General features: G+C 39.6%; 7 protein-coding genes and 3 pseudogenes across 7 annotated transcripts in view; 4 read left to right on the forward strand and 6 right to left on the reverse strand.

Annotated features, from left to right (window-relative positions):
- Positions 1-937, reverse strand: part of LOC146368914 (tripartite motif-containing protein 16-like) — a 1,865-nt gene extending 928 nt beyond the window's left edge. The window contains exon 1 of the mRNA XM_084911362.1: positions 1-937. This exon is cut by the window's left edge and continues 928 nt beyond it. Within this exon, the coding sequence (XP_084767488.1) occupies positions 1-801 (801 nt within the window). The 5' untranslated portion in view covers positions 802-937.
- A 13,263-nt stretch (positions 938-14,200) lies between these two features.
- Positions 14,201-16,681, reverse strand: LOC146368915 (tripartite motif-containing protein 16-like; annotated as a pseudogene).
- A 13,643-nt stretch (positions 16,682-30,324) lies between these two features.
- LOC146368916 (uncharacterized) lies at positions 30,325-31,733 on the forward strand (annotated as a pseudogene).
- Positions 31,734-38,094: 6,361 nt separating this feature from the next.
- Positions 38,095-39,759, forward strand: LOC146368917 (tripartite motif-containing protein 16-like). Its single transcript, XM_084911364.1, has one exon. It carries the CDS (start codon positions 38,152-38,154, stop codon positions 39,346-39,348), a length of 1,197 nt encoding a protein of 398 aa, XP_084767490.1. The 5' UTR covers positions 38,095-38,151; the 3' UTR covers positions 39,349-39,759.
- A 13,173-nt stretch (positions 39,760-52,932) lies between these two features.
- Positions 52,933-54,386, reverse strand: LOC146368918 (uncharacterized). The gene has a single exon (XM_084911380.1). It carries the CDS (start codon positions 54,279-54,281, stop codon positions 53,673-53,675), a length of 609 nt encoding a protein of 202 aa, XP_084767506.1. The 5' UTR covers positions 54,282-54,386; the 3' UTR covers positions 52,933-53,672.
- Positions 54,387-56,014: 1,628 nt separating this feature from the next.
- On the forward strand, positions 56,015-59,710 carry LOC146368919 (uncharacterized). The gene is made up of 5 exons (XM_084911398.1): positions 56,015-56,170; positions 56,399-56,565; positions 56,670-56,868; positions 56,968-57,058; positions 59,258-59,710. The coding sequence occupies exons 1-5, from the start codon at positions 56,039-56,041 to the stop codon at positions 59,458-59,460; spliced, it is 792 nt and encodes a 263-aa protein (XP_084767524.1). The 5' UTR covers positions 56,015-56,038; the 3' UTR covers positions 59,461-59,710.
- Positions 59,711-59,774: 64 nt separating this feature from the next.
- On the reverse strand, positions 59,775-65,902 carry LOC146368920 (serine/threonine-protein kinase pim-1-like). Its single transcript, XM_084911389.1, has 10 exons — positions 65,810-65,902; positions 63,827-65,324; positions 63,202-63,438; positions 62,951-63,076; positions 62,733-62,827; positions 62,547-62,594; positions 62,244-62,462; positions 61,974-62,154; positions 61,717-61,887; positions 59,775-61,627 (listed from the first exon to the last, which is right to left on the reverse strand). Exons 2-10 carry the CDS (start codon positions 63,885-63,887, stop codon positions 61,536-61,538), a joined length of 1,230 nt encoding a protein of 409 aa, XP_084767515.1. The 5' UTR covers positions 63,888-65,324; positions 65,810-65,902; the 3' UTR covers positions 59,775-61,535.
- Positions 65,903-80,533: 14,631 nt separating this feature from the next.
- On the reverse strand, positions 80,534-82,864 carry LOC146368921 (tripartite motif-containing protein 16-like; annotated as a pseudogene).
- An 18,478-nt stretch (positions 82,865-101,342) lies between these two features.
- On the reverse strand, positions 101,343-103,684 carry LOC146368922 (tripartite motif-containing protein 16-like). The gene has a single exon (XM_084913543.1). The coding sequence runs from the start codon at positions 103,427-103,429 to the stop codon at positions 101,768-101,770; it is 1,662 nt and encodes a 553-aa protein (XP_084769669.1). The 5' UTR covers positions 103,430-103,684; the 3' UTR covers positions 101,343-101,767.
- A 15,051-nt stretch (positions 103,685-118,735) lies between these two features.
- Positions 118,736-121,645, forward strand: LOC146368923 (serine/threonine-protein kinase pim-2-like). Its single transcript, XM_084913064.1, has 9 exons — positions 118,736-118,995; positions 119,387-119,623; positions 119,749-119,874; positions 119,998-120,092; positions 120,231-120,278; positions 120,363-120,581; positions 120,671-120,851; positions 120,938-121,108; positions 121,198-121,645. The coding sequence occupies exons 1-9, from the start codon at positions 118,935-118,937 to the stop codon at positions 121,287-121,289; spliced, it is 1,230 nt and encodes a 409-aa protein (XP_084769190.1). The 5' UTR covers positions 118,736-118,934; the 3' UTR covers positions 121,290-121,645.
- The last annotated feature ends 8,004 nt before the right edge of the window (positions 121,646-129,649 follow it).

The following is a 129,649-nucleotide window of genomic DNA, read 5'->3' on the forward strand; positions in this document are numbered from 1 at the left end:
TCGACTCACTTCAGTTTCCTGCTGGGATCTGATCTGCTGCTTCACATCAGAGCTTCTTTTCTGGATGAGATGGATCAGCTCAGTGAAGATCTTCTCACTGTGCTCCACTGTTTGAGCAGCAGACTGATTGATGGCCTCCACCTCCTGTTGAAGCAGCTTCACATCTTTCTCTCTGTCCTGGATTCTCTGCTGGATGTTTTGTCGACTCACCTCCAGCTCTCTCTGCCTCTCAGTCCTTTCTGCTGCAGCTGAGACTGTGTCGTGGCCTTTATGTTCATCCACAGGGCAGAGATAACAGATACTCTGCTGATCAGTACGGCAGAACATCTTCATCACCTCATCATGACGAAAGCAGATGTTCTCCTGGAGCTTCTTGGAGGGCTCCACCAGCTTGTGTTTCTTTAATGGAGCCACATCATAATGACGCTGAAGGTGTTTCTCACAGTAAGATGCCAGACAGACTAAACAGGACTTGAAGGCTTTCATTTTTCTTCCAGTGCAGACATCACAGGCCACATCTTCAGGTCCAGCATAGCAGTGATCAGCAGGAGCAGCTTGGAGTCCAGTCTTCTTCAGCTCCTCCACTAAATCTGCTAACATGGTGTTTTTCACCAGGACAGGCCTCGCTGTGAAAGTCTGTCTGCACTGAGGGCAGCTGTAGATTTTCTTCTCTTCCTCTTCATCCCAGAAGCTTTTAATACAGTTCATGCAGTAGCTGTGTCCACAGGGAATAGTCACCGGATCCTTCAGTAGATCCAAACAGACTGAACAGCAGAATTTTGTTTGATCCATTTGATTCATGTGCTGTGCCGTTTCACCGTCTCTCAGTGACTGTCAGACAGTTTCACTTCCTCTGAACAGAAACAACCTCTGTGCTCTGAAGGGAAACAGATCTCTGCTCTTGTTCACCTCCTACAGGAAATGAGGCTCACCAGCAACTGCATTTACACCATGTTGTTTAGACCCATCCTGATAAAGACACATCTGTGAAGGGAGGCACTAAAGAAATATCCTGGCAGTGACAAGAGCCAGGGTGTGGTCTGTTTATTAAAAAGTATTAGAGCCTCCTTAAGATAAAACTACTTATTTTGAGGTTAAAGTTCACTTTTTTTTCCAGGAAATAGTTGAAATATATGGAGATTACAGTTGTTGTTTCAAGATAAACTACCACGGCTGCTGTACCCTCAACAAAATGCTTTGTATAGATGAGTTGATGAAAGCGTACTTCTCGATCTATTTTAGTTTTAAGAAAATCATTTTTCTTTCGCCAGATGAACATGTAAAGAGTTTAAAATAGCTTCTTTCAAAATACAATATTGAAAATAATCAGAGAAAAACAGTCACCTTCAAGAAATTTTTCATTATGTTTGTATTTGTTAACCTGTCATTTAAACATTCTTGTTGAATTATGGCAGTTTGAGGTAATGCTATTACACATGCGAACACTAGAGGGCGTACAGCGCACTGGTTGTATCGAGCAGTGTTTTGGGGCACAGAGGAAGAATAAACCTTCCTGTTGTGAAGCTAACTCTAGTTTAACATTCATGTCTTTTCTGTTCTTTACCACAGGTTAGTAAATATGCATTAAAATAAATGTTTACTGCACCCCTTACAAATAGAAAAATGTTGTTTATTTGGAAAATTGTGAGTTAAAGCTGCAGGTGATGCTAATGCTAGCTTAGTGGCTAATGTGGAATAGGGTTTGTGTGCGTGTGTTTGTGTGTGTGTGTGGCAGTTAACCTAAACCACACGAGAGACTGTGTTTGTTTTATACCATTGAAACCATTAAAAAAGAAGTTACATTGTCAGTACATTAGAAACACGTCACATAAATAATTTAGTGCTGTAACAAGTATTAAAATGATTAAAACAGATTCATTTAATATGCTTTATAAATGTATTTAAAAAGGAAGTACAGGGAGCACAAGTGTGTTTTGTGTCTGTCTTTATAAAGAATGCTATATTTTTATATATGATAAAGTTTAATGTTAGATATTGTAGTTGTAATATTTTGAATCGACTCGAGCAGCATGTTTTGTCAGAGTTGTGCTGAGAGATTTATATAGACTCTAGCAAAGGAAACTGTGGCCATGTATTGTAAATGGGACTGAAGCAGAAGGTCTTTCCTTTGCATTGAATGTAATGATTCCTGAAGCTGTTCAAAGACACTATTGTGAAGAACAAACCTTCCTGTGAAGATAACAGCAGCTCAATCTGTGTGCCTTCTCTATTCTTTACCACAGCACCACACGTTGTTGGCACAGGAAACCAGTTGCATCTGGTCAAAAGGAAAAATAAAAACAAACAATCTTGGCTGACAATGCACAGATTCAAGGATAACAATGGTTACACGCTTGTAGATTACAGAGGATGTATTTTGTATCACAAGACAGGATAAGACGGCTGATCAGTTTGTTTCACTAACTTTTCTAAACATGGCATTTTGTAGAGGGTCACAGTGTCACAGTGCCTTCGCCCTGCAACTCCCTCGTTCCCCAAGTCTGTCTCATTGTTGATTACCTGTTTGCCACAGACCAAGTATTTCCTGTTTGCAAATAAAGTTTGTGAAATTCAAGAGAGTGCTTCACATTGTGTCTGCATCTGGGTTCACGTTATCACAAAATGATCAATACTTTTTTTTTTTTTGTCCTGTCTGGCACTGTAGCAATCAGAATTATTGTCTGAAGGCCAAGAAAAATGCCCAACAGATTTACTTTCCCAAGTGGGCCTTTTGCTATACTGGTCCACTTGATTGTCATAGTTTATTTGATCTTTATTAGTTATTTTTATTCTAAAGTATTGTAATCAGGCCAGACTGGACTCGGGGACGGGAAAGAAAACAAGAAGAAAAGTTAGGAAGAAAGTTAACAGAAGGAGAGGGAAAGAAAAAGGAGAAAAGAGATATGAGTAGTTTTGTCACGTTTACTGTCTAAGGACAGCGCAGCGAGCACGCTCTGCTTATGAGCAAAAAAAAACAGCCTGGTCGTGTTGGTGTAAAAATGCACCATGTCGACCAATCAAAAATGATATGGCAACATGATGTTTGGTTGTTTAGGAAGAGGGGGAAGTTTTAAGAGTGACGGCGAGAGAGAGAGAGAGAGAGAGCAGAAAATGCGATAGAGCGAGTTTTGAGATGTGAGAGATTTGTGAGGTTTAGTGTGTTTGGAGTGTGTAGTTAATGTGTTGTCTTGTGTAGTTAGTGTGTAGTGTTGTGGATAGTTTTGTGTTGTGTGTCAGAACAATGAGGCGACTGCTGTCTCCAGGTAGAAACAGGAGTGATACCCCTGCTGCTGTCAGACCTGCAGCTATCAGGCTGTGATGTTCTCCTTTATAGCGGACAGAAATGATTTTTTTGGAGTGGGACAAATAATTTGTGTGGCATCTTGCTGAATGCAGAACAGCTGATTGTTCTGTAAATAGTCTGAAATGGTTATTTTAAAAAAAGGTAAATGGCTGCAAATAACTTTGTTGTTTGCAAAACTTGTGCATAGGATTTTAAAATTGACAACTTTTAATGTCATGAAAGTTATGAAATATGATTCAATAAACATGTTTGTGGTTGTTACAGTAAAAAATATAACCTTTTCTACTCAGATTTTATGTTTTCTGTCTGATTTTAGGTCAATTGTGCTAATACCGTTTGTCAAAATGAAAACATAACTGTAAATTCAGACATGTGAGGTTGTGCTGAAAAGAATGAAACCAAACAAGGCAAAGCAAATAGTTTTTAAAGGTAAAATGTGGAGGGAAAAACAAAAGTAGTAAAAAATGGCCAATTAAACCCTGGACCCCAGAGGGTTAAATGTTTTTTTTTAAGTAACACAATAGTTACTTTTCAAGCAATTAATTATTTTTAGAATATTGTAACTCAGTTACTAACTCAGTTACTTTTTTGAAGAAGTAACTAGTAACTATAATTAATTACTTTTTCAAACTTGCCCAACACTGGGTAACAGTAAATAATAAATGCTGAATCTTTTTAAGCAGTACACAAAATCGATAATGCTTGATATGTTGAGGCAGCAGCCACCCAAGATAGTGTGAGTCTGTAAGTACCTGCGTGCACACGTGAGTGTGTGAGCGCTGGTATTCATAAGGTTTCTCCATGCAAGTGTCTGATAGTACGTATTCTGTCTCACGGGTATTTCTGAGGCATGTTTTTTATAAGTTTGTTATATGACAGGTCAGAGTCATTTGTTCTGTAAGTAATGGGATCAACGTTTCAATGAATGGGTCTATTCCTGATCTTCTAATGGCAAACCTGCCATCTAGTGGGTTAACGGGGAAGCGCCAAGTGAGGGGATGAGCAGGAGTTTTTCTCCCAGCGCTCGACAGGGAAGGTCCATTTCTCTGTGTCTCTGAGAGTTCCTGCATCTGTTGCTCTTGAAAAGGCATCTGTAAGTGTCATCATCTGTAAGTGTCATCATCTGTAAGCGCCATGGGCCTGGCTCTGCCAACCAGGGATCATGTGTTGTTTTTGGGTTTGATGAATATTTATTAGTTTCATTTGTCTTCTGGAATGCTTTTGGTTGTTGGTTGGTGTGATCTTCTCCTGGTCCCTCGTTTCCCTGTGTACGAGTTGGAGTGAGTGTGTGTTTGTGCTTGTGCTGTGATATGTTGGTTTTTCTGCCACACCAGGCCTGGAGAGTCTCCCGTCTTTGAGCCAGCCACACCTGGGATTAATCACTCACATGTTGCCGATGTGCCTAATCAAGGAGCCCTACTTAACAGAGCAGTGGAGCAGCAGTCGGCGTGGGATTGTTATGCTAGGATCATATTTAGTTCTTCTGCTCTATGGTCGTGGTTTCTGTTATCTCCTGTGGAAGTTTTTTGTTGGACGGTGGATAGGACTGTATTAAATGTGACGTCTCTCGTTCCTAGGTCAAATGCAGAAACGTGTGGAAGGAGCAGCACACTGTGTACATAGGCACCAAGGAGGACAAAACTTCACCACATATCAAGGAGAGGAATCACGGCCTGGGAATTGGGAACACTGTGGATTGTTGGCACTGTTTCATAGCTTCTTGTAAATAAACACACTTTTTCCATTCAGAACGTTTCGCATTTGGGTCCTCCTTCAACCAACCCTGACACTGTGGCGAAATGATTGATCTGACGTGGTTTGACGTGGGGTCACCCAGCAGCCATGGTGCAGAAGCCTGAAAGCCAATGATGGCGCATAGAAGCAGAACTGAGTCGTACATGTAGACAGACAGCGAGGTGGAATTATTCCTCAATATCACACTGGAACATAAAACAGCAAAAACACAAGAAAACGTGGACTGGGAGACTTGTCAGGGGAAATACGCCGACATTCACCATCTTTTTTTAGAGCCATACCCGTTTGAAATGTCACAAGAATTTTCTCATCGCAAGGAGGACATAACCAGGGCCATCATCACCACCAAGCTGAAGGCTAAAAATGGGGAAATATAGGCAAGCGTAGACTCCGGTCGAAAACGCTAGTTGGCAGAGTGGTCCTACTGTACTTCCAGCTGTGTGAACAGATATGGGGTGGCTCGCCACCGATGACTGCCATTCAGTCAGCTATAGAAACAGCAGATGTTGACACAGCTTCTCATCATTTGGATTCTGCATCCACTTCATCTGCACCTGACATCTCGACTGTGGAAGTGTCAGATGTGTCTGATCAACCACAGTCTGAGGACAGCGATTTGTCCACTTCTGTGGTGAAGGAGCGAAGACATCATGTAAGTATGGCGTAAATATCGCTTTTTAAAAGTGATTATGATAATAAGGTTAGCCCACCATACATGTATAAATGAATGTCCTACTTTATTTCAGTAGCTCAATTATAGATGCCTTTATCACCTTTAAGTTTGACCTGGTAAAGACGCAGCTCAGCTTCATTTCTTTAACTACTGTGTAGCTTAACCTATGCAAAGTCATCATAATGACAGATTAATATTCATCTGAATCTGCAGTATAACTGTGTTGGTGTTGAGTCCCTCCCTCAAAAATGTTGTAGAGTTGAACGTATAGGGAAAGAGAACACTTAAAATATTTAAGTACAACACTTCAGTAAATAATAATCTTGGTATTCCACCACTGATCTATTTTAACATTTATTGTGGTTAATTTGTTTTTCATTATTTTATTCTACCACAGACAGGACAGCCTTAAAAGAAGACTTTCAACTGAGACACAGCTGCTGAATGTTGCAGAGGTGGACACACAGATGAAGAAAAGAATTCAGGATATAATGGAGACATCTGAGAGGCGAGTTTCTGAACATTGCAGTAAATTATCAGTCAGTCTTGATCGACTTACAAGTTCAATTGCAGATGGATTTTTAATGCTAAGACGAGTCATCCACCACCACAGCCTTTCAACCTGCCACCATACCATGGTGGGCACATGTGGTGTACACACTGTACCTGGCACATTTCCACCCAACATATTATAATAACTGAGCGGCCAAGCAGCACACCTAGCCCAACCTTACCTCTGCAGGGAACAGGGCAGTTTTCCTTCACATGAGCACGAGCAGGATGATATTTGAAATAATCTGCATCATTACTTATGCTGGGAAATAAATAACTTATGTTGGAGGCTGTTTGGGCCGCATCTGTACGTTTTATTTATCATTTGAATTTATTTTCATTATGCTCCATGTTAAAACAGTGAAAATGTTGTTTTTTTGTTTCTTTTTTTGCATTTTAAGATTTCCTACTTCTGAGAAGTTTGTTTCTTTTTTTGAAAGGCAGCTACTTTTGTGTAAGTTTTCAAGTGGCTTCTTCTTTAAAAATGTTAACTAAAGACAGTATTTTGGATTTTGTCTCACTGGCTCTCTCCAGAGTTTATTCAGTAAAGAAATGAACTGAATTTTTTTACATGGGTGACAAAATGCATACAACATGTTAATAAAAGGTCTTATTCTCTGTAAACAACATTTAACTTAAGGTAAGGAGCCACTTGCTTTTTGAACATGTTCAGGATCACAGTGCACAGATTGTGAAGTGTCACACTCCCTGACTTCTAGTTTCTGTAGATATGACGGTGTCCTACAATAGAAGAGAAATCCTTTTTATGGATCGAGGAATTCAGTAAGGACTCTCCTGACCCTCTTCCCTTCTGATGTCATGCAGTCAGCTCTGTGGTAAGTCTGTGTGGCTGCTTGTCCTTGTCCTGCTGAATTACTTCAGTGACTATATTCTCATCCATCATGTCCTTGTTGGCCTCACAGTAGTTATGGAGCACAAAACAGGCATATACGGAGTATATGGGGACAAGGAGAAGTTCATTTAGATTAATGTCCATTGACCTTTGCAATGCTCCAAGCCGTGCTTTCAGTCTGCCAAAAGCACATTCAATGACCATTCGAGCTCGACATAAGCATAGTCAAACATACTGTTCCTGAGCAGTGCTTCCCCCGTTTGCGTGCTCTTTCAGTAGGTAAGGAAGAAATGGGTATGCTGGATCCCCAATAAGAAAAACTGGAATCACCTCATATTCCACAATTTTTTTATTTATTTTTTTATTTTTTATTTTTTTTTTTGGAAGAAGGAATCATGCCACTTTTCAAATGTGTGTTCAGCATGGAATTTGCAAAAATAGGTGCGTCGTGTACACTGCCTGGTTATTTCACCACAACATTAATAAATTAACTACCTGTAGTCACTGTTGGCTTGCATGTTAATAGAAAACCTCCCCTTCCTGTTAATATAGTCCATAGAATTTGTGGATGGTTGCTTTTTTTCCACATGGGTCCCATCCACAGCACCAATACACTGAAGAATTCCATAGGCTCGGTAAAACCCGCTACAAGTTCCTCGACTTTGGACTCTGTGAGTGGTAACTGTATAAACACAGGGCCCAAGTGAACAGTAACTGCCGTACATACTTCTCTTACTATTTTTGACACCACTTGCCTTGATAGACCGAAAGCGTTTGCAGTCTTTCGTAACCTCCCCTCATCAGCTAAATAATAAAGTGTGCATTCACCTTTTTTTACAACACTAACGGGCAAACTCATTTTGTTTGTTTGGCCTTCGATGTGTGGATGAAGTGGCTGACAGAGAGCCAAAAGTGAAGTGCTCGACATGCAAAAATGTTCTCTCGCCATTCTTCTGGAAGAACCGTCTCGCTTTCAAAGTTGTCCCACCTAGCGGTGGTCCGACCCGGTCTAGTCCAAAACCGACGACGTGGTTGGCGTCGGGATTTAGGTTGTGAGAGCGTCTGTGTAGAATTTAGAAGCCACGTCCAGAGTTCACTGTGACAACTGTCTTTTGAAATGGAGGGACAGTAACTGTGTGTATATGTAAGCCTGTTAAAACTTCAGAGAGTAAAATTATCAGTAACTTTTGTCTAAGTCCGCCATTGTACAAATTCATCTTCCCGAAACAATAACGTGGCGCACAGCGTGATGTCAAAAAAAGGCGCACACATTTAACGTTGCGTTTCCTCAGTTTTTCTCGTCCACACCTAAACGCTAAAACGGAGTTTTTGAAAATCTCCACTCTGGCAGGACTTTTTAAAAATCTCCTTTTTCAGTGACCCAAAACGCAGTTTAGTGTGGACGAAAGGCCCAAACGCACAGAAAAATCGGTGTTTTCAAAAATACCCATGTACGTGTGGACGTAGCCTGTGATATTTGGCAGGCAACACCCAGGAATTTCAAACACTTCAGTAAAATATATGGAGTTATAATGAAGAAACTTTGTACTTAATATCACAATATTTTGTAATCTTACTTCCTTCTGACACTTTTGGAATAAGACATGGGAACAACTGTCTCCAATAAATCAGACTAATTACCAAGTAACTTATTCATAATGGAAACTCCAATTTAAGAATTTAAAAGATGACATCATCAAAACCAAACAAACAGTCCATTTAAATTACTAACGTTTTTGTAAGTGTGTAAGAAATCTTCTAAAAAACCCTTTTTGACATATAAATGGAAATATAAGTGCAGACATTTTCTTTGCAAAATGATAAATAAAGTCTGTGTGATAAAGGAAGGTCTGTGAAGTGTAAGAGAAACAACACACAAATACATCAAAACAAATCTTTAACAAACATTTCGAGCTTACAGAAGTTTACAGTTTCATGTAAACTTCAGTCGTGGCCTTTATGTTCATCCACAGAGCAGAGATAACTGATACTCTGCTGATCAGTACAGCAGAACATCTTCATCACCTCATCATAACAGGACTTGAAAGCTTCAGTTTTTGTTAAGTGAAATTATTATACGTGTTGAAGCCCTTACTCTTCATGTCACAGGGGGAACTTTGGTTGAGACTTTACAGTACAACTTGTTGTGACATCATTACTATGTTTGTTATGGGCTCTCACCATGATGGTGGGGCGCTGTATGTAGATGAAGATGGACTCTGCTCTTTATGTTAAATAAATATGCCCAAAGGCTAAAGAGTAGTGATGGGCAAAGCCAGGCTTCAAAACAATCTGACACCATCTCCACAGCGACACCTGCTGGACAATTTGGTTATCGCCACATCTTGATGATGCTGTTCTGTGAAACAGTGACACAGACGAGCCGTGCACAATTAAAACAAAGCTACTTATTATATCAGACAGTCAATAACTGCGATCAACACGTTATTCTGGAGAAATTCTCACAGAACGAAGGAAAGAAAAATGATGAGACTGTTAAAGACAGCAATCTGTGAATGTAGTGATCAGTGTGCTTCAGCAAAGATCTCCATCTGTTAACATTCGTGTTGCTCACATTAAATCTATTTATAAAGTAACACATACAGAGAAAAGACTGCAGTGTTTACTATAATAACCACACAGGTTTACGGCTGTTTTTGGGCTCAAAGTTTGGATGTGTTTGGTTGACTTTTAACTTTTCTGGGAGTTCGTGTCAATCATCAGGTTTTTTCTACACCTGTCAAGCAAAGCTAGAAGCTGGCATAGTGTTAGCTTTGATTTTTAATCAACTTAATATTTATATATTTTAATGAAAAGACTAAATGTGTTGTCTTTCTTTATAAAAAGTTAACATTCATCACATTTTCTGACCAATCGTAACACTCCATTTCACACACATCTTTAAATCATCCTCTGCTGAGCAGCCTGTGAAGCATGAAGAAACCTTCCTGAACTTTCCCTGCTGTGGATTTTCCATTTTCTAACATCATGTTTTGCTGTCAGTCTGGAGTTTTGGTTATAATGAACCTGCATTACTTCAGTTGTTTTTGAGTTATTCACAATGAAGCATCAGTGAGAATAAAAAAAGGAAAAAACTCTGTCGTGAAAAGAAGAAACAGATCACGTGTAATTAATGAAAGTGTTTTTCTAGCTTTTCTTTTTTACAGTATAAATATATTCTTCACGGTGACACAGTGAGTAACAGATTATAGTGAGGATGACGTCACTTAATACTGAAAATAACATTTTCTGTTGAAAGTAGAAAAAAGATCGAGTCAGAGCTGAAATTCCCGCCTGTTTTATTTTCTCACTGTATTACCCTTCAAGGACCTGCAGCTCAGTAAAGCGTCTGACAGCCAAACCCATCTGTTCTCTGATTGGATAGTTAAATTTGTGATTGACATGACATTGACCAATCAGCTGAAAGGAAGAAAAATCGGGTCAAAATTCGTACTTGTAAGTTGAAACTTGAGTGCAGAGTTTCACACGTGTTTTTTTGCTTTGTATCTGTAACCAGACCTTAACAAATAGAAATTCTAACGTGTAAATATTTTTACACACACATATTTTTTACGCACACACAAATTCTTATCTACAGATGCACAAATATATGCATTCTGATTTACAAGTACAAAATATTTAAGACCACAATTTGAGCCCATACAGGAGGAGGCTCCACCTCTACACACACAGACACACAGAGGAAAGAAATAAAGAGCAAAAGGTGGAGAAACAGATAAAATGGTAGCTTGGTACATGAGGACAAGAAGACCACAACAGCTTCTGTTCCACTGCTATACATATACTGTACTTATTGATGAAAACTTCCCACAGGACCTTCAGTCATTTCTGACAGGAAGTTTATGTCCATCCTTTAATACTTATGGATGAGGTAACATCCAGGCAGCAGTCACATGCAGGTTTGTGCTCCACTTGCATAAGGTGATCTCTGCACATCCAGAATATGCTCACCTCATGGACCTGAAACTTTCCTGTCCATAATGCTCTCCAAGGCATATGATCTCACATGTGAGGTAAACCTAAGCAGCTCCTTAGACTACCATGAGCTGGATGACTAAGAACCTGCACAGACATCTGTGAGGTAAACATATTTTTCTGTGAGCATCATTAAGTCAATTCTAGGTTTCATGTGCTGATTCGGATGCTTTACATTTATTCTGTTTTAGAGCAGGTGGAGAGGGGGAACCAGATGGGAGCAGGTTCCACTTTGGGTGATGAAGTGGAATAAGTGATCACCTTTTTGTCTCAGCTTGTCATCACAACTAAATTCATGTTCAAATGAAGCTTTTTACTGTGACGCTGATATCTGTATTTGTAATTGTACCTGCCTTGCTTTGTCACTCCAGATTTCAGCACAGTTCTCTGCACTTGTTTATATGACAAAGTTTGACAGCAGCAGGGCTTTATGTTTGTGGGTTGTTTAATAATGTGAGGCCTTCCTCAAACCGCTGCCTCAGTTCATGCTGAAGCCATCTGCCATTATCTACTAGAAATGCTGTCAAACCTAAAGTGAGGATGTGGTCCCAGCTCGCATAATTAGAGAGACTAAACCAAAGTGGTCTTCTCTGCTGAATATGGTGCCATGGTAGAAGCAGCAGACAGATGGATGTCTTCACTGACAGTCATGTTTTCCTGTGGCAGTTACTCTTTGATGATATGCTTTACATTACCTTTGTTTTAGGTAAGTGTGTTATCATTAAGAATCATTAAAGATAATTTAAGGTATGGTTGGCATCGTCTCCAAAAATAAGTCTTTTGATGTGATGGCTGTAAGGAGCCATAATCTTTATTAATCTTAATCTTATTGATATATAAACCCTCTAGTTTCAGCAGCATTCTTCAGGTTTTTAAAAGCTTCTCTGTTGCAGTGCTGCCATTTAAAAAGTAATTAGTAAGATTCCTGACTGACCTGCTCTGTTGTGTGTAACCTAAAGGGTCTGATTCAGGTCTGTGGTGTATATTGAGTCAGAAGCTAAACACACTGCAGAAACACCTGAGGGTGGTCTATGAGGAATACATCCCAGGAATCATGGAGATCATGCTGACAGAGCTTGATAATTGAAGATGATGCAGGACGAGCGGTTCAGGAATCAGTTCTCATGATGACGATGTGCAACTGCATCTCACCATTATTCTCTACAGAGTTGGTAACATTTCCCATATTTAACAGAATAGTAATTTTGATTTGCATTTTCTGTTAACAACAGTAGAGGCAACAGAAGATTCACACTGATGGATGAAGCCCATCAGTGTGAATCTTCTCTTCTGCTACAACGTCACCTGCTGTCTTCAATCCTCCATACCCGACAGTAACAGCTGACTGTTGTGTTGAGCTTCTTTGTGAGATCTGTTAAATGTAAAGTTCATAAATCCACTACACTTTTTGTCAATGTTTGTTTTTCTGTTCTCATTCCTGGAGCTACCAAAAAGCAGAGGTGGCAAAAGTTCAGACATTCTGTATTTAAGTAGAAGTACAGATACTCGTGTTACTCAACTAAGAGTAAAAAAGTTCAGGCTCTGAAATAAAGCTTCTGTGTAAGTTCAATAACAAAGATCTATGGTCTCACATCTGTCCGCTCCCAGGTGCTGCCGGCTGAATCTAAGCTTTATCACTTCCACTGTCAAGCTGTTTGTGTCATCACTGGTCTGGTCCAATCACATTCTCCCGGCCTTCTCCAGGCCAATCACCATTCATGCTGCGTACTTCAAATCTCACTGTGCATCTGTCATTCTCCTTCATAGACGCCTTTGTGCAAAGCACCTCCTCCCCAGTTCCACCTCTCATCACTCAAGCTTCATTCAAGTCACCTTCATCTCCATCACCAGCATCTAGGCTCTGAGGGGTCCTGCTCTAATCTGTTTCACAGCTGGAGCTCCGTTCTGCAGAGAGACAGACCACCAAACACCTTTGTACATTCTGTTCATCAATAAATCATCTTCATTCTTTCTGACGATCTCTCCTTATTGAAATGTACTTAAAGTAAAAAAGTAAAAAGTTGCTCCTTGAAGGAAAATTCTACCATCAAATTTTAAGTAAAGGTAACTGAACCTGGTGCTATATTAATATTATAATAACAAATATTAGTACATAAAAATTCAAATGTTCAAATCTAAATTCCAATTCTAATGACTGTTAAATATCTCATCTGTAAAAAGCCTGTATTGAAAACAGTACAGCACTTAGGGTCCAGCATAGCAGTGATATCAGTTTTACAGCAGGAGCAGTTTGGAGTCCAGTCTTCTTCAGCTGACTGAAGAAATCTGCAAACGTCATGTTTGTCATATTTGTACACAAAACTGAGGTTGTCGTGTAAATTATCAGCTAAACTAAATGTGAATGTTTTATGTGTTTCTAATGAATGAATGGCCTGTAACTAAACAGAGAAACAGTTTAATACAGAAAAAGTCATTTTAATACAATATTATGCAAAGTGTTTCTAAAATTATAAAACTCAATGAAGGACACAGTTCTATGTAAAAATGATCTATGACACAGTGTACTTTATGATAAAGGCTTTATTCAGCCTAAAAACATGGCAGAATGTAAAACATGTGGACAAACTGAGCTGAGGTGCTTTAACCTCCTCTACATCCCTGTTAGCAGGATGAAGGCGCCCTCTTGTGTTGTGCATCACTTTCAGATTTCACTTGTTAACCTGCAGGAAGACAAAACTTCACTGAGCCTTCAGCAGCTTCAACATCATCAGTAAAGACAGATTTAAATATGTGTAATATCACACTGTGTCAGTTTGTTCACAGGAGTCACAACCTGTAACACTGATGCTGCATTCAAGGACCATTACAAACATCTGAAAGGACTTATAACATCAAGAAAATGTGACTTGTTTCTCTGTAATGAAGCTGTTTTAGTGAAGAAAGTTGAAAGGTCACAGAGCGACTGCTGAATCTTCTGCTCTAAACATGAACTCTGAACTTTGTGATGCTTCAGGAGGAAAACTGCTTCAGTTATTCTCTCAGATTAGTTTCATATTTTCTGCATCAGATTTGAGTGAGATCCTGGAATGAAGACAGAAGAAAAGACTTTGTTCAAAGTTTGATTTATAGTCAAACCTTCCAGTTTATTCACACAATAAAACATCAACACAATATATGAATTCATTCATTAAAATCACAGTTTTTCCTCATTTGTTTGATGATTTTGACAAAAACAAACACAAACACACACACATGGTCTGCCATACTCATAAAGAGAAATGTCGACATTGTTCAATACAAATATTCCAGAAACATTTAGAGGATAGAGAAGTTTACATTTTCATGTGGAGAAATATTTTAGTAAATCAAAATGATGATGAGCAGTGATAGCCTCCATAAACAGTCACAGGAAAGATCTCCTTTAAAAACTCAGAAACATCAAGAGAACAACTAGAAGATGTGGAGGTACCACCCATAATGTTTGACTGACAGCTGATCTCTGTGCAGAAATGATGGAGAGAAAATAAAATGAAACTAAAATACAGATTTAAACCCACAATATGAAAGACTTCAGTCTAATTCACTTTAGTCAACTCAGCAGTGTCTCCATAATAATAAGGCAAAAGTCCAGCATAGAGCGGCTGAGTGAATGTGGTCTGGACTCTGTGGAGGAGAGTCATGGTTTCAGAGACGCTGTAGAAGGACAAAATACCTGCTCTGTGATCCAGGTACACTCCTACTCTGGAGGAACGAGGACCTGAGACATAAGTTTCGATGTTGTTGTACCAAAATGAATAAAAGTTGTGAAAATAGAAAGCAAAAGATTTGTCATTACGTCCAAATCCACACAGTCATTTCCTTTCCCTGCTCTGCTGATACTCTTGTATGAGACTGCTACTTCAACTCCTGTTCCTCTCCCCTCCACCTCCCAGTAACAATGTCCAGTCAGACTCTCTCTACTCAGGACCTGAAACCACCAAGTGAATCTGTCTGGATGATCAGAATAAGACTGTTGGTCTTCCATTGACTGACAGAATGTTACTTTTCTGTTCCCCTCTGATAATAACAGCTCTTTGTGTGCTGTGTTTTGATCCAGTGTGATTTCACATGAATATTTTAAGAATCCAGCTCTGGTCTTTGGCTCTGGTGGATCTGACAGTAAAACATCCACTTCAGTGACTGTCAGTGAGATGTTTGTCCATTCCTCTCTCAGAATGTCCTGTAGTTTATCTCTGACCTCTGACACAGCTGCTGTCACATCCTCAAAGTAGCTCAGAGGACGGATATTGATGCTGGATGAGTCTGTAGACTCACTGAGTGCTGACAGTGAGGGGTAGTTGTGTAGAAACTGGATGTGATCCTCTGTGTGTGAGAGCTGCTTCAGCTCAGCATCTTTCCTCTTCAGCTCAGTGATCTCCTGCTCCAGCTTCTCCTGAAGCTCTTTGACTCGACTCACTTCAGTTTCCTGCTGGGATCTGATCTGCTGCTTCACATCAGAGCTTCTTTTCTGGATGAGATGGATCAGCTCAGTGAAGATCTTCTCACTGTGCTCCACTGTTTGATCAGCAGACTGATTGATGGCCTCCACCTCCTGTTGAAGCAGCTTCACATCTTTCTCTCTGTCCTGGATTCTCTGCTGGATGTTTTGTCGACTCACCTCCAGCTCTCTCTGCCTCTCAGTCCTTTCTGCTGCAGCTGAGACTGTGTCGTGGCCTTTATGTTCATCCACAGAGCAGAGATAACAGATACTCTGCTGATCAGTACGGCAGAACATCTTCATCACCTCATCATGACGAGAGCAGATGTTCTCCTGGAGCTTCTTGGAGGGCTCCACCAGCTTGTGTTTCTTGAATGTAGGTGAATCATAATGAGTCTGAAGGTGTTTCTCACAGTAAGATGCCAGACAGAATAAACAGGACTTGAAGGCTTTCATTTTTCTTCCAGTGCAGACATCACAGGCCACATCTTCAGGTCCAGCATAGCAGTGATCAGCAGGAGCAGCTTGGAGTCCAGTCTTCTTCAGCTCCTCCACTAAATCTGCTAACATGGTGTTTTTCTCCAGGACAGGCCTCGCTTTGAAAGTCCTCCGGCACTGAGGGCAGCTGTAGATTTTCTTCTTTTCCTCTTCATCCCAGAAGCTTTTAATACAGTTCATGCAGTAGCTGTGTCCACAGGGAATAGTCACAGGATCCTTCAGTAGATCCAAACAGACTGAACAGCAGAATTTTGTTTGGTCCATTTGATTCATGTGCTGTGCCGTTTCACCGTCTCTCAGTGACTATCAGACAGTTTCACTTCCTCTGAACAGAAACAACCTCTGTGCTCTGAAGGGAAACAGATCTCTGCTCTTGTTCACCTTCAGACCCATCCTGATACAGACACATCTGTGAAGGGAGATATATTCTTACAGAGCGACCAAGAGCCAATCACATGATGCAGGGTGTGGTATGTGTGATTACATCATGCAGTAACAAGTCTGACCCAGTTAATGTTTAATAGTTTATCTTTACTTGGTGCTTTGAAATGTGACAGTCAACACCCAGTGAGTTCATTTTATATTTTAGAAAGTTCAGCAAAGTTTAGGATGCTGTGATGAATAAAAATAAATCAAACTTTATATTTTGACATTTTCTAATCTTAGTTCATTCTCACACTTACAGAATGATGCATGGGAACAACTGACTCCACTAAATCAAACCTATGTTCAAATGAAATTACTGTACAAGACAGGCAGCAAGCTTGATTTCTTGATTATTTTTTTAAATAGTAAAATATATGTAAAACTATTTAAAAAACAAATACAGATAGTGTTCTAATTCTACATTCTTTAGTAATGTTTCCTGTGTACCACCATGGATTTCGAAACAATACATTAATATGTGCTTTAAATGCAGACACTCAAATTTAACTCAACATTCACACTGAAGATACACAGTAGACATAAGAATCAGTTTTCATGCCCTTTATTTTTTCTTTCATTTAAAATCTTTTTGGTAAAAATCATCATAATTACCCATTAACTTTCATGTACAGCTTAAATGTTTCACTACACTGTTGGCAGCAAACTAGAAGCTAAATGACTCTTCAGTCCAAGGGCGTAGATTTGGCATTAACGGAAGGGACATGTCCCCACCAATATCCAGCGATTATTGAATTGTCCCCACCAATAATTTGAAAGAAAAACAAACCCGATAGAAAGAAAAAAACGATCTGTCAACGTCTCATTCGCCTAGCGGTGCAGAAAGAGTTAAATTACGTTCTCTACTGGAGTCCTACGTCATGTGACAAATATGGCCAATGTGATTGGAGCTCTGTTTAGTTTTAGCAGCAGCAAGCCTGCGCTGAACCACTGGATGAGAGACTCACTGAAAAGGCAGCTGGTTTTATTACTCAATGATTTGTTGTTACAAAGATAAAAATTGGGAACAGGAAGAAGTAATGGTATTACTTCTCCCTTGTCACAAGAAGTCACCACAGCAGGTAGATGCCTTTCCTGAACCAAACCCAATGGGATAAGCGTCTCCTTCTGGGATCTTTCACCTGGTAGGCGAACCACTGTAAACCACGATACCAACTAAACCACTTGATAGCTTAGTTAAGAAAAAGTCTGTACAGATAAGGAACGTGCATTCTTCACCAGCTTTAAACCTTTGTTCACATGTAATGCCATATTCCACACTTTGCTATCAGTTGTGTACAAATCGGTGGCTACTCATGAGTTCCTCTGAACTTTCATACAACTGAGCTCAACAAACAATAACTGTCAGTCAGCAGAGGAAACTCATTTTTCCTCCAAAGTGATTCAGTGCATCAGAAATCTACGGTGTGTTTATTTTTGTTATTCAGTTCAGTTGTGCGTCAAGCTGACTGCTGTTAATCGTACCGATCAGGCACAAAAGTAAAAGCAGATAGGAATGATACTGTCAATCCGAAAGTCCACCACAAGCTGAAAGAAACAACTCGAAATGCTCTAAAACATAGGTGTCAAACTCTGGCCCGCGGGCCAAATTTGGCCCGCAGCCTACTTACATTTGGCCCGCGAAGCCATACCAAATTACTATCAGAGCTGGCCTACTGGTATTATACAGCTAATATATATATTGTTTAGTATTAAGCTTTGCTTGTTCCATATTCAGTTTTCAGCAAAACGTGTTTGAGTCCATAAGAAAAGATTCATTCTTATATCTGGAGGAATAAATATATTTCAATAAATATTAACGTTAGCCCGCGACTTTGTTCCAGTTTTGAATTTTGGCCCACTGTGTATTTGAGTTTGACACCCCTGCTCTAAAAGAACAATAAATGTTTTTCCACAAAAAAGCAAAACCAAAGGCTCTGAGCCTGGCCTTTTAACGGCTTCACCTACTTTGGAGTTTTTTAAAAACTTCAACACTTTTAAATAACCCTTTAATCTCTGGGAAATAATAAAATCATCTTCAGTTTTAGTTTTTTCTTGAGCAAAATACATAGAAGACAGCAGATGCATCCAATAAATTTCTCCCGAGTAGGCTGACTCAGTCAAAAAGGCTCACTGTCTGGTGATATATCTTAATCTCGTGTGGTTTTACATTGCTGTAAAAACTTTATTACTACAGATATCTAATAAAAAAACAAAACTGCTGTCACAGCCACTACAAACACAGACTTACATTGAGTTCTATGATCCAGAGCATGGTGATGAACAAGAGGTCAAAGGTGACAAAGAGGCAGAAAGTCCTCCTCACATCCGAGATGCATTTCTTCTCTCCGATGTCGTACGCCTCCAATCTCACAGAAACGGCCGGGGAGTTGACAGACCCCATGCCTGTTCTGACAGGGATCTGTGAGTAGCTACCGCTGCTGCTGCCTCCACCACGTCGGCCTTCCATCGCTGGCCACCCCACCTGGGCAGGGCTGGCCCCACCTACTGGTCAATTTTAGGAAAGAGTCAGAGGTGGAAGATCATTGGAGCTGGAAGCGAGGCTGGTGTTGGTGATGTGGAGTCACTGTGTGGAGGTTAAAAGCATCACTGCATCTGTAGAAAAGAAGATGAAGAAGGTAAAGAAATGGCAATCTCCTCTCAGGGAGTAAACCTCAGCGATTTTCTAAAGCATCTAAGTCTTTGTAGACATAATAAAAATTCTGACAATCGTCTGCTTCTTTTTTTGAACAACATAGTAAAGCAGAATAAGCTCCATCAGGCTGTGGATTTACATTGTTGAGTTAGATTTTATAACGATTTGTTCATAATACAAAGCTTTTAGAGATCTTTGGGCTTTGCAGTGCTAAGAGTGTTTATGTTTCTGGTTTCTGAGAGCAGAGCTAAAAACAAAACAAAACAAAACACAAAACAAACAAAAAAACAAGCACAACACAACCCCCCCCCAAAATCTAATTCAAACCACTAGTCATGCACAAAACCAACCATATATATGCAAAGTTGTTGATGCTCTCTGTATGGTTGCCACTCAAACTCTTCACCGTATCTCAAAGACTGAACCCTTCAGGAGAAACTCATTTCTGCTGCTTGCGTCTGTGATTTCTTCACTACTCAACGTTTCTGAGATCTGGAATGCAGATCGACTAGTAAATCAAAACGTTCACCTTCTGGCTCAGTTCTCCCGTCACCACCACAGTCTAGTGCAACACCTGAGGTGTCGGATGTCATCCCAGCCTGTTCACATCCAGCAGTAAACTCTCTACTACATGGTGATTGTTCGGATGAAGCCAACAGAAACACAATGTCTGAAAAAAACGTTGTATTACATCTTTTTCTTCATGTAAACGAACGAAACTTCTCTCAAATCCATCAGTCTTTTCACTTACTCTTGAGTTAATTAATCAATGTTTGCATTTCTTACCATTTCCTGCATGAAGAGATTACAACAGCTGCAACTCATTATTTTACAGTACTGAAGTGAGCGGCTTCAAATTGCTCTTTCACTTATAACTGAGCTTAAATTGGACTTTTCTACTAAAAAAACCCTGTAAAAATCACTGTCACATGACCCAGAAAAAGATTTCCGTTATCATCTAGCTTCAATGACTTTTGGACCTCATACCATTAAACACTGTTTACACTGTCTTTGTTTTAAGGAACTGAAACCAGTTGTGCTTTTGCTTTAACTGTCAGCTGCTCTGATACACAGAAAAAAAAGGCAGGATGGAAACGTGATTTGTACAGTCTGGTCCCAGCAGGTTTTCTCTGGTGATGTGGTTTCACAGTCTTGTGACTTTCATGTTTTACATGAATTAGTCTTTTTGGTTCACAAAATGCATCTATTTTAGGGCTTTAGTCAGGTTTAAATGACTGTTAATTACCTGAAAAATAAATCTGTTAAAAGAACCATTCAGTCACTTTGTAATGGGACGTATCTTCAGCACAATCGTATGTACTGTGCACCTGAAACTAATATCGTTCACCATTTGGCGCTTCCTTCTCACATGCCAGAGAGCTATTACAGTTACACCGCAGATGGTGTCTAAAACAATTTAACCCTCAACTTCCTAGCAGTTGCATCATTACATTATTTCAGCATTTGCAGTTATTCCAACTGTTTTATTAATCCTTAACATACTTTTCATTTACTTGTTCAACTTTACAAAATGCCAGTCAAAAAAAAAAAAAACCCAGAAAGTATACGGGACATTGACTGTCATTCAAACCTGAACTTTACCCAGTATTTTCCACATAAATCAGCTAGCACCAACATTAAAACCAATTACATTTGCCACGCTGCAATGGATCCTGGTTTTTATGTGGATGTTGTTTTCACACAGACTGCCCTACTTAAACATTATTACAGCCAAATTACACCTCCCATATGGCAATGGCACTCCCTGACGGCTGCAGCTTCCCTTGGAAGTCTAATGCGTCAGACCGGAGCTTAATTACTCAGGAACAACAACAACAACAACAACAACAACAACAACAAAAGATAAATCCACATATATATTAGCGTCTGAGTTGCAAGGGCCAGCAGTCAAAGCAATTTTAAATGACATTTTATTTAAACATATGGGATCCCAGCACCACCCTCTCCCCAGCCACCTACTCCACCTCTTCCAAAGTGAAGGTGTGGTATCAGGGTGCTCAGCCCTGCCGTGAGATGTAATGTCTCCAGCACGTCCTGGGTCTGCACCAGCTTACAAAACAAAGAAACAGATTAGAGCTGGGGACCTGTCGCTGTTCTAAATGTCTTTGAGTGGTTACAATTTCCACTGCTTCAAATCTGTTAACTAACAAGTTTTCATTTAAATATGTGTATGAGACTCCAACGTATTTACAAGTAGTAACCTCCAGGTCTGAAAAATTAATCCAGAATGGAAGTGCAAACAACTAACAGGAGCAGTTCCTCTGAAAGACACCAAGGCTGGTGCCAATTCCCGCAGTTAGAGCAACAAATACTGAGGCAGCAGTTTGAACAGGCTTGCCAAAGCTGGACACAGCGGAAGACTGAAAAGATGTTGCTGGTCTGATGACTGCTGTGACATTCAAATGGTAGGGTCAGAATTTGGTGTAAACGACATAAAAGAATGAACATCTTGCCTTGTATTAACATTTCAAGTTGCTGATAGCGGTGTGAGAGTGTGGAGAATATTTTCTAGGCATACTTTGAGCCAATTAGTACCAGCTTAGCATTGTTTAACCACCACAGCCCAGCTAATGCTGACCATGTCTATCACTTTATAACCACACTGTACCCATTTTTTGATGGCTGCTTCCAGCTCAAATCATCTCAAACTGGTTTCTTGAACATGAAGATGAGTTCACTGTACTCCAATAGAGCATCTTTGGGATGAGGTGGAACGGCAGATTCAAGTCAACAATTAATGAACATGACTTCATGACGCAGTTCTGTCAGCAACAGGGGTCATACCTGCTATAAACAAGCTGTACCTAACAAAGTGACCAGTAATTGCATATATGCTGTTATGATGGATGTTTATAATAAATATTAACTGAGAGAGAAAAGATACACCAAAGCTACTCTAGGGTAATAACAAAACGAGGGAAATTAACAAACTACATCTAACTGTTTTGGATTCAGAACAATTATTTTCAGCCTTTTATAAGGATTAAAATTTATTTCTGGATTAATTTTGGCAGCTTGAACTAGTTAAAGAAGATGCTGCCTATCCTGACATTTACATGAAAAGTCAAAACTAATATTTAAACACAATGACGACAGACTCTAGGCAGACAATCCTGTAAAACATGGAAATATGAAGCATCTCTGATGGCTCAACACAGTAAGAAGAAGGGATGGAAATGATGTATAACTAGTTGAATACTGGAATCAGTGTTTTAAGCTGTGATGTAATAAACTAGTGGTGGGAAAATGAAAAAGAAAGAAGACAAATGTTTCCCTTTTGTGTTTTCCCGATTATTTGTCCGATATTTAAAAAAAACAACAACTATCTATCATGTACAAACTCTTAACAGGAATAAACCTGAAACCAATTGTTCTGCTGGGGAAGTTTCGTAAGCGGCACGAAGTTTAAAAAACAACATTCACCTGAGGGAGGCCCCCAGGAGCTCAGGTCTGACTGGTTTCAGCGACCAGAAACTGGAATGTACGGTGAGCAAACTGTGTTAAAATGCAGTGACTGATAAAAGACGGATGAGCACCATCACCATCACAATTAGTTGATCAATATTCTCAATAATATAACAAAAGGCTTTCTTACAGACTGTATTATAATACAAATACAAACCACACATGGATTATTGCATGGTCCTGAAGCCAGCAGCGCCCTTGGTCATGAGATTTGTTTTAAATGTTTGCTGTATTATTGTTTTTAAATCATTGGAGTATACAGATTTTAAAAGTGTTTTATGATTACAATAGTTCGTAAAGTAGCAGAAGTATTCACACATCACAGTGACGCAGGTTAAAGGTTAATTATCAACCTTCTGTGGAGGAAATAAGGTGCTTGTTGTGCATTACGTTCAACATTTTCCTAATGTACCTTCAAACAGCTAATACCGCTTGAGCATTCCTGTCTGTGCCTAATGTCAAGTCATAGTCATGTAGTTTCTCTTTTCAAGTTCTTCTTGATGAAAATCACACTTTAACCTTTGACTTTCATAAATGATGTGACAGACTTAACACCATGTTAAGTCTATTTGGCAAATTCTGATCAATTATGAAGGATTATCCAGAATATTCTGACCGGCTACCTTTGATAACGCAGAAACAGAAATCTTGAGTTGTGGTATCAGGGTGCTCAGCCCACAGATATTGAACTTCACATACCCCATCTGCCTCCATTTGGGACTGCAATGGCCTTAAAAACCCTACACATATCTTCCCTACTTAAGTGCAGCCTTTTTTCTAATGGAATTACAATATCGGCATCTGGTCTCTGACTTCTCATCAATTGTGTGGGCGTCCTTTAGAGGACATTTCATCGGAATAAAGGCAAATACGGTGGTGCCTTTATCTGCAGAAATATGTGGCCTGTAGCCAGTGGGTGGGGCACCACATGCTCGCTCTCACTGTTAGATTGGATAGAAAAGTCTGCAGCAGGACAAGCGAATATTAATGACGTTTCTGAGTGTTTCGATTCCATCAAGAACAAAAACAAATCTTAGCTAACCAACACTCACTGGGTTTTAGTGGATTACTATATTTCACAGAAATATTACAGAAACAGTTTCTTTGGTACAATAATCCAGCTGTGCAGAAATCAGGGAGTCGGGAAGAAGCAGCTCATTAAATTCTGTGCTTGTTTAAGACTGAAGCACATATTATATTATCATAATACCAGAGCTGAACTGGATGACTCATTCCTCATTAAATTACTTCAGATGTTATTTAAAAAATATATATATTTTATGCAAGTGAAGCTGCTTGTGCTGCCACCTAAACCAATCATAACGTGGCCTCAAATGTTAAAGTAACCTTATGAGCAGAATCTGATATAAGAGACTATCAGTTATGGAGACAAAGATAAAGGCAAAAAAAAAAAAAACTGTATTTAAATTAAATAAGCAAACTGATATGAATGAACCTTACATTTAGATAATACAAATCATCAGCAAGAATAATAAAAAACAAGCAAAAACAAATAATAAAAAAAACCTCAGCTAACGTGGAAGCTACACTGCAAGGTGGTCTGTTTAATAAATAAAATCTGACAGGTCACATACAGGACCATTAACATCTCTGTAAACAGAACTCAGCTCCCACAAAGCTCCAAATGAAGAAAAACTGCCTCTGCATGCAGAGAACTGTTTGTGGAGACATCCAGCATGTCGACGCACAGTGAGTGAATGATGAAGAACAAACCATAACGAGGGGCAGGGCTACTACACTGCATTGTGTCCATCAGGTAAAAAAAAAAAGAAATCTGTTGGCTAATCTACACCATATCAATAACAGCTTCCTTAAGGTTTTAAAATGCACTGCAGCTGCATTTTAAAACATATCTACAAGCAATGCCAAAGAAACACACAGGTATGAGTACAGAGGTACTATGAAGGTAGCTCACTTCTTACTGGAGTATATCACCATAGTGACTTAAACTGTAGAGCAAACCTGCTTCAGAGCAGGTTGTGTTTGAGATTACGGATCAACAAGTATGAAATCACCACTTAGCTACCAATCAGTTCTCTGGAAAACTGCTTTACAACAAGTACCTGAAAGATCCCTTTGGACTGCTGTGCCATGGATAGTGGGAGGATCTTTCCATTGATGAGCATCAGTAGTCTAATCAGTTTAGATTCTTAAATTCAACTTCATTCTTTGACTTTTCCCATTTGTCTGCAGAACAATTTCACAACATTTTGAATTCCTCTATAAACATTAATCTCGTTTTTTTCTTTTGTCTGCAACGCTTGTCCCTAGCATGTCCTCGTCCATGAAAGCATTTAATCTTATCTGAGCAATTCCTCTTGGTCTCCTGTATCACTGCTCATCATTCGACATGCTTTTCCCAGTATATCCACGGCCATTTTTGTATTTATGCTTGTATTTTCTCCCAGACTGGTAAACATCAACAGAGCTCAGCAAAAGAACTTTTAGTTCCTATTTGAACTTTATTAATACAAGTGTTTAACCTTTTCATGTTTATAGTTTTATCTTTCTTTGTAAAGTCAGCTGTTCTGCTGCTCTGTATGTGATTGGTCAGATGCCCCCAACGCCACCCCTTTCATGTAAACAGGCTAGTAGGTAAAATGGGAAACCCTGGTTTACCTTATAGAGTTGATAACTAGCGTCATGTGATCACTTAGTCTGATTGACAATGTTGGGATAAGTTAATCAAGATAACAAAAAGATTTCTTGAGTATGATGAACAATGAATTTAACTCCTAAATATGACTTCCTAACACAGAATGTGATGACGTCATACGCTTTGTACTTTGATGTGTGGTGATTGGAAGTGTCTGTGTGGTGCAGCCTGGACAGACCAGACCAGCTGCACCACACAGACACTTCAAACCTCACCCGAGGACAAAAAGCACAAGAACAACAACAAAAAAAGAAAGAAAACAAACCTTAGAAACATGCAGGGTTACAGGAGAAGCCAGTCGTGCAGAGGTGAGCCTGTGCGAGTCTGAATTTAACTCCTATTTATGACTTCCTACCAAAGAATGATGATGGGAGAATTTGGATTTATTTATTAACAGATTTATTACGCATTAGTTTTATGGGTCTGTTCCACTTAAGGTCAGATTGGTGTCTATGAACCAAAATGAGTTTCACACCAAGACTAAACTCGTGTCATGGTTTGCATTATGCAGTGGTTACAGTGGTGACACTTATTAGACTCTGAAGTCTGTGCACCAGTTTTTCAGGGTCCTGTAGGTGCAATTGTTGCGACCACTGTAAATGTGACACCATCACAGAAAAATTGTATAAAATCAGAAGAAGAAAGAGAACTCTAATATGATGGCTGCACACCAGCTGGATCATTATAACAACATCACATCACATGAGTAACTTCAACATGACGAGACTTCAAGGACTCCAACAATGTTCATACAGTGAGGATAAATAATGTTTTTTATTATTTATTATAAAAAGGACACAATATAGATATATAAAATGCAGCCAGAACTCCAATAACTAACATGTCCATTAATTTGACACGTTGGTTTATATATAATTTCTTTTTCTCTCTTAGCTTTTCAGCTCCACATTTTTGCCATTTCTTCCACACTCAACTCTTTTCTACAAGCTGAGCACACAGTGAAGGTAGGGGAGGGCTGGTGGCATTAAGAGATTTGATTGGGCAATCTAGGGGCCAGTTAGTTCTTTCCTTTGGTGAAAGTTGGGCTCTTCAATTCAGCATGGTACAACTCCAAAGATTCTGCAACATCAAACCCTCTGTCTGCTAATATTACATCCAGTTACAAGATGAGCTTCCCGACCCCCTGAACTACGGATGCCCTACATGACTGTTAGGACAACTTATGTATTGCAAGTATGCAGTACTAAGAATAACTTGATGTTTCTGACTTTGCATTATGAATTGTTTACCCACTGACAAACATTTCAAGTTCTACTAAATTAAAAAACAATTTGTGGTAACCTGATTATGATTCAAAAAGAATAATTAACAACACTTCTTGTAATGGTGTTAAAATCAGCCCAGCTTTTATTTTCATATGCAAAAAGTAAAAGAAAATCAGCCAACATACTGGACACACATAATTGTCAATATAATTGTTTATTGTTCAACACAATAAACAATTATACTGTCACCATGGTTACTGGTATTGAAAGCTTATTGATAATTTGTCCAAGTAAAGAATGCCCTCTCACAAATGTCATGTGACCACCTCATTGGCTTACAGAATCGTGATGTCACACACATTTAGAATCTTACCACCACTGTGATCCTTTGATCCTTTGATCCTAAAACCCTTAAATAGGGGTGAGACGCAAGAACTTTCAGTCCGTTATTCGCAGCATTTATGTGTGCAGCATTTAAACGTTCGCCAGAGAAGCCTTTTTTTTGGATCCTTTTCAGAGTCACTGTTAACAGATTCCAACATGTCTCCAAGAAAACAGAAAAAAAGAGAAAACGTAAAGCCCAGCGCTCCTCTTTGCAATCGAGAAGACGATACTCAACTGCAGAAGATGTGCTCGGAAGAAATGCATGAGCAAAATCTCATGAGCAATCACAATACGCGACACCCGCCCCAGTCAGAGTACACCAGTTACATCTGGGAAAGTTTTTTTAAACAACGAGCGGAGATTATCAAACTGAGAGAGCACTGTGAGAGAAGGACCGCCGAAGTAGATAGACTGTTCAAACAGCTTCTTGATAAGGAGGATATTCAAAAGGAGAAAGAAATGGAACTCCTAGATATGCGGGGGAGGAACTTTGAGCTCCAAGCAAAGCTTAATAAAGTACAAGAAAAACCAACAGAAGAAATCCTCCAACAGAAGAAAAACGAGAAAGAGAGGGAAAAAAAGATTCAGGAGCTGCAAGTAAAGCTGGATGAAGCTCTGCAAAAAAATCAAGAACTCCTCCAAGAGAAGAAACAACTGGTCATAAAACTCCAAGGCACTGAGATAAATCAAAAAGTGCTGAAAGGAAGGGTTGAGTTTCTTCAAAAGAAAGCGCAACAGACCATGAAAAAGGAAGATATGGATTGCAAGCTTCAGGACAGCGAGAAACACAAGGAAGCCTTGCAAATAAAGCTTGATGAAGCTCTGCAAAAAAATCAAGAACTCCTCCAAGAAAAAGAACAAATGGACATAAAGCAGCGCAAACTGCAAGGCATGGAGGAAAAGTACAAAGGACTTCAGGCAAAGCTTGAAAAAACACTGAACAAAAATAAAGAGTTGCTTCAAGAAAAAAAGCAACTAGAAATTAAACAGAAAGAAACGGACTCCAAGCTTGAAGGCGTGGAGGAAAAATACACCGCGCTGAAAATAAAGCTTGATAAAACAGTGCAAAGAAATAAGGATTTCCTACAAGACAAAGAACAGCATGACACGAAACAGAAAGATCTGGATTGTGAGCTTCAGAACATCAAGAAACACAACCAAGGTTTGCAAGTAATGCTTGATGAAGCTCTGCAAAAAAATAAAGAAATCCTTGAAGAGAAAGAAAAACTGGACATAAACCAGAGAGGCATGCAGGAAAAATACGGAGCGCAGCAGGTAAAGCTTGATGAAACGCTGCACAAATATCAAGAGCTGCTTCAAGACAAAGAACAACGGGAAATAAAGCAGAAAAAAGATAAACAAATTCTCCAGAACTTTGAGAGGAAAAACCAACAACTGCAAGACCGTTATAACAAACTGAACTCCAAAACAACTGAGCTGGAGGGGGAAAAGAAAAAAGTGCAAAAACAATGCTCAGAGATGCAGAGTAAGCTCAGTGACATGCTGAGAAAAAACACAGAACTGGAGAAACTTTCCAACAACTTGAAGTGCAAAAACACTGAGGTGCAGATGTTAAAGCAGCAACTAGAGAAAACAAGCAAAGACCTGCAGTGTACACTTCAAGAACTCGAGAGAAGTCAGCAGCTACAAGACGCACACAACAAATTACAACACAGTTATACAGAGATGCACGAGGCAAAGCTTATGCAGGAGGCCAAATGTAAAGAACTGAAAGAAAGGCTCGAAGAAAAACAAGCCAAATTAGAAGAAGTGGAGACAACATGCAGGAAACTCGAGAAGGAAAATACACAAACAATTGATGAGTTACGAACCCTCATCCTAGAGAAAAAAGTGCTCGTGGAAAAGATGATGGAAAAGAAGAAAAAACGCTTCCGCTTCTTCTGGAGAAAGAGCACTCCTGCTTTTTCTACTTTTTCTACTTTTCCTTCTGCTGATGTCACCCCGTCTTCCTCCTCCACCGTTGCATCGTAATTTTCACCATAACTCCTAACACCTGTCCCATCTCTCCCCCCCCCCCCCCTTTCTCTTTCACCCTCACCCCCCAACCAGTCCCGACAGTTGACTGCCCCCTCTAGAGCCTGGTTCTGTCATAGGTTTCTTCCTTTAAAGGGAGTTGTTCCTATCCACTGTCGCACCCAGTGCTTGCTCAGAGGGCATAGTTGGGGTTCTCTCTCCTCTATCTCTTTCCTCCTTTCTATCCCTTTCCTTTACCCTCTTCTTTACCCCCCACCCCTCCCCCCTTTTCTATTCCCCCGCTTTTCTATTTCCTTAATAATTTAATAATAAACACAATTGGCTACATTTTAAATGTGTCTGATCAACGTCTTCATTCAAGAATGAATTGTCTTTCTCACGGAGTCATGTGTATTTTGTGTTTTCCTCGGGCTGGTGATCCCCGCGGTCGTTCAGCCCCGGAGTCCAGAGTTTTAGTGTTTTAATCACATTTAGTGTTACATTTCAGATCACCACAATAGGATATCCATAATTTAGGATTCAGGCATTTGTTTTAGTTCAATATCGTAATCATTCTATGACTGAGTAGTTTACAGAACCTTCAGTCTGCAGCAATAACTTCTGTTGGAGCTATTTGTTCTTATTTTTTATTATTTTGAAATTAGTTAAAGTTTGTTGTTAGTTTACTTATATTTTGGGGTTTATTTACAAGTTTATTTGTAGGTTAATATTTCTTTCAATGTTTTGTTTGTTTGATGTTACCTTGTTAAATTAGTCAGTAAAAGCTGTAGGGCCATTTTGTTTCTATAAATAAAGACACTGGTATAGGACCAGCATGCACTGGGGTGAGCCTATGGTTTTTTACTAGAGCAGGAGAAGCAGCAGGAAGTAACTAAAAATGGATCTTGTTATTGCTTGCCAAACTGGATAAAATAAACCATAAAAACGCAACTTTAAAGTTTTGACAGTGGACTTCTTTTGCCTGCGTACGAAATATTATCTCAGTGCAGCAGTGGCTTGTGGACCTTTAACTGTGGGATGTTTGGTTTGTCAAACAAAAGGAATTGCCACTACAAAAAGTAAAAAACCTGCCCGTGGACAAAGGAATAATCCTTCATTAATGGATATGTTGGATATAAGGATTTCAAGGATCACCGTCGAACTCGAATAAAAGTTACTGGATCGTCTGTAAGTACTCCAGACGGATTTGATGTTGAAGCCTGGATCAACATGTCACTCGTTCATCAAAGCTGGTGAGTGATAATATTGTTTAAGCCGTAAAGGAAAACGGTGAAGCTATTGGAGTTTAAAGACATTATTTCACTACAAAGACTGATGAACTGAGTTTTGATGTACTAAATTTGTGCATAATAGGATCACTAATTGAAACATGCCAACGCCCTCTGTGGAAATGTTTCTTCACTGCAATCATGTTTGCGCTTTATGCTATGGATTCTCAGTGTGCTGTGCATCTTTATAATGTTTGAAATAATCCAAGAGGACAATAAAAATGTCGGATATTAAGAGTAAACAAGAGAGTAAACAAGAGGATGACACTCAGATGCAAGCAGAGAAAAGAAGCATCAAATTTACGCCAAAAGGTTTGGATTTGTATATAAAGACGTGCCAAGAAAAGCGGAGTTCAATGTGTAAGCAAGCATCTAAGTACATGGGGAAAATTTCTGCTTTAATGACCTCACATGAGAAGGTTAAGGAAGTGTCTTCTGAATTTGGGAAGTTTATTAAATGCTATCAAGATGCAAACGCTTTGCAAGAATCCTTTTTAAGTTTGCCACTGCCAGAAGATGAAGTGAAAAGGCAAAGCGCACATTTTCAGTCTAAGGTGACAGCATTCTCTGTTTTTATGGACAAAGTAAAGGTTTGGTTGCAGCAAGCAGGCGAGCCGTATACTGAACAAAGCAATACTGCTCTTAATGATCAAGCTGTTGAAAGTTTGGATGAAATAAATCCTGAAGACAGTGTCTCTAATATCTCAAGTGTAAAGCCACCTTCGAAAACATTGTCACAGCAAAGTCGAATTTCATCAACATCTTCCGCACGCATTAAAGCTGCGGCTGACAAGGCAGCGCTCATGGAGCGACTCGCTGCATTAAAGAAAAACATTCTATTGAAGCGCAAGAGGAAAAACTGAGAAAAGAAAAGGAGAAATTATCCTTGGAAACAGAGTTGGCAGCAACTAAGGCAAAGCTTCGTGTCTTAAAAATAAACTCAGTTTGTAGCTCTGAGCGTTCTGATGGAATGAACTCTTATTTTGAAAGAGGGCACGTACAAGAAGCGCCTAATTTAAATCCTTGTGCTGATACATTTGTTCCGGCAGAAAGAGATTACTCTGGTACAAATTCTGCATCTGAATCACAAGTAATCATACCTAGACAAAGTCAAAACCAACATCAGGTGGATGAGGTGATGGTAAAAGTTGATGATTCAGCTCAAGTGACGCAGCAAACACAGCCTCAGTCTCCTACTTTGACTGAGAATTGCACGAAGGAGATTGTCAATATTATGCAAAAACAAAATGACATCACTACTTTGCTTGTAAAACAAAACTTATCTTCTGTCCTTCCAGCTAGAAACATCCCTATGTTTGATGGAGACCCTTTACAGTACAGATCATTTATGAATGCCTTTGAAAATGGAGTGGAAGCTAAAACTGATAACTGGAGCGACTGTTTGCATTTTTTAGAGCAGTTCACTAGGGGGCAGCCTAAAGACTTGGTGCATAGTTGTCAGCATTTACCTCCTGAGCAGGGCTATTCCACAGACAAATATCTTCTTGGAGAACATTTTGGGAACGGAAATAAAATTTCCTCTGCATAGATGGAGAGGATTGTGAGTTGGGCACCTATTAAAAGTGAGGATGTGAAAGGTCTACAGTCATTCTCTCTTTTTCTTCAAGGATGTTCGAATCTAACACAGCAAGTTGTTTATATGAAGGAGTTGGATTTGCCCTCAAATATGAGAATGATTGTTATGAAACTTCCATACAAATTGAGGGAAAAACGGAGAGTTGTTGCCTATGAACTGCAGGAACAAAATGGTCACAGAGCAGTGTTCACTGATCTGGTTGCCTTCATAATAAAACAGGTGAAAGTAGCATAAGATCCAGTGTTTGGCAACATCCAAGACTCACAATCTGGAAGCAGCTTTAAAGTTTCAAGTTCCACCAAGCAAAGAAAAAAGGGAAGTAGTTTTGCCACTAATGTCAGTACGGTTCCAGGAGTCAAAACTCAATCAACTGGAAGCAGAACAAATTCCACTGTTCTGCATAGTTGTTTGTTTTGTTCACACAGCAGTCATTTACTAGAGAATTGTAAGCAGTTTAAAGCTAAAATGCATCGAGATAAGCTGACTTTTATCAAGGAAAGGGGAATTTGTTTTGGTTGTTTAAAAGTTGGTCACATAAGCAAAGACTGTAGGAGTCGTTTGAGACACAGCAGCTGAGCAAATGATCATTTCATGCTGAAGACATCCTCAGACAGAATTAAATACATACATAAACACAGCCTGGTGCCAATAACACAGCTAATGACACTGCTGTATCACTGGCTTTACTGATTAAAGACCATATCTGAAGGAAATCTTTGAACACAACAGAAAGTGACCTTTTAAACCTGCGACACTGATGCTGCATTCAAGGACCATTACAAACATCTGAAAGGACTTAAGAACATCAAGAAAATGTGACTTGTTTCTCTGTAATGAAGCTGTTTTAGTGAAGAAAGTTGAAAGGTCACAGAGCGACTGCTGAATCTTCTGCTCTAAACATGAACTCTGAACTTTGTGATGCTTCAGGAGGAAAACTGCTTCAGTTATTCTCTCAGATTAGTTTCATATTTTCTGCATCAGATTTGAGTGAGATCACTGCATATCCACCGGATTCCAGCCAGAGTGGATTCTGGAGTCTTCCACGCTCCTGTTAGTGATCCTCCATCTGGATGGATGATAACAACATTCTGAACAATCTAGTAGGAGATGGCCCATATCTATGGGACTGATTTGTGCTAATAACGCCCACTGTATGGACTGATAACAGCCGAAGCGGGTGAATAAAGTCACCCAGTAGCTAGCTGTGCCATTACCCAGCATACACCACTCCCTCCATAAATGCAATAAACGATACAAAAGTATCGTTCTACCTGTTTTTCAGGTAGTTGTTTACATTATATAATTTATTGTGTTCTGTATACGTCACTACAATGTGATTTGGAAAATGTCTAAATATACCGACAACAGACAACAATGCAGAAGGCCTCAGAACTGGTTCCCAGTGGGATGCTGTCAGTCATTGGTAGACCTCAGGCTCAGTATAATTATGCCTGTCTGCAGGCAAAAGAGCACTGCAAGAGTCTGGGGATGGAGAATCCTGTGTGCTCTGTGGCCAACTACCTGTTTCCAGATGGCAGGGTTATTGCAGGGCACCAGCAGGTAATACATTCATATATTCTTGCTGCTTTAATATACCGTGAATCTATTGTGTTCTCTTTTCTGTCTTCTCTCAACCATCAAAAAAGTTGTTAGAGCTGCTCTTGTCATTTCTGCTGTCTTCTTTGACTTCTCAGGCTCTGGATTTCCTCCAGGAAAACTCTCGGCGCCTAAAGTTCATGCGGACCAAAACTCTCCCAGTCAGTGGTGCGTTCCACACTGAGCTGATGGCATCGGCTACTGAACCCCTCAGAGAGGTGCTCCGGCAGGTGGAGGTCAGTCAGCCACTTTATCCAAAAGGGATTAACATATTTTCTGAAACATGCATTCAATTACTCTGTAAAGCTACACCAGTCCTCATTTTTTTAAGATAACCCATCCTATTCAGTCTGACTCGGAAAGTTAAATGGAAAGTACACCCAAGATTTTACATCTGGTATTCAGCCATTCAAACTGCCCTCCGTCTTCAGAGTGAGGGAAAGTCTTCCCTTCACCATGAACTCAAACTGAAGAGAGGGATCCAGCGGGAAAACAGTCAGCGGGAACGCAGCCGGAGCGCCCGCAGCAGCTGCAGCAGCAGGGGCAGCCAATCTGATGACTTGACTATCCATGAGACGGAGAAGACAGAAAAAGAGAAAGACAAACAGGACTTAGAGATTGAAAACATTATCAAGGTAAGTGAGGGCTATAAGAATCTTTTTTTGTAATATTTATTTAATTACATCATGCACCAAACTATCCATGGTAGTGCTTATTTAACTAATTCATAGTGGCACTGGGCAGCTGCCAGTGCAGTTCATTTTGTCCATTTAAAAAGTACCATGTACACTCACTGGCCACATTTTTGTTAGATACACCTGTTGAGCTGCTCATTAGGTCAAATACCTAATCAGCCTATCACATGGCAGCAGCTCAGTGCATTTAGGCATGTATACGTTAATAAGACGACCTGCTGAAGGTCAAAGGTCAAAGGGGATTTAAATGACTTTGAACATGCATTGTTGTTTGTGTCGGACAGGCTTGTCTGAGTATTTCAGAAACTGTACAACCATCTAACCAGTTTATAGAAAATGGTCTGAAATGGAGGAAATCTCCTGTGAGCAGCACTTCTTTGGGAAAAAGTCACTTGTTGGTGCCAAAGATCAAAAGCGGAATGAGCAGATTATTTACAGCTGTAAGGAAAGCAACATGAACTCAAATACCCACTTACTTCAACCAAGTTATCAAGAAGAGCACCGCTGAAAGCACAATACGTTGAACCTCGAAGCTGATGGCCTAGTGTCACCTGCTGGATAGAGGTGAAAACACAAACCAAACAATGGCTCTTTCATCTGTTTCACAGCATGCACGGGAACTGGAAACTCGCCGAAGGGAGGCAGAGGAGAGAGAGCGGAGGAAGCAGAGGGAGGTGCAGATGGAACTGGAAAGACAGCTGAAAGAGGCTGAGATGGTAAAAAAAAAGTTTTCCACTTGACACCAATTATGTACAGAGTCTTTTCTCCTTGACTTTGATCTTTGAGAACTGCAGCAAAATGTTGACTGTCATTATAAAATTCACACCTAGTCTTTAATGATTTGGAAAAATGGTTATGACAGTCCAGGAAAAGGTGATTCAGGAATAGGTCAGTTTATACCGCTCTGTTGGTGCATCTGTTTATGTAGCTGTGTGTGTGCATAGATAAAAGACAGCATGCAGGCTGAGATGCAGGTGAAGGAAAAGGAGGCTGAACAACAGAAGAAGAGGATCAGGGAGCTGGAGCTGACACAGCAGCAGCTGGAAGTTGCCCTTAATATGGAGATCCAGGCTCGGCTGGAGGAGGAGAGGGCCAGACTGGAGCTTGAGCGGTAACAATGGATTTCTAACTCTTATTATGGCCCTTTATTATTTTATTTGTGATGGAGATCTGATATATCCATGAGAAGTATTAACTGTCATGCGGCGGCTGTGTGAAGGCAAGAGAGGACCAAAATGCACGGCTCTAGACACACGGGAATGAACTCAAAGGCAGGTCTTTATTAACAGGAACATAAGAAGTCATACAAAACTATACTGGGAGAAACTAAAGCTGAGGCGCTGGGAAGACACGGGAAATGCACACAACCTAGAGGGACGACGCAACACAGAACAAAGGGACACTCTGACATAAATACACAGAAGGTAATGAGGGAAGTGGGAGTTGTTACAGGATGCAAACATGTTTTATACTGCTTTGAAGTCTGGGACAGCATCATAAGAGGCATAACTGATCTCACCGTAGTCCCATGAAGACTCAAGATGAGTGTTTTCACGACTGCCATCTTGGTGTTTTGAAATCAGGCATGATGAATGAAGGGAAGAACTGTCTGTTAAGGTTCTCAGTCGTTCAGGTCATCGTAGTCTAAGGAGCTTGGAAAGAAAAGCATCTGGACTTCTTTAAGTTTCTTGAAGAGCGTTTCACCTCTCATTCAAGAAGCTTCTTCAGTTCTCTGAAGAAATTCTGAACTGAAGAAGCTTCTCAGATGAGAGGTGAAACATCAAACAAATTTGCTGCAAAAATTGGGTCTCCCTGGACTTGTATGAAAACCATATCAGGGTTTCAAAAGAGCAGCAGTCAGATCATTGTAGACGGTTTTAAGTCAGACAGAGATGTGAATATGCTTTATGCTCGTTTTAGTTCTTCTGAACTGAAACAGAAACTGAAAGATACTCAACACTTCATCACTGAACTCAGCGATGTCCAAAAGGCCTATCATACAGTTAATGTGAACAAGAGCCAGGGCCCTGATAACATTAGTGCCACCTAATTAAATCTTGCGATAAAGAACTCAGTCCTAAATTTCAGGTTATTTTTAATAAATCCTTTCAAATACAAAATGTGCCCTCGCTTTGGAAGGAAGCTGTCGTCGTTCATGTCCCTAAATCTAGTCGTCCAAACGTCCTGAATGACTTCAGGCCTGTTGCCTCACCTGAGTTGTCATGAAAGTCTTTGAAAACATCATCAGAAATGTGATTATGGAAGAGATTAAATATCAGCTGGATCCAATGCAATTTGCGTACAGGCCCAACAGAGGAGTGCAGGACGCGCTTTGGACTCGACTAAATCTGATTCTTAAACATGCAGAGAGTAAAGGGACTTTTGCAAGACTTCTTTTCATTGATTTTTCTTCAGCTTTTAATACAATACAGCCCCATATTTTAATGAAAAGACTTTTAGAAGAGTTTGAAATCAGGAAAAACCTGGTTTGCTGGATTTTAGATCTTTTAACTGACAGGTCACAAAGAGTGAGAATAAATGGGGTTCTGTCTGACCCAGTGTTCTCCTCCACAGCTTCTCCTCCAGGGTGTCTCTTATCGCCCTTATTATTCATTCTCTTTACAAACATGTGTCAGAGCAGATATGAAAACAGGGCCATCATTAAATTTACAGATGACTTTGTTATTGTCAGCTTACTGAAAGAGGGTGAAACTCACCACGGTCCAATCATTGATGACTTTGTTCAGTGGTGGGAGGAGTCTTATCTCCAATTGAACATATCTAAAACAAAAGATATGGTTATTGATTTTAGGAAACAACAAAATGGGCACAGAGTCACTTTAATTAAAGGTCAGAAAATAGAGCAAGTGCAATCATATAAATATCTTGGGACCATAATCAATGAAAAACTGAACTTTTATTGCAAATCGGTCTGTAAAAAGGGTCACCAGTGCCTTTACTGCCTCAGGAAACTTGCTCATTTCCACATTGAGCGAAAGATTTTAACTTTGTTTTCTTGTTCTTTTATTGAGTCTGTTTTATCTTTTTGTTTGGTGGCATGGTTCAGTCAGACCTCTGTCACAGAGAAAAATTGACTGAATTAGTTAGTGAGATGCTCCAGTCGTCTGATAGATGAGTCACAGGCCTGTTTAGACTCCCTGTACTCTAAACAGGTACCACAGATGGCTTAATCAATCCTTAAAAATGGTTCCCATCCTCTACGGGGTGGATTTAGCTTCTTTCTTCAGGACGGAGGTTTCTAGTTCCAAGATGCAGGACAAAGCATTATAAAAACAGCTTTGTCCCTGCTGCTGTCACTGAACTCAATAAGAATTGTTTTTGATTTGATTCATTTTGTTTAATTACTAAATATGTGTTTTGTCAGGTTTCATTAGGTGTGTGTGTTTGTGAAGGGAGGCCAAATGCTATCATTGTTCTGTAAAGCACAGTGGGTACCTGTGGGTATAAATAAAGTAACCTTAACTTAAAGCTTATAGGAGGTTGTGAGGTCACTGCCTCCACCTGATTATGTAATTAACCAGCAGACTGGTACATTTATATATAATATACTATAAGTTATATCATTATAATTATGTGTATATCATATTTCTTATGTACATTTTAGACCTGGGAGCAGAAATGCTGATGAACTGGTTTTTATTCAGGAACAGGCAGAGCGTCCTCTCTTCCTGGCTCCATGTCTATAATTATGTCACACACTGATTCGCTCTCACAAAATCACCAAAACACAGCACAAATCCCACCAATGATTCAATTCCTTATAAATCATTGAATCAGGTACTGAAGCAGTGACGTGCTGAATGAAGCTTCAGACGTCATTGATCACGTGACTCTGTTCAGACAAACCAAGCCTCAGCACAGCGTTTCTGAAGCAGTGTGTTGATTTTTTGACACATGTGCCGGAGCTTCAGCTTCAAACGGGCCGTCACCATCAGAGTTGCTGGAACCATGTCCCACTACTGGCTACTCTGTTTATATCCTCCACATTTCAAACACACAAGCTGGTGGAGCCCTCCAAGAAGCTTCAGGAGAACATCTGCTCTCGTCATGATGAGGTGATGAAGATGTTCTGCCGTACTGATCAGCAGAGTATCTGTTATCTCTGCTCTGTGGATGAACATAAAGGCCACGACACAGTCTCAGCTGCAGCAGAAAGGACTGAGAGGCAGAGAGAGCTGGAGGTGAGTCGACAAAACATCCAGCAGAGAATCCAGGACAGAGAGAAAGATGTGAAGCTGCTTCAACAGGAGGTGGAGGCCATCAATCAGTCTGCTGATCAAACAGTGGAGCACAGTGAGAAGATCTTCACTGAGCTGATCCATCTCATCCAGAAAAGAAGCTCTGATGTGAAGCAGCAGATCAGATCCCAGCAGGAAACTGAAGTGAGTCGAGTCAAAGAGCTTCAGGAGAAGCTGGAGCAGGAGATCACTGAGCTGAAGAGGAAAGATGCTGAGCTGAAGCAGCTCTCACACACAGAGGATCACATCCAGTTTCTACACAACTACCCCTCACTGTCAGCACTCAGTGAGTCTACAGACTCATCCAGCATCAATATCCGTCCTCTGAGCTACTTTGAGGATGTGACAGCAGCTGTGTCAGAGGTCAGAGATAAACTACAGGACATTCTGAGAGAGGAATGGACAAACATCTCACTGACAGTCACTGAAGTGGATGTTTTACTGTCAGATCCACCAGAGCCAAAGACCAGAGCTGGATTCTTAAAATATTCATGTGAAATCACACTGGATCCAAACACAGCAAACAAACAGCTGTTATTATCAGAGGGGAACAGAAAAGTAACAGTAATGGAAGAACATCGGTCTTATTCTGATCATCCAGACAGATTCACTGGATTGTGGCAGATCCTGAGTAGAGAGAGTCTGACTGGACGTTGTTACTGGGAGGTGGAGTGGAGAGAGGGAGGAGTTTATGTAGCAGTCGCATACAAGAATATCAGCAGAAAAGGAGGGGGTAATGAATGTTTATTTGGACGTAATGACAAATCTTGGTCATTAAATTGTATCAACAACAGTTATACATTTTTGTACAGCAACATCCAAACTCCTGTCTCAGGTCCTCGTTCCTCCAGAGTAGGAGTGTACCTGGATCACAGAGCAGGTATTTTGTCCTTCTACAGCGTCTCTGAAACCATGACTCTCCTCCACAGAGTCCAGACCACATTCACTCAGCCGCTCTATGCTGGACTTTTGTTTTATGATTATGGAGTCACTGCTGAGTTGATTAAAGTGAAATAGACTAAAGTCTTTCATATTGTGGGTTTAAATCTGTGTTTTAGTTTCATTTTATTTTCTCTCCATCATTTCTGCACAGAGATCAGCTGTCAGTCAAACATTATGGGTGGTACCTCCACATCTTCTAGTTGTTCTCTTGATGTTTCTGAGTTTTTAAAGGAGATCTTTCCTGTGACTGTTTATGGAGGCTATCACTGCTCATCATCATTTTGATTTACTAAAATATTTCTCCACATGAAAATGTAAACTTCTCTATCCTCTAAATGTTTCTGGAATATTTGTATTGAAAAATGTCGACATTTCTCTTTATGAGTATGGCAGACCATGTGTGTGTGTTTGTGTTTGTTTTTGTCAAAATCATCAAACAAATGAGGAAAAACTGTGATTTTAATGAATGAATTCATATATTGTGTTGATGTTTTATTGTGTGAATAAACTGGAAGGTTTGACTATAAATCAAACTTTGAACAAAGTCTTTTCTTCTGTCTTCATTCCAGGATCTCACTCAAATCTGATGCAGAAAATATGAAACTAATCTGAGAGAATAACTGAAGCAGTTTTCCTCCTTTGCATCTTGATAGCATTTAATAAACTTCCCAAATTCCGAAGACACTTCCTTAACCTTCTCATGTGAGGTCATTAAAGCAGAAATTTTCCCCATGTACTTAGATGCTTGCTTACACATTGAACTCCGCTTTTCTTGGCATGTCTTTATATACAAATCCAAACCTTTTGGCGTAAATTTGATGCTTCTTTTCTCTGCTTGCATCTGAGTGTCATCCTCTTGTTTACTCTCTTGTTTACTCTTAATATCCGACATTTTTATTGTCCTCTTGGATTATTTCAAACATTATAAAGATGCACAGCACACTGAGAATCCATAGCATAAAGCGCAAACATGATTGCAGTGAACAAACATTTCCACAGAGGGCGTTGGCATGTTTCAATTAGTGATCCTATTATGCACAAATTTAGTACATCAAAACTCAGTTCATCAGTCTTTGTAGTGAAATAATGTCTTTAAACTCCAATAGCTTCACCGTTTTCCTTTACGGCTTAAACAATATTATCACTCACCAGCTTTGATGAACGAGTGACATGTTGATCCAGGCTTCAACATCAAATCCGTCTGGAGTACTTACAGACGATCCAGTAACTTTTATTCGAGTTCGACGGTGATCCTTGAAATCCATATATCCAACATATCCATTAATGAAGGATTATTCCTTTGTCCACGGGCAGGTTTTTTACTTTTTGTAGTGGCAATTCCTTTTGTTTGACAAACCAAACATCCCACAGTTAAAGGTCCACAAGCCACTGCTGCACTGAGATAATATTTCGTACGCAGGCAAAAGAAGTCCACTGTCCAAACTTTAAAGTTGCGTTTTTATGGTTTATTTTATCCAGTTTGGCAAGCAATAACAAGATCCATTTTTAGTTACTTCCTGCTGCTTCTCCTGCTCTAGTAAAAAACCATAGGCCCACCCCAGTGCATGCTGGTCCTATACCAGTCTCTTTATTTATAGAAACAAAATGGCCCTACAGCTTTTACTGACTAATTTAACAAGGTAACATCAAACAAACAAAACATTGAAAGAAATATTAACCTACAAATAAACTTGTAAATAAACCCCAAAATATAAGTAAACTAACAACAAACTTTAACTAATTTCAAAATAATAAAAAATAAGAACAAATAGCTCCAACAGAAGTTATTGCTGCAGACTGAAGGTTCTGTAAACTACTCAGTCATAGAATGATTACGATATTGAACTAAAACAAATGCCTGAATCCTAAATTATGGATATCCTATTGTGGTGATCTGAAATGTAACACTAAATGTGATTAAAACACTAAAACTCTGGACTCCGGGGCTGAACGACCGCGGGGATCACCAGCCCGAGGAAAACACAAAATACACATGACTCCGTGAGAAAGACAATTCATTCTTGAATGAAGACGTTGATCAGACACATTTAAAATGTAGCCAATTGTGTTTATTATTAAATTATTAAGGAAATAGAAAAGCGGGGGAATAGAAAAGGGGGGAGGGGTGGGGGGTAAAGAAGAGGGTAAAGGAAAGGGATAGAAAGGAGGAAAGAGATAGAGGAGAGAGAACCCCAACTATGCCCTCTGAGCAAGCACTGGGTGCGACAGTGGATAGGAACAACTCCCTTTAAAGGAAGAAACCTATGACAGAACCAGGCTCTAGAGGGGGCAGTCAACTGTCGGGACTGGTTGGGGGGTGAGGGTGAAAGAGAAAGAGGGGGGTGGGGGGGGAGATGGGACAGGTGTTAGGAGTTAAGGTGAAAATTACGATGCAACGGTGGAGGAGGAAGACGGGGTGACATCAGCAGAAGGAAAAGTAGAAAAAGTAGAAAAAGCAGGAGTGCTCTTTCTCCAGAAGAAGCGGAAGCGTTTTTTCTTCTTTTCCATCATCTTTTCCACGAGCACTTTTTTCTCTAGGATGAGGGTTCGTAACTCATCAATTGTTTGTGTATTTTCCTTCTCGAGTTTCCTGCATGTTGTCTCCACTTCTTCTAATTTGGCTTGTTTTTCTTCGAGCCTTTCTTTCAGTTCTTTACATTTGGCCTCCTGCATAAGCTTTGCCTCGTGCATCTCTGTATAACTGTGTTGTAATTTGTTGTGTGCGTCTTGTAGCTGCTGACTTCTCTCGAGTTCTTGAAGTGTACACTGCAGGTCTTTGCTTGTTTTCTCTAGTTGCTGCTTTAACATCTGCACCTCAGTGTTTTTGCACTTCAAGTTGTTGGAAAGTTTCTCCAGTTCTGTGTTTTTTCTCAGCATGTCACTGAGCTTACTCTGCATCTCTGAGCATTGTTTTTGCACTTTTTTCTTTTCCCCCTCCAGCTCAGTTGTTTTGGAGTTCAGTTTGTTATAACGGTCTTGCAGTTGTTGGTTTTTCCTCTCAAAGTTCTGGAGAATTTGTTTATCTTTTTTCTGCTTTATTTCCCGTTGTTCTTTGTCTTGAAGCAGCTCTTGATATTTGTGCAGCGTTTCATCAAGCTTTACCTGCTGCACTCCGTATTTTTCCTGCATGCCTCTCTGGTTTATGTCCAGTTTTTCTTTCTCTTCAAGGATTTCTTTATTTTTTTGCAGAGCTTCATCAAGCATTACTTGCAAACCTTGGTTGTGTTTCTTGATGTTCTGAAGCTCACAATCCAGATCTTTCTGTTTCGTGTCATGCTGTTCTTTGTCTTGTAGGAAATCCTTATTTCTTTGCACTGTTTTATCAAGCTTTATTTTCAGCGCGGTGTATTTTTCCTCCACGCCTTCAAGCTTGGAGTCCGTTTCTTTCTGTTTAATTTCTAGTTGCTTTTTTTCTTGAAGCAACTCTTTATTTTTGTTCAGTGTTTTTTCAAGCTTTGCCTGAAGTCCTTTGTGCTTTTCCTCCATGCCTTGCAGTTTGCGCTGCTTTATGTCCATTTGTTCTTTTTCTTGGAGGAGTTCTTGATTTTTTTGCAGAGCTTCATCAAGCTTTATTTGCAAGGCTTCCTTGTGTTTCTCGCTGTCCTGAAGCTTGCAATCCATATCTTCCTTTTTCATGGTCTGTTGCGCTTTCTTTCGAAGAAACTCAACCCTTCCTTTCAGCACTTTTTGATTTATCTCAGTGCCTTGGAGTTTTATGACCAGTTGTTTCTTCTCTTGGAGGAGTTCTTGATTTTTTTGCAGAGCTTCATCCAGCTTTACTTGCAGCTCCTGAATCTTTTTTCCCCTCTCTTTCTCGTTTTTCTTCTGTTGGAGGATTTCTTCTGTTGGTTTTTCTTGTACTTTATTAAGCTTTGCTTGGAGCTCAAAGTTCCTCCCCCGCATATCTAGGAGTTCCATTTCTTTCTCCTTTTGAATATCCTCCTTATCAAGAAGCTGTTTGAACAGTCTATCTACTTCGGCGGTCCTTCTCTCACAGTGCTCTCTCAGTTTGATAATCTCCGCTCGTTGTTTAAAAAAACTTTCCCAGATGTAACTGGTGTACTCTGACTGGGGCGGGTGTCGCGTATTGTGATTGCTCATGAGATTTTGCTCATGCATTTCTTCCGAGCACATCTTCTGCAGTTGAGTATCGTCTTCTCGATTGCAAAGAGGAGCGCTGGGCTTTACGTTTTCTCTTTTTTTCTGTTTTCTTGGAGACATGTTGGAATCTGTTAACAGTGACTCTGAAAAGGATCCAAAAAAAAGGCTTCTCTGGCGAACGTTTAAATGCTGCACACATAAATGCTGCGAATAACGGACTGAAAGTTCTTGCGTCTCACCCCTATTTAAGGGTTTTAGGATCAAAGGATCAAAGGATCACAGTGGTGGTAAGATTCTAAATGTGTGTGACATCACGATTCTGTAAGCCAATGAGGTGGTCACATGACATTTGTGAGAGGGCATTCTTTACTTGGACAAATTATCAATAAGCTTTCAATACCAGTAACCATGGTGACAGTATAATTGTTTATTGTGTTGAACAATAAACAATTATATTGACAATTATGTGTGTCCAGTATGTTGGCTGATTTTCTTTTACTTTTTGCATATGAAAATAAAAGCTGGGCTGATTTTAACACCATTACAAGAAGTGTTGTTAATTATTCTTTTTGAATCATAATCAGGTTACCACAAATTGTTTTTTAATTTAGTAGAACTTGAAATGTTTGTCAGTGGGTAAACAATTCATAATGCAAAGTCAGAAACATCAAGTTATTCTTAGTACTGCATACTTGCAATACATAAGTTGTCCTAACAGTCATGTAGGGCATCCGTAGTTCAGGGGGTCGGGAAGCTCATCTTGTAACTGGATGTAATATTAGCAGACAGAGGGTTTGATGTTGCAGAATCTTTGGAGTTGTACCATGCTGAATTGAAGAGCCCAACTTTCACCAAAGGAAAGAACTAACTGGCCCCTAGATTGCCCAATCAAATCTCTTAATGCCACCAGCCCTCCCCTACCTTCACTGTGTGCTCAGCTTGTAGAAAAGAGTTGAGTGTGGAAGAAATGGCAAAAATGTGGAGCTGAAAAGCTAAGAGAGAAAAAGAAATTATATATAAACCAACGTGTCAAATTAATGGACATGTTAGTTATTGGAGTTCTGGCTGCATTTTATATATCTATATTGTGTCCTTTTTATAATAAATAATAAAAAACATTATTTATCCTCACTGTATGAACATTGTTGGAGTCCTTGAAGTCTCGTCATGTTGAAGTTACTCATGTGATGTGATGTTGTTATAATGATCCAGCTGGTGTGCAGCCATCATATTAGAGTTCTCTTTCTTCTTCTGATTTTATACAATTTTTCTGTGATGGTGTCACATTTACAGTGGTCGCAACAATTGCACCTATAGGACCCTGAAAAACTGGTGCACAGACTTCAGAGTCTAATAAGTGTCACCACTGTAACCACTGCATAATGCAAACCATGACACGAGTTTAGTCTTGGTGTGAAACTCATTTTGGTTCATAGACACCAATCTGACCTTAAGTGGAACAGACCCATAAAACTAATGCGTAATAAATCTGTTAATAAATAAATCCAAATTCTCCCATCATCATTCTTTGGTAGGAAGTCATAAATAGGAGTTAAATTCAGACTCGCACAGGCTCACCTCTGCACGACTGGCTTCTCCTGTAACCCTGCATGTTTCTAAGGTTTGTTTTCTTTCTTTTTTTGTTGTTGTTCTTGTGCTTTTTGTCCTCGGGTGAGGTTTGAAGTGTCTGTGTGGTGCAGCTGGTCTGGTCTGTCCAGGCTGCACCACACAGACACTTCCAATCACCACACATCAAAGTACAAAGCGTATGACGTCATCACATTCTGTGTTAGGAAGTCATATTTAGGAGTTAAATTCATTGTTCATCATACTCAAGAAATCTTTCTGTTATCTTGATTAACTTATCCCAACATTGTCAATCAGACTAAGTGATCACATGACGCTAGTTATCAACTCTATAAGGTAACCCAGGGTTTCCCATTTTAGCTACTAGCCTGTTTACATGAAAGGGGTGGCGTTGGGGGCATCTGACCAATCACATACAGAGCAGCAGAACAGCTGACTTTACAAAGAAAGATAAAACTATAAACATGAAAAGGTTAAACACTTGTATTAATAAAGTTCAAATAGGAACTAAAAGTTCTTTTGCTGAGCTCTGTTGATGTTTACCAGTCTGGGAGAAAATACAAGCATAAATACAAAAATGGCCGTGGATATACTGGGAAAAGCATGTCGAATGATGAGCAGTGATACAGGAGACCAAGAGGAATTGCTCAGATAAGATTAAATGCTTTCATGGACGAGGACATGCTAGGGACAAGCGTTGCAGACAAAAGAAAAAAACGAGATTAATGTTTATAGAGGAATTCAAAATGTTGTGAAATTGTTCTGCAGACAAATGGGAAAAGTCAAAGAATGAAGTTGAATTTAAGAATCTAAACTGATTAGACTACTGATGCTCATCAATGGAAAGATCCTCCCACTATCCATGGCACAGCAGTCCAAAGGGATCTTTCAGGTACTTGTTGTAAAGCAGTTTTCCAGAGAACTGATTGGTAGCTAAGTGGTGATTTCATACTTGTTGATCCGTAATCTCAAACACAACCTGCTCTGAAGCAGGTTTGCTCTACAGTTTAAGTCACTATGGTGATATACTCCAGTAAGAAGTGAGCTACCTTCATAGTACCTCTGTACTCATACCTGTGTGTTTCTTTGGCATTGCTTGTAGATATGTTTTAAAATGCAGCTGCAGTGCATTTTAAAACCTTAAGGAAGCTGTTATTGATATGGTGTAGATTAGCCAACAGATTTCTTTTTTTTTTACCTGATGGACACAATGCAGTGTAGTAGCCCTGCCCCTCGTTATGGTTTGTTCTTCATCATTCACTCACTGTGCGTCGACATGCTGGATGTCTCCACAAACAGTTCTCTGCATGCAGAGGCAGTTTTTCTTCATTTGGAGCTTTGTGGGAGCTGAGTTCTGTTTACAGAGATGTTAATGGTCCTGTATGTGACCTGTCAGATTTTATTTATTAAACAGACCACCTTGCAGTGTAGCTTCCACGTTAGCTGAGGTTTCTTTTATTATTTGTTTTTGCTTGTTTTTTATTATTCTTGCTGATGATTTGTATTATCTAAATGTAAGGTTCATTCATATCAGTTTGCTTATTTAATTTAAATACAGTTTTTTTTTTTTGCCTTTATCTTTGTCTCCATAACTGATAGTCTCTTATATCAGATTCTGCTCATAAGGTTACTTTAACATTTGAGGCCACGTTATGATTGGTTTAGGTGGCAGCACAAGCAGCTTCACTTGCATAAAATATACATATTTTTTAAATAACATCTGAAGTAATTTAATGAGGAATGAGTCATCCAGTTCAGCTCTGGTATTATGATAATATAATATGTGCTTCAGTCTTAAACAAGCACAGAATTTAATGAGCTGCTTCTTCCCGACTCCCTGATTTCTGCACAGCTGGATTATTGTACCAAAGAAACTGTTTCTGTAATATTTCTGTGAAATATAGTAATCCACTAAAACCCAGTGAGTGTTGGTTAGCTAAGATTTGTTTTTGTTCTTGATGGAATCGAAACACTCAGAAACGTCATTAATATTCGCTTGTCCTGCTGCAGACTTTTCTATCCAATCTAACAGTGAGAGCGAGCATGTGGTGCCCCACCCACTGGCTACAGGCCACATATTTCTGCAGATAAAGGCACCACCGTATTTGCCTTTATTCCGATGAAATGTCCTCTAAAGGACGCCCACACAATTGATGAGAAGTCAGAGACCAGATGCCGATATTGTAATTCCATTAGAAAAAAGGCTGCACTTAAGTAGGGAAGATATGTGTAGGGTTTTTAAGGCCATTGCAGTCCCAAATGGAGGCAGATGGGGTATGTGAAGTTCAATATCTGTGGGCTGAGCACCCTGATACCACAACTCAAGATTTCTGTTTCTGCGTTATCAAAGGTAGCCGGTCAGAATATTCTGGATAATCCTTCATAATTGATCAGAATTTGCCAAATAGACTTAACATGGTGTTAAGTCTGTCACATCATTTATGAAAGTCAAAGGTTAAAGTGTGATTTTCATCAAGAAGAACTTGAAAAGAGAAACTACATGACTATGACTTGACATTAGGCACAGACAGGAATGCTCAAGCGGTATTAGCTGTTTGAAGGTACATTAGGAAAATGTTGAACGTAATGCACAACAAGCACCTTATTTCCTCCACAGAAGGTTGATAATTAACCTTTAACCTCCGTCACTGTGATGTGTGAATACTTCTGCTACTTTACGAACTATTGTAATCATAAAACACTTTTAAAATCTGTATACTCCAATGATTTAAAAACAATAATACAGCAAACATTTAAAACAAATCTCATGACCAAGGGCGCTGCTGGCTTCAGGACCATGCAATAATCCATGTGTGGTTTGTATTTGTATTATAATACAGTCTGTGAGAAAGCCTTTTTTTTTATATTATTGAGAATATTGATCAACTAATTGTGATGGTGATGGTGCTCATCCGTCTTTTATCAGTCACTGCATTTTAACACAGTTTGCTCACCGTACATTCCAGTTTCTGGTCGCTGAAACCAGTCAGACCTGAGCTCCTGGGGGCCTCCCTCAGGTGAATGTTGTTTTTTAAACTTCGTGCCGCTTACGAAACTTCCCCAGCAGAACAATTGGTTTCAGGTTTATTCCTGTTAAGAGTTTGTAGTTGTTGTTTTTTTTTAAATATCGGACACATAATCGGGAAAACACAAAAGGGAAACAATTGTCTTCTTTCTTTTTCATTTTCCCACCACTAGTTTATTACATCACAGCTTAAAACACTGATTCCAGTATTCAACGAGTTATACATCATTTCCATCCCTTCTTCTTACTGTGTTGAGCCATCAGAGATGCTTCATATTTCCATGTTTTACAGGATTGTCTGCCTAGAGTCTGTCGTCATTGTGCTTAAATAGTAGTTTTGACTTTTCATGTAAATGTCAGGATAGGCAGCATCTTCTTTAACTAGTTCAAGCTGCCAAATTTAATCCAGAATTAAATTTTAATCCTTATAAAAGGCTGAAAATAATTGTTCTGAATCCAAAACAGTTAGATGTAGTTTGTTAATTTCCCTCGTTTTGTTATTACCCTAGAGTAGCTTTGGTGTATCTTTTCTCTCTCAGTTAATATTTATTATAAACATCCATCATAACAGCATATATGCAATTACTGGTCACTTTGTTAGGTACACCTTGTTTATAGCAGGTATGACCCCTGTTGCTGACAGAACTGCGTCATGAAGTCATGTTCATTAATTGTTGACTTGAATCTGCCGTTCCACCTCATCCCAAAGATGCTCTATTGGAGTACAGTGAACTCATCTTCATGTTCAAGAAACCAGTTTGAGATGATTTGAGATGATTTTGAGATGGAGTGGTACAGTCTATGTTTTTAGGGGAAATCACTGAAAAAGAAATCATAGCTATTGTAGCAGAATCTAAAAACAAGACATCCACTGACTGTGATGGGTCAGACATGGTCATCGTAAAAAAGACCTTGGATTGTATAATCAAACCTCTCTGTTATATTTTTAATCTCTCATTTTATTCGGGTGTATTTCCTGACCGAATGAAAGTGGCAAAAGTTATCCCTCTTTATAAATCGGGAGACAGACATAGTTTTAATAATTATAGACCAGTATCATTGCTATCACAGTTTTCTAAAGTGCTTGAAAAACTCTTTGCACAAAAATTTGATAGTTTCATTGAAAAACATCAACTGTTAAGCGAAAGTCAGTACGGATTTCGACGGAACAGATCAACAGCAATAGCATTAATGAATACTATTGAAGACATTTCATCAGCAACACATCATAATAAATATACTATAGGGGTATTCATTGATTTAAGAAAAGCTTTTGACACTCTGCAACACTCCATCTTGATTTCTAAGTTAAGAACTTATGGTGTGAGAGGAATAGTATTGAACTGGTTAAGCAGCTATTTAGATAATAGGTTTCAGTATGTGCAGTGTTTAGGCAATTCATCTGATAGAATGAAAATAGAATGTGGGGTCCCTCAAGGTTCTGTTTTAGGACCAAAACTTTTTAATTTATATATAAATGACATTTGTGATGTGTCAAAAATGTTGAATTTTGTTTTGTTTGCAGACGATACAAATTTTTATTGTTCCGGAGAGAACTTGAAAGAATTGGCTAAAATTATGGTTATTGAAATGAAAAAAATTAAAAAATGGTTTGATGTAAATGAGTTATCGCTGAATTTGGAAAAAACAAAGTTTATGATATTCGGAAACCGTGTAAAGGAGGAAGAGATAGTATTATCTATAGAGGGAGTATTAATTGAAAGAGTGACAGAATTCCGTTTTCTGGGTGTAATAGTGGATGACAAGTTAACATGGAAATCACATATTGAACATGTTAAAAAAAAGTTGGCTAAAAGTATTTATATCCTGGGTAATGTTAGATATATATTAGATTACAAGACAATGAGAATATTATATTTTTCATTGTTTCTACCCTATCTGAGCTATTGTGTTGAAGTATGGGGGAATACATACGTGACTAATATGAAACCATTATATTTATTACAGAAGAGAGCGATTCGAATTATGCATATTGTTAAATATAGAGAACACACTAATAATTTGTTTATAAAATCGAAATTGTTAAAACTAGAAGACATAGTGAAATTACAGACTTTAACTATTATGTTTAGGGCGAAAAATAAAACACTACCTCTTAAGTTACAAAGTTTATTTGTATTGTGTTCAGAAAATGGGGACGGCAGAAGGAAGTTTTATTTTAAGCACCGGTTTGCTCGAACCACACAAAGGCAAATGTGTCCAACAGTCATAGGCATAAGAAACTGGAATTCTCTCAGTGATCATCTTAAGTGTTGTATAAATGTTTCTCAATTTAAAATCTGCTATAAGAATAAAATGATAAACCAATATGAAGAAGTTGAAAAGAATAGAATTTAATTGTAGAAAAATGATCCTTTTAGTTTGATATTTAGTGGTATTGCTCATTGTTGAGTATATTGTTCTGTTTGCTTTGTTTTGTTTTGTTATGTGCAGAAAATTGTCATAGTGTAATTTTGGTTGCCTACTTGTATTACCACAGATAGGGGGCAGGTATCAATAAGAATTTATTCTTCTTCCTGCTCCTTTTCATGCATGGAAACAGTGTTACTTTAATTGAAAGGAAGGTTGTGTATGGGAATGCATTACTGCTGTACCATGTGTGAAACAAAAAAATAAAATAAAAAAAATAAAAAATAAATTTGAGCTGGAAGCAGCCATCAAAAAATGGCTACAGTGTGGTTATAAAGTGATAGACATGGTCAGCATTAGCTGGGCTGTGGTGGTTAAACAATGCTAAGCTGGTACTAATTGGCTCAAAGTATGCCTAGAAAATATTCTCCACACTCTCACACCGCTATCAGCAACTTGAAATGTTAATACAAGGCAAGATGTTCATTCTTTTATGTCGTTTACACCAAATTCTAACCCTACCATTTGAATGTCACAGCAGTCATCAGACCAGCAACATCTTTTCAATCTTCCGCTGTGTCCAGCTTTGGCAAGCCTGTTCAAACTGCTGCCTCAGTATTTGTTGCTCTAACTGCGGGAATTGGCACCAGCCTTGGTGTCTTTCAGAGGAACTGCTCCTGTTAGTTGTTTGCACTTCCATTCTGGATTAATTTTTCAGACCTGGAGGTTACTACTTGTAAATACGTTGGAGTCTCATACACATATTTAAATGAAAACTTGTTAGTTAACAGATTTGAAGCAGTGGAAATTGTAACCACTCAAAGACATTTAGAACAGCGACAGGTCCCCAGCTCTAATCTGTTTCTTTGTTTTGTAAGCTGGTGCAGACCCAGGACGTGCTGCAGACATTACATCTCATGGCGGGGCTGAGCACCCCGATACCACACCTTCACTTTGGAAGAGGTGGAGTAGGTGGCTGGGGAGAGGGTGGTGCTGGGATCCCATATGTTTAAATAAAATGTAAGTTAAAATTGCTTTGACTGCTGGCCCTTGCAACTCAGACGCTAATATATATGTGGATTTATCTTTTGTTGTTGTTGTTGTTCCTGAGTAATTAAGCTCCGGTCTGACGCATTAGACTTCCAAGGGAAGCTGCAGCCGTCAGGGAGTGCCATTGCCATATGGGAGGTGTAATTTGGCTGTAATAATGTTTAAGTAGGGCAGTCTGTGTGAAAACAACATCCACATAAAAACCAGGATCCATTGCAGCGTGGCAAATGTAATTGGTTTTAATGTTGGTGCTAGCTGATTTATGTGGAAAATACTGGGTAAAGTTCAGGTTTGAATGACAGTCAATGTCCCGTATACTTTCTGGGTTTTTTTTTTTTTAACTGGCATTTTGTAAAGTTGAACAAGTAAATGAAAAGTATGTTAAGGATTAATAAAACAGTTGGAATAACTGCAAATGCTGAAATAATGTAATGATGCAACTGCTAGGAAGTTGAGGGTTAAATTGTTTTAGACACCATCTGCGGTGTAACTGTAATAGCTCTCTGGCATGTGAGAAGGAAGCGCCAAATGGTGAACGATATTAGTTTCAGGTGCACAGTACATACGATTGTGCTGAAGATACGTCCCATTACAAAGTGACTGAATGGTTCTTTAACAGATTTATTTTTCAGGTAATTAACAGTCATTTAAACCTGACTAAAGCCCTAAAATAGATGCATTTTGTGAACCAAAAAGACTAATTCATGTAAAACATGAAAGTCACAAGACTGTGAAACCACATCACCAGAGAAAACCTGCTGGGACCAGACTGTACAAATCACGTTTCCATCCTGCCTTTTTTTTCTGTGTATCAGAGCAGCTGACAGTTAAAGCAAAAGCACAACTGGTTTCAGTTCCTTAAAACAAAGACAGTGTAAACAGTGTTTAATGGTATGAGGTCCAAAAGTCATTGAAGCTAGATGATAACGGAAATCTTTTTCTGGGTCATGTGACAGTGATTTTTACAGGGTTTTTTTAGTAGAAAAGTCCAATTTAAGCTCAGTTATAAGTGAAAGAGCAATTTGAAGCTGCTCACTTCAGTACTGTAAAATAATGAGTTGCAGCTGTTGTAATCTCTTCATGCAGGAAATGGTAAGAAATGCAAACATTGATTAATTAACTCAAGAGTAAGTGAAAAGACTGATGGATTTGAGAGAAGTTTCGTTCGTTTACATGAAGAAAAAGATGTAATACAACGTTTTTTTCAGACATTGTGTTTCTGTTGGCTTCATCCGAACAATCACCATGTAGTAGAGAGTTTACTGCTGGATGTGAACAGGCTGGGATGACATCCGACACCTCAGGTGTTGCACTAGACTGTGGTGGTGACGGGAGAACTGAGCCAGAAGGTGAACGTTTTGATTTACTAGTCGATCTGCATTCCAGATCTCAGAAACGTTGAGTAGTGAAGAAATCACAGACGCAAGCAGCAGAAATGAGTTTCTCCTGAAGGGTTCAGTCTTTGAGATACGGTGAAGAGTTTGAGTGGCAACCATACAGAGAGCATCAACAACTTTGCATATGAATGAATGAATGAATGAATGAATGACAGCTTTATTTGTCGCAAGCAGGTTGCCCTGCAGCGAGATGGTAACCCCCCCCGACCTTACACACATAACACAGACATCACATGGGATTACAAGTCGGAGATCGGTAGCGTTACAAGAAAAACACTGAAATGTACACAACATCGGGAAGGTACAAGAGGAAAAAAAGAGACCTCCACTCATGCTGTGCTTCCATGGTAGGACAGCACGAGAACAGGAAACAAAAAAACTCCTCTGCACAAAAAAGCACATAAATGTCCACAGCACAACATTATGGAAGACATGACAAGCCACAGGGATGGGTAGGGGATGAGGAGTAACCCCAGGCAACACAGCAGCCATCCTGCGACGGCGCCGTCATCTCTTCGACAGCACGGGCCCGGACCCGCCTCGTGTTCCCAGGGGGCAACAAGCATCGAAGGCGTTGGAAAGGGAGGGGGGATGAGTGAGTGCTTATCAGTGTAAGTGTATGTGTGTGCGTGTCCATAGTTCAGCTGAGACAGTGTCCTTCGGCCTATCAGGCTAAGAAAACAGTCCTCCAGCCAATCCAGGTGACCTTGCATGGGACGGGAAGAATAGCCGTAACACAGTCGTTATCAGGGAGTGATTGTTCGGCTCCAGCCTTGGGCCTGCAGCTGGCGCCGTGATGGGGGTCCGCAATGTTGATGTTGATTTTGTAAATTTCCATGCGAGCAGCCCAGGAGAATATTCAGGCTGCCCTAACACTCTGACACTGGTCTCTCGATCTCCCGTTGGAGAGTCGCGAGCCTCCCCATGATGGTATCAAACTTCTGTTCCATGGTGTTGTCATTCTTTTGATTCTGAGACCTCACAACTGCAGTGATCCGTTCCGCGATGTCTTCCAACTGTCGCTCAAGGGTCTCATTTTGAGCAGGCCTCTCTCTGATGTATCCCCCCATACGCTCAATGTTGTTGCTTTGAGCCTTCACAGCCGATGCAAGCGTCTCCAAGGTGTTGACCATATTACGTTCGGTGTGAGAGGTCGCGCCTCGTCCCATCGCTTCGAATCCAGCGGGCAGCCTTGGGGGGGTTTGAACAGCCGGTTCCGCTCTCTTATTTCTCCGATAAACCAGGGCTAAGCCAACTCCGATCAGCAAGAACCCTGTTATCACGGTTCCGAATAGATAGATATCTTCAGCGTCCTCGATCGACAGTCCCGCCAGGCACATGACCCTCCAGGTCTGCCACCCGTCCATCGTGTATCCGGCAGGGAAAGTCCCTCCAGGGCACTCAGGCTCTCCCGAGCCCAGACTTCTCGTTGAGAAAAGGGTGCCAATAGCATTCAGAGACCAGTTGATCAAATCCATAATTCTCTTTTAGGTTTTAGAGAACGACAGTGAGAGGCTATTCCAGGGAAAGTAATGCACACGAGACAAGACAAGGACACAGAAGCTAAGCAGGAAAGATAAGGGTGAGGAGGAGAGGAGAAAAGTGCGACCGCCTTCGCTGAGAGCCAAGTAGAAAGACCACCATATATATGGTTGGTTTTGTGCATGACTAGTGGTTTGAATTTGATTTTGGGGGGGGGTTGTGTTGTGCTTGTTTTTTTGTTTGTTTTGTGTTTTGTTTTGTTTTGTTTTTAGCTCTGCTCTCAGAAACCAGAAACATAAACACTCTTAGCACTGCAAAGCCCAAAGATCTCTAAAAGCTTTGTATTATGAACAAATCGTTATAAAATCTAACTCAACAATGTAAATCCACAGCCTGATGGAGCTTATTCTGCTTTACTATGTTGTTCAAAAAAAGAAGCAGACGATTGTCAGAATTTTTATTATGTCTACAAAGACTTAGATGCTTTAGAAAATCGCTGAGGTTTACTCCCTGAGAGGAGATTGCCATTTCTTTACCTTCTTCATCTTCTTTTCTACAGATGCAGTGATGCTTTTAACCTCCACACAGTGACTCCACATCACCAACACCAGCCTCGCTTCCAGCTCCAATGATCTTCCACCTCTGACTCTTTCCTAAAATTGACCAGTAGGTGGGGCCAGCCCTGCCCAGGTGGCGTGGCCAGCGATGGAAGGCCGACGTGGTGGAGGCAGCAGCAGCGGTAGCTACTCACAGATCCCTGTCAGAACAGGCATGGGGTCTGTCAACTCCCCGGCCGTTTCTGTGAGATTGGAGGCGTACGACATCGGAGAGAAGAAATACATCTCGGATGTGAGGAGGACTTTCTGCCTCTTTGTCACCTTTGACCTCTTGTTCATCACCATGCTCTGGATCATAGAACTCAATGTAAGTCTGTGTTTGTAGTGGCTGTGACAGCAGTTTTGTTTTTTTATTAGATATCTGTAGTAATAAAGTTTTTACAGCAATGTAAAACCACACGAGATTAAGATATATCACCAGACAGTGAGCCTTTTTGACTGAGTCAGCCTACTCGGGAGAAATTTATTGGATGCATCTGCTGTCTTCTATGTATTTTGCTCAAGAAAAAACTAAAACTGAAGATGATTTTATTATTTCCCAGAGATTAAAGGGTTATTTAAAAGTAAAGTTAAACAAAGTCAGGAAAGATAAAACGCTAGTATTGAAGTTTTTAAAAAACTCCAAAGTAGGTGAAGCCGTTAAAAGGCCAGGCTCAGAGCCTTTGGTTTTGCTTTTTTGTGGAAAAACATTTATTGTTCTTTTAGAGCAGGGGTGTCAAACTCAAATACACAGTGGGCCAAAATTCAAAACTGGAACAAAGTCGCGGGCTAACGTTAATATTTATTGAAATATATTTATTCCTCCAGATATAAGAATGAATCTTTTCTTATGGACTCAAACACGTTTTGCTGAAAACTGAATATGGAACAAGCAAAGCTTAATACTAAACAATATATATATTAGCTGTATAATACCAGTAGGCCAGCTCTGATAGTAATTTGGTATGGCTTCGCGGGCCAAATGTAAGTAGGCTGCGGGCCAAATTTGGCCCGCGGGCCAGAGTTTGACACCTATGTTCTACAGCGTCTCTGAAACCATGACTCTCCTCCACAGAGTCCAGACCACATTCACTCAGCCGCTCTATGCTGGACTGTTGGTGTACCTGCTGGATAGAGGTGAAAACACAAACCAAACAATGGCTCTTTCATCTGTTTCACAGCATGCACGGGAACTGGAAACTCGCCGAAGGGAGGCAGAGGAGAGAGAGCGGAGGAAGCAGAGGGAGGTGCAGATGGAACTGGAAAGACAGCTGAAAGAGGCTGAGATGGTAAAAAAAAAGTTTTCCACTTGACACCAATTATGTACAGAGTCTTTTCTCCTTGACTTTGATCTTTGAGAACTGCAGCAAAATGTTGACTGTCATTATAAAATTCACACCTAGTCTTTAATGATTTGGAAAAATGGTTATGACAGTCCAGGAAAAGGTGATTCAGGAATAGGTCAGTTTATACCGCTCTGTTGGTGCATCTGTTTATGTAGCTGTGTGTGTGCATAGATAAAAGACAGCATGCAGGCTGAGATGCAGGTGAAGGAAAAGGAGGCTGAACAACAGAAGAAGAGGATCAGGGAGCTGGAGCTGACACAGCAGCAGCTGGAAGTTGCCCTTAATATGGAGATCCAGGCTCGGCTGGAGGAGGAGAGGGCCAGACTGGAGCTTGAGCGGTAACAATGGATTTCTAACTTATTTTATTTGTGATGGAGATCTGATATATCCATGAGAAGTATTAACATTTTCAGTTGCTTCTTCCCTTTTTCCCCTCCTTCAGGTTGCTGCAGGCTGAAGATGAAAAGAGGAAACATTTCCAGCTCCTCCAGGAGCAGCAACGTACAATGCAAAACCTCAGCCCCATACAGGAGCTGTCAGATGGCAGTCCCGATGAGGACACCCCCTCAGCCCTCAACTCTGCCTCTCAGGAGCTCCAGGATCTGCAGGCATCTCTCCAAAGAAGCCACCAGCGTCTGGAGGTGAACAAGTTTGTTTTGACTGGCTTTGTGAGCAGCATCTTATTTAGTGCTCTTCTAAAACAACACTGATGAGGATGCCTGCATGATTTTTGTTTCCAGGAGGTTCAGGAGAGGCTGAGGAATGCCAGTCAACATGTACGGCACTGGAACATCCAGCTGAACCGACTGATGACCCCCATTACTCCTGCAGGTGCCGTATTCACTTTGCCTCTTTGCAGCACAGACTTCTGGAACAGAGTGTTAGTATAGTTAATAACAGTGTAGACCATATAATCTGTCAGATAATTGCATTAAAATGCTACAAAAGGCACCTACCCCCAAACATGTCAAGAGATTCATTCAGTGACTTGAATGAAAGAATCTGACTCACCTCAAGTTAATTAAAATTAAAACTAAATCTTATTATGATTTAAACACGGAAATCTTAAAACGAAAAATAACCGCATGCACAGTTGTTACAGGCTGCAAACATGTTTTATACTGCTTTGAAGTCTGGGACAGCATCATAAGAGGCATAACTGATCTCACCGTAGTCCCATGAAGACTCAAGATGAGTGTTTTCACGACTGCCATCTTGGTGTTTTGAAATCAGGCATGATGAATGAAGGGAAGAACTGTCTGTTAAGGTTCTCAGTCGTTCAGGTCATCGTAGTCTAAGGAGCTTGGAAAGAAAAGCATCTGGACTTCTTTAAGTTTCTTGAAGATGTTTCACCTCTCATTCAAGAAGCTTCTTCAGTTCTCTGAAGAAATTCTGAACTGAAGAAGCTTCTCAGATGAGAGGTGAAACATCTTCAAGAAACTTAAAGAAGTCCAGATGCTTTTCTTTCCAAGCTCCTTAGACTGTAGTTAAACTTCACACACTGGACTTGTCAGTCACACGTCCTTCGCCAGTAGGCATTCCCAGAATGATCTTTCCCCTTCTGACGCTTAGAATGACCAAATATGTGCAAAATGGACAATTCAACATGCCACCATGTCAGTCTTTTATTAAATATGACATGAAACAAATGACTGAGCCATTAAATTTGTCACAAAGGTGTTCACCTAATTCCAGGCAAATGGAATAGACTTCTATGGGACCATAAGTCTTTTTGCACTTTGACATTTGTTTTACTTTTCAGATCTGTAACCTATAACTTTTATACTGTATGTGTTTTGATCATAGGAGTCTACGGGGACTTACTTACTTTTAGCACGTTTAGCAGTTGATGTTGGCTTCTTTTTTCAGTACTGGAGCTTCCTGCTCATTGAAGACTTTTCTAAAAGGAAATGCTTAATCCAAAATGGCGTTTTAAGGGCTTGGATTAATGTCAATTTCAGCAAATATTCTTTCTTATGTTAAAAGAACATGGATCTCTGTCAGTGATAACTTCTGACTTTATAACTCAAATTTTAAGAGAGAGCTTCACTGCTAAGCTCTCATCTGTGTGGGTGTCACTGTTTGCTTGAGGACTCACACGCAGGACTCAGAGGCACAGACAGTATTTATTACAGTTCCACCAGGTGTATATACAAACAGTGCAGGGGATAGTGCTATATACAAAGCGGTGACAGGGAAAAGGCTCCGGGGAAATCCAGGTAGGGAAAAGACACTTGCTCCTCTTCTGACTCTCTCTCCAAACACTCACACAAAAAGGGAATCCGCTCGGGGAATGCAGAGTCGGGTCCAGGGGATCTATGTACAGAAGGAAACACACGTTAGAGGTTTTGCACAGGGAAGCAAAAGAGAACTTGCTCAGAGCCGGGCTGCACTGACGCGAGTCACACACAACGATCCAGCGATGAGTAGAAGCCACTCCCTGGCTTAAATGCTGGCTGCACTGATGAGGCCCAGGTGTTTCCTCTTCAGAGGGGCGTGGGCCGAGGGCGTGAACCCACCATGAGTTCCGCCCTGGCGAGAGAGCGAGAGAGAGAGCAAGAGAGAGAGAGAGAGAGCAAGAGAGAGAACACTACTAGTCAGCGGCCTGCTGATCCCCTGGCCGTGACAGTGGGGTTCAAATCCCTTATTCAGATTAAGATTTTATGTGACATTACATTGGCAAAAATTAAATTTACTTGAATAATGTGAGTATTGGAGTAAGTACTTGAGTAATTTTTGAATAACTTTAATTTTGTAATGTGCATATTTTATGAATAATGATGTTTCAATACTTTAATCTACTGAATAAGTAAGAATTAGACTTAATAATCTTTTTACTTTAAAAAGGGAAATTGTGTACAATCTTTTATTCTCCAAAATGCACATAATAAAAATGTTTTGGGGAATGTATATGCTTTTTAAAAACCAATTGCTTCTTACCTGATGCATGCTATAACTTTCAGCAAAACTGAACTAAAATTTGTTAACAAGCTTACCAAATAAGAAATGTTTTGTGAATTTTCTTTGCAGAGCGACTGGAAAGCCGGCTGTTATCAAAGCCCACATGCCCTAAAAAGGAGGGCGCGCTGGCCAGTAATGAGTTCATCACTAAGTTTAAGATAAGAGTTGATCAGAATAGAGGCGATGATGAAAGTCTGGAGCATCAGCTGGAGGCTGCCAACCTGTCTGATGAATCGTTCGAGGCCCAGACAGAAGTCAACGGACAAATATGATCACAGACATTTTAAAAACGCGAGTTGAGAGTTAAGGGGGAAAAATATTGTAATAAGTATATATTTGAATTGCACACTAAGATATAAAGTGATGGCAGCGAGCACAGTGTTGCAGGATTTAATTAAAAACACATCTGACTAAGACCAACTGAAATTTAGAGTTGTGTATAATAAAGTTTATTCATGATTAATAAAACAAATCTGTAATATTTTTCTTTCTCTTTTGTCCATTTGAATCTCGCTACAGCTTAAATAAAAGAAAAGAATGTGTTTTGAATAAATCAAACTCTATTCTCTCTTTTTCTTTCTTTCTTTTTTTCTTGGTGGGTTTTCTTTTGCAATCAAACGCAACATTATACAATTATATAGTATAGTAAGAAATATCCTTTAACTTAATTTAGTATTTGTTTTTTAATTTTTGTTTTTATTGTTTCCCCTTCAGTTTTGTGCTTATAACATGTTCTAATCTGACATATTATGCAGTAAATTATTTTTGCAATAACTTAACAGGCCATTGTGGGAGCCAACATTCACTTATCAAAGACATATTTGTATATTCTGTGGGCTGCTTTATGGTTGTGTCATTTAGAAACATAAGCCACAACAGACTTCCACCGGAGAGTACTTAAAAATGTATTTTTATGTAAAGATATTTTAATTAACTACTATATTAAGAGAGAACCTATTGTTACATGGATTAATTGTACAAACTGTAGAGAAATAAGTTTAAGCGTGCAACTTTTTATTCATTTTTAACTGTATTAATGTTTTTATGTTGATACAGCCGCCTCATATCTGTTTCCTCAGTGTTTTTTAAACCATGTACTCCATCTATGAGTAAGAACATGAATAAATTCCTTTCCAAATTTGTAGTTCTTTTTTCCAACTGTTTTTAGTATATATGTAACATTTCTTTACACACAAATGCAGGTATTCTTTTGCACCAAGACGTTAAAGAAATGCTAAGAAAAAATGAAAATACTACATTGCAACCTGTGTGTGTGTGTATATATATCTGTATCTATATAGATATAGATATATATGTGTATTCGTACCCTTTTTTCATCATCTAGTTTCCTGTGCCAGATCTTCTACTGATCCACTGAGGCAGACATGTAAAAAAACATGAACTAAAGCATATTTCTGTATATAAACAGGACTTTAAATCTTTATCAACAGCTACTTTAGAGGAAATTCTTCAATAAACTGCAACCAAAGGCTCAACTCAGAGGACAAAATCCAACCTGTTATAAATAGTGTGACAGCAAACTTTCTCTTGTGTAAAGTTACAAATAGGAGTAATTATCCACAGGAGCTTTTATACATAATGAAGTTATAATTCGTCCTGTAGAAATTGTACATTTAAGCTATATAGTTCCCGCTGTGATAACTCTGCTATGAATGCCTCTTATTAACTTTTATGCTTTTACAACCCACTATGAGCAAACACTCAGCAACAGTGGGAAGGAAAAACTCCCTTCTTGAAGGAAAAAACCTCTGGTAGAACCAGGAAATCTGTCTAAACTAGTTGGGGGTTAGAGCAACAGATGCAAGTCTTCAGATCATTTGCAGTGTGACTGTCTTTGTGCACACTTTAACCTGATTCAGTTTTCTTATTTGTCAAAATGCACCATGGGTAAAAAAAAACAAAACAAAAAAACAAAACAAAATAGTAATGAAGGAGAATCCTCAGCAAAGATGAATTAAACAAGTTTTATTTTGATCAAATTTTACTTTAAGTAAAACACATCTTTATTTGATGACATTAAAGTCATCAAATAAAGACAGTTTTGATGGAGCTCCTGACCCAGCCCAAGCTCTCTATGAAGACGAGGAAAAACTCCCCAGGGGGCCAGATCGATGGGAAGAAACCTCGGGAAAGCCCATTCAAAGAAAGATCCCCTTTCCTGGGATGGCTGGGGGGGTTACAGGAACTCCAAAAAAGCTAAATTTTTATTTATTTATTTTTTAAGATTGACCCATTCTATCTATTCCTGTCCAACAGAAAAAAGAAAGGAAGTTACTACAATGTATCATACTTATATGATAAGGTGTGAATTGTGTGTTTGTGTGTGTTATCTTAGCCAGGGGTGAAGCTGGAGCTCCTCCAGTGTTGGGCGCTTCTCCGGGACTATAGCTAAACATGCGTCCAAGAAATTCCGGCATTCTTGAAAGAAAGAAAAGATCAAAAAGATGAAGATGATAGTTCTAGTGATCCAAGGCATCAGTGAATCTGGAAGTGTGAAGTTTTCTTACCTGTGGACAGACGCTTTTTGATGCTCAGTTTCTTTGTGAGGAACCTCTCGGTACTAAAGTCCCGTGCATGAAGCGCTTCATACAACACCACTCCCATTTGCCACACCGTGGTGGGTCCACACCTGTAGCAGCTCCTCCTGTACCACTCGGGAGGGGTGTGAAGAGGCGTGCCTAACAAACAGACACAATTGCAATTTCTTCTAAAACAAAAGACACAAATTGTTACATCTGTGAAAAGCAGGAGCAGAATATGTTACCATAGAAGATGCGATACAGAGATCGCTGCTTAACAAAGCAGCTCAGTCCAAAGTCAATGATGCGAACTCGAGGCACATCTGAGCCGGTCTCAATCAGAATGTTTTCTCCCTTGATGTCCCGATGAAAGATGTGTTTATCCTCAAGTTCCTTTACAGCATCAACTAGTTGCTTCAGAATGACCTGGAAAAGATGAAAAACACAATAATGAGTTAATGCTTTTCTGCCTTGATTGAATGCTGTACAGTCTAAGGTTCTCCCAGTCAACCTACCTTGGCCTTGTCCTCTGGTAAAGTTCTTCCATTTTCTGCTTTGTATTTTTGCAGGTCCACAGCGGGGACAGGTCTCTCCAGCACCAGGATCAGCTCTTTGCCAAGGTCGAACCACTCCAGCAAGGACACAGGTGCTGATATTCCCACTGACCCTTCTGCTTCACCTGCAAGTTTAACCATAATGGCCACTTCCACTGAGAGCTTCTTCCCGCTTTCATCCTGAAATATTACAACAAAGTGGATGATGAGGAACGCCGCATTCAATCCAGTAATGTAAAACTGATTCAAGTGTTGGACGCTTACCGCCACTTTGCAGTAGACTTTATTTTTGGGAATGTGTTTGATGGCAACCTAGAAGACACAGAGCATTGGTGAGCATTTCCTCAGTATGACATAATGAAAGGTGGAAACACAGCAGACGTCTCAGTTTACGATATTATCCATTATCTGCGTTACTGCCTGTCTTACTACCATCATCTGAACACTTACTGGAAAACGATCTTCTATCCGGTAGCCAGCAAACACTGCTCCGCAGCCTCCTTCTCCGAGCTGGTGCTCCTCCACATATCTGGCTTGGAATTCACCTGAACAGACAACACAACAAATCTTGTTTTATTACAGCTGTGACACAAATTACTCTCCTCTGTAGCCTAAATGTTCCTTTTGCCCTTCCCCTGAATATAAAACCCAAGCTGCTTGCTACTTACGTTTTTGGTCTGCCACTGATTTTTTGTCCTGGTCCACATTCCTTTTTTTTTTCTTGGGTGACTCTCTGTTGTCTCCCGCGGCCTTTCTTTTGCCATTTTTTGCGCACACCTGTTTGTTGTTCAAGTCTGGAGATGTGGAAAACACCAAAAGCACATCAGCTCACTGGATGATAGACACAAACACTAAACACTAATATCTTAAACCTAGCAAGCACACTTAATCTACCCCCTTATTCAACTAATTAGCCTACCTTTACCAGAGTCCAACGAGGAGGATGCTTGCTCCTTGTCACCGCTCATATGGTCGAGAAGTTTAGCCTTCTTTGCTTTCTTTGTTGTGCCCTCTTCATCTTGCACAACCTTGCGCTTCACTCCTCTGACCACATCTGAGCTGGTGGAAGGACCAGCCTGCTCAGCGACCCTCCTCCTTTTTATTGGGGTCTTCTTTTCAGGACTGGCCTTTCTTTTAGCAGTCCTGCTCTTACAATCTATAAACGACAACAACACAGTGGTGAAAAAGAGTCCCCGACATCAGGACTGGAAGCAGTTTGATGGCAAAGAATTTGAAATTGCTTTTGCTTAAATTATCACAAGTTTATTCTTGGGATAAAAAAACTGACCAGTGCGAATTGATACTAGGTTTACTAAGTCTTAGATCTTGATGACACTTGTTGGTCTGTTTTTACTGTTGAGTCCAAGAATAAACTTATTACATTATTTTACCAAAAGACCGGTAACCTTTCTTTGATTAGACATCTTGTATTAAAGCTATTTTCAATCAAACATATGATTCAATTGCTCCAAAAATGATTCACACAGTGTCAACATTTCTAGGATTTGGATTTTACCAGGATTTGATTTTATTATTTTACTTACCTTGATCTCCTGAATCTTTCTTATCGGCTGGAGTGGTAATTTTTCTTGTTTCCTTTTTCATTGTAATTTCGGAGAACTTTTAAACTCGAAAATGTAAACCGTAATGAGTTAATATTGAGTTAATATTCCTTCAAATGTGCGCCCTTCAAATGCTTGACTTTTCTAACTGAATTCTGTTAGTGAGCTTTATAAGTAAACTCTGGAAACTACGGCAACACAACATAGAATCTTGCCTTTCAGTGACTTCACTGACTGCCAGTAGTTCAAAGTAGTTTACAGAAAAACACTCTGGCAGACAAAGCCATAATATTTCATATAATTCAATCATTTCATATCAATTAAACAGTTTCTTTCATTATCTTTCATCGTTTGTATAAAGACCTCATGTATGGATGACAGTATGAAGATTTGTGGTTGACCACACACTAATAAACACAGTGTCAGCTACATTGTCATCTGATTTAAAGTATTTATTATGTACATTTAACTGTCATGGTACTGAGTCTGTGACCCAGTGTTTTGTGTTTGTTCATTTATATTCATTGATTATTCTTATGTATGTTTTTGGTTCTCTTTATTGTTTTCTTCTTGTGTTATATTCTTAGGCTTTAGGTTTCTGTTACTTTGCCTTGCCCCTGTGTCCCACGTGTCATGTCTAGTCACTCTTCTTTCCATGTTCCCCAATTTCTCCCCAGTCAGTCATGTCTCTGTGTCAACTCTGTGTCTTTGTAAAAGTCTCTTGTTTGCTGTTTTACTTTGATGGTCTTGTGTGCTATGTTAGTGTTTTCATGTCTGTGAAGGTTCTCAGTCATCTAGGTCATCGTAGTCTAAGGAGTTTGGAAAGAAAGCGTCTGGACTTGAAGTTGCTTGAAGATGTTTCACCTTCTTGGATGAAAAGAACTTAAACTTTGCTTGAACGTCTTCAAGCAACTTAAAGAAGTCCAGACGTTTTCTTTCTAAGCTCCTTAGACTATGTTAGTGTTTTCAGTTTTCCTTCCCCATGGTCTTGTTGTTTGTGATTTCTCGCAGCTGTGCTCTCATCCTGTGTCTTATTCCCTCATTTATCCCTCTGTGTATTTAAGCCCATTGTTTTCCTCTGTTTGCTGTTGGGTTGTCTGTGTATCATCCATGACAATTAAATTAAATAGCAAATGCAACTACAATTTCAATGAGATTCATTCCTGGCATTCTACTGCGGTGGCTGAAAGTAGACACCAAGCATTATCACTGTAACTGATGTAAATATTGGACTTGGAGGGGATTCATCTGATAGACTGATGCAAACATTACTGTGAGGAAAATTTTGAATCTCCCAATTTTCTTTTTTTCTGAAAGAAAGAAAGTTGGTTACTGTATCACATTTGTATGGCAAGATGTGAATTCAGTATGCGTGTGTGTTTGTGTCAGAGAGGAGTTTATCTGAGCCAGGGGTAAAGCAGGAGGTCCTCCAGCATTGGGCACTTCTCCAGGACTTTGTTAAAACTTGTTTTCAAGACGTCTGAAATGAAAGAAGGACAAGAGATATCGAGATGATAATTCCAGTGATCCAAGCGATCACATTGATCTTCTGCAAAATTTTCTTTTTGAGAGTCATTCGGCTGGACAGGGGGTATAACACATCTGCAATGCAGCAACATCTGCTCTCTGGGCCTGTGTGAGAGTGTTATCTCAATGGCGGGAATGAGGATGTTGGAATTTGGCATCTCAGGCACCAACTCATCTCTTTCCTTAACCGGGCTCACCAGAGATTGGTTTCAGCCTCTCTCCATGCTTTAAGGAGGTTGAGTTGATAAATCTGACTGGCCCCTCCCCTGTCTGACCATATCTCTTCATAGTCAACACCAATGTTCTCACCGTGTGACCATGAACGGTCCTTACCACTTGGCAAGTAATTTCGAGCTAGAAGAAGGGAGTAAGACAAGCACTTTATGTCCCTGTTAAAATACAATTACATTTTATCAAATATCACTAAGCAGTCCTTACCTTTAAATACAGCCTGGTTTCTTTCTCTTTCTTTCTATATCTCTGAGTGAAGTTAGCTCTCACTCTTTCTCTTCCTGTGAAATACAGCAAGTGGAGCTTTAGCTAGCAACACACTGTGACACAGTTAGTGTTTGTTGAGGTGATAGAAATGCTGCATTTGAAATTACCTGACACAACATTTTACTCCCTTTTATGTTCACTCCTTTTTTTCTGAAGCACCGCAAATTATGGGCACGTGGGGTTGTTCTGGTGTTGTGCTAAAAATAAATAAATCAAAACTACGGTACATGGTTTGCTCTTTCATCTCTACTGATTAAAACGCGACTGCCTTTCATGTGTCACTGTCACTTTTTTTCTTTAGGTCACGAGCAGTTGTCTAAGCATTTCACTGCATATCGTACTGTGTGTGACTGTGTACGTGACAAATAAAATTTGAATTTGAATTTGACCTGCAGAAAACGGTTCACTGTCAGCCGGCGGTGTTTGTCACCTCCCTGGCTGCTGTGGAGAGACTCAACCAAGAAAACCCCAAAGTAAGTGCCAGATAAATGTCTGGAAAAAGGACAATAACTGCAGGTCCTGCCTTCTTAAATGTGGCCATTTTATCTTTTTAATAAAAATAAAAAAATACTGCTACAGTAATATTAATTTATATTTAAAATGTGCGCACATTATGTATGAAGGTGTGGATGAATGATGCTTGTTGTAAGAAAGCATTTTGAGCGCCCAGTAGAAGAGCATCTTTCAAATGCAAAGTTTCTCATTTCAACTTTAATTACTGCACCTGATTAAGGCGATAGAGTAAATAAGGCTTCCAACAGTGGTTATTTCTTATTATCACATCTTGTTTTTATTGTTTTTATCAGTAGATTGTTGTTTCACTCCCACCAAAAACACCACGTAAATAATCTTCTGATTCTGAATGACCATTTAAAAAAATAAACAAATTGTTCTGAGTTAATTTCAGTTACGGATGTATCAGTGACATAAATGATATATCGGTCATAATCGGGAGGCTGTTACATTTTTATTTTTATTTTTTTTGACTTGTTTCCTGCTGTACACAGGCCATTGAGATGTGTGTCGCTGCTGCAGGTTTCAGTGTTGGAGAATTTGCTGCTCTTGTCTTTTCTGGGGCGATGAACTTTGCAGAAGGTAGAAAGATTTCTTTTTTGGTTTTTTTTGTGCATTTGTAAAAGGTGTTTTAATCACAACTTTGGTTAATATTCTGTATTTACTCCTTATGCTGCATAAGGAATAAATGCAGCTCAACTCCCAGTCCTACTGGGACTGGACTCAACTCCCAGTCCTACTGCCAGTTTCTGGAAGACACCTTCTTCAAGCAGTGGTACAGGAAGAAGTCTGCATCCTTCAAGAAAAACATGATTTTCATGCAGGACAATGCTCCATCACACGCGTCCAAGTACTCCACAGCGTGGCTGGTAAGAAAGGGTATAAAAGAAGAAAAACTAATGACATGGCCACCTTGTTCACCTGATCTGAACCCCATTGAGAACCTGTGGTCCATCATCAAATGTGAGATTTACAAGGAGGGAAAACAGTACACCTCTCTGAACAGTGTCTGGGAGGCTGTGGTTGCTGCTGCACGCAATGTTGATGGTGAACAGATCAAAACACTGACAGAATCCATGGATGGCAGGCTTTTGAGTGTCCTTGCAAAGAAAGGTGGCTATATTGGTCGCTGATTTGTTTTTGTTTTTGAATGTCAGAAATGTATATTTGTGAATGTGGAGATGTTATATTGGTTTCACTGGTAAAAATAAATAATTGAAATGGGTATATATTTGTTTTTTGTTAAGTTGCCTAATAATTATGCACAGTAATAGTCACCTGCACACACAGATATCCCCCTAAAATAGCTAAAACTAAAAACAAACTAAAAACTACTTCCAAAAACATTCAGCTTTGATATTAATGAGTTTTTTGGGTTCATTGAGAACATGGTTGTTGTTCAATAATAAAATTATTCCTCAAAAATACAACTTTCCTAATAATTCTGCACTCCCTATATGCAGGAACAGTTGTCATAACTGTTACAACCACCAGATGGCGAAAGAGTCCCACTGCAACTTTAAGCCATGAAGGATGTGTCTTGATGTTTGCTTGTGATAAATCTGCTTTATGTGAGTCTTTTTCAGAAAGTAACAGTAATATGTCTGATTATATGTCTTTAATCAGTAAAGTCTCGCTTTGCTAGAAATCAATCAATAAATAATAAAATTGTAAACATGCAGCTGTATGTTAGAAGTCAAAGGGTCCTTAAGTCTTCTGTAAATTGACGGGGATCAAATGAAGGACACAAGTATCTGTTCTTACTCTAATAAATGCTGCTTTAATCTCCAACAGACTATTTTCCTTCCTCATCAGCAGTAAACAGCTCGACTGCGTCTGTGCATTTGTGTCCTCCATACTTGTTTACACAGACATCTCAGGCTTGATGCCACGATGCAGTGTAGAAACCTGACAACCCTCTGACTCATGTTCAAATGTTCAAGGACATTTCTCAGGATCATGTATGACCCCTTTTTGACATTTGGACTTTCATTAATAATATTTGTGTTTCTGAGTCATTTTTGTGGAGACTTCTGTCCAACGTAGTGTCCAAATGAAGCCTGAAGCTTTTCTTCACCCTCTTGTCAGATGGTCAGCAACAAAACTCTGTTCCAACCAATGTCTGATAAGAGATGAGACATAGCAGCTGAGCAAATGATCATTTCATGCTGAAGACATCCTCAGACAGAATTAAATACATACATAAACACAGCCTGGTGCCAATAACACAGCTAATGACACTGCTGTATCACTGGCTTTACTGATTAAAGACCATATCTGAAGGAAATCTTTGAACACAACAGAAAGTGACCTTTTAAACCTGCGGCACTGATGCTGCATTCAAGGACCATTACAAACATCTGAAAGGACTTAAGAACATCAAGAAAATGTGACTTGTTTCTCTGTAATGAAGCTGTTTTAGTGAAGAAAGTTGAAAGGTCACAGAGCGACTGCTGAATCTTCTGCTCTAAACATGAACTCTGAACTTTGTGATGCTTCAGGAGGAAAACTGCTTCAGTTATTCTCTCAGATTAGTTTCATATTTTCTGCATCAGATTTGAGTGAGATCCTGGAATGAAGACAGAAGAAAAGACTTTGTTCAAAGTTTGATTTATAGTCAAACCTTCCAGTTTATTCACACAATAAAACATCAACACAATATATGAATTCATTCATTAAAATCACAGTTTTTCCTCATTTGTTTGATGATTTTGACAAAAACAAACACAAACACACACACATGGTCTGCCATACTCATGAAGAGAAATGTCGACATTTTTCAATACAAATATTCCAGAAACATTTAGAGGATAGAGAAGTTTACATTTTCATGTGGAGAAATATTTTAGTAAATCAAAATGATGATGAGCAGTGATAGCCTCCATAAACAGTCACAGGAAAGATCTCCTTTAAAAACTCAGAAACATCAAGAGAACAACTAGAAGATGTGGAGGTACCACCCATAATGTTTGACTGACAGCTGATCTCTGTGCAGAAATGATGGAGAGAAAATAAAATGAAACTAAAATACAGATTTAAACCCACAATATGAAAGACTTCAGTCTACTTCAGTTTCGTCAACTCAGCAGAGTTTTCAACCCACATCCCAGAAGAGATTATAAATACATTATTGTAAAGCCTCAGTCCAGCATAGAGCGGCTGAGTGAATGTGGTCTGGACTCTGTGGAGGAGAGTCATGGTTTCAGAGACGCTGTAGAAGGACAAAATACCTGCTCTGTGATCCAGGTACACTCCTACTCTGGAGGAACGAGGACCTGAGACACGAGTTTGGATGTTGTTGTACCAAAATGTATAACTGTTGTTGTGATAATCTAATGCCCAAGATTTTTCATTACGTCCAAATCCACATTCATTACCCCGTCCTCCTCTGCTGATATTCTTGTATGAGACTGCTACATAAACTCCTCTCCCTCTCCACTCCACCTCCCAGTAACAACGTCCAGTCAGACTCTCTCTACTCAGGACCTGAGACCTTTCAGTGAATCTGTCTGGATGATCAGAATAAGACTGTTGTTCCATCCTTGTTGCTTTTCTGTTCCCCTTTGACAATAGTTACAACACAATAGTTACTTTTCAAGCAATTAATTATTTTTAGAATATTGTAACTCAGTTACTAACTCAGTTACTTTTTTGAAGAAGTAACTAGTAACTATAATTAATTACTTTTTCAAACTTGCCCAACACTGGGTAACAGTAAATAATAAATGCTGAATCTTTTTAAGCAGTACACAAAATCGATAATGCTTGATATGTTGAGGCAGCAGCCACCCAAGATAGTGTGAGTCTGTAAGTACCTGCGTGCACACGTGAGTGTGTGAGCGCTGATATTCATAAGGTTTCTCCATGCAAGTGTCTGATAGTACGTATTCTGTCTCACGGGTATTTCTGAGGCATGTTTTTTATAAGTTTGTTATATGACAGGTCAGAGTCATTTGTTCTGTAAGTAATGGGATCAACGTTTCAATGAATGGGTCTATTCCTGATCTTCTAATGGCAAACCTGCCATCTAGTGGGTTAACGGGGAAGCGCCAAGTGAGGGGATGAGCAGGAGTTTTTCTCCCAGCGCTCGACAGGGAAGGTCCATTTCTCTGTGTCTCTGAGAGTTCCTGCATCTGTTGCTCTTGAAAAGGCATCTGTAAGTGTCATCATCTGTAAGTGTCATCATCTGTAAGCGCCATGGGCCTGGCTCTGCCAACCAGGGATGATGTGTTGTTTTTGGGTTTGATGAATATTTATTAGTTTCATTTGTCTTCTGGAATGCTTTTGGTTGTTGGTTGGTGTGATCTTCTCCTGGTCCCTCGTTTCCCTGTGTACAAGTTGGAGTGAGTGTGTGTTTGTGGGTGTGCTGTGATATGTTGGTTTTTCTGCCACACCAGGCCTGGAGAGTCTCCCGTCTTTGAGCCAGCCACACCTGGGATTAATCACTCACATGTTGCCGATGTGCCTAATCAAGGAGCCCTACTTAACAGAGCAGTGGAGCAGCAGTCGGCGTGGGATTGTTATGCTAGGATCATATTTAGTTCTTCTGCTCTATGGTCGTGGTTTCTGTTATCTCCTGTGGAAGTTTTTTGTTGGACGGTGGATAGGACTGTATTAAATGTGGCGTCTCTCGTTCCTAGGTCAAATGCAGAAACGTGTGGAAGGAGCAGCACACTGTGTACATAGGCACCAAGGAGGACAAAACTTCACCACATATCAAGGAGAGGAATCACGGCCTGGGAATTGGGAACACTGTGGATTGTTGGCACTGTTTCATAGCTTCTTGTAAATAAACACACTTTTTCCATTCAGAACGTTTCACATTTGGGTCCTCCTTCAACCAACCCTGACACTGTGGCGAAATGATTGATCTGACGTGGTTTGACGTGGGGTCACCCAGCAGCCATGGTGCAGAAGCCTGAAAGCCAATGATGGCGCATAGAAGCAGAACTGAGTCGTACATGTAGACAGACAGCGAGGTGGAATTATTCCTCAATATCACACTGGAACATAAAACAGCAAAAACACAAGAAAACGTGGACTGGGAGACTTGTCAGGGGAAATACGCCGACATTCACCATCTTTTTTTAGAGCCATACCCGTTTGAAATGTCACAAGAATTTTCTCATCGCAAGGAGGACATAACCAGGGCCATCATCACCACCAAGCTGAAGGCTAAAAATGGGGAAATATAGGCAAGCGTAGACTCCGGTCGAAAACGCCAGTTGGCAGAGTGGTCCTACTGTACTTCCAGCTGTGTGAACAGATATGGGGTGGCTCGCCACCGATGACTGCCATTCAGTCAGCTATAGAAACAGCAGATGTTGACACAGCTTCTCATCATTTGGATTCTGCATCCACTTCATCTGCACCTGACATCTCGACTGTGGAAGTGTCAGATGTGTCTGATCAACCACAGTCTGAGGACAGCGATTTGTCCACTTCTGTGGTGAAGGAGCGAAGACATCATGTAAGTATGGCGTAAATATCGCTTTTTAAAAGTGATTATGATAATAAGGTTAGCCCACCATACATGTATAAATGAATGTCCTACTTTATTTCAGTAGCTCAATTATAGATGCCTTTATCACCTTTAAGTTTGACCTGGTAAAGACGCAGCTCAGCTTCATTTCTTTAACTACTGTGTAGCTTAACCTATGCAAAGTCATCACAATGACAGATTAATATTCATCTGAATCTGCAGTATAACTGTGTTGGTGTTGAGTCCCTCCCTCAAAAATGTTGTAGAGTTGAACGTATAGGGAAAGAGAACACTTAAAATATTTAAGTACAACACTTCAGTAAATAATAATCTTGGTATTCCACCACTGATCTATTTTAACATTTATTGTGGTTAATTTGTTTTTCATTATTTTATTCTACCACAGACAGGACAGCCTTAAAAGAAGACTTTCAACTGAGACACAGCTGCTGAATGTTGCAGAGGTGGACACACAGATGAAGAAAAGAATTCAGGATATAATGGAGACATCTGAGAGGCGAGTTTCTGAACATTGCAGTAAATTATCAGTCAGTCTTGATCGACTTACAAGTTCAATTGCAGATGGATTTTTAATGCTAAGACGAGTCATCCACCACCACAGCCTTTCAACCTGCCACCATACCATGGTGGGCACATGTGGTGTACACACTGTACCTGGCACATTTCCACCCAACATATTATAATAACTGAGCGGCCAAGCAGCACACCTAGCCCAACCTTACCTCTGCAGGGAACAGGGCAGTTTTCCTTCACATGAGCACGAGCAGGATGATATTTGAAATAATCTGCATCATTACTTATGCTGGGAAATAAATAACTTATGTTGGAGGCTGTTTGGGCCGCATCTGTACGTTTTATTTATCATTTGAATTTATTTTCATTATGCTCCATGTTAAAACAGTGAAAATGTTGTTTTTTTGTTTCTTTTTTTGCATTTTAAGATTTCCTACTTCTGAGAAGTTTGTTTCTTTTTTTGAAAGGCAGCTACTTTTGTGTAAGTTTTCAAGTGGCTTCTTCTTTAAAAATGTTAACTAAAGACAGTATTTTGGATTTTGTCTCACTGGCTCTCTCCAGAGTTTATTCAGTAAAGAAATGAACTGAATTTTTTTACATGGGTGACAAAATGCATACAACATGTTAATAAAAGGTCTTATTCTCTGTAAACAACATTTAACTTAAGGTAAGGAGCCACTTGCTTTTTGAACATGTTCAGGATCACAGTGCACAGATTGTGAAGTGTCACACTCCCTGACTTCTAGTTTCTGTAGATATGACGGTGTCCTACAATAGAAGAGAAATCCTTTTTATGGATCGAGGAATTCAGTAAGGACTCTCCTGACCCTCTTCCCTTCTGATGTCATGCAGTCAGCTCTGTGGTAAGTCTGTGTGGCTGCTTGTCCTTGTCCTGCTGAATTACTTCAGTGACTATATTCTCATCCATCATGTCCTTGTTGGCCTCACAGTAGTTATGGAGCACAAAACAGGCATATACGGAGTATATGGGGACAAGGAGAAGTTCATTTAGATTAATGTCCATCGACCTTTGCAATGCTCCAAGCCGTGCTTTCAGTCTGCCAAAAGCACATTCAATGACCATTCGAGCTCGACATAAGCATAGTCCAACATACTGTTCCTGAGCAGTGCTTCCCCCGTTTGCGTGCTCTTTCATTAGGTAAGGAAGAAATGGGTATGCTGGATCCCCAATAAGAAAAACTGGAATCACCTCATATTCCATAATTTTTTTATTTATTTATTTATTTTTTTTTATTTTTTTTGGAAGAAGGAATCATGCCACTTTTCAAATGTGTGTTCAGCATGGAATTTGCAAAAATAGGTGCGTTGTGTACACTGCCTGGTTATTTCACCACAACATTAATAAATTAACTACCTGTAGTCACTGTTGGCTTGCATGTTAATAGAAAACCTCCCCTTCCTGTTAATATAGTCCATAGAATTTGTGGATGGTTGCTTTTTTCCACATGGGTCCCATCCACAGCACCAATACACTGAAGAATTCCATAGGCTCGGTAAAACCCGCTACAAGTTCCTCGACTTTGGACTCTGTGAGTGGTAACTGTATAAACACAGGGCCCAAGTGAACAGTAACTGCCGTACATACTTCTCTTACTATTTTTGACACCACTTGCCTTGATAGACCGAAAGCGTTTGCAGTCTTTCGTAACCTCCCCTCATCAGCTAAATAATAAAGTGTGCATTCACCTTTTTTTACAACACTAACGGGCAAACTCATTTTGTTTGTTTGGCCTTCGATGTGTGGATGAAGTGGCTGACAGAGAGCCAAAAGTGAAGTGCTCGACATGCAAAAATGTTCTCTCGCCATTCTTCTGGAAGAACCGTCTCGCTTTCAAAGTTGTCCCACCAAGCGGTGGTCCGACCCGGTCTAGTCCAAAACCGACGACGTGGTTGGCGTCGGGATTTAGGTTGTGAGAGCGTCTGTGTAGAATTTAGAAGCCACGTCCAGAGTTCACTGTGACAACTGTCTTTTGAAATGGAGGGACAGTAACTGTGTGTATATGTAAGCCTGTTAAAACTTCAGAGAGTAAAATTATCAGTAACTTTTGTCTAAGTCCGCCATTGTACAAATTCATCTTCCCGAAACAATAACGTGGCGCACAGCGTGATGTCAAAAAAAGGCGCACACATTTAACGTTGCGTTTCCTCAGTTTTTCTCGTCCACACCTAAACGCTAAAACGGAGTTTTTGAAAATCTCCACTCTGGCAGGACTTTTTAAAAATCTCCTTTTTCAGTGACCCAAAACGCAGTTTAGTGTGGACAAAAGGCCCAAACGCACAGAAAAATCGGTGTTTTCAAAAATACCCATGTACGTGTGGACGTAGCCTGTGATATTTGGCAGGCAACACCCAGGAATTTCAAACACTTCAGTAAAATATATGGAGTTATAATGAAGAAACTTTGTACTTAATATCACAATATTTTGTAATCTTACTTCCTTCTGACACTTTTGGAATAAGACATGGGAACAACTGTCTCCAATAAATCAGACTAATTACCAAGTAACTTATTCATAATGGAAACTCCAATTTAAGAATTTAAAAGATGACATCATCAAAACCAAACAAACAGTCCATTTAAATTACTAACGTTTTTGTAAGTGTGTAAGAAATCTTCTAAAAAACCCTTTTTGACATATAAATGGAAATATAAGTGCAGACATTTTCTTTGCAAAATGATAAATAAAGTCTGTGTGATAAAGGAAGGTCTGTGAAGTGTAAGAGAAACAACACACAAATACATCAAAACAAATCTTTAACAAACATTTCGAGCTTACAGAAGTTTACAGTTTCATGTAAACTTCAGTCGTGGCCTTTATGTTCATCCACAGAGCAGAGATAACTGATACTCTGCTGATCAGTACAGCAGAACATCTTCATCACCTCATCATAACAGGACTTGAAAGCTTCAGTTTTTGTTAAGTGAAATTATTATACGTGTTGAAGCCCTTACTCTTCATGTCACAGGGGGAACTTTGGTTGAGACTTTACAGTACAACTTGTTGTGACATCATTACTATGTTTGTTATGGGCTCTCACCATGATGGTGGGGCGCTGTATGTAGATGAAGATGGACTCTGCTCTTTATGTTAAATAAATATGCCCAAAGGCTAAAGAGTAGTGATGGGCAAAGCCAGGCTTCAAAACAATCTGACACCATCTCCACAGCGACACCTGCTGGACAATTTGGTTATCGCCACATCTTGATGATGCTGTTCTGTGAAACAGTGACACAGACGAGCCGTGCACAATTAAAACAAAGCTACTTATTATATCAGACAGTCAATAACTGCGATCAACACGTTATTCTGGAGAAATTCTCACAGAACGAAGGAAAGAAAAATGATGAGACTGTTAAAGACAGCAATCTGTGAATGTAGTGATCAGTGTGCTTCAGCAAAGATCTCCATCTGTTAACATTCGTGTTGCTCACATTAAATCTATTTATAAAGTAACACATACAGAGAAAAGACTGCAGTGTTTACTATAATAACCACACAGGTTTACGGCTGTTTTTGGGCTCAAAGTTTGGATGTGTTTGGTTGACTTTTAACTTTTCTGGGAGTTCGTGTCAATCATCAGGTTTTTTCTACACCTGTCAAGCAAAGCTAGAAGCTGGCATAGTGTTAGCTTTGATTTTTAATCAACTTAATATTTATATATTTTAATGAAAAGACTAAATGTGTTGTCTTTCTTTATAAAAAGTTAACATTCATCACATTTTCTGACCAATCGTAACACTCCATTTCACACACATCTTTAAATCATCCTCTGCTGAGCAGCCTGTGAAGCATGAAGAAACCTTCCTGAACTTTCCCTGCTGTGGATTTTCCATTTTCTAACATCATGTTTTGCTGTCAGTCTGGAGTTTTGGTTATAATGAACCTGCATTACTTCAGTTGTTTTTGAGTTATTCACAATGAAGCATCAGTGAGAATAAAAAAAGGAAAAAACTCTGTCGTGAAAAGAAGAAACAGATCACGTGTAATTAATGAAAGTGTTTTTCTAGCTTTTCTTTTTTACAGTATAAATATATTCTTCACGGTGACACAGTGAGTAACAGATTATAGTGAGGATGACGTCACTTAATACTGAAAATAACATTTTCTGTTGAAAGTAGAAAAAAGATCGAGTCAGAGCTGAAATTCCCGCCTGTTTTATTTTCTCACTGTATTACCCTTCAAGGACCTGCAGCTCAGTAAAGCGTCTGACAGCCAAACCCATCTGTTCTCTGATTGGATAGTTAAATTTGTGATTGACATGACATTGACCAATCAGCTGAAAGGAAGAAAAATCGGGTCAAAATTCGTACTTGTAAGTTGAAACTTGAGTGCAGAGTTTCACACGTGTTTTTTTGCTTTGTATCTGTAACCAGACCTTAACAAATAGAAATTCTAACGTGTAAATATTTTTACACACACATATTTTTTACGCACACACAAATTCTTATCTACAGATACACAAATATATGCATTCTGATTTACAAGTACAAAATATTTAAGACCACAATTTGAGCCCATACAGGAGGAGGCTCCACCTCTACACACACACACACACACACACACACACACACACACACACACACACACACACACACACACACACAGAGGAAAGAAATAAAGAGCAAAAGGTGGAGAAACAGATAAAATGGTAGCTTGGTACATGAGGACAAGAAGACCACAACAGCTTCTGTTCCACTGCTATACATATACTGTACTTATTGATGAAAACTTCCCACAGGACCTTCAGTCATTTCTGACAGGAAGTTTATATCCATCCTTTAATACTTATGGATGAGGTAACATCCAGGCAGCAGTCACATGCAGGTTTGTGCTCCACTTGCATAAGGTGATCTCTGCACATCCAGAATATGCTCACCTCATGGACCTGAAACTTTCCTGTCCATAATGCTCTCCAAGGCATATGATCTCACATGTGAGGTAAACCTAAGCAGCTCCTTAGACTACCATGAGCTGGATGACTAAGAACCTGCACAGACATCTGTGAGGTAAACATATTTTTCTGTGAGCATCATTAAGTCAATTCTAGGTTTCATGTGCTGATTCGGATGCTTTACATTTATTCTGTTTTAGAGCAGGTGGAGAGGGGGAACCAGATGGGAGCAGGTTCCACTTTGGGTGATGAAGTGGAATAAGTGATCACCTTTTTGTCTCAGCTTGTCATCACAACTAAATTCATGTTCAAATGAAGCTTTTTACTGTGACACTGATATCTGTATTTGTAATTGTACCTGCCTTGCTTTGTCACTCCAGATTTCAGCACAGTTCTCTGTACTTGTTTATATGACAAAGTTTGACAGCAGCAGGGCTTTATGTTTGTGGGTTGTTTAATAATGTGAGGCCTTCCTCAAACCGCTGCCTCAGTTCATGCTGAAGCCATCTGCCATTATCTACTAGAAATGCTGTCAAACCTAAAGTGAGGATGTGGTCCCAGCTCGCATAATTAGAGAGACTAAACCAAAGTGGTCTTCTCTGCTGAATATGGTGCCATGGTAGAAGCAGCAGACAGATGGATGTCTTCACTGACAGTCATGTTTTCCTGTGGCAGTTACTCTTTGATGATATGCTTTACATTACCTTTGTTTTAGGTAAGTGTGTTATCATTAAGAATCATTAAAGATAATTTAAGGTATGGTTGGCATCGTCTCCAAAAATAAGTCTTTTGATGTGATGGCTGTAAGGAGCCATAATCTTTATTAATCTTAATCTTATTGATATATAAAGCCTCTAGTTTCAGCAGCATTCTTCAGGTTTTTAAAAGCTTCTCTGTTGCAGTGCTGCCATTTAAAAAGTAATTAGTAAGATTCCTGACTGACCTGCTCTGTTGTGTGTAACCTAAAGGGTCTGATTCAGGTCTGTGGTGTATATTGAGTCAGAAGCTAAACACACTGCTGAAACACCTGAGGGTGGTCTATGAGGAATACATCCCAGGAATCATGGAGATCATGCTGACAGAGCTTGATAATTGAAGATGATGCAGGACGAGCGGTTCAGGAATCAGTTCTCATGATGACGATGTGCAACTGCATCTCACCATTATTCTCTACAGAGTTGGTAACATTTCCCATATTTAACAGAATAGTAATTTTGATTTGCATTTTCTGTTAACAACAGTAGAGGCAACAGAAGATTCACACTGATGGATGAAGCCCATCAGTGTGAATCTTCTCTTCTGCTACAACGTCACCTGCTGTCTTCAATCCTCCATACCCGACAGTAACAGCTGACTGTTGTGTTGAGCTTCTTTGTGAGATCTGTTAAATGTAAAGTTCATAAATCCACTACACTTTTTGTCAATGTTTGTTTTTCTGTTCTCATTCCTGGAGCTACCAAAAAGCAGAGGTGGCAAAAGTTCAGACATTCTGTATTTAAGTAGAAGTACAGATACTCGTGTTACTCAACTAAGAGCAAAAAAGTTCAGGCTCTGAAATAAAGCTTCTGTGTAAGTTCAATAACAAAGATCTATGGTCTCACATCTGTCCGCTCCCAGGTGCTGCCGGCTGAATCTAAGCTTTATCACTTCCACTGTCAAGCTGTTTGTGTCATCACTGGTCTGGTCCAATCACATTCTCCCGGCCTTCTCCAGGCCAATCACCATTCATGCTGCGTACTTCAAATCTCACTGTGCATCTGTCATTCTCCTTCATAGACGCCTTTGTGCAAAGCACCTCCTCCCCAGTTCCACCTCTCATCACTCAAGCTTCATTCAAGTCACCTTCATCTCCATCACCAGCATCTAGGCTCTGAGGGGTCCTGCTCTAATCTGTTTCACAGCTGGAGCTCCGTTCTGCAGAGAGACAGACCACCAAACACCTTTGTACATTCTGTTCATCAATAAATCATCTTCATTCTTTCTGACGATCTCTCCTTATTGAAATGTACTTAAAGTAAAAAAGTAAAAAGTTGCTCCTTGAAGGAAAATTCTACCATCAAATTTTAAGTAAAGGTAACTGAACCTGGTGCTATATTAATATTATAATAACAAATATTAGTACATAAAAATTCAAATGTTCAAATCTAAATTCCAATTCTAATGACTGTTAAATATCTCATCTGTAAAAAGCCTGTATTGAAAACAGTACAGCACTTAGGGTCCAGCATAGCAGTGATATCAGTTTTACAGCAGGAGCAGTTTGGAGTCCAGTCTTCTTCAGCTGACTGAAGAAATCTGCAAACGTCATGTTTGTCATATTTGTACACAAAACTGAGGTTGTCGTGTAAATTATCAGCTAAACTAAATGTGAATGTTTTATGTGTTTCTAATGAATGAATGGCCTGTAACTAAACAGAGAAACAGTTTAATACAGAAAAAGTCATTTTAATACAATATTATGCAAAGTGTTTCTAAAATTATAAAACTCAATGAAGGACACAGTTCTATGTAAAAATGATCTATGACACAGTGTACTTTATGATAAAGGCTTTATTCAGCCTAAAAACATGGCAGAATGTAAAACATGTGGACAAACTGAGCTGAGGTGCTTTAACCTCCTCTACATCCCTGTTAGCAGGATGAAGGCGCCCTCTTGTGTTGTGCATCACTTTCAGATTTCACTTGTTAACCTGCAGGAAGACAAAACTTCACTGAGCCTTCAGCAGCTTCAACATCATCAGTAAAGACAGATTTAAATATGTGTAATATCACACTGTGTCAGTTTGTTCACAGGAGTCACAACCTGTAACACTGATGCTGCATTCAAGGACCATTACAAACATCTGAAAGGACTTATAACATCAAGAAAATGTGACTTGTTTCTCTGTAATGAAGCTGTTTTAGTGAAGAAAGTTGAAAGGTCACAGAGCGACTGCTGAATCTTCTGCTCTAAACATGAACTCTGAACTTTGTGATGGTTCAGGAGGAAAACTGCTTCAGTTATTCTCTCAGATTAGTTTCATATTTTCTGCATCAGATTTGAGTGAGATCCTGGAATGAAGACAGAAGAAAAGACTTTGTTCAAAGTTTGATTTATAGTCAAACCTTCCAGTTTATTCACACAATAAAACATCAACACAATATATGAATTCATTCATTAAAATCACAGCTTTTCCTCATTTGTTTGATGATTTTGACCAAAACAAACACAAACACACACACATGGTCTGACATACTCATAAAGAGAAATGTCGACATTGTTCAATACAAATATTCCAGAAACATTTAGAGGATAGAGAAGTTTACATTTTCATGTGGAGAAATATTTTAGTAAATCAAAATGATGATGAGCAGTGATAGCCTCCATAAACAGTCACAGGAAAGATCTCCTTTAAAAACTCAGAAACATCAAGAGAACAACTAGAAGATGTGGAGGTACCACCCATAATGTTTGACTGACAGCTGATCTCTGTGCAGAAATGATGGAGAGAAAATAAAATGAAACTAAAATACAGATTTAAACCCACAATATGAAAGACTTCAGTCTAATTCACTTTAGTCAACTCAGCAGTGTCTCCATAATAATAAGGCAAAAGTCCAGCATAGAGCGGCTGAGTGAATGTGGTCTGGACTCTGTGGAGGAGAGTCATGGTTTCAGAGACGCTGTAGAAGGACAAAATACCTGCTCTGTGATCCAGGTACACTCCTACTCTGGAGGAACGAGGACCTGAGACATAAGTTTCGATGTTGTTGTACCAAAATGAATAAAAGTTGTGAAAATAGAAAGCAAAAGATTTGTCATTACGTCCAAATCCACACAGTCATTTCCTTTCCCTGCTCTGCTGATACTCTTGTATGAGACTGCTACTTCAACTCCTCTCCCTCTCCACTCCACCTCCCAGTAACAATGTCCAGTCAGACTCTCTCTACTCAGGACCTGAAACCACCAAGTGAATCTGTCTGGATGATCAGAATAAGACTGTTGGTCTTCCATTGACTGACAGAATGTTACTTTTCTGTTCCCCTCTGATAATAACAGCTCTTTGTGTGCTGTGTTTTGATCCAGTGTGATTTCACATGAATATTTTAAGAATCCAGCTCTGGTCTTTGGCTCTGGTGGATCTGACAGTGAAACATCCACTTCAGTGACTGTCAGTGAGATGTTTGTCCATTCCTCTCTCAGAATGTCCTGTAGTTTATCTCTGACCTCTGACACAGCTGCTGTCACATCCTCAAAGTAGCTCAGAGGACGGATATTGATGCTGGATGAGTCTGTAGACTCACTGAGTGCTGACAGTGAGGGGTAGTTGTGTAGAAACTGGATGTGATCCTGTGTGTGTGAGAGCTGCTTCAGCTCAGCATCTTTCCTCTTCAGCTCAGTGATCTCCTGCTCCAGCTTCTCCTGAAGCTCTTTGACTCGACTCACTTCAGTTTCCTGCTGGGATCTGATCTGCTGTTTCACATCAGAGCTTCTTTTCTGGATGAGATGGATCAGCTCAGTGAAGATCTTCTCACTGTGCTCCACTGTTTGATCAGCAGACTGATTGATGGCCTCCACCTCCTGTTGAAGCAGCTTCACATCTTTCTCTCTGTCCTGGATTCTCTGCTGGATGTTTTGTCGACTCACCTCCAGCTCTCTCTGCCTCTCAGTCCTTTCTGCTGCAGCTGAGACTGTGTCGTGGCCTTTATGTTCATCCACAGAGCAGAGATAACAGATACTCTGCTGATCAGTACGGCAGAACATCTTCATCACCTCATCATGACGAGAGCAGATGTTCTCCTGGAGCTTCTTGGAGGGCTCCACCAGCTTGTGTTTCTTGAATGTAGGTGAATCATAATGAGTCTGAAGGTGTTTCTCACAGTAAGATGCCAGACAGAATAAACAGGACTTGAAGGCTTTCATTTTTCTTCCAGTGCAGACATCACAGGCCACATCTTCAGGTCCAGCATAGCAGTGATCAGCAGGAGCAGCTTGGAGTCCAGTCTTCTTCAGCTCCTCCACTAAATCTGCTAACATGGTGTTTTTCTCCAGGACAGGCCTCGCTGTGAAAGTCTGTCTGCACTGAGGGCAGCTGTAGATTTTCTTCTTTTCCTCTTCATCCCAGAAGCTTTTAATACAGTTCATGCAGTAGCTGTGTCCACAGGGAATAGTCACAGGATCCTTCAGTAGATCCAAACAGACTGAACAGCAGAATTTTGTTTGGTCCATTTGATTCATGTGCTGTGCCGTTTCACCGTCTCTCAGTGACTATCAGACAGTTTCACTTCCTCTGAACAGAAACAACCTCTGTGCTCTGAAGGGAAACAGATCTCTGCTCTTGTTCACCTTCAGACCCATCCTGATACAGACACATCTGTGAAGGGAGATATATTCTTACAGAGCGACCAAGAGCCAATCACATGATGCAGGGTGTGGTATGTGTGATTACATCATGCAGTAACAAGTCTGACCCAGTTAATGTTTAATAGTTTATCTTTACTTGGTGCTTTGAAATGTGACAGTCAACACCCAGTGAGTTCATTTTATATTTTAGAAAGTTCAGCAAAGTTTAGGATGCTGTGATGAATAAAAATAAATCAAACTTTATATTTTGACATTTTCTAATCTTAGTTCATTCTCACACTTACAGAATGATGCATGGGAACAACTGACTCCACTAAATCAAACCTATGTTCAAATGAAATTACTGTACAAGACAGGCAGCAAGCTTGATTTCTTGATTATTTTTTTAAATAGTAAAATATATGTAAAACTATTTAAAAAACAAATACAGATAGTGTTCTAATTCTACATTCTTTAGTAATGTTTCCTGTGTACCACCATGGATTTCGAAACAATACATTAATATGTGCTTTAAATGCAGACACTCAAATTTAACTCAACATTCACACTGAAGATACACAGTAGACATAAGAATCAGTTTTCATGCCCTTTATTTTTTCTTTCATTTAAAATCTTTTTGGTAAAAATCATCATAATTACCCATTAACTTTCATGTACAGCTTAAATGTTTCACTACACTGTTGGCAGCAAACTAGAAGCTAAATGACTCTTCAGTCCAAGGGCGTAGATTTGGCATTAACGGAAGGGACATGTCCCCACCAATATCCAGCGATTATTGAATTGTCCCCACCAATAATTTGAAAGAAAAACAAACCCGATAGAAAGAAAAAAACGATCTGTCAACGTCTCATTCGCCTAGCGGTGCAGAAAGAGTTAAATTACGTTCTCTACTGGAGTCCTACGTCATGTGACAAATATGGCCAATGTGATTGGAGCTCTGTTTAGTTTTAGCAGCAGCAAGCCTGCGCTGAACCACTGGATGAGAGACTCACTGAAAAGGCAGCTGGTTTTATTACTCAATGATTTGTTGTTACAAAGATAAAAATTGTGAACAGGAAGAAGTAATGGTATTACTTCTCCCTTGTCACAAGAAGTCACCACAGCAGGTAGATGCCTTTCCTGAACCAAACCCAATGGGATAAGCGTCTCCTTCTGGGATCTTTCACCTGGTAGGCGAACCACTGTAAACCACGATACCAACTAAACCACTTGATAGCTTAGTTAAGAAAAAGTCTGTACAGATAAGGAACGTGCATTCTTCACCAGCTTTAAACCTTTGTTCACATGTAATGCCATATTCCACACTTTGCTATCAGTTGTGTACAAATCGGTGGCTACTCATGAGTTCCTCTGAACTTTCATACAACTGAGCTCAACAAACAATAACTGTCAGTCAGCAGAGGAAACTCATTTTTCCTCCAAAGTGATTCAGTGCATCAGAAATCTACGGTGTGTTTATTTTTGTTATTCAGTTCAGTTGTGCGTCAAGCTGACTGCTGTTAATCGTACCGATCAGGCACAAAAGTAAAAGCAGATAGGAATGATACTGTCAATCCGAAAGTCCACCACAAGCTGAAAGAAACAACTCGAAATGCTCTAAAACATAGGTGTCAAACTCTGGCCCGCGGGCCATATTTGGCCCGCAGCCTACTTACATTTGGCCCGCGAAGCCATACCAAATTACTATCAGAGCTGGCCTACTGGTATTATACAGCTAATATATATATTGTTTAGTATTAAGCTTTGCTTGTTCCATATTCAGTTTTCAGCAAAACGTGTTTGAGTCCATAAGAAAAGATTCATTCTTATATCTGGAGGAATAAATATATTTCAATAAATATTAACGTTAGCCCGCGACTTTGTTCCAGTTTTGAATTTTGGCCCACTGTGTATTTGAGTTTGACACCCCTGCTCTAAAAGAACAATAAATGTTTTTCCACAAAAAAGCAAAACCAAAGGCTCTGAGCCTGGCCTTTTAACGGCTTCACCTACTTTGGAGTTTTTTAAAAACTTCAACACTAGCGTTTTATCTTTCCTGACTTTGTTTAACTTTACTTTTAAATAACCCTTTAATCTCTGGGAAATAATAAAATCATCTTCAGTTTTAGTTTTTTCTTGAGCAAAATACATAGAAGACAGCAGATGCATCCAATAAATTTCTCCCGAGTAGGCTGACTCAGTCAAAAAGGCTCACTGTCTGGTGATATATCTTAATCTCGTGTGGTTTTACATTGCTGTAAAAACTTTATTACTACAGATATCTAATAAAAAAACAAAACTGCTGTCACAGCCACTACAAACACAGACTTACATTGAGTTCTATGATCCAGAGCATGGTGATGAACAAGAGGTCAAAGGTGACAAAGAGGCAGAAAGTCCTCCTCACATCCGAGATGCATTTCTTCTCTCCGATGTCGTACGCCTCCAATCTCACAGAAACGGCCGGGGAGTTGACAGACCCCATGCCTGTTCTGACAGGGATCTGTGAGTAGCTACCGCTGCTGCTGCCTCCACCACGTCGGCCTTCCATCGCTGGCCACCCCACCTGGGCAGGGCTGGCCCCACCTACTGGTCAATTTTAGGAAAGAGTCAGAGGTGGAAGATCATTGGAGCTGGAAGCGAGGCTGGTGTTGGTGATGTGGAGTCACTGTGTGGAGGTTAAAAGCATCACTGCATCTGTAGAAAAGAAGATGAAGAAGGTAAAGAAATGGCAATCTCCTCTCAGGGAGTAAACCTCAGCGATTTTCTAAAGCATCTAAGTCTTTGTAGACATAATAAAAATTCTGACAATCGTCTGCTTCTTTTTTTGAACAACATAGTAAAGCAGAATAAGCTCCATCAGGCTGTGGATTTACATTGTTGAGTTAGATTTTATAACGATTTGTTCATAATACAAAGCTTTTAGAGATCTTTGGGCTTTGCAGTGCTAAGAGTGTTTATGTTTCTGGTTTCTGAGAGCAGAGCTAAAAACAAAACAAAACAAAACACAAAACAAACAAAAAAACAAGCACAACACAACCCCCCCCAAAATCTAATTCAAACCACTAGTCATGCACAAAACCAACCATATATATGCAAAGTTGTTGATGCTCTCTGTATGGTTGCCACTCAAACTCTTCACCGTATCTCAAAGACTGAACCCTTCAGGAGAAACTCATTTCTGCTGCTTGCGTCTGTGATTTCTTCACTACTCAACGTTTCTGAGATCTGGAATGCAGATCGACTAGTAAATCAAAACGTTCACCTTCTGGCTCAGTTCTCCCGTCACCACCACAGTCTAGTGCAACACCTGAGGTGTCGGATGTCATCCCAGCCTGTTCACATCCAGCAGTAAACTCTCTACTACATGGTGATTGTTCGGATGAAGCCAACAGAAACACAATGTCTGAAAAAAACGTTGTATTACATCTTTTTCTTCATGTAAACGAACGAAACTTCTCTCAAATCCATCAGTCTTTTCACTTACTCTTGAGTTAATTAATCAATGTTTGCATTTCTTACCATTTCCTGCATGAAGAGATTACAACAGCTGCAACTCATTATTTTACAGTACTGAAGTGAGCAGCTTCAAATTGCTCTTTCACTTATAACTGAGCTTAAATTGGACTTTTCTACTAAAAAAACCCTGTAAAAATCACTGTCACATGACCCAGAAAAAGATTTCCGTTATCATCTAGCTTCAATGACTTTTGGACCTCATACCATTAAACATGTTTACACTGTCTTTGTTTTAAGGAACTGAAACCAGTTGTGCTTTTGCTTTAACTGTCAGCTGCTCTGATACACAGAAAAAAAAGGCAGGATGGAAACGTGATTTGTACAGTCTGGTCCCAGCAGGTTTTCTCTGGTGATGTGGTTTCACAGTCTTGTGACTTTCATGTTTTACATGAATTAGTCTTTTTGGTTCACAAAATGCATCTATTTTAGGGCTTTAGTCAGGTTTAAATGACTGTTAATTACCTGAAAAATAAATCTGTTAAAAGAACCATTCAGTCACTTTGTAATGGGACGTATCTTCAGCACAATCGTATGTACTGTGCACCTGAAACTAATATCGTTCACCATTTGGCGCTTCCTTCTCACATGCCAGAGAGCTATTACAGTTACACCGCAGATGGTGTCTAAAACGATTTAACCCTCAACTTCCTAGCAGTTGCATCATTACATTATTTCAGCATTTGCAGTTATTCCAACTGTTTTATTAATCCTTAACATACTTTTCATTTACTTGTTCAACTTTACAAAATGCCAGTCAAAAAAAAAAAAAACCCAGAAAGTATACGGGACATTGACTGTCATTCAAACCTGAACTTTACCCAGTATTTTCCACATAAATCAGCTAGCACCAACATTAAAACCAATTACATTTGCCACGCTGCAATGGATCCTGGTTTTTATGTGGATGTTGTTTTCACACAGACTGCCCTACTTAAACATTATTACAGCCAAATTACACCTCCCATATGGCAATGGCACTCCCTGACGGCTGCAGCTTCCCTTGGAAGTCTAATGCGTCAGACCGGAGCTTAATTACTCAGGAACAACAACAACAACAACAACAACAACAAAAGATAAATCCACATATATATTAGCGTCTGAGTTGCAAGGGCCAGCAGTCAAAGCAATTTTAAATGACATTTTATTTAAACATATGGGATCCCAGCACCACCCTCTCCCCAGCCACCTACTCCACCTCTTCCAAAGTGAAGGTGTGGTATCAGGGTGCTCAGCCCCGCCGTGAGATGTAATGTCTCCAGCACGTCCTGGGTCTGCACCAGCTTACAAAACAAAGAAACAGATTAGAGCTGGGGACCTGTCGCTGTTCTAAATGTCTTTGAGTGGTTACAATTTCCACTGCTTCAAATCTGTTAACTAACAAGTTTTCATTTAAATATGTGTATGAGACTCCAACGGATTTACAAGTAGTAACCTCCAGGTCTGAAAAATTAATCCAGAATGGAAGTGCAAACAACTAACAGGAGCAGTTCCTCTGAAAGACACCAAGGCTGGTGCCAATTCCCGCAGTTAGAGCAACAAATACTGAGGCAGCAGTTTGAACAGGCTTGCCAAAGCTGGACACAGCGGAAGACTGAAAAGATGTTGCTGGTCTGATGACTGCTGTGACATTCAAATGGTAGGGTCAGAATTTGGTGTAAACGACATAAAAGAATGAACATCTTGCCTTGTATTAACATTTCAAGTTGCTGATAGCGGTGTGAGAGTGTGGAGAATATTTTCTAGGCATACTTTGAGCCAATTAGTACCAGCTTAGCATTGTTTAACCACCACAGCCCAGCTAATGCTGACCATGTCTATCACTTTATAACCACACTGTACCCATTTTTTGATGGCTGCTTCCAGCTCAAATCATCTCAAACTGGTTTCTTGAACATGAAGATGAGTTCACTGTACTCCAATAGAGCATCTTTGGGATGAGGTGGAACGGCAGATTCAAGTCAACAATTAATGAACATGACTTCATGACGCAGTTCTGTCAGCAACAGGGGTCATACCTGCTATAAACAAGGTGTACCTAACAAAGTGACCAGTAATTGCATATATGCTGTTATGATGGATGTTTATAATAAATATTAACTGAGAGAGAAAAGATACACCAAAGCTACTCTAGGGTAATAACAAAACGAGGGAAATTAACAAACTACATCTAACTGTTTTGGATTCAGAACAATTATTTTCAGCCTTTTATAAGGATTAAAATTTATTTCTGGATTAATTTTGGCAGCTTGAACTAGTTAAAGAAGATGCTGCCTATCCTGACATTTACATGAAAAGTCAAAACTAATATTTAAACACAATGACGACAGATTCTAGGCAGACAATCCTGTAAAACATGGAAATATGAAGCATCTCTGATGGCTCAACACAGTAAGAAGAAGGGATGGAAATGATGTATAACTCGTTGAATACTGGAATCAGTGTTTTAAGCTGTGATGTAATAAACTAGTGGTGGGAAAATGAAAAAGAAAGAAGACAAATGTTTCCCTTTTGTGTTTTCCCGATTATGTGTCCGATATTTAAAAAAAAAAAAAACTATCTATCATGTACAAACTCTTTACAGGAATAAACCTGAAACCAATTGTTCTGCTGGGGAAGTTTCGTAAGCGGCACGAAGTTTAAAAAACAACATTCACCTGAGGGAGGCCCCCAGGAGCTCAGGTCTGACTGGTTTCAGCGACCAGAAACTGGAATGTACGGTGAGCAAACTGTGTTAAAATGCAGTGACTGATAAAAGACGGATGAGCACCATCACCATCACAATTAGTTGATCAATATTCTCAATAATATAACAAAAGGCTTTCTCACAGACTGTATTATAATACAAATACAAACCACACATGGATTATTGCATGGTCCTGAAGCCAGCAGCGCCCTTGGTCATGAGATTTGTTTTAAATGTTTGCTGTATTATTGTTTTTAAATCATTGGAGTATACAGATTTTAAAAGTGTTTTATGATTACAATAGTTCGTAAAGTAGCAGAAGTATTCACACATCACAGTGACGGAGGTTAAAGGTTAATTATCAACCTTCTGTGGAGGAAATAAGGTGCTTGTTGTGCATTACGTTCAACATTTTCCTAATGTACCTTCAAACAGCTAATACCGCTTGAGCATTCCTGTCTGTGCCTAATGTCAAGTCATAGTCATGTAGTTTCTCTTTTCAAGTTCTTCTTGATGAAAATCACACTTTAACCTTTGACTTTCATAAATGATGTGACAGACTTAACACCATGTTAAGTCTATTTGGCAAATTCTGATCAATTATGAAGGATTTTCCAGAATATTCTGACCGGCTACCTTTGATAACGCAGAAACAGAAATCTTGAGTTGTGGTATCAGGGTGCTCAGCCCACAGATATTGAACTTCACATACCCCATCTGCCTCCATTTGGGACTGCAATGGCCTTAAAAACCCTACACATATCTTCCCTACTTAAGTGCAGCCTTTTTTCTAATGGAATTACAATATCGGCATCTGGTCTCTGACTTCTCATCAATTGTGTGGGCGTCCTTTAGAGGACATTTCATCGGAATAAAGGCAAATACGGTGGTGCCTTTATCTGCAGAAATATGTGGCCTGTAGCCAGTGGGTGGGGCACCACATGCTCGCTCTCACTGTTAGATTGGATAGAAAAGTCTGCAGCAGGACAAGCGAATATTAATGACGTTTCTGAGTGTTTCGATTCCATCAAGAACAAAAACAAATCTTAGCTAACCAACACTCACTGGGTTTTAGTGGATTACTATATTTCACAGAAATATTACAGAAACAGTTTCTTTGGTACAATAATCCAGCTGTGCAGAAATCAGGGAGTCGGGAAGAAGCAGCTCATTAAATTCTGTGCTTGTTTAAGACTGAAGCACATATTATATTATCATAATACCAGAGCTGAACTGGATGACTCATTCCTCATTAAATTACTTCAGATGTTATTTAAAAAATATGTATATTTTATGCAAGTGAAGCTGCTTGTGCTGCCACCTAAACCAATCATAACGTGGCCTCAAATGTTAAAGTAACCTTATGAGCAGAATCTGATATAAGAGACTATCAGTTATGGAGACAAAGATAAAGGCAAAAAAAAAACAAACTGTATTTAAATTAAAAAAGCAAACTGATATGAATGAACCTTACATTTAGATAATACAAATCATCAGCAAGAATAATAAAAAACAAGCAAAAACAAATAATAAAAAAAACCTCAGCTAACGTGGAAGCTACACTGCAAGGTGGTCTGTTTAATAAATAAAATCTGACAGGTCACATACAGGACCATTAACATCTCTGTAAACAGAACTCAGCTCCCACAAAGCTCCAAATGAAGAAAAACTGCATCTGCATGCAGAGAACTGTTTGTGGAGACATCCAGCATGTCGACGCACAGTGAGTGAATGATGAAGAACAAACCATAACGAGGGGCAGGGCTACTACACTGCATTGTGTCCATCAGGTAAAAAAAAAAAGAAATCTGTTGGCTAATCTACACCATATCAATAACAGCTTCCTTAAGGTTTTAAAATGCACTGCAGCTGCATTTTAAAACATATCTACAAGCAATGCCAAAGAAACACACAGGTATGAGTACAGAGGTACTATGAAGGTAGCTCACTTCTTACTGGAGTATATCACCATAGTGACTTAAACTGTAGAGCAAACCTGCTTCAGAGCAGGTTGTGTTTGAGATTACGGATCAACAAGTATGAAATCACCACTTAGCTACCAATCAGTTCTCTGGAAAACTGCTTTACAACAAGTACCTGAAAGATCCCTTTGGACTGCTGTGCCATGGATAGTGGGAGGATCTTTCCATTGATGAGCATCAGTAGTCTAATCAGTTTAGATTCTTAAATTCAACTTCATTCTTTGACTTTTCCCATTTGTCTGCAGAACAATTTCACAACATTTTGAATTCCTCTATAAACATTAATCTCGTTTTTTTCTTTTGTCTGCAACGCTTGTCCCTAGCATGTCCTCGTCCATGAAAGCATTTAATCTTATCTGAGCGATTCCTCTTGGTCTCCTGTATCACTGCTCATCATTCGACATGCTTTTCCCAGTATATCCACGGCCATTTTTGTATTTATGCTTGTATTTTCTCCCAGACTGGTAAACATCAACAGAGCTCAGCAAAAGAACTTTTAGTTCCTATTTGAACTTTATTAATACAAGTGTTTAACCTTTTCATGTTTATAGTTTTATCTTTCTTTGTAAAGTCAGCTGTTCTGCTGCTCTGTATGTGATTGGTCAGATGCCCCCAACGCCACCCCTTTCATGTAAACAGGCTAGTAGCTAAAATGGGAAACCCTGGTTTACCTTATAGAGTTGATAACTAGCGTCATGTGATCACTTAGTCTGATTGACAATGTTGGGATAAGTTAATCAAGATAACAAAAAGATTTCTTGAGTATGATGAACAATGAATTTAACTCCTAAATATGACTTCCTAACACAGAATGTGATGACGTCATACGCTTTGTACTTTGATGTGTGGTGATTGGAAGTGTCTGTGTGGTGCAGCCTGGACAGACCAGACCAGCTGCACCACACAGACACTTCAAACCTCACCCGAGGACAAAAAGCACAAGAACAACAACAAAAAAAGAAAGAAAACAAACCTTAGAAACATGCAGGGTTACAGGAGAAGCCAGTCGTGCAGAGGTGAGCCTGTGCGAGTCTGAATTTAACTCCTATTTATGACTTCCTACCAAAGAATGATGATGGGAGAATTTGGATTTATTTATTAACAGATTTATTACGCATTAGTTTTATGGGTCTGTTCCACTTAAGGTCAGATTGGTGTCTATGAACCAAAATGAGTTTCACACCAAGACTAAACTCGTGTCATGGTTTGCATTATGCAGTGGTTACAGTGGTGACACTTATTAGACTCTGAAGTCTGTGCACCAGTTTTTCAGGGTCCTGTAGGTGCAATTGTTGCGACCACTGTAAATGTGACACCATCACAGAAAAATTGTATAAAATCAGAAGAAGAAAGAGAACTCTAATATGATGGCTGCACACCAGCTGGATCATTATAACAACATCACATCACATGAGTAACTTCAACATGACGAGACTTCAAGGACTCCAACAATGTTCATACAGTGAGGATAAATAATGTTTTTTATTATTTATTATAAAAAGGACACAATATAGATATATAAAATGCAGCCAGAACTCCAATAACTAACATGTCCATTAATTTGACACGTTGGTTTATATATAATTTCTTTTTCTCTCTTAGCTTTTCAGCTCCACATTTTTGCCATTTCTTCCACACTCAACTCTTTTCTACAAGCTGAGCACACAGTGAAGGTAGGGGAGGGCTGGTGGCATTAAGAGATTTGATTGGGCAATCTAGGGGCCAGTTAGTTCTTTCCTTTGGTGAAAGTTGGGCTCTTCAATTCAGCATGGTACAACTCCAAAGATTCTGCAACATCAAACCCTCTGTCTGCTAATATTACATCCAGTTACAAGATGAGCTTCCCGACCCCCTGAACTACGGATGCCCTACATGACTGTTAGGACAACTTATGTATTGCAAGTATGCAGTACTAAGAATAACTTGATGTTTCTGACTTTGCATTATGAATTGTTTACCCACTGACAAACATTTCAAGTTCTACTAAATTAAAAAACAATTTGTGGTAACCTGATTATGATTCAAAAAGAATAATTAACAACACTTCTTGTAATGGTGTTAAAATCAGCCCAGCTTTTATTTTCATATGCAAAAAGTAAAAGAAAATCAGCCAACATACTGGACACACATAATTGTCAATATAATTGTTTATTGTTCAACACAATAAACAATTATACTGTCACCATGGTTACTGGTATTGAAAGCTTATTGATAATTTGTCCAAGTAAAGAATGCCCTCTCACAAATGTCATGTGACCACCTCATTGGCTTACAGAATCGTGATGTCACACACATTTAGAATCTTACCACCACTGTGATCCTTTGATCCTTTGATCCTAAAACCCTTAAATAGGGGTGAGACGCAAGAACTTTCAGTCCGTTATTCGCAGCATTTATGTGTGCAGCATTTAAACGTTCGCCAGAGAAGCCTTTTTTGGGATCCTTTTCAGAGTCACTGTTAACAGATTCCAACATGTCTCCAAGAAAACAGAAAAAAAGAGAAAACGTAAAGCCCAGCGCTCCTCTTTGCAATCGAGAAGACGATACTCAACTGCAGAAGATGTGCTCGGAAGAAATGCATGAGCAAAATCTCATGAGCAATCACAATACGCGACACCCGCCCCAGCCAGAGTACACCAGTTACATCTGGGAAAGTTTTTTTAAACAACGAGCGGAGATTATCAAACTGAGAGAGCACTGTGAGAGAAGGACCGCTGAAGTAGATAGACTGTTCAAACAGCTTCTTGATAAGGAGGATATTCAAAAGGAGAAAGAAATGGAACTCCTAGATATGCGGGGGAGGAACTTTGAGCTCCAAGCGAAGCTTAATAAAGTACAAGAAAAACCAACAGAAGAAATCCTCCAACAGAAGAAAAACGAGAAAGAGAGGGAAAAAAAGATTCAGGAGCTGCAAGTAAAGCTGGATGAAGCTCTGCAAAAAAATCAAGAACTCCTCCAAGAGAAGAAACAACTGGTCATAAAACTCCAAGGCACTGAGATAAACCAAAAAGTGCTGAAAGGAAGGGTTGAGTTTCTTCAAAAGAAAGCGCAACAGACCATGAAAAAGGAAGATATGGATTGCAAGCTTCAGGACAGCGAGAAACACAAGGAAGCCTTGCAAATAAAGCTTGATGAAGCTCTGCAAAAAAATCAAGAACTCCTCCAAGAAAAAGAACAAATGGACATAAAGAAGCGCAAACTGCAAGGCATGGAGGAAAAGCACAAAGGACTTCAGGCAAAGCTTGAAAAAACACTGAACAAAAATAAAGAGTTGCTTCAAGAAAAAAAGCAACTAGAAATTAAACAGAAAGAAACGGACTCCAAGCTTGAAGGCGTGGAGGAAAAATACACCGCGCTGAAAATAAAGCTTGATAAAACAGTGCAAAGAAATAAGGATTTCCTACAAGACAAAGAACAGCATGACACGAAACAGAAAGATCTGGATTGTGAGCTTCAGAACATCAAGAAACACAACCAAGGTTTGCAAGTAATGCTTGATGAAGCTCTGCAAAAAAATAAAGAAATCCTTGAAGAGAAAGAAAAACTGGACATAAACCAGAGAGGCATGCAGGAAAAATACGGAGTGCAGCAGGTAAAGCTTGATGAAACGCTGCACAAATATCAAGAGCTGCTTCAAGACAAAGAACAACGGGAAATAAAGCAGAAAAAAGATAAACAAATTCTCCAGAACTTTGAGAGGAAAAACCAACAACTGCAAGACCGTTATAACAAACTGAACTCCAAAACAACTGAGCTGGAGGGGGAAAAGAAAAAAGTGCAAAAACAATGCTCAGAGATGCAGAGTAAGCTCAGTGACATGCTGAGAAAAAACACAGAACTGGAGAAACTTTCCAACAACTTGAAGTGCAAAAACACTGAGGTGCAGATGTTAAAGCAGCAACTAGAGAAAACAAGCAAAGACCTGCAGTGTACACTTCAAGAACTCGAGAGAAGTCAGCAGCTACAAGACGCACACAACAAATTACAACACAGTTATACAGAGATGCACGAGGCAAAGCTTATGCAGGAGGCCAAATGTAAAGAACTGAAAGAAAGGCTCGAAGAAAAACAAGCCAAATTAGAAGAAGTGGAGACAACATGCAGGAAACTCGAGAAGGAAAATACACAAACAATTGATGAGTTACGAACCCTCATCCTAGAGAAAAAAGTGCTCGTGGAAAAGATGATGGAAAAGAAGAAAAAACGCTTCCGCTTCTTCTGGAGAAAGAGCACTCCTGCTTTTTCTACTTTTTCTACTTTTCCTTCTGCTGATGTCACCCCGTCTTCCTCCTCCACCGTTGCATCGTAATTTTCACCTTAACTCCTAACACCTGTCCCATCTCTCCCCCCCCCCCCCACCCCCCCTTTCTCTTTCACCCTCACCCCCCAACCAGTCCCGACAGTTGACTGCCCCCTCTAGAGCCTGGTTCTGTCATAGGTTTCTTCCTTTAAAGGGAGTTGTTCCTATCCACTGTCGCACCCAGTGCTTGCTCAGAGGGCATAGTTGGGGTTCTCTCTCCTCTATCTCTTTCCTCCTTTCTATCCCTTTCCTTTACCCTCTTCTTTACCCCCCACCCCTCCCCCCTTTTCTATTCCCCCGCTTTTCTATTTCCTTAATAATTTAATAATAAACACAATTGGCTACATTTTAAATGTGTCTGATCAACGTCTTCATTCAAGAATGAATTGTCTTTCTCACGGAGTCATGTGTATTTTGTGTTTTCCTCGGGCTGGTGATCCCCGCGGTCGTTCAGCCCCGGAGTCCAGAGTTTTAGTGTTTTAATCACATTTAGTGTTACATTTCAGATCACCACAATAGGATATCCATAATTTAGGATTCAGGCATTTGTTTTAGTTCAATATCGTAATCATTCTATGACTGAGTAGTTTACAGAACCTTCAGTCTGCAGCAATAACTTCTGTTGGAGCTATTTGTTCTTATTTTTTATTATTTTGAAATTAGTTAAAGTTTGTTGTTAGTTTACTTATATTTTGGGGTTTATTTACAAGTTTATTTGTAGGTTAATATTTCTTTCAATGTTTTGTTTGTTTGATGTTACCTTGTTAAATTAGTCAGTAAAAGCTGTAGGGCCATTTTGTTTCTATAAATAAAGACACTGGTATAGGACCAGCATGCACTGGGGTGAGCCTATGGTTTTTTACTAGAGCAGGAGAAGCAGCAGGAAGTAACTAAAAATGGATCTTGTTATTGCTTGCCAAACTGGATAAAATAAACCATAAAAACGCAACTTTAAAGTTTGGACAGTGGACTTCTTTTGCCTGCGTACGAAATATTATCTCAGTGCAGCAGTGGCTTGTGGACCTTTAACTGTGGGATGTTTGGTTTGTCAAACAAAAGGAATTGCCACTACAAAAAGTAAAAAACCTGCCCGTGGACAAAGGAATAATTCTTCATTAATGGATATGTTGGATATAAGGATTTCAAGGATCACCGTCGAACTCGAATAAAAGTTACTGGATCGTCTGTAAGTACTCCAGACGGATTTGATGTTGAAGCCTGGATCAACATGTCACTCGTTCATCAAAGCTGGTGAGTGATAATATTGTTTAAGCCGTAAAGGAAAACGGTGAAGCTATTGGAGTTTAAAGACATTATTTCACTACAAAGACTGATGAACTGAGTTTTGATGTACTAAATTTGTGCATAATAGGATCACTAATTGAAACATGCCAACGCCCTCTGTGGAAATCTTTGTTCACTGCAATCATGTTTGCGCTTTATGCTATGGATTCTCAGTGTGCTGTGCATCTTTATAATGTTTGAAATAATCCAAGAGGACAATAAAAATGTCGGATATTAAGAGTAAACAAGAGAGTAAACAAGAGGATGACACTCAGATGCAAGCAGAGAAAAGAAGCATCAAATTTACGCCAAAAGGTTTGGATTTGTATATAAAGACATGCCAAGAAAAGCGGAGTTCAATGTGTAAGCAAGCATCTAAGTACATGGGGAAAACTTCTGCTTTAATGACCTCACATGAGAAGGTTAAGGAAGTGTCTTCTGAATTTGGGAAGTTTATTAAATGCTATCAAGATGCAAACGCTTTGCAAGAATCCTTTTTAAGTTTGCCACTGCCAGAAGATGAAGTGAAAAGGCAAAGCGCACATTTTCAGTCTAAGGTGACAGCATTCTCTGTTTTTATGGACAAAGTAAAGGTTTGGTTGCAGCAAGCAGGCGAGCCGTATACTGAACAAAGCAATACTGCTCTTAATGATCAAGCTGTTGAAAGTTTGGATGAAATAAATCCTGAAGACAGTGTCTCTAATATCTCAAGTGTAAAGCCACCTTCGAAAACATTGTCACAGCAAAGTCGAATTTCATCAACATCTTCCGCACGCATTAAAGCTGCGGCTGACAAGGCAGCGCTCATGGAGCGACTCGCTGCATTAAAGAAAAACATTCTATTGAAGCGCAAGAGGAAAAACTGAGAAAAGAAAAGGAGAAATTATCCTTGGAAACAGAGTTGGCAGCAACTAAGGCAAAGCTTCGTGTCTTAAAAATAAACTCAGTTTGTAGCTCTGAGCGTTCTGATGGAATGAACTCTTATTTTGAAAGAGGGCACGTACAAGAAGCGCCTAATTTAAATCCTTGTGCTGATACATTTGTTCCGGCAGAAAGAGATTACTCTGGTACAAATTCTGCATCTGAATCACAAGTAATCATACCTAGACAAAGTCAAAACCAACATCAGGTGGATGAGGTGATGGTAAAAGTTGATGATTCAGCTCAAGTGACGCAGCAAACACAGCCTCAGTCTCCTACTTTGACTGAGAATTGCACGAAGGAGATTGCACGAAAAGCCAAGATGGCGCCAGTGTTCACGGCAAGCCGTCTCCTCCTGATGCTAACTGTAATGGGGTTTTATCAGCGGATGAGCTTTCTAACCTCTTTTATACTACATGCGCTGACATCCTTAACTCTGTGGCACCTCTGAGAATTAAACGTGCCAAATCCTCACAACCCTGGCTAAATGATACTACTCGCGCCCTTAGGCGTGAATGTCGTCGTGCTGAAAGAAAATGGAGGAAAGACAAACTCCACGTCTCTCTGGACATCCTCCATAATTGTCTATCTAAGTATCAAAAGTCTGTTAAAGCTGCCAAATCTGCCTTTTTGTCTAGCATTATTATGACTAATAGCCACAACCCCCGAGCACTTTTTAATACTTTTAATTCTGTGATAAACCCTCGCACTACCACTTATAGGGACGCCTCCCCTGCTCTTTGTGATAAATTCTTAAAGTATTTCTCTGATAAAATCTCAGCTCTAAGGGCTTCTCATCCATCTCATCCATCATCAGTTTTAACCCAGTTCCAGCCTCTGAATGCTTGACTGTCTTTCAACAGTTTGAGCCAGTGTCTTATTCTGCTTTAAAAGATATAATTGATCATCTCAAAATCTCTGGTTCCCCGCATGATATTCTTCCTTCTCGTTTCTTTAAGGAAGCTTTACATGTTATTGGTCCTTGTATCTTATCTCTGCTGAATGCATCATTGTCATCAGGTTGTGTACCGTCTGTCTTTAAGCATACTGTTGTGCAACCTATTATGAAAAAGAAAAATCTTGACCTAATTGGTCTCACCAACTACAGGCCGATCTCTAAACTCCCTTTTATTTCCAAAATATTGGAAAAGGTAGTTCTAAAACAACTACAGGCCTTTTTAGATGCAAATGGTATTAATGAAAAGTTTCAGTCTGGTTTTAAACCTCGCCACAGCACAGAGACAGCCTTACTTAGAGTTTTTAATGATCTTCTTTTAACTGTTGATTCTGGATATTCTGTGGTCTTAGTTTTACTTGACTTGTCTGCTGCTTTTGACACGGTTAACCACAACATTCTTCTATCAAGACTGGAACATGTTGTTGGTCTCAAAGGTACGGTTTTATCTTGGTTTAAATCCTATCTCTCAGAGAGGTCGTTCTCTGTTGCTATGGGGCAACACTCCTCGGCTTCTGTCCCTATTTATTGTGGTGTGCCTCAAGGGTCCGTGCTCGGTCCTGCTCTTTTCTCTTTGTACATGTTGCCCTTGGGATTAATTTTTAGTAAATACAACATCTCCTTTCACTGTTATGCCGATGATATCCAGATTTATTTACCTTTGAAATCCGATGTGACTGCTTCTTTGCAACCTCTGTTCAACTGTTTGCATGAAGTTAAAATTTGGTTATCACATAATTTTCTTACATTGAACGAGAATAAGACCGAAATCATAGTCTTTGGTAGTCACACTCCGCTAGACCAGTTAGCTGATGCCCTAGGCCCTCTCGCTAGCCATCTTTCGTCCACTGTAAGAAACCTCGGAGTGTTCCTGGATGGCTCTTTTAAACTTGAGAAACAGGTGTCCACTGTGGTAAAAAACAGCTTTTACCAGTTGCGTCAGATTTCCAAAGCAAAGCCATTCCTTCCTTTAAAGGACCTTGAAAAGCTTATTCACGCATTTATTACATCCAGATTGGACTACTGTAACTCCCTCTACTCGGGCCTCCAACACTCCTCTCTTTGCCGGCTCCAGTTAATTCAAAATGCAGCTGTGCGTCTTTTAACAGGTACGAGAATTCATGAACACATAACTCCAATTTTAGCCAAATTACATTGGCTCCCTGTTAAATATCGTATAGATTTTAAAATTCTTTTGTTCACTTTTAATATTTTGAATAATTTAGCGCCCAGTTATCTTTCTGATTTACTCCATTCATACAATCCCAACAGGGCACTTAGATCGTCCAACCATAGGCTCCTAGCACAACCTAGGACTCGAATGAAGTCGAGAGGCGACCGGGCATTTGCATCCGTGGCACCCAGACTCTGGAATAACCTCCCCGTTCATATTCGCACTGCCGAGTCTATCCAGTCTTTTAAATTACGTCTTAAAACTTATTTTTGTACTTTGGCTTTTGATTCTGTCTAGTTGGCTGTTTTAGCTTGTTGCGTTGTTACTTATTGTTTGTTGTCCTCTTTTATTGTTTGTTTTAACTGTCTCATGTTTTTATTGACTGTGAAGCACTATGGTCAACACTGTTGTTTTAATATGTGCTATATAAATAAATTTTGATTTGATTTGATTGTCAATATTATGCAAAAACAAAATGACATCACTACTTTGCTTGTAAAACAAAACTTATCTTCTGTCCTTCCAGCTAGAAACATCCCTATGTTTGATGGAGACCCTTTACAGTACAGATCATTTGTGAATGCCTTTGAAAATGGAGTGGAAGCTAAAACTGATAACTGGAGCGACTGTTTGCATTTTTTAGAGCAGTTCACTAGGGGGCAGCCTAAAGACTTGGTGCATAGTTGTCAGCATTTACCTCCTGAGCAGGGCTATTCCACAGCCAAATATCTTCTTGAAGAACATTTTGGGAACGAAAATAAAATTGCCTCTGCATAGATGGAGAGGATTGTGAGTTGGGCACCTATTCAAAGTGAGGATGTGAAAGGTCTACAGTCATTCTCTCTTTTTCTTCAAGGATGTTCGAATCTAACACAGCAAGTTGTTTATATGAAGGAGTTGGATTTGCCCTCAAATATGAGAATGATTGTTATGAAACTTCCATACAAATTGAGGGAAAAATGGAGAGTTGTTGCCTATGAACTGCAGGAACAAAATGGTCACAGAGCAGTGTTCACTGATCTGGTTGCCTTCATAATAAAACAGGTGAAAGTAGCATAAGATCCAGTGTTTGGCAACATCCAAGACTCACAATCTGGAAACAGCTTTAAAGTTCCAAGTTCCACCAAGCAAAGAAAAAAGGGAAGTAGTTTTGCCACTAATGTCAGTACGGTTCCAGGAGTCAAAACTCAATCAACTGGAAGCAGAACAAATTCCACTGTTCTGCATAGTTGTTTGTTTTGTTCACACAGCAATCATTTACTAGAGAATTGTAAGCAGTTTAAAGCTAAAATGCATCGAGATAAGCTGACTTTTATCAAGGAAAGGGGAATTTGTTTTGGTTGTTTAAAAGTTGGTCACATAAGCAAAGACTGTAGGAGTCGTTTGAGACACAGCAGCTGAGCAAATGATCATTTCATGCTGAAGACATCCTCAGACAGAATTAAATACATACATAAACACAGCCTGGTGCCAATAACACAGCTAATGACACTGCTGTATCACTGGCTTTACTGATTAAAGACCATATCTGAAGGAAATCTTTGAACACAACAGCAAGTGACCTTTTAAACCTGCGACACTGATGCTGCATTCAAGGACCATTAAAAACATTTTAAAGGACTTAAGAACATCAAGAAAATGTGACTTGTTTCTCTGTAATGAAGCTGTTTTAGTGAAGAAAGTTGAAAGGTCACAGAGCGACTGCTGAATCTTCTGCTCTAAACATGAACTCTGAACTTTGTGATGCTTCAGGAGGAAAACTGCTTCAGTTATTCTCTCAGATTAGTTTCATATTTTCTGCATCAGATTTGAGTGAGATCCTGGAATGAAGACAGAAGAAAAGACTTTGTTCAAAGTTTGATTTATAGTCAAACCTTCCAGTTTATTCACACAATAAAACATCAACACAATATATGAATTCATTCATTAAAATCACAGTTTTTCCTCATTTGTTTGATGATTTTGACAAAAACAAACACAAACACACACACATGGTCTGCCATACTCATAAAGAGAAATGTCGACATTTTTCAATACAAATATTCCAGAAACATTTAGAGGATAGAGAAGTTTACATTTTCATGTGGAGAAATATTTTAGTAAATCAAAATGATGATGAGCAGTGATAGCCTCCATAAACAGTCACAGGAAAGATCTCCTTTAAAAACTCAGAAACATCAAGAGAACAACTAGAAGATGTGGAGGTACCACCCATAATGTTTGACTGACAGCTGATCTCTGTGCAGAAATGATGGAGAGAAAATGAAATGAAACTAAAATACAGATTTAAACCCACAATATGAAAGACTTCAGTCTATTTCACTTTAATCAACTCAGCTGTGGCTCCATAGTGAAGCCAAAGTCCAGCATAGAGCGGCTGAGTGAATGTGGTCTGGACTCTGTGGAGGAGAGTCATGGTTTCAGAGACGCTGTAGAAGGACAAAATACCTGCTCTGTGATCCAGGTACACTCCTACTCTGGAGGAACGAGGACCTGAGACAGGAGTTTGGATGTTGTTGTACCGAAATGTAAAACTGTTGTTGTTACAATTTAATACCCAAGATTTGTCATTATGTCCAAATCTACATTCATTACCCCCTCCTTTTCTGCTGATATTCTTGTATGCGACTGCTACATAAACTCCTCCCCCTCTCCACTCCACCTCCCAGTAACAACGTCCAGTCAGACTCTCTCTACTCAGGACCTGAAACCAATAAGTGAATCTGTCTGGATGATCAGAATAAGACTGTTGTTCCACTGCTGTTACTTTTCTGATCCCCTCTGATAATAACAGCTGTTTGTTTGCTGTGTTTGGATCCAGTGTGATTTCACATGAATATTTTAAGAATCCAGCTCTGGTCTTTGGCTCTACTGGTGGATCTGACAGTAAAACATCCACTTCAGTGACTGTCAGTGAGATGTTTGTCCATTCCTCTCTCAGAATGTCCTGTAGTTTATCTCTGACCTCTGACACAGCTGCTGTCACATCCTCAAAGTAGCTCAGAGGACGGATATTGATGCTGGATGAGTCTGTAGACTCACTGAGTGCTGACAGTGAGGGGTAGTTGTGTAGAAACTGGATGTGATCCTCTGTGTGTGAGAGCTGCTTCAGCTCAGCATCTTTCCTCTTCAGCTCAGTGATCTCCTGCTCCAGCTTCTCCTGAAGCTCTTTGACTCGACTCACTTCAGTTTCCTGCTGGGATCTGATCTGCTGCTTCACATCAGAGCTTCTTTTCTGGATGAGATGGATCAGCTCAGTGAAGATCTTCTCACTGTGCTCCACTGTTTGATCAGCAGACTGATTGATGGCCTCCACCTCCTGTTGAAGCAGCTTCACATCTTTCTCTCTGTCCTGGATTCTCTGCTGGATGTTTTGTCGACTCACCTCCAGCTCTCTCTGCCTCTCAGTCCTTTCTGCTGCAGCTGAGACTGTGTCGTGGCCTTTATGTTCATCCACAGGGCAGAGATAACAGATACTCTGCTGATCAGTACGGCAGAACATCTTCATCACCTCATCATGACGAGAGCAGATGTTCTCCTGGACCTTCTTGGAGGGCTCCACCAGCTTGTGTTTCTTTAACTGAGCTGCTACATAATGAGGCTGAAGGTGTTTCTCACAGTAAGAGACCAAACACACAAAACAGGACTTGAAGGCTTTCATTTTTCTTCCAGTGCAGACATCACAGGCCACATCTTCAGGTCCAGCATAGCAGTGATCAGCAGGAGCAGCTTGGAGTCCAGTCTTCTTCAGCTCCTCCACTAAATCTGCTAACATGGTGTTTTTCACCAGGACAGGCCTCGCTGTGAAAGTCTGTCTGCACTGAGGGCAGCTGTAGATTTTCCTGTTTTCCTCTCCATCCCAGAAGCTTTTAATACAGTTCATGCAGTAGCTGTGTCCACAGGGAATAGTCACCGGATCCTTCAGTAGATCCAAACAGACTGAACAGCAGAATTTTGTTTGGTCCATTTGATTCATGTGCTGTGCCGTTTCACCGTCTCTCAGTGACTGTCAGACAGTTTCACTTTCTCTGAACAGAAACAACCTCTGTGCTCTGAAGGGAAACAGATCTCTGCTCTTGTTCACCTCCTACAGGAAATGAGGCTCACCAGCAACTGCATTTACACCATGTTGTTTAGACCCATCCTGATACAGACACATCTGTGAAGGGAGGCACTAAAGAAATATCCTGGCAGTGACAAGAGCCAGGGTGTGGTCTGTTTATTACAAAGTATTAGAGCCTCCTTAAGATAAAACTACTTATTTTAAGGTTAAAGTTAACTTTTTTTTTCCAGGAAATAGTTGAAATATATGGAGATTACAGTTGTTGTTTCAAGATAAACTACCACGGCTGCTGTACCCTCAACAAAATGCTTTATATAGATGAGTTAATGAAAGCGTACTTCTCGATCTATTTTAGTTATAAGAAAATCATTTTTCTTTCGCCAGATGAACATGTAAAGAGTTTAAAATAGCTTCTCTCAAAATATAATATTGAAAATAATCAGAGAAAAACAGTCACCTTCAAGAAATTTTTCATTATGTTTGTATTTGTTAACCTGACATTTAAACATTCTTGTTGAATTATGGCAGTTTGAGGTAATGCTATTACACATGCGAACACTAGAGGGCGTACAGCGCACTGGTGGTATCGAGCAGTGTTTTGGGGCACAGAGGAAGAACAAACCTTCCTGTTGTGAAGCTAACTCTAGTTTAATGTTCATATCTTTTCTATTCTTTACCACAGGTTAGTAAATATGCATTAAAATAAATGTTCACTGCACCCCTTACAAATAGAAAAATGTTGTTTATTTGGAAAATTGTGAGTTAAAGCTGCAGGTGATGCTAATGCTAGCTTAGTGGCTAATGTGGAATAGGGTTTGTGTGTGTGTGTGTGTGTGCGTGTGTGTGTGTGGCAGTTAAACCACACGAGAGACTTTGTTTGTTTTATACCAAAACCATTGTTTTTGTAAGAAGTGAAACCATTAAAAAAAGAAGTTACATTGTCAGTACATTAGAAACACATAAATAATTTAGTGCTGAAACAAGTATTAATGATTAAAAACAGATTCATTTAATATGCTTTCTAAATGTATTTAAAAAGGAAGTACAGGGAGCACAAGTGTGTTTTGTGTGTCTTTATAAAGAATGCTATATTTTTATATATGATAAAGTTTAATGTTCGATATTGTAGTTGTAATATTTTGAATGGACTCGAGCAGCATGTTTTGTCAGAGTTGTGCTGAGAGATTTATATAGACTCTAGCAAAGGAAACTGTGGCCATGTATTGTAAATGGGACTGAAGCAGAAGGTCTTTCCTTTGCATTGAATGTAATGATTCCTGAAGCTGTTCAAAGACACTATTGTGAAGAACAAACCTTCCTGTGAAGATAACAGCAGCTCAATCTGTGTGCCTTCTCTATTCTTTACCACAGCACCACACGTTGTTGGCACAGGAAACCAGTTGCATCTGGTCAAAAGGAAAAATAAAAACAAACAATCTTGGCTGACAATGCACAGATTCAAGGATAACAATGGTTACACGCTTGTAGATTACAGAGGATGTATTTTGTATCACAAGACAGGATAAGACGGCTGATCAGTTTGTTTCACTAACTTTTCTAAACATGGCATTTTGTAGAGGGTCACAGTGTCACAGTGCCTTCGCCCTGCAACTCCCTCGTTCCCCAAGTCTGTCTCATTGTTGATTACCTGTTTGCCACAGACCAAGTATTTCCTGTTTGCAAATAAAGTTTGTGAAATTCAAGAGAGTGCTTCACATTGTGTCTGCATCTGGGTTCACGTTAACACAAAATGATCAATACTTTTTTTTTTTTGTCCTGTCTGGCACTGTAGCAATCAGAATTATTGTCTGAAGGCCAAGAAAAATGCCCAACAGATTTACTTTCCCAAGTGGGCCTTTTGCTATACTGGTCCACTTGATTGTCATAGTTTATTTGATCTTTATTAGTTATTTTTATTGTAAAGTATTGTAATCAGGCCAGACTGGACTCGGGGACGGGAAAGAAAACAAGAAGAAAAGTTAGGAAGAAAGTTAACAGAAGGAGAGGGAAAGAAAAAGGAGAAAAGAGATGGAGAGAAAAGACAATGAAAATCTGCTTCATCACCTGCTGAAGGAAAGAAAAAGAAAACAAACAAAAAGAAAACAACACAGTAGCGAAATTAGAGCAACATCCAACATATGCATAGGTAACAGCAGTGATGGGAATGACGGCGTTACAAGTAACGTCGTTACTAACAGCGTTACCTTTTTCAGTAAGGAGTAATCTAACTACTATTCCTATCGTTACAACGCCATTACCGTTACTAACAAGAAAATGTGGCGCAGTCGCGTTACTATTTTCCAACAAACAGACGGTTGAAGCTGTGTTCAGGTTACCGCAGCTTACATCAGTTGCAGGAAGTAGCTGTAAGAAATCTGGGCGCTACAGCTTTAAGCAGCTGCGCGCTGTCCTGCCGACGGCAATCACTTTCTTGCATATGATCACTTTTTGGCACAACACCTGGAGCTAAGGGGGCAAAACAATCGCATGAGTGCTGCTGTTTGACTGAGGAAGAATAAAGTAGTCGGTAAGCCAATCACATGACCACTTTAAGACAAAGCAACAAGGTGATATATACCAGTTTTTAAATTGTGTTGATAGGCCACGTAAAACCAGAGTCATGATAAACAATATATACGCCTGTTTTTTCCTGAATAGTTTTGTCACGTTTACTGTCTAAGGACAGCGCAGCGAGCACGCTCTGCTTATGAGCAAACAAAAAACAGCCTGGTCGTGTTGGTGTAAAAATGCACCATGTCGACCAATCAAAAATGATATGGCAACATGACGTTTGGTTGTTTAGGAAGAGGGGGAAGATTTAAGAGTGACGGAGAGAGAGAGAGGGAGAGAGAGAGAGAGAGAGAGAGAGAGACAGCAGAAAAAGAGAGAGAGCGAGTTTTGAGATGTGAGAGATTTGTGAGGTTTAGCGTGTTTGGAGTGTGTAGTTAATGTGTTGTCTTGTGTAATTAGTGTGTAGTGTTGTGGATAGTTTTGTGTTGTGTGTCAGAACAATGAGGCGACTGCTGTCTCCAGGTAGAAACAGGAGTGATACCCCTGCTGCTGTCAGACCTGCAGCTATCAGGCTGTGATGTTCTCCTTTATAGCGGACAGAAATGATTTTTTTGGAGTGGGACAAATAATTTGTGTGGCATCTTACTGAATGCAGAACAGCTGATTGTTCTGTAAATAGTCTGAAATGGTTATTTTAAAAAAAGGTAAATGGCTGCAAATAACTTTGTTGTTTGCAAAACTTGTGCATAAGATTTTAAAATTGACAATTGCATTTAATGTCATGAAAGTTATGAAATATGATTCAATAAACATGTTGTTACAGTAAAAAATATAACCTTTTCTACTCAGATTTTATGTTTTCTGTCTGATTTTAGATCAATTGTTCTAATACGGTTTGTCAAAATGAAAACATAACTGTAAATTCAGACACGTGAGGTTGTGCTGAAAAGAATGAAACCAAACAAGGCAAGGTCAAGGTCAAATTTATTTATATAGCACATTTCAAACAGCCGATGCTGCACAAAGTGCTTAACAATATAAAAATGGTATTAAAAAGCAACAATGTAATACAATAATAACAATAAAAAACAAAAGGACAGTAAAAGATTTAAAACAATAACTAAACTAATTCAAATAAGACCAAAATGCTTGGGTCATAGTGTGTTAAAAGCCAGGGCATAGAAATGTGTCTTTAGTAAAGATTTAAATTGCTCAAGTGTTTGTGCAGATCTAATCTAAGGCAAAGCAAATAGTTTTTAAAGGTAAAATGTGGAGGGAAAAACAAAAGTAGTAAAAAATGGCCAATTATACCCTGGACCCCAGAGGGTTAAACGTTTTTTTTTTTTTTTTAAGTAACACAATAGTTACTTTTCAAGTAATTAATTATTTTTAGAATATTGTAACTCAGTTACTAACTCAGTTACTTTTTTGAAGAAGTAACTAGTAACTATAATTAATTACTTTTTCAAACTTGCCCAACACTGGGTAACAGTAAATAATAAATGCTGAATCTTTTTAAGCAGTACACAAAATCGATAATGCTTGATATGTTGAGGCAGCAGCCACCCAAGATAGTGTGAGTCTGTAAGTACCTGCGTGCACACGTGAGTGTGTGAGCGCTGGTATTCATAAGGTTTCTCCATGCAAGTGTCTGATAGTACGTATTCTGTCTCACGGGTATTTCTGAGGCATGTTTGTTATAAGTTTGTTATATGACAGGTCAGAGTCATTTGTTCTGTAAGTAATGGGATCAACGTTTCAATGAATGGGTCTATTCCTGATCTTCTAATGGCAAACCTGCCATCTAGTGGGTTAACGGGGAAGCGCCAAGTGAGGGGATGAGCAGGAGTTTCTCTCCCAGCGCTCGACAGGGAAGGTCCATTTCTCTGCGTCTCACCTCCTACAGGAAATGAGGCTCACCAGCAACTGCATTTACACCATGTTGTTTAGACCCATCCTGATACAGACACATCTGTGAAGGGAGGCGCTAACAGGGTTTGTTTGATTTACAACTTTCAGTAAAAACTGCAACCTACTTAAAGTTTGATAGCTGCACTTGGTGTTTGGAGATTCTCAGAAAGGTTATTTATAGTCTTATTTATTTATATTTTTAAAATTTTGAGTAGGTCAAAAGTTCATTGTAAATATTGTAAATTTAGTTGTTTTTAATATGAAACAAATCCATCCTGGCGCTGTTGGTGTTTCATCAACAACCATAGAGCCTTTGGTCTGTTTATTGTGTTACTTCTGACATGTCTCACACCTTCTTATCATATTCTTTATCTCTCTGTTCATTCCAGGCCAAAAGACTGTCTCTCTTGCCCTTCTTTTGCATTTCTCAATTCCGAGATGGCCTTCATGTATTCTGGTAAGCATCTCTTGCCTCATTGTCTGTGGAATGACGATTTTGTCCTGCTTCAATAGCAGTCCATTGACTACACTCAGTTCTCCTCTAATATGGTAGAAGAGTGGACACGAGCCAACAAACCATCCATTTGACATGCTTTCCATAACATGTTGCAGTTCTGTGTCTTGTGCAGTGTCATCAGTTATTTGCTTAGATTTCATGTCTGGCACAGGAAGTTTGGCAGAGACCATGTTTATGTGAGTCTGAATGTCTTCTTCTGTTGTACTCACCATGCCCCCTGTGGGTGCTCGTACGAGTGCATCTGCAATTATCAGGTGCTTTCCTGGCGTGTAAACTAGCTGCAAGTCATATCTCTGCATTCTCATTATCAGACGCTAAATTCTTGGCGTCATTTCATTCAAGTTCTTCTTGATGATAGATACTAGTGGGCAATGATCTGTTTCTGCAGTGAAAGAGGGTAAGCCACATACAAAGCTGTGGAACCTCTCTAAGCCAAAAATAAATAAATAATTTATATAGCATCTTTCATGGCAGAATCACAAAGTGCTGCACATGAGATTACAAGTCATAAAAAGATTTAAAAACGACTAAATAAAACAGGCAAAAAATTAACCAAAAGCAGTTTTAAAAAGGTGAGTTTTGAGTTGTTTTTTAAAAACAGCTACTGAGTCCACAGTTCTTAATGTTTGGGGGAGAGAGTTCCACAGTCTCGGGGCCACAGTGGCAAAAGCTCTGTCACCCTTAGTTCTCATCTTAGTCTGTTTTATAGCAAGTAAGCCCTGATCAGATGACCTCAGGGACCTGCTGGGGACATCGGGCTGTAGCAGATCAGAGATATAGGCTGGTGCCAGTCCGTGCACAGCTCTGTAAGTCAAGACCAGGATCTTAAAATGGACTCTAAATTCAACAGGAAGCTGAGATAACAACGATGTCACCTGTGAGTACTTGGAGGATTTTGTCAAAAGCCTAGCTGCAGCGTTTTGCATGCATGTATAGCAATCTCCAGTTCAGAGCGAGATAAAATCGGGCTTAGCTTAGCCACACTTCTTAAGTGATAAAAACAAGACCGAACCAGAGATTTCACATGCCCATCCAATGTGAGAGTCGAGTCAAAAGTGACACCTAAATTCCTGATAGAGGATTTAACATAGAGTGAGAGAGGACCAAGGGCTTTCAGTATCTGCGATAAAAATCTATCAGGGGCGCATACAAGGACTTCGGTTTTCCCCTCGTTGAGTTGGAGGAAATTTGCAGCCATCCAACGTTTGATCGAATCTAAGCAATTATTCAGACGCTGAAGCTTAGATAAATCCTGGGGCTTAAAAGAAACGTACAACTGAATATCAAATTCATTCTCACGTTATGAATTTTTGCAAGCAGAAAAGAAAGAAAATTTCACTAATTTCACTAAACAATGTCACTAATGGTCAGAGATGGGCAGTAACGCGTTAACGCGTTACTGTAATCTGATTACTTTTTTCAAGTAACGAGTAAAGTAAGGGATTACTATTGCAAAAACGGTAATTAGATTACCGTTACTTTCCCGTAGGAACGCTGCGTTACTGCGTTACTAAAACCGTGATTTTTTTGCGAGAATGTCTCATGACAGTGACATAAGCAAGTGGGACGTTCGTGACAACAGCTGTCTGCAGATCAACAATGGATCATATATCGAGTGCGGGAGAGAGTATGAGCGTGCAGCGTTTAAAGCGTGGAAGTACTGACCTTACTTTGAGTTTGATTCCATAAAAAGTGACAAAAACATTAGCGTCCGTTGTGCGTGGGAAGAAAACTTCTTTTTACACCGAAAAAAAAAACCCTAAACAAGCACCGAGTGTGCTACCACGTAATGGGAAAGTCACAGAGAAACTCGCGGATTCTTCCACTGACCGCTGCGCCACACCTGCACCAGGGTAAACCTCCGCCTACCCTACTCCTGCTTCACAGGTGAAAATAGAGCAACAGGACTGCTAGTCTTTGATTTTATTTACTTTCTGCTGTGTTTTACTTGCATCTATTTGAAAGACTGAGTGTAAACACAAAAAATATTTTATTTTATGTGCTGGAATGTGCAGAAAATAGGTTTAAATGTTAAACTAATTTCTTCAAGTCAGAGAATGGTGCATATAATTTAATTTTTGCTTGATGCATAAAGTTAAAAGATTAAAACGGATAAAACAAGTTTAAAAAAAAGAGACTTTTCCATTTGATTACATTTTGTATGATGGATTATGCAGAAAAAGTAGAATTGGGTTGACAGATCTATCGCTTTATCACCTATTCAGGTTGTAAATTGTGTTTTTAAAAAGTAACTAAGTAACTAAGTAATTAATTACTTTTGAAAATAAGTAATCAGTAAAGTAACGGGATTACTTTTTTGGGGAAGTAATCAGTAATTAGTTACTGATTACTTTTTTCAAGTAACTTGACCAACACTGCTAATGGTGTTGAATAGCACCTTAGGATTGCCTCTGCTTTTTGTGACCAAGTGTGAGAAATGGGCAGCTCTCGCATCTCTGATCGCATTATTAAAAGAAGCTAAAAGGTCCTTTAGATAGAGGAGTTGAACATTTAGATGAGTTTTCCTCCACCTGCGCTCCGCTTTACGACAATCACGTTTTAGACAATGAATACTGTCATTTGGCCAAGGAGGAGATTTGGAGGCAGAAACACTCGTCTTAAACCGGACAAATTTCATCTAAAATATAAAGGCAATAATTATTAAAAAGACTGGTTGAGAAATCAAAACCATTTTGAGGAGATAGCTGTAAGTTAAAAGCATCCACAAATTTCTCCGCTGTGGAGTTTAAGATGCGAGAGCTAACCATCCGTCTGACGGGGGACAAAGGCTCATTAAAAGACAAGTTAAAAACAATAACATAGTGATCAGAAATATAAATGTTCTCAGAGCAAATGAAATCAATATTAAATCCAAAGTAAAAACAAGGTCCAGTGTGTGACCTTTGCTGTGTGTAGGACCGGACACATGCTGAGTCAAATGAAAAGAATCCATAATGTTCATAAAGTCTCTGGCGAATGGGTCGGAGTCATCATCAACGTGTATGTTAAAGTCCCCAACTATGAGCACCCTAGACAGCTTCATAGTAGCGGATAAGAAGTCACTGAGCTCTGATAAAAATAACCTATTAGATCTGTTAGAACCTATTAGGTGGACGATACACCACAGCACAGTAGAAAGGATCCTTGTTACCAATTTTAAGCAGCTGCAGCTCAAATGAAAGAAAATGTCCAATTTTAACGGAGCGGCAGGAGAAATGGTCCTGGAAAGCCACGGCAAGCCCACCACCCCAACCAGATAACCGAGGCCGGGTAATAAAAGTATAGCCATCCGGGCAGAGTTCAACAAGTGACGAGTAGTCTACATCCCGCTGCCAGGTCTCAGTCAGGAATAAAAAATCCAGTTTTTTAGATAATATAAAACCATTCAACAAGAATGATTTATTAGACAGAGATCGAGCGTTAAAAAGCGCCATATTCAGTGAGCTAGAAGCCTCATTATTTGCAGAGGCTTGAGTTAAGGGACATAAATACACAGGGTTCGAGCCGTCACGCTCCTAGAATCAACTCACCGAGGGAAGAAAATGCCAGCCTGAAGAAGAGTCTGGATAAACCCTCCTAAGGTGGCACGGTCTCAAAGAGCCGGGCCCAGCGTATCCAAACAAGGCTGTGGAAAACAAGTCCCCCTCCATGGAGCTTTTCTGAACACAGGAGACAACGCACGCTCGACGTCACTTACCAGCCAAACCCCGCCGCCAGTAAAGCCTGAGCTTTACCTGAATACCTCCTCTTCTCCCTCTCCTTCTCCGTGGTCTAGAGGAACCACCGAAATCGCCTGACGAGGATCCAGCTAATGGAAGAGGGTGGAAAATGCCGGAGGACGACGAGACATCGTGAGGCATCATAGAGGATCGGATGGATAGCAAAGCCAGGCGATCATACACCAGGGCAGCAAATACATCATTAAAACTGAGTGAGCACAGAAGAGCAGAAAAAAATAACACAACAGTTGTAGAGCGTGACAAACTGCACCCAAATACCAATCATTCCTTCTCAGTTTGAGTGTAAATGACACTCACTCTCTGTCATGAATCTGGATGCGTAGGCTATAAGTTTCCAGTGCTCACCTTCGGCTTGCAGAAACACTGCACCAAGATGCAATCCATCTTTTAAGGCATTAGTCAATGGGAACTTTTTTGTGGAAAACTGATTTGCAGTCTGTCCATACAGAGAGACCAAAACAAGCAAACACAACACACACACAAAAGCCCAAAGAAACAGCCCAAATTCTATCATCAAAAATGTGCAATGGCAACAACGTTTATGGTTCAGTGCAGGGGTAGGCTACTCCAGGCCTCGAGTGCCAGTGTCCTACAGCTTTTAGATGTGTTCTTGATCCAACTCAGCTGATTCAAATTGCTAAATTAGGATCAGAATCCCTGAGCCAAGTCTCTGTGAATACCATCAGACATGTGTCCCTGTAGTCACGTAAATGTGCGACATTCAAATTCAGTTCATCCAATTTACTCCTCAGAGACTGCACATTAGCCAGGACTATTGATGGCAAAGGAATACGATTGTCTCATATTTGCTTCCTCCATCCTCAAAAGTGTTCCTGTGATTAGAGGATGATCCAGGGCTGGAAAACACTGAAGGGTAAAAAGAATCCAGAGATGGGCAGTTCCACAGAAGGTTCAAAAGAAACTCCCGTGAGTACGTAATTGTTTGTGAGTGTCAATGACACCAAACAACTGTCAGGATTGCCAATAAAACCATGCAAAATAAAAACCCCATCTTCGATAAAAGATGCGTGGACTCAGCACCCAGTCCATGAGTCATTGGAAAGTGGCTTAGGCTCCCAGCAAGCCAAGCAAAAGTGTGATAAATTGGTACAAACCATTCAGAGTGGAGAAATATCTTTTTTCCTTAGACTCTGGAGACAAAGGCATCTGTCAGTAGCCCTCGGTTAAATCCAGTGTCTTGAGAAAGCGAGCAGTGCCTAACCGTTCCAGGAGTTTCTTGAGTCGGGGCATTGGGTAAGCATCAAACTGAGACACACTCATTCACCTTGTGGTAGTTGACAGAAACAAACAGACCCATCTGTCTTCACTTACAAGAACTATGGGGCTATACCACTCACTGTGCGGCTCTTTTATTACTCCCAGCATCAGTATTTCAGCCAATTCTCTCTAAATAATTTGTCTTTTAAGTTCAGGTAACCAGTAGGGCCGTGAACGCAGCGTCACACCAGGGCGGGTTATAAAATCGTGCTCTGTGAGAGCTGTACGGTCGGGCAGGGGGAGAACACATCTGCAAAAAGCTGCTGCAATGCAGCAACATCTGCTCTCTGGACCTGCGTGAGATGGTCATCACAATGGACAACGCAACTGAAAAATTACAACACATATTAAAAATGTATGTAGCAGTCTCATCTGCCATATGTTTGTTTATATACTGACCAAGAAACTCTCTCAGTGTTTCTGTTTATTTCCATCCTCACAGTCAGTCACAGCCATCACGCAGCATCAGGAAACATCTCTATGATTTAGAAAAGAAAACAGTCATTGTAAACACAGTGACAGAGGACTGATGACTTCACAAATTGTACACATATGTACATGCACTGTGTTGCAGAGCACAAAAAGACTCAACTTATAAAATGTATATTTCATTGGAATTAAACAATTTCTGACTTTGGGACTGAAATTGAAGGCTTTCACATCCACGGTTGATTACAGAGTCAAAGTCCTTTATACACAGTCCTTCAAGTACAGATAATACAGGAAGATAGAGATCCTAAAAACACAGTTAAAGTAGCCAATAATGTGTTACATATAATTCATTTTAAGTTTATGTTGAGTTTTAAAATGTTCTCTGTAATAAAAGTTGTTACTCTCTGAAAAACCATCAGAGCTTCAACACCTGGTATATTACCCAGTAAACAAAACCAAAAAGTTAAAGGCAGACATCTGAAAACAAGACGTCACTGATCAACAACGTGACAGAACAAGAGTCAACAGTTTACTGTCAGTCAGAGTTTGATCATTAACAGGGAGCAGCAGGGTACAAAAGTCACGCAGAGTAGCTGAAAGTATCCAAGTACATGTAAAACTGTCCTTTATACTTTCAGGGACTTTAATCAATAATAATTTTTTCTATTTATGTGCTGTTTTGCACTTCTTGCAGCTGAAATTGTGGCACAAACTTCAGATTAAGTTTTAAATAAAGAAACAACAACAACTTGTTTTTCCCTCTCACAAAAAGCAGCTGTTGCTCAGCGCCACTTCAGATGTAAATTAATTTTTAGAAACTCAAACAAACTCAAGTTTCCAGAAACTGTAACATTTTTTTCACTCCCATTAAAAATCTCACAGCCGCTGATATTCATATGTGAACATTTGCTAACCAGTAAAAATCTAACTACACATGCTGCTGGTCAGTTCAGCTCCATCTTCACCAGTTGTGATAGTTAAAATGATACTTAGAGGTCAGATATGACACAATTTATCACATCCAGGCATGATTTTTGCTGTGGTGAGCAAATCCACACTGTAATTGAATCTGTTCTTTTAGAGAAAAGGTATAAATGAGGGGTGTCAAACATAAGGCTCGTGGGTCAGATTCGGCATGAAAAATTCTCCATCTGACCCGCTGGATGGCTCTTTCAGTCAAGCATATTGCATTAACTGATTAAAGATACACAACTATCACCTTTCAAAAGACACGGACAAGTCAGCCAGTAATGGGAATCACATGATGCATTTAAAGTTTATGTTCAACTGTAAAATATTCTCTGTAATGTAAATTGTTCTGCTCTCTGACAAACCATCAGAGGTGCAGCACGTGTATCATTTGGTGTTTGAAGCAGAAACAAAAGCAAAGAGTTAAAGGAAGACACATTTGAAGAAGAAGGAAAATGAAAACAAGACGTCACTGAGCAACAACCTGACAGAACGAGAGCCAACAGTTTACTATCAGAACTGAGGCTGATCATTAACAGGGAGCAGCAGGTAACAAGGTCATCAGCAGTGGAGGAAAGTATGGAAGTAATACTCAGCTTCATATTTGAAGATACTCGAGTATCTTAGCTGCAGGTCTGGAACAATGGTTTTATTTCCTTTCCCATTAAACATCTCACACAGCCCCTCATCTGTGACCCTTAGCAAACCCACTGGATATCTACCTGTACATAAAGGAGATCAGATCAGTTCCATCTAGACCAGCTGTAACAGGAAAATGCTGCTTACACTTTGATGCATCACTTTCAGTTTGTCATATAAGACAATATATCAGATTGAGGCATTATTTTCCTGCAGTGAGTAAATCTACTTTGTACTTTACTCTTTTCTTTTAGGTAAAGGGTCTAAACAGTACTTGTACACTGTGGAAATCCCATAAGAACGTCTCCTGAACTCTGAAAAATAACAAAACAAAGACTAAAAGGAGGTCATGGGTGCTGATGATGATGATGATGATGAGGAGGAGGAGCATGCATTTAAAAAGTGACTGATGTCCTAGAATACAACAGAACAGTGTCTCTACAAACTTATGAAAACATGACAGTCTTGCATTAGTTTGTATTCTTATGATTTCAAAAAACGAGGGAAAAATCTCCTTGAAATCCACAATTCCTTTTTGTTATTTCTTAGTGTGTGACGTATTTTATTGCCTTTATGATTGGTGCAAACAGTTTCCTGATTCATAATGGAAATAGATTTTAGACACAGGAGGAACACGCAGTGATCAGCAGGAGCAGCTTGGAGTCCAGTCTTCTTCACACTGAGGAGGGACATATATGCAGTAACAGTTATAGTTGCTCGGCATGACACCTCACAGAGAGACGCCATGTTGTTTATAGGGAGTTTATTCTCGTCTTCTTCCGGTTGACGTTCAGGCTCTTTCACGCTGCAGCGCCACCTCAGGTCAAAGTATGTCATGCTCTAATGTATCGTGTTTTTCTTTTCTGTGCTTTAATTTGTCTACAAAGTGAAAATAACTATAAGAGCTTTTAAGTATACACAGACATGCGCTTCTTAAATTTAGCTTAATTGGCTCCAGAGGTAGGAAGTAAAAAAGTTAAAAAAAAACTTCCTTGCTGTACTTAATTTTTACTCCCTACATTTTTAAACAAATATCTGTAGTTTCCTCTCCGTATATTTTCAAAACAAACTCGTTACTTTGGGTTTAACGCATTTGGGGGAAGTTAATATTTCACGTCACTGCAGGCCTTCAAACAATGAGATTTGAGCCTAAACAGTGACACATGAAAGGCAGTCGCGTTTTAATCAGTAGAGATGAAAGAGCAAACCATGTACCGTAGTTTTGATTTATTTATTTTTAGCACAACACCAGAACAACCCCACGTGCCCATAATTTGCGGTACTTCAGAAAAAAAGGAGTGAACATAAAAGGGAGTAAAATGTTGTGTCAGGTAATTTCAAATGCAGCATTTCTATCACCTCAACAAACACTAACTGTGTCACAGTGTGTTGCTAGCTAAAGCTCCACTTGCTGTATTTCACAGGAAGAGAAAGAGTGAGAGCTAACTTCACTCAGAGATATAGAAAGAAAGAGAAAGAAACCAGGCTGTATTTAAAGGTAAGGACTGCTTAGTGATATTTGATAAAATGTAATTGTATTTTAACAGGGACATAAAGTGCTTGTCTTACTCCCTTCTTCTAGCTCGAAATTACTTGCCAAGTGGTAAGGACCGTTCATGGTCACACGGTGAGAACATTGGTGTTGACTATGAAGAGATATGGTCAGACAGGGGAGGGGCCAGTCAGATTTATCAACTCAACCTCCTTAAAGCATGGAGAGAGGCTGAAACCAATCTCTGGTGAGCCCGGTTAAGGAAAGAGATGAGTTGGTGCCTGAGATGCCAAATTCCAACATCCTCATTCCCGCCATTGAGATAACACTCTCACACAGGCCCAGAGAGCAGATGTTGCTGCATTGCAGATGTGTTATACCCCCTGTCCAGCCGAATGACTCTCAAAAAGAAAATTTTGCAGAAGATCAATGTGATCGCTTGGATCACTGGAATTATCATCTCGATATCTCTTGTCCTTCTTTCATTTCAGACGTCTTGAAAACAAGTTTTAACAAAGTCCTGGAGAAGTGCCCAATGCTGGAGGACCTCCTGCTTTACCCCTGGCTCAGATAAACTCCTCTCTGACACAAACACACACGCATACTGAATTCACATCTTGCCATACAAATGTGATACAGTAACCAACTTTCTTTCTTTCAGAAAAAAAGAAAATTGGGAGATTCAAAATTTTCCTCACAGTAATGTTTGCATCAGTCTATCAGATGAATCCCCTCCAAGTCCAATATTTACATCAGTTACAGTGATAATGCTTGGTGTCTACTTTCAGCCACCGCAGTAGAATGCCAGGAATGAATCTCATTGAAATTGTAGTTGCATTTGCTGTTTAATTTAATTGTCATGGATGATACACAGACAACCCAACAGCAAACAGAGGAAAACAATGGGCTTAAATACACAGAGGGATAAATGAGGGAATAAGACACAGGATGAGAGCACAGCTGCGAGAAATCACAAACAACAAGACCATGGGGAAGGAAAACTGAAAACACTAACATAGTCTAAGGAGCTTAGAAAGAAAACGTCTGGACTTCTTTAAGTTGCTTGAAGACGTTCAAGCAAAGTTTAAGTTCTTTTCATCCGACAAGGTGAAACATCTTCAAGCAACTTCAAGTCCAGACGCTTTCTTTCCAAACTCCTTAGACTACGATGACCTAGATGACTGAGAACCTTCACAGACATGAAAACACTAACATAGCACACAAGACTATCAAAGTAAAACAGCAAACAAGAGACTTTTACAAAGACACAGAGTTGACACAGAGACATGACTGACTGGGGAGAAATTGGGGAACATGGAAACAAGAGTGACTAGACATGACACGTGGGACACAGGGGCAAGGCAAAGTAACAGAAACCTAAAGCCTAAGAATATAACACAAGAAGAAAACAATAAAGAGAACCAAAAACATACATAAGAATAATCAATGAATATAAATGAACAAACACAAAACACTGGGTCACAGACTCAGTACCATGACAGTTAAATGTACAATAATAAATACTTTAAATCAGATGACAATGTAGCTGACACTGTGTTTATTAGTGTGTGGTCAACCACAAATCTTCATACTGTCATCCATACATGAGGTCTTTATACAAACGATGAAAGATAATGAAAGAAACTGTTTAATTGATATGAAATGATTGAATTATATGAAATATTATGGCTTTGTCTGCCAGAGTGTTTTTCTGTGAACTACTTTGAACTACTGGCAGTCAGTGAAGTCACTGAAAGGCAAGATTCTATGTTGTGTTGCCGTAGTTTCCAGAGTTTACTTATAAAGCTCACTAACAGAATTCAGTTAGAAAAGTCAAGCATTTGAAGGGCGCACATTTGAAGGAATATTAACTCAATATTAACTCATTACGGTTTACATTTCCGATTTTAAAAGTTCTCCGAAATTACAATGAAAAAGGAAACAAGAAAAATTACCACTCCAGCCGATAAGAAAGATTCAGGAGATCAAGGTAAGTAAAATAATAGAATAAAATCCTGGTAAAATCCAAATCCTAGAAATGTTGACACTGTGTGAATCATTTTTGGAGCAATTGAATCATATGTTTGATTGAAAATAGCTTTAATACAAGATGTCTAATCAAAGAAAGGTTACCGGTCTTTTGGTAAAATAATGTAATAAGTTTATTCTTAGACTCAACAGTAAAAACAGACCAACAAGTGTCATCAAGATCTAAGACTTAGTAAACCTAGTATCAATTCGCACTGGTCAGTTTTTTTTTTATCCCAAGAATAAACTTGTGATAATTTAAGCAAAAGCAATTTCAAATTCTTTGCCATCAAACTGCTTCCAGTCCTGATGTCGGGGACTCTTTTTCACCACTGTGTTGTTGTTGTTTATAGATTGTAAGAGCAGGACTGCTAAAAGAAAGGCCAGTCCTGAAAAGAAGACCCCAATAAAAAGGAGGAGGGTCGCTGAGCAGGCTGGTCCTTCCACCAGCTCAGATGTGGTCAAAGGAGTGAAGCGCAAGGTTGTGCAAGATGAAGAGGGCACAACAAAGAAAGCAAAGAAGGCTAAACTTCTCGACCATATGAGCGGTGACAAGGAGCAAGCATCCTCCTCGTTGGACTCTGGTAAAGGTAGGCTAATTAGTTGAATAAGGGGGTAGATTAAGTGTGGTTGCTAGGTTTAAGATATTAGTGTTTAGTGTTTGTGTCTATCATCCAGTGAGCTGATGTGCTTTTGGTGTTTTCCACATCTCCAGACTTGAACAACAAACAGGTGTGCGCAAAAAATGGCAAAAGAAAGGCCGCGGGAGACAACAGAGAGTCACCCAAGAAAAAAAAAAGGAATGTGGACCAGGACAAAAAATCAGTGGCAGACCAAAAACGTAAGTAGCAAGCAGCTTGGGTTTTATATTCAGGGGAAGGGCAAAAGGAACATTTAGGCTACAGAGGAGAGTAATTTGTGTCACAGCTGTAATAAAACAAGATTTGTTGTTTTGTCTGTTCAGGTGAATTCCAAGCCAGATATGTGGAGGAGCACCAGCTCGGAGAAGGAGGCTGCGGAGCAGTGTTTGCTGGCTACCGGATAGAAGATCGTTTTCCAGTAAGTGTTCAGATGATGGTAGTAAGACAGGCAGTAACGCAGATAATGGATAATATCGTAAACTGAGACGTCTGCTGTGTTTCCACCTTTCATTATGTCATACTGAGGAAATGCTCACCAATGCTCTGTGTCTTCTAGGTTGCCATCAAACACATTCCCAAAAATAAAGTCTACTGCAAAGTGGCGGTAAGCGTCCAACACTTGAATTAGTTTTACATTACTGGATTGAATGCGGCGTTCCTCATCATCCACTTTGTTGTAATATTTCAGGATGAAAGCGGGAAGAAGCTCTCAGTGGAAGTGGCCATTATGGTTAAACTTGCAGGTGAAGCAGAAGGGTCAGTGGGAATATCAGCACCTGTGTCCTTGCTGGAGTGGTTCGACCTTGGCAAAGAGCTGATCCTGGTGCTGGAGAGACCTGTCCCCGCTGTGGACCTGCAAAATTACAAAGCAGAAAATGGAAGAACTTTACCAGAGGACAAGGCCAAGGTAGGTTGACTGGGAGAACCTTAGACTGTACAGCATTCAATCAAGGCAGAAAAGCATTAACTCATTATTGTGTTTTTCATCTTTTCCAGGTCATTCTGAAGCAACTAGTTGATGCTGTAAAGGAACTTGAGGATAAACACATCTTTCATCGGGACATCAAGGGAGAAAACATTCTGATTGAGACCGGCTCAGATGTGCCTCGAGTTCGCATCATTGACTTTGGACTGAGCTGCTTTGTTAAGCAGCGATCTCTGTATCGCATCTTCTATGGTAACATATTCTGCTCCTGCTTTTCACAGATGTAACAATTTGTGTCTTTTGTTTTAGAAGAAATTGTAATTGTGTCTGTTTGTTAGGCACGCCTCTTCACACCCCTCCCGAGTGGTACAGGAGGAGCTGCTACAGGTGTGGACCCACCACGGTGTGGCAAATGGGAGTGGTGTTGTATGAAGCGCTTCATGCACGGGACTTTAGTACCGAGAGGTTCCTCACAAAGAAACTGAGCATCAAAAAGCGTCTGTCCACAGGTAAGAAAACTTCACACTTCCAGATTCACTGATGCCTTGGATCACTAGAACTATCATCTTCATCTTTTTGATCTTTTCTTTCTTTCAAGAATGCCGGAATTTCTTGGACGCATGTTTAACTACGGTCCCGGAGAAGCGCCCAACACTGGAGGAGCTCCAGCTTCACCCCTGGCTAAGATAACACACACAAACACACAATTCACACCTTATCATATAAGTATGATACATTGTAGTAACTTCCTTTCTTTTTTCTATTGGACAGGAATAGATAGAATGGGTCAATCTTAAAAAATAAATAAATAAAAATTTAGCTTTTTTGGAGTTCCTGTAACCCCCCCAGCCATCCCAGGAAAGGGGATCTCTCTTTGAATGGGCTTTCCCGAGGTTTCTTCCCATCGATCTGGCCCCCTGGGGAGTTTTTCCTCGTCTTCATAGAGAGCTTGGGCTGGGTCAGGAGCTCCATCAAAACTGTCTTTATTTGATGACATTAAAGTCATCAAATAAAGATGTGTTTTACTTAAAGTAAAATTTGATCAAAATAAAACGTGTTTAATTCATCTTTGCTGAGGATTCTCCTTCATTACTATTTTGTTTTGTTTTTTGTTTTGTTTTTTTTTACCCATGGTGCATTTTGACAAATAAGAAAACTGAATCAGGTTAAAGTGTGCACAAAGACAGTCACACTGCAAATGATCTGAAGACTTGCATCTGTTGCTCTAACCCCTAACTAGTTTAGACAGATTTCCTGGTTCTACCAGAGGTTTTTTCCTTCAAGAAGGGAGTTTTTCCTTCCCACTGTTGCTGAGTGTTTGCTCATAGTGGGTTGTAAAAGCATAAAAGTTAATAAGAGGCATTCATAGCAGAGTTATCACAGCGGGAACTATATAGCTTAAATGTACAATTTCTACAGGACGAATTATAACTTCATTATGTATAAAAGCTCCTGTGGATAATTACTCCTATTTGTAACTTTACACAAGAGAAAGTTTGCTGTCACACTATTTATAACAGGTTGGATTTTGTCCTCTGAGTTGAGCCTTTGGTTGCAGTTTATTGAAGAATTTCCTCTAAAGTAGCTGTTGATAAAGATTTAAAGTCCTGTTTATATACAGAAATATGCTTTAGTTCATGTTTTTTTACATGTCTGCCTCAGTGGATCAGTAGAAGATCTGGCACAGGAAACTAGATGATGAAAAAAGGGTACGAATACACATATATATCTATATCTATATAGATACAGATATATATACACACACACACAGGTTGCAATGTAGTATTTTCATTTTTTCTTAGCATTTCTTTAACGTCTTGGTGCAAAAGAATACCTGCATTTGTGTGTAAAGAAATGTTACATATATACTAAAAACAGTTGGAAAAAAGAACTACAAATTTGGAAAGGAATTTATTCATGTTCTTACTCATAGATGGAGTACATGGTTTAAAAAACACTGAGGAAACAGATATGAGGCGGCTGTATCAACATAAAAACATTAATACAGTTAAAAATGAATAAAAAGTTGCACGCTTAAACTTATTTCTCTACAGTTTGTACAATTAATCCATGTAACAATAGGCTCTCTCTTAATATAGTAGTTAATTAAAATATCTTTACATAAAAATACATTTTTAAGTACTCTCCGGTGGAAGTCTGTTGTGGCTTATGTTTCTAAATGACACAACCATAAAGCAGCCCACAGAATATACAAATATGTCTTTGATAAGTGAATGTTGGCTCCCACAATGGCCTGTTAAGTTATTGCAAAAATAATTTACTGCATAATATGTCAGATTAGAACATGTTATAAGCACAAAACTGGAGGGGAAACAATAAAAACAAAAATTAAAAAACAAATACTAAATTAAGTTAAAGGATATTTCTTACTATACTATATAATTGTATAATGTTGCGTTTGATTGCAAAAGAAAACCCACCAAGAAAAAAAGAAAGAAAGAAAAAGAGAGAATAGAGTTTGATTTATTCAAAACACATTCTTTTCTTTTATTTAAGCTGTAGCGAGATTCAAATGGACAAAAGAGAAAGAAAAATATTACAGATTTGTTTTATTAATCATGAATAAACTTTATTATACACAACTCTAAATTTCAGTTGGTCTTAGTCAGATGTGTTTTTAATTAAATCCTGCAACACTGTGCTCGCTGCCATCACTTTATATCTTAGTGTGCAATTCAAATATATACTTATTACAATATTTTTCCCCCTTAACTCTCAACTCGCGTTTTTAAAATGTCTGTGATCATATTTGTCCGTTGACTTCTGTCTGGGCCTCGAACGATTCATCAGACAGGTTGGCAGCCTCCAACTGATGCTCCAGACTTTCATCATCGCCTCTATTCTGATCAACTCTTATCTTAAACTTAGTGATGAACTCATTACTGGCCAGCGCGCCCTCCTTTTTAGGGCATGTGGGCTTTGATAACAGCCGGCTTTCCAGTCACTCTGCAAAGAAAATTCACAAAACATTTCTTATTTGGTAAGCTTGTTAACAAATTTTAGCTCAGTTTTGCTGAAAGTTATAGCATGCATCAGGTAAGAAGCAATTGGTTTTTAAAAAGCATATACATTCCCCAAAACATTTTTATTATGTGCATTTTGGAGAATAAAAGATTGTACACAATTTCCCTTTTTAAAGTAAAAAGATTATTAAGTCTAATTCTTACTTATTCAGTAGATTAAAGTATTGAAACATCATTATTCATAAAATATGCACATTACAAAATTAAAGTTATTCAAAAATTACTCAAGTACTTACTCCAATACTCACATTATTCAAGTAAATTTAATTTTTGCCAATGTAATGTCACATAAAATCTTAATCCGAATAAGGGATTTGAACCCCACTGTCACGGCCAGGGGATCAGCAGGCCGCTGACTAGTACTGTTCTCTCTCTTGCTCTCTCTCTCTCTCTTGCTCTCTCTCTCGCTTTCTCGCCAGGGCGGAACTCATGGTGGGTTCACGCCCTCGGCCCACGCCCCTCTGAAGAGGAAACACCTGGGCCTCATCAGTGCAGCCAGCATTTAAGCCAGGGAGTGGCTTCTACTCATCGCTGGATCGTTGTGTGTGACTCGCGTCAGTGCAGCCCGGCTCTGAGCAAGTTCTCTTTTGCTTCCCTGTGCAAAACCTCTAACGTGTGTTTCCTTCTGTACATAGATCCCCTGGACCCGACTCTGCATTCCCCGAGCGGATTCCCTTTTTGTGTGAGTGTTTGGAGAGAGAGTCAGAAGAGGAGCAAGTGTCTTTTCCCTACCTGGATTTCCCCGGAGCCTTTTCCCTGTCACCGCTTTGTATATAGCACTATCCCCTGCACTGTTTGTATATACACCTGGTGGAACTGTAATAAATACTGACTGTGCCTCTGAGTCCTGCGTGTGAGTCCTCAAGCGAACCGTGACACCCACACAGATGAGAGCTTAGCAGTGAAGCTCTCTCTTAAAATTTGAGTTATAAAGTCAGAAGTTATCACTGACAGAGATCCATGTTCTTTTAACATAAGAAAGAATATTTGCTGTATTGACATTAATCCAAGCCCTTAAAACGCCATTTTGGATTAAGCATTTCCTTTTAGAAAAGTCTTCAATGAGCAGGAAGCTCCAGTACTGAAAAAAGAAGCCAACATCAACTGCTAAACGTGCTAAAAGTAAGTAAGTCCCCGTAGACTCCTATGATCAAAACACATACAGTATAAAAGTTATAGGTTACAGATCTGAAAAGTAAAACAAATGTCAAAGTGCAAAAAGACTTATGGTCCCATAGAAGTCTATTCCATTTGCCTGGAATTAGGTGAACACCTTTGTGACAAATTTAATGGCTCAGTCATTTGTTTCATGTCATATTTAATAAAAGACTGACATGGTGGCATGTTGAATTGTCCATTTTGCACATATTTGGTCATTCTAAGCGTCAGAAGGGGAAAGATCATTCTGGGAATGCCTACTGGCGAAGGATGTGTGACTGACAAGTCCAGTGTGTGAAGTTTAACTACAGTCTAAGGAGCTTGGAAAGAAAAGCATCTGGACTTCTTTAAGTTTCTTGAAGATGTTTCACCTCTCATCTGAGAAGCTTCTTCAGTTCAGAATTTCTTCAGAGAACTGAAGAAGCTTCTTGAATGAGAGGTGAAACGCTCTTCAAGAAACTTAAAGAAGTCCAGATGCTTTTCTTTCCAAGCTCCTTAGACTACGATGACCTGAACGACTGAGAACCTTAACAGACAGTTCTTCCCTTCATTCATCATGCCTGATTTCAAAACACCAAGATGGCAGTCGTGAAAACACTCATCTTGAGTCTTCATGGGACTACGGTGAGATCAGTTATGCCTCTTATGATGCTGTCCCAGACTTCAAAGCAGTATAAAACATGTTTGCAGCCTGTAACAACTGTGCATGCGGTTATTTTTCGTTTTAAGATTTCCGTGTTTAAATCATAATAAGATTTAGTTTTCATTTTAATTAACTTGAGGTGAGTCAGATTCTTTCATTCAAGTCACTGAATGAATCTCTTGACATGTTTGGGGGTAGGTGCCTTTTGTAGCATTTTAATGCAATTATCTGACAGATTATATGGTCTACACTGTTATTAACTATACTAACACTCTGTTCCAGAAGTCTGTGCTGCAAAGAGGCAAAGTGAATACGGCACCTGCAGGAGTAATGGGGGTCATCAGTCGGTTCAGCTGGATGTTCCAGTGCCGTACATGTTGACTGGCATTCCTCAGCCTCTCCTGAACCTCCTGGAAACAAAAATCATGCAGGCATCCTCATCAGTGTTGTTTTAGAAGAGCACTAAATAAGATGCTGCTCACAAAGCCAGTCAAAACAAACTTGTTCACCTCCAGACGCTGGTGGCTTCTTTGGAGAGATGCCTGCAGATCCTGGAGCTCCTGAGAGGCAGAGTTGAGGGCTGAGGGGGTGTCCTCATCGGGACTGCCATCTGACAGCTCCTGTATGGGGCTGAGGTTTTGCATTGTACGTTGCTGCTCCTGGAGGAGCTGGAAATGTTTCCTCTTTTCATCTTCAGCCTGCAGCAACCTGAAGGAGGGGAAAAAGGGAAGAAGCAACTGAAAATGTTAATACTTCTCATGGATATATCAGATCTCCATCACAAATAAAATAAGTTAGAAATCCATTGTTACCGCTCAAGCTCCAGTCTGGCTCTCTCCTCCTCCAGCCGAGCCTGGATCTCCATATTAAGGGCAACTTCCAGCTGCTGCTGTGTCAGCTCCAGCTCCCTGATCCTCTTCTTCTGTTGTTCAGCCTCCTTTTCCTTCACCTGCATCTCAGCCTGCATGCTGTCTTTTATCTATGCACACACACAGCTACATAAACAGATGCACCAACAGAGCGGTATAAACTGACCTATTCCTGAATCACCTTTTCCTGGACTGTCATAACCATTTTTCCAAATCATTAAAGACTAGGTGTGAATTTTATAATGACAGTCAACATTTTGCTGCAGTTCTCAAAGATCAAAGTCAAGGAGAAAAGACTCTGTACATAATTGGTGTCAAGTGGAAAACTTTTTTTTTACCATCTCAGCCTCTTTCAGCTGTCTTTCCAGTTCCATCTGCACCTCCCTCTGCTTCCTCCGCTCTCTCTCCTCTGCCTCCCTTCGGCGAGTTTCCAGTTCCCGTGCATGCTGTGAAACAGATGAAAGAGCCATTGTTTGGTTTGTGTTTTCACCTCTATCCAGCAGGTACACCAACAGTCCAGCATAGAGCGGCTGAGTGAATGTGGTCTGGACTCTGTGGAGGAGAGTCATGGTTTCAGAGACGCTGTAGAACATAGGTGTCAAACTCTGGCCCGTGGGCCAAATTTGGCCCGCAGCCTACTTACATTTGGCCCGCGAATACATACCAAATTACTATCAGAGCTGGCCTACTGGTATTATACAGCTAATATATATATTGTTTAGTATTAAGCTTTGCTTGTTCCATATTCAGTTTTTCAGCAAAACGTGTTTGAGTCCATAAGAAAAGATTCATTCTTATATCTGGAGGAATAAATATATTTCAATAAATATTAACGTTAGCCCGCGACTTTGTTCCAGTTTTGAATTTTGGCCCACTGTGTATTTGAGTTTGACACCCCTGCTCTAAAAGAACAATAAATGTTTTTCCACAAAAAAGCAAAACCAAAGGCTCTGAGCCTGGCCTTTTAACGGCTTCACCTACTTTGGAGTTTTTTAAAAACTTCAATACTAGCGTTTTATCTTTCCTGACTTTGTTTAACTTTACTTTTAAATAACCCTTTAATCTCTGGGAAATAATAAAATCATCTTCAGTTTTAGTTTTTTCTTGAGCAAAATACATAGAAGACAGCAGATGCATCCAATAAATTTCTCCCGAGTAGGCTGACTCAGTCAAAAAGGCTCACTGTCTGGTGATATATCTTAATCTCGTGTGGTTTTACATTGCTGTAAAAACTTTATTACTACAGATATCTAATAAAAAAACAAAACTGCTGTCACAGCCACTACAAACACAGACTTACATTGAGTTCTATGATCCAGAGCATGGTGATGAACAAGAGGTCAAAGGTGACAAAGAGGCAGAAAGTCCTCCTCACATCCGAGATGCATTTCTTCTCTCCGATGTCGTACGCCTCCAATCTCACAGAAACGGCCGGGGAGTTGACAGACCCCATGCCTGTTCTGACAGGGATCTGTGAGTAGCTACCGCTGCTGCTGCCTCCACCACGTCGGCCTTCCATCGCTGGCCACCCCACCTGGGCAGGGCTGGCCCCACCTACTGGTCAATTTTAGGAAAGAGTCAGAGGTGGAAGATCATTGGAGCTGGAAGCGAGGCTGGTGTTGGTGATGTGGAGTCACTGTGTGGAGGTTAAAAGCATCACTGCATCTGTAGAAAAGAAGATGAAGAAGGTAAAGAAATGGCAATCTCCTCTCAGGGAGTAAACCTCAGCGATTTTCTAAAGCATCTAAGTCTTTGTAGACATAATAAAAATTCTGACAATCGTCTGCTTCTTTTTTTGAACAACATAGTAAAGCAGAATAAGCTCCATCAGGCTGTGGATTTACATTGTTGAGTTAGATTTTATAACGATTTGTTCATAATACAAAGCTTTTAGAGATCTTTGGGCTTTGCAGTGCTAAGAGTGTTTATGTTTCTGGTTTCTGAGAGCAGAGCTAAAAACAAAACAAAACACAAAACAAACAAAAAAACAAGCACAACACAACCCCCCCCAAAATCTAATTCAAACCACTAGTCATGCACAAAACCAACCATATATATGCAAAGTTGTTGATGCTCTCTGTATGGTTGCCACTCAAACTCTTCACCGTATCTCAAAGACTGAACCCTTCAGGAGAAACTCATTTCTGCTGCTTGCGTCTGTGATTTCTTCACTACTCAACGTTTCTGAGATCTGGAATGCAGATCGACTAGTAAATCAAAACGTTCACCTTCTGGCTCAGTTCTCCCGTCACCACCACAGTCTAGTGCAACACCTGAGGTGTCGGATGTCATCCCAGCCTGTTCACATCCAGCAGTAAACTCTCTACTACATGGTGATTGTTCGGATGAAGCCAACAGAAACACAATGTCTGAAAAAAACGTTGTATTACATCTTTTTCTTCATGTAAACGAACGAAACTTCTCTCAAATCCATCAGTCTTTTCACTTACTCTTGAGTTAATTAATCAATGTTTGCATTTCTTACCATTTCCTGCATGAAGAGATTACAACAGCTGCAACTCATTATTTTACAGTACTGAAGTGAGCAGCTTCAAATTGCTCTTTCACTTATAACTGAGCTTAAAATGGACTTTTCTACTAAAAAAACCCTGTAAAAATCACTGTCACATGACTCAGAAAAAGATTTCCGTTATCATCTAGCTTCAATGACTTTTGGACCTCATACCATTAAACATGTTTACACTGTCTTTGGTTTAAGGAACTGAAACCAGTTGTGCTTTTGCTTTAACTGTCAGCTGCTCTGATACACAGAAAAAAAAGGCAGGATGGAAACGTGATTTGTACAGTCTGGTCCCAGCAGGTTTTCTCTGGTGATGTGGTTTCACAGTCGTGTGACTTTCATGTTTTACATGAATTAGTCTTTTTGGTTCACAAAATGCATCTATTTTAGGGCTTTAGTCAGGTTTAAATGACTGTTAATTACCTGAAAAATAAATCTGTTAAAGAACCATTCAGTCACTTTGTAATGGGACGTATCTTCAGCACAATCGTATGTACTGTGCACCTGAAACTAATATCGTTCACCATTTGGCGCTTCCTTCTCACATGCCAGAGAGCTATTACAGTTACACCGCAGATGGTGTCTAAAACAATTTCACCCTCAACTTCCTAGCAGTTGCATCATTACATTATTTCAGCATTTGCAGTTATTCCAACTGTTTTATTAATCCTTAACATACTTTTCATTTACTTGTTCAACTTTACAAAATGCCAGTCAAAAAAAAAAACCCCAGAAAGTATACGGGACATTGACTGTCATTCAAACCTGAACTTTACCCAGTATTTTCCACATAAATCAGCTAGCACCAACATTAA

Source organism: Perissodus microlepis, chromosome 18 (assembly GCF_051167445.1).
Source record: "Perissodus microlepis isolate ML-2025 ecotype Zambia chromosome 18, ASM5116744v1, whole genome shotgun sequence".
Classification (NCBI taxonomy): Eukaryota; Metazoa; Chordata; class Actinopteri; order Cichliformes; family Cichlidae; genus Perissodus; species Perissodus microlepis.

Coding starts and splice junctions, on each gene's coding strand:
- LOC146368919 (XM_084911398.1), top strand. CDS start 56,039: ATGGCTCTTTCATCTGTTTCACAGCATGCACGGGAACTGGAAACTCGC. Junction 56,566..56,669: donor GCCAGACTGGAGCTTGAGCG/GTAACAATGGAT, acceptor CCCCTCCTTCAG/GTTGCTGCAGGCTGAAGATG. Junction 57,059..59,257: donor GACCCCCATTACTCCTGCAG/GTGCCGTATTCA, acceptor TTTTCTTTGCAG/AGCGACTGGAAAGCCGGCTG.
- LOC146368920 (XM_084911389.1), bottom strand. CDS start 63,887: ATGAAAAAGGAAACAAGAAAAATTACCACTCCAGCCGATAAGAAAGAT. Junction 63,439..63,826: donor GAAAGATTCAGGAGATCAAG/GTAAGTAAAATA, acceptor TGTCGTTTATAG/ATTGTAAGAGCAGGACTGCT. Junction 62,155..62,243: donor TACCAGAGGACAAGGCCAAG/GTAGGTTGACTG, acceptor CATCTTTTCCAG/GTCATTCTGAAGCAACTAGT.
- LOC146368917 (XM_084911364.1), top strand. CDS start 38,152: ATGAAGATGTTCTGCCGTACTGATCAGCAGAGTATCTGTTATCTCTGC.
- LOC146368923 (XM_084913064.1), top strand. CDS start 118,935: ATGAAAAAGGAAACAAGAAAAATTACCACTCCAGCCGATAAGAAAGAT. Junction 120,852..120,937: donor TCTGTATCGCATCTTCTATG/GTAACATATTCT, acceptor TCTGTTTGTTAG/GCACGCCTCTTCACACCCCT. Junction 121,109..121,197: donor CAAAAAGCGTCTGTCCACAG/GTAAGAAAACTT, acceptor CTTTCTTTCAAG/AATGCCGGAATTTCTTGGAC.
- LOC146368918 (XM_084911380.1), bottom strand. CDS start 54,281: ATGGATTTGATCAACTGGTCTCTGAATGCTATTGGCACCCTTTTCTCA.
- LOC146368922 (XM_084913543.1), bottom strand. CDS start 103,429: ATGAATCAAATGGACCAAACAAAATTCTGCTGTTCAGTCTGTTTGGAT.